General features: G+C 42.7%; 1 protein-coding gene and 1 non-coding gene across 4 annotated transcripts; one reads left to right on the top strand and one right to left on the bottom strand.

The window, feature by feature from the left end:
- The first annotated feature begins 10,029 nt into the window (after nucleotides 1-10,029).
- Nucleotides 10,030-115,354, top strand: MAPRE2 (microtubule associated protein RP/EB family member 2). Of its 3 annotated transcripts, XM_074146104.1 has the most exons (8): nucleotides 10,030-10,086; nucleotides 36,450-36,511; nucleotides 73,647-73,774; nucleotides 87,193-87,338; nucleotides 89,368-89,581; nucleotides 102,423-102,562; nucleotides 107,011-107,169; nucleotides 112,934-115,354. In XM_074146104.1, exons 3-8 carry the CDS (start codon nucleotides 73,654-73,656, stop codon nucleotides 113,003-113,005), a joined length of 852 nt encoding a protein of 283 aa, XP_074002205.1. In that variant the 5' UTR covers nucleotides 10,030-10,086; nucleotides 36,450-36,511; nucleotides 73,647-73,653; the 3' UTR covers nucleotides 113,006-115,354. The 3 variants fall into 3 exon arrangements, with proteins under 3 accessions (XP_074002205.1, XP_074002204.1, XP_074002206.1); XM_074146103.1 differs by lacking the exons at nucleotides 10,030-10,086; nucleotides 36,450-36,511 and adding an exon at nucleotides 52,886-53,064; XM_074146105.1 differs by lacking the exons at nucleotides 10,030-10,086; nucleotides 36,450-36,511; nucleotides 73,647-73,774 and adding an exon at nucleotides 52,977-53,064.
- TRNAN-GUU (transfer RNA asparagine (anticodon GUU)) lies at nucleotides 16,618-16,691 on the bottom strand. The gene has a single exon. It is a non-coding gene; the product is annotated as a tRNA-Asn (tRNA).
- Nucleotides 115,355-115,654: the final 300 nt, after the last annotated feature.

Here is a 115,654-nt window from a genome sequence, read left to right as displayed (position 1 = left end):
CACAGAGACAGGCATCCAGAATGCTGTAGGGCTGGCAAGTGACTGTCCTTGGGACATGGGGCCATCTGAGCTGCAGAGGGGAGGACGCCCTGAGCTGCAGAGAGGGACTCTTTATCAGATGTAGTGACAGGACAAGGGGTAATGGTTTTAAATTGGAAGAGGGGAGATTTAGATTAGATATTAGGAGGAAGGAAATTCTTTACTGTAAGGGTAGTGAAGCACTGGAACAGGTTGCCCAGGGAAGTTGTGGATGCCCCATCCCTGGAGGTGTTCAAGGCCAGGCTGGATGGGGATTTGAGCAATCTGCTCTAGTGGAGGTGTCCCTGCCCATGGCAGGGGGGTTGGGACTCGATGATCTTCAAGGTCCCTTCCAACTCTAACCATTCTATGATTCTATGATTCTATGGCCTCACCCCCCAGTGAAATGCCAGCCCACTTTTGCCTTCCGTGTCTTGCTGCTGTGTCAGCGACACCTCCTAATCACGAGGTGCATGGAGCAGCCTGACGATGACAGACATATACGTGACCTATACTTCTCTCTTGGGTTGTTGTCTGTTTGAAACACGTAGGGAGCTGGGGGGGCAAAGGGAGCATGATTGTGTGTGTGCAAAGGACAGATAGCCTACTCCGGCCCAAACACAGAGACTCCGGCCATGACAAATCTTATCTTCCTTACAATATTTAGTCTGAAACTCATGAAGCTGAAAGAAGCTTACTTTTGTGGACAGCTAATTTTTAAAACATGATAGTGTTAGATGGGAAGGAGTAGTTGAGAGGGGTTTATTTTGTTTTTTAGATATTTACTTCCCCCAAAGCACATGGAGCAATAAAAAGCAATAGCTATTGTTATTGTGTATCTTTCCGTGGAGCCTTGTTAGCATCAGGGCATCTGCAGTGCAAAGAATTATGAGTACTCTTTGTTTAACGAAACCATTACAACCAGCCACTTTCTGGACAATTTGTAACAAAAATATCTGTTTAGTTCTCTTCTTTCTCCCTCCTACCACTGCTACTCCTGGCTTTGCTCCCAGACAACTCTCCTCTTCAATGCAGAAAATGTCCTTTTATTACAAGTCAAAAGCAACACAACCCAATAATTAAAAAATGTTTGCTATGATAATTTTTTGTTTGTTTGTTCCTGCCTAGTTTGGAGTCTATGATGTATATTCTGTGTCTACGACAGCAATGCTCATTTTCAAACTTCCAGCCCAACAAGCAATACCATGAAAGAGTTATATTTCTCTGCCTGCAAATAAATAATTAAAACCAGAATGATGGTTCTAAGAGACGAGACTAATCTGACTTTCAGAAGTTGGAGGGTGTTTAAGAATACAGGCCAATATATTTTTGTGTGACAAATACTAACAAAATTCTGAAGTTATTTAGGTGTCCCCTTTTGATTTCAGGATGTCAGACAACTGATTATTTTTGAAGTAAGCTTAAGGAAGACTTTGGGAATTAAGTTCTTACTTCTGGGGACTTAGTTCTTGTTGAAACTCTGCAGGTGTGGGGCATAGTGATTCACCGCAGCTCATTTGAAAAGCTCTGCTCATGTTTTGCTGTCAACAGAAGTTGGGAACTCCTGCCCCAGTCAGTAAAAGATGTGTTGACATGAAGGTTTTAGTTCCCATCAGGAGTGTTTGTTTCCAGGGACTCACCTGGTTGTCCCTACTGGGCTTTGACTCACACCGCAGAGCAGGTGCAGAGGCCACAGAATGGATTCATTTTGGAAGAAACCAAACCAGACGACGCAATGCGTTTACAAATACAAATGCATTTAACGATGTGTCAGGTGCTAAAGCCCTTCTGTCCACAGGAGCAGCCCAGAGCTCATCCAGCGTAACCCCTCCCCGGCACACAGGTAATGTGGTCCTCAGCTTCACCAGCACTTCCTGCCACTGTACACCGAGCCAAACCCGTGCCAAGGAGAATGCCCTTTGCTAAACTGCTGCCAAAATATTCAGCTCATTGCAACATACAGCCCATGACAATTTAAGTATGTTGTTGCCAGAGCTACCGAAGTGCTATGCTACCCACAGCGCTTACTCAGGGTGAAGCGCACATCGTGTGCAGAAGAGAAAAGAGGCAATGGGGCAGGGCAAGGATACAGGACAGATTTTCTTATCATGACTGATAGGGGAAGCTGCTCCTTCAGCATCAGCAGGGCACTGCAAGGCCAGAATCGCTGGACTCTGCCCTTTGTCACTCTCCAGACTTATGCTTTTCTGCATTTGTGACCGCATTTCAAAAAAACTCCTTTACATCCCATATAAACTGAACTGCATTTACCATCTCATACTAATCCTGTCCAGATTCAGAGATCTCTACTACTTTAAATATGATCACTTAAATTTAAATCTGATCACTTCCCCACTGAAATCACTTTAGCTGCACTGGTATGTGTGTTGTCAGTACTTCTACACAAATTTTCATCCTATATAAACAGCATACCTGGGCTTTCAATCAAACTGCGAAGCTGTAACTCCGATCAGCGGTCATGATATAGGCCTCTATTTCACTACTTTCTTGTGCTATTAGGATAGTATGAATATTTATATTTTTTATGTAAGTGACAACCAGGGAGCTTTTTAAGTTTGACAACAACTGTATTTGCTCAGGAGTCTGGTATTTCTTCCTTATTTTCTTTTATGAGTGTTCCTCACATATCACATTTGACTTAAAAATTTACTGTCTTTGTGGGAGAGAAAGTGGCTGGTGGAGGTAGGCATTGCTTATGCAAATTGTTCAGCCCTCTGGGAAAAGGTTTAGTCACTTGTCATTAGTTTCCTTATTACCCACTGTAATGGATGAACAGCTACTGGTTTGAATATATATTTTCAAACGTAATATTTAATCAAAACTCACCTTTTATTCAGAAAAATCATTTGTGAACTACTCATAGAAAATCTACAGCCTGACAGGAAAATGTGTTCATTTTTGTTCTCTTACTGTTAGTCACTATAACGAGACAAAGCCAAATGCACATACATGGATAGTGCACAGAATTAATTTTATCGAGAACAAAGAAACACATGGTGGCAGGGTGAACAATGTTAGGGGTTTTCAATGCCCTGCTGACTGGGATATTCAGTTCCCTGGACTCTTTCACTATTGTTCCCTTTACTCCTATAGATTCAATAAGACCTGATCCAGCTCTGTACACACAGTTCATTTACTTCTTACACGGCTTGTTTCTATGGCAATACTAAAACAGGAGATTTCTAATTACTCATACTTCCTTATTTAGAAAACAACAATGTCAGATGCCATAAACTGAACCATTTTAACTCACAATACTAGGTAAATGCATTACTTTGCACCAGGGCATGGCAAAGCTTCTTGCTGCTACGTTTACCTGAAGTGACCTCAGCTTTACAGGAAGAAAAAATGGGTTTTTTTCAGATGAGATGGTTCCCCACTGTACCCCTCATTTCATTGCTTCCGCTCTTGACAGTCATGGGAAGAACAACACGGCTCTCTCCAGCATCTGTTACAGTGAGATGTACACAATGATTTCAAAGAAGAATTACCCTCCAAGTTGCAAAGGAAAACCACTGTAAAGGGAAAGTGTTCTCAACACAAGTTTCAGCTCAGCTTCCTAATTATTCCCTCAGGGAGCAGAATTTCTTCCAGTTGTAGTCAGGATAAGTCTGGCCCTTCAAAGCAGAAGATTTCCTGAATTTTAGATGATTTGGGGGCCACCTGTAGAGGGTGAGGAGACCTCATTCACTGGCACATTGCCATTAGCAGCGGTTTTGTCAGACCTTTGCTGCTTTCCCTGAGGCTATTCAGGAACGCCACAGGGGTACAGGGACAAGCTTCACACTTGGTTAGGTACTATCTGTCTCCTCTGCTAGGTGCCACAGACGGTGTCTGCTCAGCCATCTGCTTCTGTCCCACAGACATCACTACGATCCCACCTCTGCGTAGGTGAAGTTTTCAAGGAATGGAGATCTTCAGCCTCAACTGCTCCTCACTTTCTCAGTGTATTTCCCATGATCATCATCTGGCAGGTCCCAGCAACTCGGGACCGTCCCCATCTTCAGTGCGGCTACAGTCTCCTTTCACTCAAAACGGAGACCAACCTCCTATAACTACCTTCGAAACAACAGTCTGTTGCCAGCTCGTTTGGACTGCTAGCTAATATTACTCTGCTGTTGATGACAAAGATTAAATTAATCTTGAGGGGTTTGCTTCTTTTCCAGCTTGTCCAATCCAGAAATCCCCCTGGCATCGGGAAAGCAGCCACCAACCTTGCAAAGAGCTTTCACACTTCACAGGCCCTGAAAGATTTAACATCACAATTTCAGCAGAAAACCAACTGAATTAGTCAGGCTCTCACTGACGAAAGCTTCTTCCATCTAATGAAAGAGAGTATGTCCAAATCCTGAAATTTGAAGGTCAATGGTGAATCAGAAGAGATTGCCCAAGATGGACTTGGGAATCCCTTTGGAAATTAGGGATTTGGCCTATGTTCAAGAAAGCATCATAGTCAGGAAGGCATTTAGTTGTGCACCTGATACAAAGTGCATATTTTGTAGCTTTCCTGAAAAGGACCTTGGTTAACAGGTACCATTGCATAATCCCTGGTAAAGAAATCAGGTGTAACATCTATATTTTTCAAATGTTGACAATTTCCTTCAAATGAATACATTTCTCACCACTATATGACTATTTCAGAGTTAGAAATACTCCCCCCTGGAGAGAACCATTTTAAAAGCCGTACTTGGGTCTAATCTCATGAAGTACCCCTTAAATTAAATGCACTCTTAAAACTCATTCATTCATTCCAGTGATAGGGTGTATCAGGGCCACAGCGAGGTTAGATAAGAGGGATTGCTCTCCAGGGACGCTGGTAAAGTGGGCAAATATGTAAATACAGCTAAGAACCTAATTTTTAATGCTGGGACTGTGCTGAGGCAATTACTACTTAATGCTGCCCTTCCCTGAGGGAAGCAAGTTGGGTAAAATGAGCGAGGGGAAGACTGTGCCAAAAAGTCTTGCTTTGGTCCAACTAGAAATAATGTATTAGGACAGCAACATAAACAAATGGTCATACCTTGTATGAGCCAGGAATTTCTCTCTCCAAGCCTGCCTTTGAGCAGCAGAACATAGAAGGTGATACCCTTGAGTAAGACTTTTCAGATTTAGCCCCCTGACAATTTATATTCTTCATTACAAAATATTAGGAATGACAGCTCATATATTATAACACTTTTGTCCATACACAGCATGTAAAATAGGCTGCGTGTATCCAACTGAACAATTTAATAGCCCACTAATGAATTTGGGGTTTGTTTTCTCAAGGCTTCGGAGGGGAAAAGACTTTCTGTAAAAATGCCCTACAACATATCTATCAGATTACTGTGTCGACACAATGCAAAGTACAGCTTTCTCAAGCCTCCATCCATCCCCATGCTCTGCTCACCGCAGCTACTGTAAGAGAGAAGTAGCAGAGGCACTGTGCACAAAAAAGAGAGCCCGTGGTCTTCAACATACTGTGCCTTGTGGGACACAGCAGCGTGTAAGCCTGCACATTCATGGCAGGATGGTGGACTGTGTGTTAAGCTGGAGTTGATAATTTACCTTATTATTGGGTTCCAGAGTAACTTTTCTGGGTGCTGGACATACTCGCCTCCTGTTGACTGCGTGGTGCCTCCTGGGTGGGAAGGGCTGTGAGGCCAGAGCTCCAGGCACATTGCGGGTACTTGGGTTAAAAGGTAAAAATTAAATAAGCATAATGAGTAATAGTAAGAGATGATGGTTTTCTGAGGATATCCTCAGATGTTTCTGGATAGCAAATTGTAAGATTTGACCAAATGCAATATTTTGTGGGAAACTTGTGGTTTGGGAGGACAGTTGGTCAGGGAAGAAAGAAAAAAAAAAAAGAAACAATCCAACAATCCTGAAAAGCTTTATTTCAACTAAGATGGAAATTTTGCACAAGTCAAAAAAAACCCCTACGCTTTCTTCCAACAGGTTCTACAAAACAACAGTTTAACCTGTCTAATTGTGACATTTGGGGAGTGCTGTTATTTATCCTGAGACAAATTTGGGTTTTATAAGTTCTGTCAACAAAAGCTGCTGCTATATATTATAATGGGGTCTGTTAATTTGAACTCTTTCTATTTGTTTCAATGGGAAATACATTGCACATTTTTGGCTACTGTAAAAAGAAATCACTGGTCAGGAATCCCTTCCTGTAGGTAATGAAGTAGTAAATGAAAGAACAGAGAAGCACCTGCAAGCAGGAATGCTAAGTTTCATATTCAGATAGATGTATTGATGTGGATGCTGTAGTGCACATAGATGTATTGATGTGGATGCTGTAGTGCACATCTTTGCCAGAAGACTCTGCCACACACTTTGCTTTTACTGTGGGTTTGTGTAATGGGTAAGATCCTAATGCTGACAGAAGAGCACCTAAATCAGTTCTGCATTAGAGAGATCGATGTCCCTTTTGTTCCTCCTTTAACTGCACTCACTGATGAAGATGATGCAGATAATTAATTACAGCTATGAAGAATGAAAGTGAAACGGCTATATTCCCTCCTCAGCCATGACTCTGCACTGGATTAACATCAAGGAGGTTGCAGGGTCAAAGGAGTTCAGGAAAAAGCCTTTGGTAATAAATTATACTGAGATTATGTCCTGTAACCTAACTGCAACTCTTCCATCAGCAAGTAAAGATCAAGTGTAAAGAGCTCTCCAAAAACTAAAAGTCATCGTTTCTCCCTGCAAGGGAAGTGTGGCAGAAGATAGATGTGCTTCCCGAAGGCTCTTCAGGGCAGATTATTCAGTAGCCTCTTCCGAACCAGGGCAGCCCTGACCAGGTCACAGCTGTATCTTTAGATGCTTCTCTTAGTGTGTTTGAGGGAAAGCTAGGACCCAAGAGTGCTGCTTTGCCCTTTCCTTTGTCAACTTGGAGTCATCTTCTAGTTTTTCATTTGCTAAACAGGAATCCATATGCGAGCTGCAGAGTAAATTTTGTGAAGAAATAACCAGCAAGCCTCCAGTTTTAGAGACAAGAAAAATGTTCATTTTTAAAAAAGTTTTGGTAGGTAAAGCCAGTTTGCCAGTCCACCCCGCCGCCAGCTGCTACCCCCAGCACCATTGGTGGAACATAGCAAATGAGCTACACAAAACCGAACCGGCCACAAACATATTGTTAGCTGATCCAGGCACCTCGTGGCTCTAGGGAAGATGTGTGACCCCAACTCCTCTCTGCCGGGGGAAACAAAATCCACTGCAGAGGGACGATAGCAAAACATGGCTGTTTCTGCAGCAATGGTCCTTAAGCTGGTGCTGATATTGGCTGGAAACACCGGAAACATCTGAGGGAAGAAAACATGTCAGGATGTCTACAGAGAGGACAGCCTCCATGTTACTGTAGATGATTGATAAATCCCCAGCCCAGACCTTCCATGGACCTCAGCATGAGTCTCTCTAGTTTAAAATTCCTCGTGTCTGGGCATTCAGTATCCAAAGGCTCTGGGAGTTGATACCCACCACATTGGGCTGTTTTGGTTTAGGAAATCACAGGTGTGCAGGGCACAAGGTAAACCATGGTGGTAACCAGACGTGGAAGCACCTGGCCATAGCTGAGACCAAATACACCTCTCAACTATGATGTTGGGAGCCTCAAGCAGGAGAGAGGGACCAGCCAGCAGTGACCTGCAGCTACATCTCTAGACAACAGGTCTCCTGAGTCAGCAGGTCTCCTCGCGGGCATTAAAACTGGACATGCTCAAAGATGAGGGAATGTTTTTTAGCTTGACTGTCTCTCTGCTCTGCAGCCTCTGTTCTGCACAATGGAGATAACAATTCCTGCACTGCTCAGGCACACACTGATGACAAAATCATCCACCAGGACCTCAAACACTGCTGTGCGGAGTTCCAGAGAAGGCCATACAAAAATAGCATATCTTTTGATCTTCAGGCTCTGTTAAATGCAGCCTGCAGATGCAGTAAAATCCTTGAATTGTTCTGTGGGCACAAAAATAGGTTTCTTGTCACTACAACACAAAGCGACAGGAGTAGCAAGAAATCTGGCAGTTTTCAGACACTACCAAAAAAGCCAGGAAATTTGTTTGGCTTTGAGTGGCAGGTTTTTGAGGGGTTGGCCACTCTGCATTACCCGAAAATGCTCACATTTGGGACTTCTTCCTCTTCAAGAGGTATCTGTGGCCTGTGGAAAGCAGCAGGGCTCACGAGCATACTTACCTACAAGCCCAGTTTCACAGTTTCAGCACCATCTCGCTGACCATCTCACCATGGCACTGCCATCACTCTTCTACCATCAATCATCCAACTGCCATGAGCCCTACTCTGCACCCTTCCGAGCAGATGGCCCCAAACCACTTGCTGATGGTCATCCCCTCTGCACCTCAGCTTCAGCCCTAGCCCGCTCCCAAGACAAGGGGTGGTCTCTCTTCCTAGCCATGGGATGGGCTGGAGATTCCATGGGTTTCCCTCATCACCATTTCCAGGTCGCCCTTTCCATCAGTCAACTGGGACAGCAGAGCTCCTGTGCTGGGTCTATGTGGGGTCCATGCATCCCTAGGGACATGGGATTCCAGAATCTACGCAGCAGGAGAGGTCCCATAAACATTGGAGAAGAAGCTGCGTCTCAGCACTTGCTCCTTCACGCAGAGCTGCTCAGAAGGGAACAGCACTATTTCCTCTAACATGGATAAAGCTTTCCCATCTCTAAAATTGCAGGATTACAGCAAATTCAAGTTATTTATTTCATAGCTTTGGGGCTTTCCTACTTTTTTTTTTTTTTCCTATTTTTAATTTTGTCTTCATTTAAACATGCCCTAACATAATGCCCAGGGGGAAATATCAGGTTGCATTAAAAGGGAGAGAAGGCTCTGCACCATTTCTCTTTTTCTCCAAGCCACGGTTGATAGTTACAGTTACAAAAATAGGAAAAAACATCCTACGCAGAGATCACCTCCCCTTGTAGCATTTTTGGCTACATGACACAGAGATAAAAACATAAAACACTAGACTCCACGTGGGCAGGACTTGACTAACAGTCCATCTGCGGAGCACAGAACTAAAGATAGGTCTCTGACAGCTTCCTCGGCTGGCTGAGTTTTCGAGAGCAGGTGGAGTGATTTTGATGCCGGGGGCGATTTCTGAGAGCCCGTGGGAATCGGCATCTCCTTCCGCAGAGCGGGCTCTCGCGCTGTGCCCCTCAGGCGGGTCCAGGGAGGAAGCCGGGGATTCAGGGAGGAAGCCGGCCAAGAGACACGATGGTGGAGCCGTCGCCCAGCCCCAGCGTTGTGCATCCGTCCGTCCCGCCGACCGCGGGCACCCGGCGGCTCGGGGATAGCCGCGGGGGCTGCGCGACCGCCGGGGGCCTGGCCGCGACCGGGCCCGCCTGCGCTCCCTCAGAAGCCGCTGGGGCCCGGGGGTGGGCGAAGGCGGGCGCGGAGCTTGATGGTACGCCAAAGATGAAGGGAGAAAAGAAAAAAGAAAAAAAAAAGAAGAGGAAAGGGGGAAAGGAAAAGGAACAGGAAGACGGAGGAGAGGAGAAGAGAGGAGAGGAGAGGAGAGGAGAGGAGAGGAGAGGAGAGGAGAGGAGAGGAGAGGAGAGGAGAGGAGAGGAGAGGAGAGGAGAGGAGAGGAGAGGAGAGGAGAGGAGAGGAGAGGAAAAGAAAAGAAAAGAAAAGAAAAGAAAAGAAAAGAAAAGAAAAGAAAAGAAAAGAAAAGAAAAGAAAAGAAAAGAAAAGAAAAGAAAAGAAAAGAAAAGAAAAGAAAAGAAAAGAAAAGAAAAATTAATTTTAAAACAAGTATAATAATAATAATAATAATAATAATAATAATAATAACTATGCTGCAGCCAGGGTTGGTGCACTCGCTGCCCCGGGCGTGGAAAAGCCGCCGGGCGGGGTGCTCTTAGCGGGGCAGGGATGGGGGACCGTCTCGGGGCCCCAGTGCCGTGCCGTGCCGTGCCGTGCCCGGGGAGGTTCCACGTTGCGCCTCCCGCGTGGGGCGGAGCGGAGCGGGGCGGGCGGACAAAGCCGGGGCTGTCAGCGGGGCGGGCGGGAGAAAGGGAAAGCGGCGGCCGCGGAGCAGGTGAGGCGAGCAGCGGGGGGGCTGTGCCACGCTGGCACCGGGAGTGGCCGGGTGGCTTTGCCGTGCCACGCGTGGGTGGCCTTTGCGGGGCGTAGGCGGCTTTGTGCGCCGAGGACCGGCGGATCGCCCCGCGGGGGGACGATCCGTTCACCCGTAGGCGGCTCGGGGGGGGTTGCAGCCAGCCTGTCCGCTACCCTGTGGCAATTAAGCCGGAAAAACCTCGGGACCGTTACGACGAGTAGCATCACCAGAGAGTAATTAGCATTTAGGGGGCTTAAGGGGGCTGAGAAGCGTGTTTCCGTGTTTGTTGTGCGGACGCGAAGAGTTGAGAAGCAGAAGAGTTTTTGGCCGGCTCCGCAACGCCTTCTGTCAAAAGCAGGAAGGCGCTTGCTACCGCATGAATTTAAAACCCTTCGATACCTAACCAGCTTGCACGTTGCGAGCGTCCAAAACAGCTCTGCTGGTAAACAGAGGCTTGAGAGGAGCTTTCCTTTGGCGTGCTGCGTGGTTGGGAAGCTCCCATAATAAATAAATCCCATTCCAGAGAATGTACCTAAAAGCCTGATGATTCAGCATGCTGCATTCACCGACCGAGCGCGGCAGCTCCTGCGAGGAAGGATGCAGCGCTACAGGCAGATATTAAGGCTACCTGAAGCCTCAAGCTTCCGATGCGGTAGTGGCATGTGTGAGGTTGTGAAAAAAAAAATTGCTACCACCAGTTTTTAATTTTAAACAGCTGCTTCTGATAATTCAAACAAACAACCCTCTGTTGGTGGTATGCGAGTTGTAGTTCTTTTTGTGCTTTACTTGCTTCCCAATGGGATATTTGCTTATCTGTGGCTCCAAGCTGTGTAGCAAATGAATCAAGGCTAATAATATAAGCTTGTAACTTAACATAGCCAGAAATCTAAAGCAGTGAAGATGGTGAAAACTTTTTACAAGAAGTACTGTAGCAATTTTGCTGTGTTTTAAGAGAAGATAAACACTGAGACAGAGATGACATTTTAGAAGTGGAATAGCAGAACAGTAGTTCAAACAAAGCGTCGTACAGCTTAAAGGTTATTTTGTAAGATGCACTTGCTCTTTTAAAAGATACAGTCCTTTGAAGTCAAATGAACTGTGTAAAAACTTCTACAGGAACACCTTTGCAGGGTAAACCTTTTAGTCAGGGTTCTGATTGCTTCAATGAAGAGCTAAGTATTTAGAAGTACCATCTCAAGGGCACGTTGAGATATTTATTATTCAATGGCTGTATGAGCAACTGTACGCACTGTCACTTCAGGATGCCCAGGTCATGGGCCGAATGCTCTCCAAATCCTTGGTGTATGCACACTCTCTCCGTCTCTCTTCCCTTAGATACAGGGACTCCTGCTTTAGTCCTTGTTTATGTTTACTCACCCCACTGGGTGTGTGGGGTGGGCCTTCACCCAACGAGTGAGAAGATACAAAGAGCACAAAATGTCTTTGTCTCACACAAAGGTTATCCGCAACCACTTCTGAGATTCAATGGCTGCTTGTTTGTAAAGCCCGTGTGGTGAAAATCATCCCCAACGTGGAGGACAGGAGGGTTAACACCCCTCTATCCTGTGGGTGCAGCGTTTGAGTTACAGAAAGCTCTCTATCTTGCTAAAATGCTTAAGATTTTTCTTCCTAAACACTTAGGATTTATGGCACTGCCGCTGTACCAGTGAAATAGTGAAGTTTCATACTATGACTAGCAGAGAAAACTGAGGTGCTATATAATCTATTTAAATACAACCAAGGGTTTCAGAAATAACTAGCAGTTGATAAATTTGACTTTTCCTGAGGGCAAATGTGGTTTTCTTCAGTCTGACTCAAATTCGGCTTGCAGAATCTGTGAGCTACTTCAGCTTCACAAGGCAAAATGATCAGCTTAGTAAGAGGGAAGGAGTCAGGGACAGCAGCATGTGGGGCAGTTAACGTCTTGTGGGCTTGGTATATCTCTGAGATACCTACGCCTTCTGGAGATGTTTCAGAGGCAAGAAAACACAAATATTTTTCTATGACCTCACATTGTGGGATGTGTTATGGCACACTGGTATGACTTGCCCTATCAGACTGTGTCAGAATGCCTGGTGTTGAATATGGTTGAGTCATTTGGGGTATTTTCTGCTTATTAAACTTTTGGTGACTGGTCACTTACCAGGTACCTGTTCTTCAAGGTTAAGTCCACCTGTAGCATGCTCTTCCTCTGAGAAGCAGCAGGGACTCTCGTGCCATCACTTTTGCTCCTCAAGCAGGAGAAGCTGCACAGGGCAGCAGGGACAACGTACTCAGGAGGACACAGACTCTGTCTGTAGTGGTTTGGAAATAACCTAGGCATTGCCGATGCCGACTGGTAGTCTGGGGCTGGAGTAGTTATTTCAGCCCTATGATTTCATTTGTAATGGCCTGATTTAGTTCGAGTCTGATACTCAAAATCTAAGGCCCTTCTCTGACAGTAAAACTCCCAAATCAGGGTTTTTTTAGCTCTTACAAGTGTTCTCAACTATTTATCATTTTCTTTTTGGCCAATTAGCATTTTTCTGTGTTATTTTTTGACCATTCCTCCAAATGCCAGTGAAATATTTGGAGGAGTTAAAAAACAAATTATACCCCCTTTGCCCCCCCTCCCACATACAAACTCCCAAATGGATAATCACAAGAAATCATCCTCAGTTAACCATTGAAAAAAAATCTGGGGGCCTTCAAAATTACTAAAACTTTTGCTAAAACCTATCATTCAGATTTACCTTAAAATAGCTTTAATCCTGGCCCTTCTTCTCTTAAGCGTTGCAACACTGAACTCTTAATAGAGTCAAGTTTTTAAAAAATAGCTTGATTCCAGAAGAGGGAGAAACATTAGACTAACACAATTAGGTGAGCGGAATGCGTTTTTCCCTCCGGCACCTCTGGGGAGTGATACTATATCATGTTAAAAACTGTCAGCTGTTGTTTCAGGCAGAGCTGGGCCGGGCCGGGCCGGTGGTTGGGTGAGCCACGGAGGGCAACCTGCCGCTGGTGCAGAAAGCCTCGGTGGGGAGCATGCCGACGGCGCTGTTCTGAGTCACTGGTGGCCCAAAGACCAACCATTGCATGATGGCACATGTGGTGTTGTTGGGTGAGGTTCAAATGAGATCCTGAGCCTTTCAGCACCTTTGTCTATTTTATTTATTTATTTATTCATTTATTTATATGCATGTGTATGTATACGGAAGTCCGTTTTGGCTTGGCTTAGTTGATGGCTACAACTGCCAACGTGAAATCCTTGCAGCTTCAGCAGGGCTTGATCTCTCCCCGATGTGATTTGGGGAAATCCATATTTGGGGAAATCCATGTACAGCTTTTGTGTCCTTTTTATCACAGGGTGTCTGGGGATCCTCCCTGCTGGCAGTCTCTACGGGGGCTGTCTCTAGGAGCAGTGAACTTTAAGACTCAACTCAAACCGAGCAATGGGTGCTCTAAGGGCAGCAAGAGAAACTATGGGGTTTAGCCTGTCTGCAGGAAAGGTGGGTAGGGAAAAAGCCTCAAAGAAAGTGGTTTTTTTCAAGGATTTTTGAGAAATCATTTCATGGACTGTAACAAAGAAGTAGTGACTCATCTTCTGCATTTGGGAAAGTCAGGTGAGGGAAAAGGGGACTGGCAGCAGGGCTCAAGAGAGGGCAGAGAATGCAAAACCTGAACTGCAGGGAAAAGATTCTAAGAACAAGAATGCTCTAGGATCTCAGGACAGTTCACGTTGTGTTTGTCTCGCATGAGCTGAAGTGTAGTCCCAGCACACAGTCGCAGGACGGGCAGGGTTAAGGCACAGGCCTGTTCTGGGAGCACTGCCCAGCGTCAGCAGCAGGGCTGCCCTGCGCTATTTTTATTATGGCCGTGTCCAAAAAGTATTTTTAAAAGGCTGAAGGAAAGCGACCCTGCTGCCCAACAGAGTCCCTGTAGCAAGAGCAGGGCTTCAGGAGGGGCAAGTGTGCTCAAATCTGATCAGCGACTGCTGCCCTAAAAAGGAGCCAGTTCTTCACAGTGGTTTGGGTAAGATTTCTGATGGGGGTGAAGAGGAGGAGGGACGGTAGAGAAGATGAAAACATGACAAAGTTTGTGGGGACAGCCTTGATGATCCTGGTTGAACACCTCCTCAGTCCCAGAAACTCCTGCATCTTGTTCTGAAGAGTTTTGCATTCATCCAGCTTCATTCCACTGAACCTTGAATGACTCCAGATTTCCAATTTGTCCTATTTAAAGTTTAGGAACAGTTCTAATGCTTTACAGGAGCCTAATCTTTAACCTGGTCTCTTCCGAGAACGGCTCACGGCATTACTTTTCCACCTTCTAGGAAGAAGCCAGTAGTATTTCTTCACCAAGGCAATTTCAGATACTGAGTACAGTATTTACTCAGGTTTACTCCTTTTTCCTTAAGGGATAAAATTAGTAGGGTCCTAACACTGGATAATGTACCACACACATAAATGACAAGCTTTCAGGTTGATCTAATTACAGATGCCAAACCACATAAAAATAACAAGTTGCCAGAAAATACAAACCCTGAGTAGATTTGACAGGTGAGAAGAGAAGGATGTAACATGCAGGTCTATCAGCTATGAGTTTCAGATACCTAAATTGCTTTAATCTAGTAAATCTTAAATTGTTAAAGTCAGCAGGGGAAAATCTGCCTCTCATTTCACCGCATGGTTTGGTTGTGCAACTTCTAATGTGAAACGGCCAAATATCATCTCAGGCTACTCCTTCCAGAGGAATTTTATTAAAATAGGCTTTGATCTGGTAACCATTTTATGTTCCAATTAATACTGGCTTGAATATATAGTAGTAACAATCTCTTCAGACAGTTTGAATCACACTGCAAGCAAAGCACATCAAGTTTTATCAAAAGAAAACAATATGTTTTGTTTGGCTTTACAATACTCTGACTAAGTAGAAACGCTGGGAGTAAACTCATTCTTGAAGCTTCGTTGCAATATGGCACCTGAAACTAACCTTGGATCTCATGACTTGCTCATCTCTTGCTGGGATGATTTCTCATCTCTTGCTGGGAATGCAGCATCCCTTGACCAGCTTACGATTCTGAATCCAAGAATATTTGCAAGCCAGAGGCGAAGATCCAGAGTAAGAGGGAAAACTGAAGCAGTAGATGAATACCTCTCTTAATTTCCCACAGAGTCTTCAGTTCTTCATGTCAGAGATTAGTTCAGAAGATACTGTCTTGCAGGAGTACCTGCAAACACAAATATTGTTTGGCAATGTTTAGGTCTTGTGGCTTTAATGGCCAAATAAATACATTTCCAAACACCTGCCAATATTGTCTGCTTTGCTTTGTAAAATTGGAAATGGCTCATTAGCAGATGGCATGAGCACATTGTTAGTATTAATAGACCTATACACACAAAAGGAGAACAGGTGACTTCTGTTTGTAATTAAGCTAATCACAGAGGCAGCAGAGAGCTCCTATTTTATCAGGATTACTGCTTAAACTCCAACCACTAGACTGCACCAACAGAGCAAACACTTGCCTTGGCATTTGATGCTCATACAGCATCCTGTGCGTTGGGGTTTCCCTGGAGTGGTGAGTGGCCAGGGAAGGACATCCTGCTCATGCAGCTCTCTTCCACTTTAACAAGTTAGTCTGCAAGTCTGCTGGAAAGCTAAATAATTTAGTTATTAGCAAACAATTGGATATTTAAAAACCCTGAAATTATTAAATAAAGTCTGCAATGTGGACAGACTAAGCCTTAAAGCTGTTAATTTTTTTTTTTTCTGCTTTTACATCTTTTTCTTGCAGCTCAAGTTCACAACCATTATTAATTGCAGGAACTTTTTACAGTTAGTTCTATTCTACTTCTTTCAACTCCATTAACCATTTAACACCCTCATGAGCTTTGGTGTCAATCATAATAACGAGAAATATTTACCAAAAAAAAAAAGCAGGAAATTTAGAGATACAAGAGACGAGACATTAGCAATTGGCTGTGAACATCTTTACGTCTCGTTAGCAAGACACAGGAAATTTGCTAGGAATATATATTTGTGTAGGGGAAGGGAGGGCGGCGAGGTGTGGCTGAAAACATCCCGGGGAATGTCAGAGGAAAAGCGCATTTGCTGAAGTTGAGAAGAGCAGCTCCAGGTTGGCTGTCTCGTGGAAGACTTCTGAAGTGCAGATTAAATAATTCCACATGATGTCAAAAAACTCTGTAAAGAAAACAAAAGGCCGGGGCTTCCAGCCGCTTTGCGGCTGGTGTTTTTGTGCCTGGTGAAAATTCAGTGCTGCTGGTTCCATTGGAGGAATGCCCCTTGCTTATTTCATACAATCCAACCTCTTACAGGAAATGTATTATATGTATCGTGAGCTGCATCCTGACTTTACCACAAAAGCAGCCCCAGCTCTGCCACTTTGCTGCTTCTCAATTGCGTCTGCTATTTTCTACAGGACCACCGTTTTAGGTCAGAAAGGGGCTTAAACGTAACTTCCTTTCCACCACCCCCCCGCCAATGTGGGAGGTTGGTGAGGTAAAGCGGGACCGTCCCTGGGTGGGCTCGAACCACCAACCTTTCGGTTAACAGCCGAACGCGCTAACCGATTGCGCCACAGAGACTCCCCGTGTTTGCAGCTGGGCGCCTTGCTCAGCTGGGCTGATGCCTGCGAGCGGCCGCGATGGTTTCCCACCCGCTCTCCGAGCCCCTCTTGCGCCAGCGGACTCCCGGCTGCCCCTTGACGCCTGGCGCCTGGCTCCGGCCCGGCGGCGGGGGCAGCAGGAGGGGCAAGGCCCCGGGGAAGGGGGGGCAGCAGGGATTTTCAGGGGAGCCCCATCCCAGCCCCGCAGCGGAGCCAGGGAACGCCGTGCCCTACCAGCCGGAGGGAGAGGCAGTCTCTGCCTTCAGGGGCTGAAGACGCTGCTGTATCAAACCCAGAGCCTTCGGTGCCGGCGGCTGCGACGAGGGAGGGGCCTGAGGAACAAAACGGGACTAACACTAAGTCTAAGTTTTCCCCGGAACCTGAAGTGTCAGCAGGCAGAATAATTCTGGACTTTAAACATAGATCAGATATTAGGAAGAAATTCTTTCCTGTGAGGGTGGTGAGGCACTGGAACAGGTTGCCCAGAGAAGCTGTGGATGCCCCATCCCTGGAGGTGTTCAAGGCCAGGCTGGATGGGGCTTTGAGCAACCTGGTCTAGCGGAGGTGTCCCTGCCCATGGCAGGGGGGTTGGAACTCGATGATCTTTAAGGTCCCTTCCAACTCTAACCATTCTATGATTCTATGATTTACAGGAGCTCTTGCAGCCGGCATTGCTCAGGAAAGCGAATGTGTTCTTAAGGCTTGCCTTTGCATGGCAGCAGCCGGCAAAAGTGAGATGGCATCAAGAGGGATGGGTACGACTGAAGTGCCTCCTCAGTGCGGAGGCAGTAACCTACCAGCCCCTGGCTGGCAGCTGCATAATCACCTCTCCTGTACTCACCTCTCCATCTCTTGGCTGCTAAAATATGAGCTGGTCAACTAAGCTTTAGCAATTTCCTCTGGTTGTAACGGCAAGAAGTGTGATTGCTCTTGCAGCTGCGTAATGCTGTGTTTGCCACTAGGACAGTCGTAAGGTAGTTGTGGCAGGCAGTGCAGGTGTGCCCTCGTGCTTGTAAGAGGTGTTGGTGATATTCAGAAAATAAGACTTATTTATTTTTTCCTACGTGTGGGGTTTATCAGGAGCAAATCCCGGGCACTGAGCATTTTCTCTCTTGACTTTATTTGCTAGCTGCAGCAGATGAGACCATACTCAGTTTCACCATTTCGTGTTTTAGTACTGGGGTATAGTTACTACCAGCTAAACCAACAGATCCTTTAAAAGTTAAAGCATCACAGCTGGTATCTTCCGAGTCCTGTATTTCCAAACAGAGCATGGGTTCAAGCCCCAGCCTAGGAAGTGCATCAGTACAGATTTGGCTGCACTGAGCACATGCCAGTACTCGTATCCTGGGTTCTGGTCTCACGCATCTCCCATGATATTCCTCCTCCTTCCACCCACACCTGTGGATTCCCCCACTATGCCCAAAATAAGTGACAACTCAACCAAGGGCAACAGAGCTGACCTGTTTTGTCAGTTGTTGCTGAAGTGGATAGAGAGGAAGCCTGCTCGTGGTGTGCACCTCTGCTAGAGGACCTCACACTAGTAGGAAAGAAAAGTAGTTCGTCTCTATTTATCCCAGCTCTGCATTTAAAAAGAACTACTTTCTTTATTCCTGCATGCTGTGTTTAATTTGTGAAATCTGCCAAGATGTTATCTTTTTCCCAGAATCATCGGACTTCCTTTAAAGGGTGAAATGGTTTTATTACCCTTAGAGAATACTGCAGAATTTTTGCATTCAGGTATGGTAGAGCGTGTGATTACAGACTTTCAGCCACAGCAAGGGACACCGATATCTGTCCTTTAAATATGGCTTTTAAAGTAAAAGATGCTTTATCTCGCCTGCAGAGGTACAGAAGCAATGAAAAGTGAATGCTGTAGTTTATTAAGCAAAATTTCTTGTCACAGTGAAGGTGGCTATTTTCCTCCATCTGACACGCCAGGAGGTGGGGGAAGAGGAGCACAGGCAGTACTAAGCTTATATTCTAATTTTATGGTAGAAGTTCCATGGAGATATATATATTTTAAAGACCAGTTAGCATTTTCAGACAGAAATGGCCCAGTACTGTGCAAAGGAATGAATGTTCTTCTTGTAATACTTTTAAAGGTTAGGATTTGGCCCAAATCACTAATTCTCGATAAAATACCTCAACTCTTCATATCAAGATGGAACAATTACTTCAGCTTAAATACAGGAAATGTTGGGCATAATAGCCATTACTTGCACAGATCTTGTTAACAAGAGCATAATTTCCTAATCACTCCCTTGAAAGCAAACCCAGATGATAGAAGCATAGTTGAGCTCCTGCCAAACACCTCAAGAACTCTGATTTCACACCCAAGCTGCTGCAGGAGTGCCAGGATAACCTCAACTATTCAGTGAAAAAACCCCCTTGAGCACTATGCTTATAGTTCCTTATACTTGCATTCTTAAATACAAAAGCTATCAGTTGGGATAGTACAAAAACTTGAGTAAGAAACAAGAGTGCAGACACCTAGATGTGCTTGTATTACACACCAAGGCAACATATAACTCTGCAGGCAATATTGCCTTGGTGAGAGCATCCTATTCCATCTCCCCATCCTCTTCAATTAGGCCTCAGGAAAAAAAAAAATTGACTTTTTTTTTTGATAATCTTAGTTAACAGTAATAAGATGTAGAGTAGTTAGAGGACAAAAGAAAAGATTGTAGTTTTTATTGTTTTTTTATCGGCGTGTGTGTGATTTAACAAGGCATGCAAAGGGCTTTGATCTTGCATCATCTTCCTGATGTAAGTGATGAAAACAAGAGCCTTTAATGATGGTGGAGGCTCATCAAGAGGTGATGCAAGTGGCAACTGCTGCAAGTCCATAGATGTGTTGGTTTTCCATATAGTACATCGCTAATACAAATAAACACTGAAAGCTGATAGACTCTCCTCAGGTTGTTACAGGAGGGCTTTTAAAAACCAAACAACCAAGCAAGCTCACCCACTAGTTGTTTGTACACCATGTTGCAAGAACTGTAAATATTAGAGACAATTTTAATTTTATTTATCCACATTTTTCCCATTAGCTTGTGAAACTATCAACTAGTTATCTACTTTTTTTTTTAAACAGAGCACACAACAAGTAGACAAAATCATTATTTTGCTCCAGAGAAGTTTTTTATAGGCTCTCTGGGTTTCTAAGTGGGATGAAGGGTGGAGCCAGTAATTTAGCCACACCCATGGTGAGGCTTATAAAAGGAAGTTTTCTAGAGGAAGCTCTTTTCTACCAGTCTATGACAACTGGAAGTTTTAACAAGCTTTTAACTTTTTTTTTTTTTTTTTAAATATAAAAATTCTGCTATGTCAGGGCCTCGTAAAGGTTCCCATAGTGGGGATGCTTCTCAAAATGAATCTCTGAAACAGCAGGGTAAGGTAAGTCAAGGAGTCTGGTTTGCTATTTTAGCTTACTTTTACACCTAATATTTCTGTGGCAGAGAGCTGAGTATTACTGTAATTTCAAAGGCCTGTATTTTCTCTGACACCTATAATCGGAGTTTTGTTCTCTGTAGTTTTGTATTCCTGTAACAATAACTCAAATGGAGTAAAAACAACCTTAACAAAACATCCCCAAACTTATTAGAGTTTGGAGAGGTTGTTATTTGTCATGGGTTGGTCAGGCTTTCAAGACTGATGACTTTGAGGGCTAATTTGCACCACCTGTCCATAACACTAAGGTTAATGTGGTTGTTGTAATTGTGCTGCTGTTTGTAAGTCACACCAATATTAATTTCTCAAGCATACAAATAAAAGATATGGCATGCTTTATTGCACAATTGCTGTGACTTAGTCATGACTTTTTGATACACCCAGGATTCCTTCCATAATTTTTGGTTTATACTGTATCAGTTTCTTTATGTATGCATGCAAATAATTGCTTATGAGTTATTCTGTTCCATAGAGGTCTTGTGAGTAACTATGGATGTCCTTCAATGAGATCAGGTGCTGTAAAGGTTTGTTTGATATTGAACACAGGTGTTTTGTTGGTACAACAATTCTGTAGACAAGTGTCTGTCAGCTTACAAGATGACAGGGTGGAGTCTTTCATAATCAACTACTGAAGTCAAATGTGTTGTATCAAAAAGTAATCACTACGATGTAGGGTGTGTAGCATGGATGTGTCAAAAATGCTGGTCAGTATAAAAAAATGCCTATATTATTACACTGGTTACCTAGCTCTGGGCTCGTTGCTGGTGTGATGATTAAAGAAGAATTGTAAGGAATTGGGAAGATGGGAATGAACCTTGCCAATACTTTTTAGGAGTTCCTTTCAGGTCTCTGGGAAAATGGGAGAAAGTTCAGATATCTTTGAAAACTTAATAAGCAACTAGAGACAAGTGTCTTACAAGTTAACTTTTTCCTCCAATTACTTTATCTGTACATAACTAGATTGGAGAAGGATAATAAGTTTTCTGTTGTGAGCCTTCAACTTAGAACAAGTAGAAGTCACTAATATTTTTGTTGTTCATTGCGCACAAAATATGGGAAGTATTTGAGGATGACTAGTCTACTAGTTGTTCTCCAGAGTATGCTAGTATAACTGCCATGTGCTGCAAAAATAACCAAAGTAATGGTTTCCACAAAACTGGTGGTGTTGATGGGTTCTTTTTTTCAAGCTGTAAGCAAAACTGTGAATTAATAAAGCTGGCAAAGAGCTGAGTGATGGCCTCTTGGGCAAAATGGTATGATGTAAGTTGGAGAGGCTGTCAGAGCATTTTAACTTTGTGTGATTAGTAGACATGAGAAAATAAATGCATCTTGCATTTGAATAGACACATTTGCCACCTTGATAATGCTGTGGTTTTTCTTTGGAGCTTTTGCTGCCAACATTAAACTTGTAGGATGCTTAACTTGAGCAGTGTGGTCATTTCTGCTTTTTACCATGTGTTTTTACTGATATGTAAAAAAAACCCAAATTGTGGCTGCGCTGGACTGTGGCCAGAGGAGTCATTTGGCAGCACAGCTATCTGCTGCAAGGGAGTCCCTTTGGCTTTATCCCCTGCCATTCTTCCGGGAGGTTGATGTGCTGCAGTTAGATTGTTCATAAGTATTTTTAAGTGCATTGCATTTATTTTAAGTGTTTGGTGTAGACCAAAGTGTTAAAAAATATTTGCTGTGGTCTTGTGTTGTATTAGTACAATAAATGGGACAGACGAAGGAAGAGGAAAATACTGTCAATACTGGCAGAGAATCTTAGATGTCTCTGCTCTTTGGATACTTTTGGATGGGTTTTCTGAATTGGAGAGAAAGTTTGAGCTCTTTCAGTTGGGTTGAGTTATTCTTTTACATCTCTGCATAGCTTAACAAGTGTTTGTAAATTTGGTCACCCCTCTAAGCAAGGATTAAAGTCACTTCTGTCATTTTGTGACTTGAAAAGCATAATTTATGGAATAAAATACTTATCGAGGGTGATTCTTACACTAACCTGCTATTCAACACAAATGAGTCAAGGGACACCAACTGTTCTGTGGCCGATTACTTATTATATTTGATAAACTTAAATCTTCAAAAGGCTACTTTTGGGTAGCCAAACTAAGCCAAAGTACAAGTCTTAAGGTGCCATCTTCCTCTTCTGATTTGATTTTTGGAGCATGTATGTACTAAATGCAGAAAGTCCACAAAGATTCCTTCTTGGTGGCGAGCTGAGTAATTAAGAGGCAGATGGCTAATGACAATCTCATAGTAACTTATTTCTTTGAGGTGGTGTATACAGACTGACACTGACAGCTGGATTACTCTGATGTGGTATTCTGTTAGTACCTTCACGTTTCAATACTTTTGTTACCAGAAGATTCAAGCACAAATCATCAGCATATTTGGGTGGAGGGAAGCTCCCAGGAGGATGGGGATGCCAAAAAGGAAAGAAGCCCCGTCACAATGGCAGCTTCTGAGTTTTGGCCCAGCCTTGGCCAAACCTTGCTTGCCCTGCATAATCTTCAGCATCTCCCCCTGTTTCCCATCATCCCTCCCACTGTTACCAAGAAAGTGAGATCTCTGACTCCCAGATGAGGACAGAAATATATTTTTCCTCTACATTCCTGGGTCAGCCAAAGTCGGTTTTACCTGTACTGCTGAGAAGACCCAAGTTGACCCTGCTTAGCTGGGTGCCTTATGGTTTTATGAATCATCATAACACAATGGATTCTCCTGTTCAGCTGTCATTTATTTAGGTTGTAGAATCCTGAAATCAGAAGGGGTTTACAGATCCTAAAATCACTGCAGTTTCTTTAACGTGACTGGATTTCCTTAAATAATATATTTTTTTTCTCAGGGCAGTGCTGTCAGAGGAAAGACTCAGATGGCTTTTGCTGCCCTAGTTCAGTTCAAGCCAAACCAAGTTGCTGAGTTCAAACAATAAGTCCTGTAGACTTGAGTTTTTCAGCTTTTTTCCACCTGACAATGATGCATATGGGCAACAATTTCCATGAGAAGGAAGAAGCCTGAAGTTCAGCTCCTTTGTGCAAGCTGGAAGGAGAGTTGCAAAGGATGCAGTATACAACGAAAACTCTCCTTAGGTAACTGAGATCTAAATAACAAACCAAGAAAGAAATGTAACTTCTGGTCAGATGTCATTTGGCCTAAGACAATGGTTTTGAGGTATGTTTTTAAGATGCTTGAAGGTAAACGATGTGATTAGCATCCTGTGTATGACTTTAGGATGATGTATCATCTCTGCTGCAGCAATGATCCTTCATTGGGATGCGGGGGGTACAGGCAACATGCGTTCATGTTGGATAACCAGATAGAGAAATCCTACGATGGGCTTGTCGAGTGACAGGGAACTTATTATGTAGCTGTGGAGAGGGCCAACAAGAACCGTTTGTCTGATCGATGGCAGTGATATCTCGTCTTCCTTTGAAAGGAACGCGTAGCTACTGGTACAGTTCTGTCCATTAAAACAATGTGGCACAGAGGAGTTGATGCTGCTTTGTTACAGCATCCACTGGGCACCACTGCAAGAAATTCAAAGTGCTGCCTTCCTCTCTTTGACCATGAAGACCTCTCTTATTACGTTTTACTGAATTCAGTGATACACAATAAAACATGAATAAAATGTGCATGTTATGCAGTAGCCTAAATGCATCCATTTAAATCCACTAAGATTGGTGGTTCAGGGTCATTTCCTGTATGTCCTGCTGTGCAGCCTGGTGTTTATCTATGTATTTTTTCATGTTCCCCTGATAACTCACTTCTAAGACTTGAAATTGCAGGAAAAGCTTTGCTCAGAGCAACATCTGAGCTAAAGCTCAATGGTATTTCTGCCTTTCTCAGAGCCCTAAGGGTACAGGCTGGTCCTGGAAGGTGCTGGTGAGCCCCCTCAGAAGTAATCGATGGGAGCTGGGTATCAGCCTGTGTTCCTGCAGAGTGCTGCTGTGGGGCCTGGAGCTGGCCTGAGCTTTATGGGGGAACCACCCCCTTTTTTCTATTACATGAGCATAAGTGAGGTGTTAGACGCTTCCAGCCCACAAAGCTGATTTTATTAGAACATAAAAATACATGTTAGAAAAAAAAGTGGTTACCAACAGGAGAGAGATCTGGTAGGTGAGATTTAATAATATATATTTATTATATATATAATAATAATAGTTTATTAAAGTAAATATAATAATAATATATACCTTCCAGGCCCAGTGTATCCTGTGCAGTAGGGTCCTTCCCTCCTATCTTTTCTAGTGCTCTAATTTTTTGGCTTCTGAAGCTGAAGAAATACTGCACTGTTGCCAGGAGAGTTTATTTTCACTTTTTGCTGGTCTTGCCTTTTGGTTTTGGTCTTGCCCAGCATGAGCCCAGTACTTTGACCAGGTGTCTCCTGTTGTCCACTTGTGTGTCACATTGACCACAGAGGAGTTTCACTCCCAACTCACCCCATGACGTGCACCCACAGCTAAGCCCCACAACAGTCAAATAAATAGCTCTCTGTGTATGTACAAATATAAAAACTCTCTTTGAGTTGGATTCTCTTACTGTGCTAGCAGATGCCTTTCCATTGGTATCAAGCAGAGACAGGCCTACCTCTTCTGGGACGTGGACTGCCAAAACATGCGGCTTTATTCCAAATTAACAAATCGACTGTAAAAGAAGCAGCAACTTGCATTCCTGAATATGAGTTCTTAGTGTCAGAAAACTGCTACACTGGCTTGGCACATCCTGTTTTCCTGTGTGGAATAGTAGGGGGAAAGAACACAGCACTTCAACCAAGAAATGGTTGTATCTCTACTGAGATGCTGGGATTTCTGGGATTAAAAATAGTGTATTTTCCAGTGTAACATTGTGTCACTTGGTTAAAGTTGAGACAGCTTTAGTTATATTATTCTTTATGCATCTTGTATGTCAAAATATATTATCTCCATTTTCATACTCTGGAAATTAAACTTCAACTTCAATTTGTCATCTAAAAGGAGTAGGAAAGCTGAACCCTGACAGTCTTCTCTGGGATACAGCAGTTTCTCAAAACTGACACATTGCACTGAGGGACAACAGAATAACGCTGAAGTAAAACGATGTGCTCGCGCTCTTGACAGGCAAAAGGCATTTAGTCTGATATCATGCCAAACAGTGTCATTTGAGAGCGTTGCAAAGACTTCCAGCTGTCTTGCGTATGCTAATGAAATATCTGGGTCAATTAGAATTTGTCCCTGTGAATATTTTACCAGAAGTGACCTTTCCTGATCTGGTTAATTCATGCTCATGTGCAGCTTGTTGCAATCTCCTGATATTGCCATCCAGACCAGGGCTGCATTTCTCTGAGCATCCTACCCGATGCTGAAGGGGAAGACTGCATTTGCAGAAGCTTAGCAGGGCTCTCAGCTGCCTCCCAGCTTGCTGCGGGAGATGCTGCCCAGCTCTGTTGACTCATGTGGAAGGTGTGGCGTGTTTTGACCAGGAATGGAAAGGCGTAAGAGAGTGGCAGCAGAGTGCAGCACAGCCTGAGACAGGCCCTGCAGGGAAATCAATCTTATGGGAAAGCGTAGGTTGAATCTTGCATTTTTGCTACGTGAGTTAACAAGCCAGCTGACTACCAAAAAGGGAGAAAAATTGGACTTATACCATAGGCATACATAAATTGCTCACTGGATTGTGAGAAAGAGACCTGCTTTCAGCTGATGTTAGATGCTTCAGCTGCGGACGCTCTCCGGCTGCTCATTTGTTCCACAGGTTACCACCTTGATTCACCTTGGGTATGTTCAGTTCAGCAATATCTTGTTTACGGGGACTTCCAATAGCTGACTAATCTTGCCAAAAAGAGAAGGGCTTTGTTAAATGGTTCTATGATGATTCTATGAAAAGGTGCATATGCATTTTGGGGCTCTAAATAAAACTTCTGCAAATGAAATCCTTATCCCCCAAGCATGTATTGCACAGGCATTTTATGTCTAGCACCCTTTATTGAAGCAGTTGTGCATGAAAATATCTGATAGTTGCTGTCTCAGGGGCCCTGTATGCAAAGAGAGTGAGTGAGTTTGCTCAAGACAGGAGGTGTGCCCAGCACACTGTTGGGCTCAGCTGAAGGACACACTGTTGGGCTCAGCTGAAGGACACACTGTTGGGCTCAGCTGAAGGACACACTGGTCACTCCAAAGCAAAACAGCTACTAGGAGTCTGGCACTACAGAAAGTGCCACAGTTTGAAGAAAGCTTATCTAGCAACATTAACAGGGGCTCGGTTGTCTAGAGCAGACTGCACATGCCTGAGAACAAAAAAGCAAGACACTTCTGTGCTGGATTGCTCTGCTGGCAGGTTTATGAAAGAGGGAAACAAAACCACAACAAAGAAAAAAAACCCATCACCAAAGCTGCTAGAGTTTTGCTTCTTAATCTAAGCTAACAGGCTTTGTCTTCTAGATGTGAAAAATTGGCCAGTATAGAAGTTTAGTCAACTGTAAGGGATGTAGTGTGCATGTAAATGGCAAATCAATCCAAAGTATCCATTTCTCCAGTTAAGTGGTGACTTTTCTTGCTTAGTTTGGACAACAAACAAAAGACGTAAGTGTCTGGAAAAGGCAGTGAGAGAAGTATCTACACTTAAATTGTGTATACTACTGAAATTAGTTTAGTGCTCCTCCAAATCAGTACTTGCAGGCAGTGTGCTGAAGGAAAAACTTTCCAGAGCAGAATGTTGTGGAAGTTTAAATTCAATCTGATACTGTAGAATAACTTGGAAACTTCCCAATTAGCTTTTTTTTTTAATGAGCAGAAGTGATGCATGTGCTTTCAAGTTAGTGGACTTTTCCACTGTTTTCTGTGGCTCTTGTCTGCAGAACTATGTAAAGAAAAAATAATTCCTGTGAGCTTTGTACTGCAGCCTCTTGGAAGAAATACTGCAGATGTAAAATGCAACCCAGAAACCTTTGATTTGGTAGACTTCAAATACAAACTATCCTTTCAAAACAAAGTAACTTTAACTTGAGGGGTTGAAGTTTGACAGCCAACCTTTTGAACCCCCTCCCATATGACTTGCTTTAATTGTGTAGTACCACGGAGTATCTAAATGAGATAACAAGCTGTCACTCTTATCTCACAGACTGGAATGTTTTCCTTCAACTTGAAGTTCACAAGCTGTGATCAGGTGGCAATGATATTGTAACTGAAGGAGTAAAAAGTATTTATGCAGCTTTCAAATACAGTCCTGCTCTGAAGAATCCCTCAATGACACTCTTTGTTTCCCTTAATATAAAGTAGAGACCCATTTCTAGTTTCCAGCTCTATAAACACTCAAGATCCAAAAATCTCAGTTGGCTCTGTGCTCCCTTTGTGTCAAACACACAGATTTTGCAATTTTAGCTCTATTAATCACTTGTATGGAGTCATTACCTCAATGCAAGTGACCTCAAGCTTCAGTGCATTTTAGCTTTCCCATTTTGCAGGCAGGATGCAAGATTGCCACCAGTTTCTGATAGACCTTTTGCATGTACAGGCTTCTGATCCTTACTGAGAATATAGGTAGCTATTATATTTGTCAGTCTTGGTGATCAGAGCTACTGCCACCTGGGTAGGGTAAGAAAATCACTGTTTTGAAACATGAATAAATACCAAATAGCATTTCTCTGCCTATCAACATACCCAGATCCCATTACCTGTGCCAAACACAGCAACTGCTGGCTGCTTTCAGTCAAAATACACGCAGAAGCGTGTGAAGTGATGGTGTGGCATTCCTCCACCTTGTAGATGAAGATGGTTGAAGGACTGACTCAACACATGAGAAACTAAAGGAGATCTGACCCTCAGTAGCTTGGAGAAGGGTTAAAACATGCTCCTCAGAGTTTCATGATCACCTGGCTGTGATAATGTTATTGGGACCACCTGACCACTTTTCTTCACTGGTTAGGTAATGTAAAAGATTAGCATAGTCCTTTCAGCAGAGATTGGCACCCAAGGTTGATTGATGCACTGTGGATGTATGGAAAAGTGACTCTTACATACCACCTGGGAAAACTGGATGGTTGGGATTGATTAGGTGAAAATGGGAGAGGAAAACACTCAAACTTTTTTGGCTTTTGGTTTATGACTTGGAGCACATGGCGTGATCTGTGGACTACAAATGATGTGATGCTACACGCTTCAATGTATCTCCAGTTGTCATGTGAGCACCTTATCTAGAGGTTCACAGGACATTTCCACAAACTGTAGCCTTCCAGCCTTCATAGATTTGTACATCTGTAATTGACTGCAAGTGATCCATTCTACTCACACAAGAGACGAGTCCAAGAGCTACTTCACCAGTGCTGTAAAGAGCAAAACTTTTTTAGATTTATATGTTGGATGTTATGTATTATAGATTTAGATTCTTAAGGACTGAAATAAAAATCAAGATACAAGACTTTAGCTAGTTTTTACCATTGCCACAGACACTGGGATCTATCTTTACATCCTTGAGTGAATCCCATTTTCCTGTTTAGGAACTTGGGGCAGGGAAAGACATGCCAGAACTGTTAAAAGGGCTGAGGTGGCAGTCCAATACAATAACTAGGGCTCTCTTTCCTGGGTAAGGCAAACAGGCAATGAGCAGCCTGCAGTTATGATACTTTTACACAGAATCATTGGAAGATACAGACTGAAAGAGATCTTGTCTGACTACTGTTCATTGCCATCCCAAACAGCTCAGGTTGCTCAGGAGCTTGTTGATCTCTGAATGTCTCAGACTTCCCAGCCTCACTGGACCCAATGTTCAACCACCCTCAAGATGAAAACATTTTTCCAAGTGTAATCAGGATTTGCTCTGTTGAAACTTGCCTGTTACGTCTTGAAACATCACTGTGTGCCTTTGTGAAGATCCTGGCTCCATCTTCTCTACACCCTCCCCTTAGGTAGCTCTGGGCTGCAGTGGTACATCTCCCCACGCCCTAAGCCTTCTCTACTTCAGGCTGGACAAACCCAACTCAGCCTCTCCTGTACCGTGTGCTCCAGCTCCTTAATCATCTTGGTATAGTAGACTGGGGTCCAGAATGTCTGCCACTGGTTTGTGGCTCCCTAGTACACAGGGACTTCACTTTTGCAAGCCCTGGATACAGGGGAATAATTACTGCTTTGGATCTGCAAACCCAGCCCAGTGTAGGGCTGTCCTTCTCTACTGCAAGAGGATACTGCTGAGTCTTTTCCAACTTGTTGTCCACTAACACCCCCAGATCTTTTTTTTTTCTCCCTGAAGTTGGCCTTCAGCTAGTTGGCACCAAGCAAGGTCATTCCCTCCCAGGGGCAAGAATTTGCACAGTTGTTTTCCAGGCCTGTCCTTGCCTCTTTCCTGGCCTGAAATAGGCACAGGTAGTGAATGTTGCACTGCTTTAGAGATTATTTTTACTTTTTAAAGAAAGCTACTGAATTCTGTAACTGAGTAAAGATAACCGATCAATAAGCTAGACAACTTGCAGGCATGGCTGTGTGCTCATAGCAGAGCAGTGTGTTAGAACACAGGGTTGGTAGGAGCATTTATCCCCCTCTGTGGGCACCTAACTGATTTTTTTGCTGCGTATTCTCTGAAATGCTTAATTTTATTCACTCACTGTAAAGAGATCTGAAAAACTAATCCTACAAAATAGAGGGACATTCAGCCCATCTAATCTCAGGCACCCTAACTGAGCTACCTGCATTTTTCTCAGGCATATCTAGAAGTGTAAGGGTCACAGTGAAAGTTGCCACTTAAATTTAGGTTACATCTTGAATTGAAACATCTGTCTCTTAAAGCTCTTAAACCAACTTGTTCTTAATATTTTGCTGGTCCCAAAGCTGGTATGTTTTAGATCCCTGAAGCAGTTCTGAGAGTCCCTCAGTTTGCTGCAGCTGCCTATATAACACTTCCATGGAAGTTACCTTTGGGCTCTTCCTACCATGCTTGTTCAGCAGGCTTGTTTTCAAAGAATGTCAGCCTGGGTAATTCAACATATGATTATGCCATCAGGACTCATGTTAATCTTCAGGTTTTATTGTCTCAAAAGAACTTCAGAAAATGTCTCAGGTCAAAACACAGACACAGTTTTTTGGATTTTAACATCCAATTGTATACCTCAATGCTTTTTCCTTGAATGGTCTTTGTAATTAGAAGTTGCTGATTAGCTTCTAAAAATTCAGCCACAAAATGAAGCCTAAAGCTGGGCACAGGAAATAAATGTGATGGAAACTTGTGATGGGTTAACCTGGACTGAAGTAATTGCTGCTGGCTGGTCTTCATGTGTCTTACTCCTTTCATATTGAAGAGGGAAAAGCTGATGTTCTCCCATAGCTCTGGGTACCTACCAGTCTCCAGGCCATACTTGAAGAGGAGCTCATGTCTGCTTTTAAAGCTTTATGTTCCAGCCCACTCAGTAGAGTTGTTCCCTGTACCTGTTTCTGGTCAGCAGCACCAGTCAGTGAGTTCCTGCCCTCCCAGTTGTGCCAACCCAGCTGTTGACAGAGCCATGCTGTGTACTGAAACAGGGAACCGCCCCAGATTTGTTTTTTTAAATCTGCAATAAAAGGCAAGGTTGAAATTAGATCCATTTTTGCATCTGCTTCAGAGTGGATTGGATTCAGAGTCGTTCCAGAAAAACTGAGGGGCAGCCCAGAGATATAAATAAGAAGCGAGCAGTTAAGACTGGAATGCCTTAAGGCAATATTATTGCCAAATCCTTCATAATATGAAACCTTAGTCAGTGCTGGCTTTTCCTGCTTCACTATAAAACACATGCATCACTGCAGCATAACTTTTATGTTTATAGAGGAAAGTATTAAAAAGAAATGCGTTAAGTGATTCTAGTGAATGAAACAAAGCAGACACTTGATCAACTCTAGTTATTCTTAAACCAAGTGCATTCTGTAAGATGGTATAATGCCCACCAGAAAAACAGGTCAAAATGCATAATACGTACAGAAGTGCACCACTAGTAAACTGCAGTCAAATGTGCAAACCACAGAGAGATGCCAAAAAAAAAAATTGGTGATTGTGTTGGATGCAAAAGCCAACATCTGAAGGCACAGTAGCACAGGTTTTGAGTTAGTGTCACAGAAATTGAAATGTGGACATCAATGACTCTGAACTAAAATTTAAACAAAAGGATGCCTCAAATAATTGAAGGAAGATTGTTTTCTCAAAAAGAAGCAAAGAGATAAACTTTTTTGTTGTTGTTGTTGAAATGGAGCTAAGTACAATGTGGCAGCCTGCTGCGAAATACAAAGAATGACAAATACACATTCTCATCTGTTTGTCCTATTAGGTCTGCCACCTACTGCTTGATATACTGGTTTGGCATTGCTTGTCATGCCAAAAAAAAGTAAAAAGTGTGCCAAATCTGTCACACTAACTAAAATCACAGGAACTGAGCTCTGTTACACCCTTTTTAAGTTGGAAGATAATTACTGCATCTCAAAGTTACTGGGCAGGAAGGCAGGGAAGGTACTTGTTAACAGGAGAAAGGCAGGTAGGCTGCTGCACAAAGGCAGGTGTGACACCGCAGCCGGCTGGAGCTTTGAACCTGGCATTGTCTCCCAAGGCACTTGCACCTTAGAAACTCCAGTTTACAAAAAGTTGAGGTGGGATGGGAGAGGGCAACAGAAATGACAGAAGCTGTTTTACTGCTCTACGGGGAGAAAAAACCCAGTGGTTTCCCAAGCAGGGTTAGAAGAATCCTTCCTCAGAAAGGATGCATGTTCTTTCCTACTAAGTTGTTAAGTAGGACATGCTTGGATTTACTTTATATGTAAATGACCAAAAAAAGATTGGTTGCTTTGTAAAAGAGAGGGAGGGAACAGTGTTTTATAAGAAGTCTCTAGGACCTTTTTCATGCCAATAGATGACTTGAAATCAGAGCACTGGCAGAGAAGCAGAAGCACGGGGACAAAGCAGTGTTTGAAATGGCAAGAGGAAAAGAGGTGGGAAGCTCTGTTGTGCGCTCGGTAGCAGCATCTCGCATCTTCACTGCCTTCCTTGTGAAGCACTCCAGGTCAAACTGGGGCATTTCTCACAGGTTTGGAGTTGGAGATAGTACTAAACTCAGCTCTATTACTTGATTTCTTTGCTTTGAGTCTGTGTCTTTGTGCTTTCCATATACTGCTGCAGAGCCTGGCCCTGAGTAGGTGCAGAGGACCTACCTGGGAACAGTGAGACAGCATAGGGCTGGGCTGGTAGTTAACAGTAAATTGAGAAATCTGCCCAGCTGTGAAGTGTATGGGGGTTTTAGTTTTGGTTTTTGTGATTCATGCACAGCTCATAAAAACAGCAATTCTTTCCTTTGACATTGAAAGCCTTCATCTTTCAGTTCATCTTCTTAACAGGAAAATTTGAAAGTAAATAGCGATATACACTGTTTTCTGATTTACACTCCAAGTTTGTCCATTTCTGTAATTTGTCAAGCTATTCTCCACTCAGTAAATGCCTGGATAGCAGCCACAAGGGGTTTGCTTGAATTCTTTCGGTTGCTAAAAATAAGTTGGCTTTGAAGTTGTTTTCTATGACGGCTGAGGATATTTGAAGCAATAATAGGTGACTGTCAGCCTATATTACAAATTGTTTTCATGCAACATCACATTCCCAGCCCTTGATGCGGGGGGAGGGAGAGGGATGAAAAGAGATCTGTGCGGTATGGTAGAAAGCATCCAGTCCACTGAGACACAGTAGCAGAAGACAGGGCTCTGCACCCACACGGGGCATACAGCTCCCTGCGATGAAGTTTTGAAAATATGTTGTCAAATGTACTAGAAGGCATTTGATTTAAATCACCTTAATAACATTTGGTCCTAACTTTTCCGCCTTGGTCCTTCAAACTAACAGCTGTGGGTACTACTTTTCATAGTATGACTTTATGATGTGCTTCTAGAAGCTGTTGTATCTTGTTTTCTGCAGATTGTCTTTGCTTTACTGTCTTTTTTTTTTTTTTTCATGTAGTTGCTTGGCTTTCTGCTTGCTTTTTTATATCTTTCTTGCCCAATCCTTGTTTGGTTGGTTTGGGTTTTTCTCTTTTTTTCAGTCAGTATTCATTCAGAATTAAATCAATGTTTTTCAGCATTTCAAGGGCTATTGTCATAGAAGCTCCTGTGTCAGTTTGTGTGAATGGGTTCAACAGGTAACTAAGTTTGTGGATGTAGCAATAGCTACCAGAAAAGAATGTCACAGGGAGGATAAGTATGCACTGAGAGGGAGCAGGTGAAAGCCTCGCAGGAGCAGAGAAACCCTGAAGAGTGGTGATCCACTGAACATCCCAAGATCCCATAAATTTGAGACAGCAAGAGTCTGCCAAACCCATCCAAGGCCACCACCAGCATACACTGGGATCAGCAGCAGGTTGGATAACTCAACTTCCTCCGAGAAAGTGACAAGTGTAGGCTACAGAGCTGCAGCCTGGCAAAGCAAGGAACCCCCTGAGGGACTTTTTGAACACCTAACTGGAAACCAGTGGCCCACCACTCTGACCCCCCACGGCTGGGCTTGGCCTCCTGACTGTTGCTACAGCAGGGTGACACTAGTTGTTGCGGGAGTGGTTTGTAGGAGCGGGATAACTGAATGCACTGTGCGAGTAGTCACTGGTTATTAGCAAAATCTGCCCAATTCTGTTAATAACATTTTCTAATAACTCCTGGGCCCGTTTCCCTCGGCACAGCCCTCATCAGGGGAACAAAGAGCATAATACAGTGAATTTGCAGTTTGTGTAACTTTCAAACATTGAAAAAATCATAATTTCCTGTCTTGAAAAATGCATAATCCTTTTTTCTTACCTGTTTCACTATGTGGGATTCTCTGAGGTTCCTCTTTAAGTTGTTGTTAAAGAAATATTCATCCTCCCGCCCTGTTTTAAGGTCTTTGCCATTTTCCAGATCCTCTAGATCTTTATCCTCTTGCTTTTTACCCCTTGACCTTTTTCCGATGTTTACCAGTGTGGAAGGGGTAAGTTCTTTAGATGTCTTTGTAGGTTACTCTTTAGGACATGGGAATGTAATTTAAAATCAGTGTGGCACCTTTTGGGGAGTTCTGAGAAACTGAATTGTGCTTGCTGGCTTATGTAGAGTGGTGATACGGTGTGCAAGGCCTGGCATGTAGTGGGAGGAAACATGGCATCCTTTCCTCACCCTTGTTCTCATTGCACGCTTTTATCCCTCCACCCTCCCAAAGAAGACTCCAGCTCCCCATCGTTACCTTCCTCACACCCACTAACTAGGACCTCTACTGCATTCCTTTGTCCACCTAAATTAAATTCCACCTTAATGATCCGGTGTTTCCTACCACTCCCTTGCCTGGGTGCTGCTCCGGCATCTGAAGCCAGAAGTACAGGTTGAGGGGTTGGCATGGCTTACGGAGCAGGTGGAGACCTGGCAGCGCTACTGCACACAGCAGCAAGTGCTAATTATCTCCTCTGGCCGAGACCATCACACTGCTCCCTGTACCTCAGGTAAGTACCTGTATGCTGGCAAGAAGTCAGGAGCTGCTGCGGAGATATATGTATAGACCAAACCAAAGAGGTCCATCATCATCAGTTCTCAAGTTTTAGGAACCTCTGCTATGAGGACTTCTGCTTTTTCTTTTTTAAGACTATATGAATGAAATTCAGTGTGGTGGTGGTAATCGAATCACTCTCAAACCTAGGTCTGCTTACTGAAGACAAAGAAATAGTTACCTCTACCTTCAATATGCCATAAATATCACTCTCTTCAGAAAGTGTAGTGTAGAAAATGTTCCGTGAGCAAATTAAGTCTCACATTTCTAAGGGAAATAGCTGTGTCTCTCCACTGCTGATGCTTGTTAGAAGTCCTGGTCAATACCTTCTGATGCAAGAGTACTATTTCTACCCATCATCTTAAGAGTGTCCCATCCTTACAAGTGATTGTAGTAGCGCTGTTAGAGCATAGCTTAAGTTCGGGGGGGAGTCTACTTGAGCAAAAGCCAGCATACCATGATGGATTTGCTGTTCCAGTGCCAATAGGATGCCTGAGGTTTGTCAGCTGTGCTGGAATCACTTTCCACATTAAACAAATGGAGGGGGGAAAAAAGAGTACATTGAAAAGCAAAGCTTAAGAGGCTTGGAGAGATTCAAAGAAATGAAACAATAACATGTTTAATAGTGAATTCCCATTCTGGTTTGGCTTTAAGGTAGCTTCAGCCTTCCAGTCTGCTCGCAGCCTTCCTAAGTTCTCTGCCAGGATGAGTCACAGCTCCTGGAGCTGGGATCCAGTCTTCTAGACAAGCCATCTTTAAGCATCTGTTTACCTTTCCCAGATGATAATGGTTTGGAATGAGAATTGGTTTATGTTTTCCCCCCTCTTAAAATGGGGTTTATGATGAATATAAATTCACCTGTGAGAGCTTCATGCATCCCTCAGTCCCGATTCAATCCAAGCCCCACTTTGGTGTAGTTTCATGCTGTTATGCAGAGATAGGTGCCTTTGGAATACTCCTCCCTGCTGGGCTGTCTAAACTAGTTGACTAGGAATGCAAAACAAGCAATAACGAGAGCCCTGGTCTGACTGTAAACCATTATTTACCTGCTAGGAATGATATTTCCTGCTGACTGAGGTGAATTAAGAAATTTAGCCACGTAACCCCAGTATGTAATTCGTGGTACAAATTGAAACCCATATATGGCCACTCCTGCTTACATTTCTGGAGCCCGTGATGCAGCACTTGAGAGAATGGATGTGAGGATAAATCTGGCAATTGTAGGCAATGATATCTAGGAACACAGAAAGGAATGGGCCTTAATGTGGCTGCTACAAGTGGGCAGCATCGTGACTTCATTGCTAAGTGAGAAACTTCAGAGAGTTGCCAGCGTTTTTGTGCTGTATTGGCAAAGGCATAGGCTTTCCTGGGTACTAGTTCATGTGTTTCTCAATGGTAGATTATTTTTTTTCCTCTGCAAAGCTGTTTGGGGAAGTGCAGCAAGGCCCCAGTTGCATGACACAACAGTCATAACTGATTGCCTGTGCTCCGAAGAAGCCTGGTCAGATGAAGAAACAGCAATGTGCCTGGCAATTATGAATAAACTCTGAATGTAGCACTGCATAAGGGACCTCATAGATTTGCTACTATATCAGGGGGACATCTGATTGTTGTGCAGATGTTAGATACTGAACCATTGTGAATGCAGCTGAATTGGAGTATTGTAATGAAGGACTTTTCCTCTTGTTTCATTTTTAGCATACAGCTATTGCATCACTGCCCAACCAATACAGACAAAGACTATTCAGTGAGTCGCTTATTTATTTATTTTTTTTTCCCCTGTTTGCTTGTTGAACTAAAGGTTTTCCTGTTTTCTTTCCAGTACCAAATTGCTGCAAGGAATAGTTCAAGCCGGCAACCAGGGAAAGTGTTTGGATGCTCAAAGTAAGTATGTTTGTGTGTTTGTATGTGTTTGCTACAGTGCTAGAGACTGAGAAAGTACCCAAGAACTTGTTTGATGTCTGTAAGGCAGTAGCAAGATAAGTTTGGTATCAATAAGAGATATTCCTTTGCAACATCTTTGATTGTGTAATTAATAGATTCAAGTCATCAGGAATTATTCATTTGTGAAACTGAACTGATGAAAGCTAAACTAGATGCCACAGACTTTTTGGAAATAATTTGGGGTTTTGACTGGAGTAAGAAGGACAAGTTGGCAGAAAGGAATGGGGCGGGGGAGGGAAAACCAAAGGTGTAAAATGAATTTAACTTCTTTCTCTCCTGTTTGAGAGCTTTGAGAAATTGTATTCTTGCTTTTGTTTTGTTAAATGTTAGCTCTTCTGCACATCATTAATTAGTGCTGCTTTCATAACGCTAAGTGGGAAAAGAGCAAACTACACGAAGCACCACTGTACAGGGTTAGTAATTAATTTCAGATAGAATTTGTAAGGTGCTGTCCCTTTTTTAATCCCTGACTACGGGCGTTTAAATTGCGTCCCACCCGAGTTGGATGTTAATTTAAATTGTCCGCCCCCCAGCGTGGCATCTGTGAAATTCGCGCAGGGAGTCACCTGCGGCGAGTGGATAGATGAATGGTGGGAGGAGACAGGAGGCCCACAAGGTGGCAATGTTTAGAAAGCCTTCGGAAAGGATGTGCCTGGAACAGATCTGGGCTTCCTGCGGTTCCTATCGCTTGCTCCCCTCGCATCGTTGCTGCTGCATCTCTGCTATTAAACAAGAAATCTTCACTGTTGCCAAAACGGAGCATGGGATACCCAGTAATAAACCTCCTATTTGAACAGATTCACGACTGACGGTGCTCACCGTACTGTGCTGGATACAGTACATGCCTTTTCCCTTGGCAAGGAATAGGCTGCAGCATTAGTGGTTTGCGATACAGTGTGGGGCTTCTTTATTCATAGCTAGTGCTGAAAATATGCGTCCCACTGAAATGATGCTAGGACTGTTTAATGAAGAACTTTCGTTTTAAAACATACTATTGTATTTCTGCTAATGCTTGAAAAGCTGCTGCAGTGTATAAAGGCTAACTTTGGATGTAAGAGTTACTGCAGTTTGCATTGATACTTGGTGCTTTGTGGTTAAAAGTAAAAATGTCTGAGCTATTTTAAAGACGTGTGAAACTAGGGATTTGCTCCAAGTTATTTAATGGCCTAAAAAAAAAAAAAAAAACCTTAAATATGTTTGCAGAAAGATTTCTCTGGATACATGGTAGACATGAGAAATTATTCAGCATAAGTTCTGTGGGAAATATAAGAATTGCCTGTGTTCACTGGCACAGAGGCAGGTAAAGAGAAGAGACTGACACTGGGAGAGAGTTAAAAGACGAGCCACAGAGTTCAGGTTCATCGGGCTGTGAAAGAAGAGTTACTTTCACAGCAAACAGAAGATACGCCAGGCTCAAGTGCACCTGGAGATTTTCAGGAGAAGAACAGAAATCTATAATTTAGGGCTGGAAGAGGCTTGTATGCCTCAAGGATGAAGCAATAGCTCTAGAGTATAAGAGGCATCTTGAAAGCAAGAATGAGGAAAATGTAAAACGTCCTCCCCCTGTGGACACACTCCTTCCTGTGAAGGTGTTGCAGACGGAAGTGCTGCGGGGCAATGTCCTGTGCTGAGCCACAGTGGGTCTCATCGATCGCTTTCTACTCTTGCACAGAGTAGTGCTGTGGCTTAAATTCACTTAAAGTCACTGTGGTTATACTGGTGTTGTCACAAGTACTTTGAAACAACAGGAAATCTAAAGAAAACTGTGAGCATTGAGATAGTGCACAGCCACAAAATGGACATTTATAAAAGCAGGCTGCATCCTACCTGTCTAATAGAAACTTATCTGACATGTGCAGATTTCCTGCAATGAGTAACCCTCTCTGTGAAGCAACAGACAGCTTTCCAGCATATTCCCCATGGATTGCTGCTTACTGTGTAGCCTTTCCTCTCCAAATCCCTTAGTCCTTATGGCCTATTATATGTAAAAATAAAGATCTAGCTATGAGCCTTCTAATACCAGAGATTCATTATATTGCTAGAGAATTAGTTGAGCTATTACAATTGCAAGAGCCAAATCCATGTAACAGGCTATTATGTACTAGTCTCCACTCAGGAAATCTTCCGGTCTGGTTTCAGTGCCTTGGAGCCTGACAAATGGCCATACTTTTTCATGGCATTAAGTTATGTGGACAATAACATGAGGAATGGATGTTGGAACATCCAAGGACTTTCACACCTTTTACACTGGGCTTTTGGTGGTTACAATTCCTTGCTTGATGTATTATCACTAAAACATTTATGATATACACTGATGTTAGAAAGCCACTATATTGTTATATTTCAATAATTTTGAGATAGAAGAGAAAACAAATATGTATAAAAAAAATGTATATAGAAGGTATGTTTGTATGAGGAACTGCTAATTCATGAGGTGTTCAGGGGAGACCTGAACAAAAGGACCCATACGAGCTATTCTTTTCCTTGCACAGAAACAAATGTTCTCTGGTCATTCATGCAGAAGCTGCACATAATTACTTAAAGCAGGCAGACTAAAGAAGCATTTCATCTCACTTCTTTGTCCCTACCTCCCAGCATCAGCACTGGTGCAGAATGAAATGCTACTTTTAGCTAAGAACACTCTGTTTCCAACTCAGTTCCTCACTACTCCTTTCCCCAAACTGGTCCTCTTAATGTCCACCAAAGAAGACATGACTTTTCTCAAGGGCTGCTTGTACCTTCAGACCTTTTTAAGACTTATGAAATAGGTGAACTTCTGGGCTGAGCACACTGCTTTGAAAACATTTTGTTTCTGTGGAAACACTGGAAGGACCCCCAAAACATAGTGGAGGACATCTGTTTAGGAGTCAGCCCTGCATAGGACACAGCTGCTTTATAGCTGGTTTTGATCCAACATGAGAAAATCGGAGACCTAAATCCTGAACCTAAGAGAGCAAAGTTAAGTGAAGTGGAATGTTTGTTTATGGCTGCGCACTCACCAGCCCCTTTCCCTTTTTAACTTAGGAATTGGTTAGCTTTGATAGCCTTTTATGGTGCTGTCTGAAAATATTCTGAACTTTGGGGTGATATTTATTTTTTCAGTGCCCAATACTAAAAATTATCCCACAGGAGCTCAGCAAAGCGGCTGACTCATCAGGAACGTAACTTTGCTTTTCAAAAAGATAACGTGTGGTTTTGTTCAGAGTTAATAATGAGATCCTTTCCAATGCAGAAGCTGTCAACAGCGCTGACACACATTCACAGTTACAAAAACACATAGCCTTGTGGTTGGGGTTTTTATTAAATAGAAACCTCATTTTCTACCATAATGAGGAAAAGACACTGTTTTCATGCCACTAGTACCTTTTGTGCTCAGAATGTTACAGAAACCTTTTTTCATTTTATACTCAATACGACTGTTCAGAGGCTACAAAATGTTGCTACTTGTGCCATGAGTGTTGAAGCTGTGACAATATACAATAATATAAAAAAGAATGATAGCCTTATTTCCAGTTGTCTTTTGTTGCCTTCTGCATTTTGCCTGTCAATGGTGCTTCATTTAAGTTAGAGAATGTTTATTAAAGGATGATTCAAGTAATGACTTGAGTTTTGCTTCAGCAGCAAAAAAGTCCTTTTATTTTTTTTTAAGGACCTTAAAAGATATTAATCCTTGTCAGATATGTCAAGTATTAGTAGTGCATCAAGATGTTGTAAAAATAACTGTAATTTTTCAAAGCAGTTTCTAGATTTTCTTTTCAAAACAGTTTCTAGATTTTCCTAAATGTGCCCATTTAGGAAATGGGCACAAACTTGAACATAAGAAGTACTATCTAAACACGAGGAGGAACTTCTTTACTTTGAGGGTGGAAGAGCCCTGGAACAGGCTGCCCAGAGAGGTGGTGGAGTCTCCATCTCTGGAGACATTCAAAACCCGCCTGGACACGTTCCTGTGCAACCTGCTGTGGGTGGACGTGCTTTGGCCCAGGGGCCCAATGATCTCCAGAGGTCCCTTCCAACCCCATATTCTGTGATTCTGTGTTTTTATAAATATAATCTTGCAAATGTGAGCGGGACCTACCCTGATTCTATGCAGTGATCCCAAGCCTGCTGTCAGGCTGGATCTGTTAGGGAAATAGAGGATCTTTTTCTAGGAGCCTGTATCTCGCTAGTCTGTTTACAATACTGACTGCGACTGTGATCGCTTGCTGATCACTTCAATGTCCAGAGGGTGCTAGCAGCAAAGGAAGTAAGTAGCTCTGTAGCTCTAGATTTCATCCAGGGAAGGAAAAGCGAAGGCAGGAGGGATGGAGAAAGGAAGGGAGATGGAGGAGCGTAAAAGAAGGATGGGAAGAGAATGCTAAGCTGGCGCAAGTGGTGACTGCACACAGTGGTGACTCCCGAGCACCACTGAGGAATGCGACAAAGAACTGAGCTGGAATCAAAATGCTGTTGCAGATGGGGTGGGAGGCATGTGGAGCTCAGAGCACCATGGCTGTGTTCCCACCTATACCTTCTTTCCTATAAACTACATGTGTCCCTGTCCTGTGGTGTGGTCGATGCCGCGTAGCTTACCTGGCCTCTCCTCCAATGCTGCTGCTAAAGCAGGTATCTGCACATCAGGCATTGGGATGTTGGGCTGTGATGCTCAGGGCCTCCAGCAGCAGAGTGAAGTCCAGGGGGTGGACAGGCTCCCTGAAACCCACCCTGACTGCCAGGAGCCCAAGAGTAAAGAAAGTCTTGAAAGAGCTAATTCAAATAGTGCACTTCATTTTAAGGATGGGTTTGGGGGGGCAAGGTGTGATTGTTGCTGGCTTTTCTGGTTTTGTTTCTTGGGTTTGTTGTGGGGTGGTGTTTGGTTTTTTTTCTTAATCCAAGTTTTAGCATTTTTCAACATCTCTGTGCAATCACTGGGGCTGGAAACTTTGGTTTTCGTTAGCTGACTGCTGGGATTCTTGTATAATTAAGTTGCTCCGTGATCTGCATCTTCCAGAAAATCACCCTGTACACTGAGTCACGGTGAAGCGCGAGTGGCTGGCAGCGCGCAGCACGCTGCTGAGGTCAGGTGGAAGCAACACGTGTTTAATTTTTTAAATTGTCCTTACAGAAACAATGTTGCTTAGAATAATGGCCTCTTCAGCCTTCCTAGAGACTTGTTTAGCCTCAGGTAGAGTGTGGGAAGGACACTGTTGTGTGCTCCGCTGCTGTGTTACAATACAAAGTGGCAAAATTAGAGGTTTTCAGTGTCTTGAGACCTAGTAATTTGTTGTCCTTGATACATTTCCTCTGTTGTTAACTCAGGGCTTGCACTCGAGCCCAAGTGTTGTAATCATCTGTATGGTCTTGCAGGTTTGTTCCTACCTGAGCCTGGAGTAGGAACCGAAACAGGCATGTCGTGGGAGGCACTTACACATGGGCCAAGTGGATGGCAGCTGGCCCAAGCCTTAAGGGCCTCAGCTGGACATCTGCCACCAAAGCTTGCACAGCCACCAGCCCCCTTAAAAATCCTCTCTGAGTGACCAGATAGCCCAGGTAGATGTCCTGGTTACCATTCAGTGTGGGGAACGCCAGTTTTTCTTCTCTATGAATACCCGTTCCTCGTAGAAGGAAGCTGGCAGTGACCCCACATTAAGGTTTATGCAGTGGCTTCCATTAGAGCTTCATCCTCTTATACGAGGCCTGGATTTGGCTCACCGCTAATGACCTGAGCATGGGATAAACACCTTCTGAATGGCACTATAGGAAACACCCTTGCATTTTATTACACATTTTAAAAAGAATAACTGGTTCTCGCCTTGTGTCTGTATATTAAAGAACAACATTGACTGCACTCAAGTTTTTTTCAGGCTTGGTGTGATTTCCTAGCTAGGGTCTTTTTTGTCTAATATAAGAGGCTTCATGTAATCACTCTTTTAAATCTACAGCTTATGTTTGACAAGTGGGTCATTGGTTAATGGAAGCAAGTAAATCCAGCTGTTTATCTTTCCAGTAAGACCACGCACTTTCTGTATGCTCTTGTCTGCTCAGAATGGAGGTGTGTACATTTTTAACGGCCCTCCCTCTATTTTAGAGTAGGAGTGTGAGCTTTACATTACGTTCCATTTGTTCCCTACATTTAAAGAAAATAGAAGTCACAGTAGTACTTCAGCTGGTATCACATTTGATCCATGAATTTATGGCAGCAGTTGTGGTACTGTTAATTTAATTACTAGCTGTGATTTTAAGAAGTTGTTAATTTTACTTCATGGGGAAAATTTTGCATTGTACATTTCTTGCAAGCTTTCTTGCTTCCTCATTTCTCCTCCTCAAGCCCCAGTATTTGAGTGTGTTGCTGTTAGCAGACGCACCTTCCATTAAAGCAGGCCAGCAGTAGCTTTCTCCCAACTAGCTTTGCCTCTTAACAACCAGGCAAGGGCATTCTTTGGCTAATTTGAAATTTCAGAAAGTGCTTGGTAAGCTTTCTGTAGGGCGCTAGTATCTAAATAAAGCGGTTGCAGCGCTAGGTTAATAAAGGTCTCAAAGTGTTCATGGGAACTTGGTCTAATGTGTCAGGTTCCAGAAGACCAGTTAGGGAATGCCTGTCAGTGAGAGAAGCTTCCCGACACAGTTTGCAAATCTTCTTTTTTTTTTTTTTTTTTTTCCTTTTTTAATTCACAGTGCTAACATAAGTGGAATCTGGTTTAAGCTATCTGTGAAAATTATTTTTCCTCTTCATTTGAAAGCTATTTTATGAATAGACTTTGGATAAACACTAAGATGATAATGCACATTGACTGTTGCTATTGGAAAAAGTCTGTTTTCCATTAATAAATGAGGAAACTAAAACTTCATGATTAGTAATGCTATTGTGTAAAGTAGCAATGAGGTTGTATTTAGAAGAATGGTTTCTTGCTCCCAAATGCTCTACCATTTGCAAATAGTAACTATTACTTACAAGTGTGTTAAAGATCTAAATACTTAACAGCAACTTAAAAAGCATGTGTGTAAGAAATTATCAGAAAGTAAAGAGCGGAGTTCCTCAGATGCTTGCATTTGGCCCATAAGGAGCCTGAAATAACTGAAAGCAAGTCTATTCAAATGGTAAGACAAACTTTTGTTAAATTCTGTGTGTGTGTGTAATACATGGATTTCTTCTAGTGCAAAGAGGAACACTCCTTGATTTCTCTGTGAGCTGGTGACCACAAGCAAATCCTTGCAACCTAGTTTTTCAGAGGTGCCCCAGGGGTTTCAGCTCTTCAGTGCGTTAATGGTGGCAATGTGTCACACGAGGTGTGCGAATCCCGGGTGTTATGCAGCCCTTAAATACAGGTGTCACTTCTTGGGATGGCTGCGTGTGAATGTGCATGCAGTTTAGCAGGCAAGTACTGTAGCACATTCCTCTCAGCCTGGACAAAATGAGGCATGATTAGCTAATGACAGTATGTTTGCTGGACAATAGGTATGCAGCGGACTTTGTCCGAGGGAAGGAAACCAATTTGATCCAGGTTCTCTGCAGGTGGCTGATGAAGGAAAATGGAAATAGCCCAAGTGGTACAAAGGATTATGCCTGACAAAGGAAGGGTGGAAAAGAATGGGAGAAAGAACAATGGGGAAACCTCAGGTGTGGAAGATATCCCACCATAAAAGGGAGGAGCTCATCTAGTTGTAGCAATGGAGAAAAGGGATAGGATTTGTGTAGCTGCAGGGCTGGAAGCACCGCATGGATCAGGCAACAAAGCATGGAGGAAAGAATGGGGACCCACCATAGTGGGGCTTGAGGGTGAGGCAGGGGAAGCTTGCACAGACTTGTGAGAGTGAGTGTGTTGGGGAAGCCGGTCATAACAGCAGGGTCTTCTTCTGTACTGGTAAAATACGGAAAGCTGACAGAAATTAGTTGGGGTTTTTTTGTACAATGCTGCAAATGTCCCAGATAAAAACTAGTTACCAAGGGAAAGGACAGGCAGCATACAAACAACAAAGCACACCACTTTCTGTGTAATTTCTTGGCGTTTGCTAATTTGATGGGCACATGAGACACATTTGCTTTGTAAGAGGATGACTTGTAGTACACTGCAAGGACATGAGGAAACTATTTGTAGAGTATTTTTCTGCAAGGCACTGGATTCTTGGGCCAGGGTTTGCAATCACAGAAACTCACATGCCACTGAATGACTTGGCAGTGGGATTTTGATCCCGGTCAGGCATGAATACGCTCTGTATTTCTTTCACATTAGCTAGAATATGTAATAATGTTTATGTTGGCTTTTTGCTGGCTGTGGGAGGACAGACATTTAATTAACAGTTTCCTGGGACAAAGTAACCCCTTCAAATCTTGGTTTGTAATGATCCAGCCCTTTCTATCAGCTTATTGAAACATTTTTCAGTAATATGTACCCAAAAAACTCAATTGACCAGCTTCTGGAACCATAACTGTCTTGTGCCAGCCTTCTCCCTTCCTCTTTAGCAGCGGTGAATGTCTTGGACAGTTCGGTAAATGTTGACAACTGTAATGTCCCTTGTGATGGGTCATAAATGCTGCGCCAGCTTCACATGTTCAGTATCTACAATGGTGATATTGGACAAGGTGCAACGCTGAATGCTGAACAGATCTTAGCCAATAATCATTCCAAAGCATCTAAACTTTTCCTTACGTTATGCGCAGATATTGGATAGTCAAGCGGGGCATTAAATTATTTGGATAACGTGCAAATCAAATGACTATCAGCTTCACAGCTCTTGTCGTACAATACTAACAGTGAATCATTGATCCCAAGAGCTGTTTTTAACTATTCTTGAATTCTTAGGCTGCAGTATCAATGCCAAGTCAAGTTTTCAGCAGAGTAGTCAAGCAAGTAATGTTGAAAGTTATCATTGACCAATGAGGTATCACTTTAGTGTGGGATACAACCATGTCAGATTTTTACTTTAGAAACCTTGTCAAATGGTGTTGCAAAACCTCTCATTTGTTCTCTCCCATGCCCCAATGTTGCTTACATGAAATATGTAATTAGAGTGTAGTGCCTTCAAAGTATATTGCTGATATTTTCAGTGTAGAATGTAAAAAGGAATATTAGAGAGGTAGATTTACTTGTTTGCATTTTTCCAGACACCTCTCTCTAGCCCCAAGAAAAGCCAAAGATTCCTCAACAGCTGAAAATATATAAAGAAATGATAGATTTATTTTTTTTCTTCTACTCTCTCGCATTTCCAAGCCTTTCCAGGTGCTTACCATTTATAACTTGTTTCATTGGTCTTGTTTAGGAAATGGGTGTCTGAAGCTCTGACTGTTTCCAGTGGTAACAGTCAGAAGCTGTACTGTGTGGGGACTTGAAAATCCCAAATCCTTCTCTTCCAAAACACGAATCTCACTTTCATTTAGTTAAGGTCATTCTCTGAAAAAGTCTAGGAATCCAGACTACCTGGCCTTTTTTTATGTTTTTGGATTGGCCCTTCATAGTCTTTACATCTGAACTCTGACAAAACAAGCCTAGAAAAGTTAATACCTCGCTATAGATGGACATGGTGCTGGTAAATCTAGAACCGCTCCAGCCAGGTAATTCCATGTAAATGCATGTGAATGAGCCACGAGCCAGCCTCTTGCCTCAGTTCCTGTCAATCGGTATTAAAGGCAGAGTGAGAGACAGGAGCTGTTACTTCAAGCATTTATTAATCACAGGCTCTGTTTACAGATTTTCAGATGAAAGCAGCTCCCCAATGTGGGCCTGAACCTCTGTGATACCCCAGTGGATATCACAGAACACAAATGTAAAAGACAGTAAAGAATTCAAAATTTGGCTTTGGTCTGGAGTTAATGGAAGTAAAAAATTTCTTCTCTTTGGGACCATCCTTCACTGAGTGTTTCCTGCTCTCACTGGAGCTTTTTGTGATGTAGGACATGTTGAATATTCGGTGTGAACTTCTTACGTTTTACGTAAGGAATCCTTTGATGTATACTTGAAAGTGCTTCTTTCTAAATATGTTTTTTTTTTTTTCTTTAAAACAGCTTGATTTAGCAAAACCCTGAAAGGGTTGGATTTAATAAATGTCTGCTAAACCTGTTTATTAATTTTAGTCTAGCCATTAACATTAAAAGTATAAAATTAGTCTTAAAATATCTCTTCTATTCAAGGGTTTCTGAAATCCTGTTTCTGTGAACAAAAAAAGACCTGGTTTTGTAGACAACGTTTGAATCTTGAAATAATCCTCTGATTTCTGTTTGATTTATACAGTAACTATAAAAGGTAGCTGCTGCCTTTTTAAAGAAAAATACCCACAGGCTGTGGCTCTTCAAGACTCCTCTCTTTAGTGAGGAATTCATACGCTAATGGTCAGATTGGATTTGTAGCTTATTAGGCTACATTTTCAAGAATGCGTAGCTGACGAAGACACCAAGTTTTATTTTATGCTTCCTCGCAGGCATAGAACACTTCTTGAAATATGAAATGTGACCTCTGAAATATAAATATGTCCGTGTATTTAAAAATAGACTTGAATTACCTCATAGGGATGTGGTCCATGCACATTGTGTAACTGGGACAGCCCTCTCTTTCTCTTTATCTGTCTCTCTCCAGGGAAGGCAAATAATCAAGACTTTGCTTAAAGTGGCAACACTATAATCCCCAAGGGCGGGAAGCTCATTCTTTATCTACAGGATGTCTGGAGTGATAAGTAGCTGTTTTATTAAAACTCATGCAGTGTTTCTTTGTCCTGACAAAATTATCATTTGCTGTTTGGTATGGTGAGTTTAAATGCAACGTGCCCTGAAATTTAAGGCATAGAATGAAATAACGGGATGGAGGTGGGAGGATTTGTTCAGTGCTGTGTAAACAAAGAAAGTCTATAAAGTTATAGTTTTGAATTCTCACTTGAAGTGATTTTATGCCACAGTGGGAGCTTTCCTTTGGGTTGCTCAGTGTGGTTGACAGCATGAGTGGAACGGGAAATGTGAGCTCTTCTGCATAACCCAGGTTAGCTTGAAACTTATCATACACCACATCATATCTGATATACATTCACTGTGTTAGTAACACTGCTGTTGCTGATTCCTTTATGGACGTTTCTGTGCAATACGTTATCATTACAGGTTAGAAGCATGCACTAATTTAGGCTGGCACAAGCCAATGCTCTCTAATAGACCTGCAGTTATCTCATTTGTACTTCCCGTAGATAATATGCAAATCTGGATCTCCTAAATCTTCTGTTCTTAATTTACTAAAAGAAACTTTTATTCATGACGTATGCTATCAGAAATTAGTCTGATGCAGCCTAATTAAGTATGCTGTGTGGTTATATCCATGCTACTGAATCCCCTCATGCTGGGAATGAAGTATGTCTGTGTACCTTCATGAACTGGGGCTTCCTTGAACAAGCAAGATGTGACCAAGACTTAACAGAGTAACTTTTTTTTAGCTCTTCCCAAACTTTCTTCCTGGTTTGCTTTATTCACTTATTTTCAAATCTGAACAGTATTGGCCAACTCCTTCAGAGAGAGGCTGTTTCTGCACAGGTTTCTGATAAACATGTACTGTTGAGTGCTAGAAATAACTTTGATTTTGTTCTACAGTGTGTAAATCTGTTACTTTGCAGAATTCTCTTAGTCTTCAACCCGATAAAGGAGGACTATGAGAATAGTTAAATTAGAAAAGCAAACTACGTTGATCAAGACTGCTGCTTTGCAAAATCTGTTACTACCTTCAAACTGTTTGTTTGCCTGAATTCTGGTTTTCTCATTCTCTTTCCCAGTGGAAAAACTGCACTCTGACAGGATCGTTCATGAAACTCCTCTGAACAGTGAAGTATGTGGCCCAATATAATTATACTTGCATGGTGTTTGCTACAGTTTGAAGTTGTAGCTGAGGTGTATTCTGAGAGCAGTGCCAGGAATATCACACTGATTCTGTTATGAACTTGAACAGAGATGCCAGATAAGGGATGCTCACCGGCCACTCCAGGGTTAAATTCATTTTTCTTGATCTCATCTCCTATTCCTCCTGCCCCCAAAGTTATCCAAGCAATGGGGAATTTCTGCAGTTGTTAATTGTATTTATACTTTGGATATGTCACACACAAAGCTCCTTAAAACTGTTTGGTTTTTTTAAATCTTCTGACAAATATATCAGGCAGAAGTCTCTGCTGTGGTCATCACCTCTGTTTTCAGAGGCTGCACATTGGTCACTTCTTATCAGCATTGAAATACTCATAATTCATTTCCACATTAGCTGCCTAGTATAATATTCTGGCTTGAGCATGCCTGAGGTCTTTCTAACACTTGATTTTGGGCTTTTAGGGGATTTCACTCTTGGGTATTATAAATTACACTGCATGGTCTTTTTCTGCAGTAAGTGAGGCCTAGGGCAAGTAAGGAGAGAGGAACTGAAAATGAAAGCTCCGAGGAGGGAGGAACCAGATTTTGGAGAACGGTGTTTAGGCCTGCTGCAGTGCTTGCCGGTGCTTGCTCTGCCCAGTTCACCACGGCAGAAATCAAATTACTGGGATGTGTGTGCTGGGGTGGGGTGGTGCCATTTTCATCCTCCTCACACCTTGGGATTTGCTGTATTCTCCAGGGGAAGTGTGGGATCACCTTGTAGCCAAAGTCGGGTGGGAAGTGGGGAGCAGCAGACTAACGTGGCTTGAGAGTGGGTTGCCCTGAGAGTATGCAATATCTCTGTCCTTGGCGATTTTCAAGGCTATGGCTATGATCATGTCACCAAACATGACCTCATCTTGTGTTGGTGGTGATCATGCTCCGAGTGGGAGATTGGATTGGGCGACCTCCATAGGTCCCTTCCAGCCATTGCTTCTGTGGTTCTCAATGCTTGAAGATCTGTTACACCAGGTTTTGTAATTCTACCCTTCGGCATTAATTGCTTTCCTGGCTCTTTGTTTTGCTTAGTCTGCACATCATTTGTGGGGGTTTTTTATCAACACTATGATGACCTTTTATTCTTCAAGCTGCTTTTCTATCTGTATGCCTACTGCATGTAAAACCTATAAAGGCAGCATAGGTGCCCAGGCACCTAATAACGGCAACAGGTTCCTCTTTCTTGATCCGTGTCACTGGATCCGCATCTGAGACCTCTTTGCTCATGATGAAAGTGGGAAGAAGAGGCTGGTGGCTTCCTGTGTGTAGAGAGTCGTATTTGTGGGCCACGCAGTGCACAGAAACAGAGATGCAAGTGGAGGGAATGCCACGCATATGGAATCCATGCTGCTCCCTGTGCCCCCAAGGCTGTGCTAGATCAACCGAAGCAGCATGTGCTTTCTGAAAACTAGTTCCAAGCTTCTATTGCTGAGGCCTGGCTCAGCTTCTACAAAGGTATGGTACTGTGTTGAGGCAGCATGTGTTTTCTGACCTTGAATCCTAATACAGAGGCAAGAAGGGGTCTGGAGCGAGGCTGCCGTGCTGTCCTCACCTGCACTTCTCTCCTGTAGCTTTGCCAGCACGTGTTTTAAACAGCTTTGGAGATTTCAATAAAGAAGCTTCTGTTCCTTGCCACTGGTTGAAGAAATAAAAATATTTTTACAAGTTAGGGTAGCAGAGTGTTTTACTGCTCGCTGCCTAGCAGAGCAGGTAGGGTTATGTCTAGCCCCTGAAGACCTGCTATAGATTATTTTTATATTCTGTCACCATGTAGCATTTCTGGCTTCTCCATGCTCTTCCGTGTTACTAAGACACTTACTGGCCCTTTTAGTAGAATGTATTTTGTTGCTTGTTTTGAAAAAGACTCAAAGGCAACTTTCTCCAGGGGTTTTAATGTTGCCAGATGAATTGAACATTTTTCAATAAAGTATGTCAACTGCAAATGTCCATAGGTTGGTTACTGAAGTGAAATTTGAGTATATTTGAAAACCTAGCAGAAAGAATAAATAAAACCTCCTGTCCTGGTGTTCAGAGGACCATGGCAAATCAGCGGACTAATTTGAGTTTTGTTAGATTACTCTGTGTGTGCGTTAATGTATACATCTGATTTAAATCCAAGTAGTTTCTCAGGAGTCCAAGTGCTGTGCAATTGGTGTTTAGTTATTGATTGTATTCACCTTACAAGCTCTCTGTGAATCCAGAGCCTGTATCATGAGCATAATCATGTAAACCAAGCTTTCAGTGAACTGTTATTTCAGTCTGAAAGGTTAGATAAAGATTAGTTAAAATTTTGTTAAATCACTCTTTGTACAGAAAAATATCTGAGATATGTGATCAAATTCATGCTTCAGAACTTTTGAGTTTTATTAAAATATCAGCATGTGCCTCTGAGAAAATATTAAAAATACTCATATTGTTTCTATTTGACCTGCCACCTTAAAACTCGTTTTAAAAGAGAGTTGGATTTGGGGGTGTGGATTTTTGTTTTTTTTTTTTTTTTTAAGATGTTGGTAGATCTGCAGAAATCTTTTTTTTTTTTTTTTTTTTTTTTTTTTTTTCTTTCTCTCTTTTGCATCTAACAGCCTTGAGGTCAGAGCTGTTTAGAGACTGTGCCCATGGTCACTCTTGCTGGTTTCTGTTTAGAGAAAACAATTTGTAAACAGTTGGATGGTTTGTTTTTCTAATGCGGTCAATGTGTGAGATTTGATCCACTGTTGGGACATGAGGGTAGGTTTTACCCTGGTGAAGTTCAGATCTGCTTCCAAGGATGACCAGCATTGCTCTGTGGTTAATGTCAAACTTTGAAGGATGCTATTTAGGCCAGGGGAGATATGCGGAAATCAGAGATATGCAGAGGGAAACAGACTTCGGGGGGGTGGCGGGAAGGGATAAAAAAAAAACCCTTTGACATTAAGAGGAGGAAGAGATGAGGGTTTGTGTGAATGGTGGTGCTAGCAGTGCCAGCAGTTCAGTCCTACTGCCTTGGCAGTTTTTTCCTTTCTTGTTTCTGACCCAAGGAAGATTGTAAAGGATGGTGCTGTCAAATGGTTTCTCTGTGTAAGCCTGAGAGTAGGAGAAAGCTGGAAATGAGCAATGCGGCTTGACAGGTGTTTTGCTGCGCTCCCCAGCGAAGCTGTAAGCAGGGATACAGAGCTTGGTAACTTGGACATCCTGGTACTTGGGGGTTAGAGGGGGAGGGTGGATGGAAATCCAGCTGGAGTAGCAGACACAGGAATGGGGAAAAATATAGCATTAATGAACTTAGACCTTATGTGTTTTTGTATGGTTAGGAGTCCATGATTTTTGACATAATGTATCCTTGTACCATTTAATATTTATGCACATTTTTGCTACTAGAGTGTCTACTGTATTAAACACAAGACCTGTTCTTGTGGACCTGGCAGACCAGGGCAAGCTTTGTGTGGTGGAGATGGCTGTAGTTACCCTGGGCACACCAAAACGGAGGGAAGATGTTCAGGTGAGCTGGGTGGTGTTTCCTTGTTTGTTTTTTACTGCTGCCATCTGGGCAGAGTGGTGTGATGTGGGGGCTTTTTTTTTTTTTTTTTTGTGCTAATTGCCATACCTGGACCTGAAATAGCTCTGTGGTGTCAGGAAAAGGAGGGAGGTATTGGGGGCAAGCAAGGGGGATGCCGAGGTAGCAGGGCAAGGAGGGGGATGCAAGGGTGGTGTGGTGAGGCACTGGAACAGGTTGCCCAGAGAAGCTGTGGATGCCCCATTCCTGGAAGTGTTCAAGGCCAGGCTGGATGGGGCTTTGAGCAACCTGCTCTAGTGGAGGTGTCCCTGCCCATGGCAGGGGGGTTGGAATTCGATGATCTTTAAGGTCCCTTCCAACCCAAACCATTCTGTGATGCTGAGGTGTTGGAACCAGGGGGGGATGCTGAGGCACCGGGAGCAAGGAGGGGGGATGCTGAGGGACCGGGCGTTGAGGTCTCGGTTGTTCTCGTAAAACCAGGGCGACATCGTGGCTGCCGTTGTCATAGGGAGAGGCGGGCAGAGGAACGGCGTGGTTCCCCTCCCCGTTCCTGGAGGAAGGGGGTGGGAGAAGGACGCCTACGGACACGCGCGGAGCGGCGGGATAATGATATAGGGAGGGGGGCGCGGGGCTGCCCCCGGCGCTTTGTCTGCCCGCACCGCCGAACACCGTCCCCGCGGGTGTCCCCCCGCCCCGCACACGCGTGGCGAGCGGCTCTTTGTGCGGGGGCGCGGGGCGGAGCGGGTCCGTCCCCGTCCCCTCCGTCCCTCCCTCCCTCCGTCCGTCCGTCGTCGTCCCCCCCCCCCAAGCCCCGCCGGGCGCAGCGGGGCGGCCGCGGCGCGGAGGGAGGCGAAGGGCGCGGAGTCGGCCGGTTGCCATGGCGAGGGGCGGTCACGTGGGGCGGTGGCGGCGGGGCTGACGTGCGCGGCGGGGCGGGGCGGGGGAGAGTCGGGAGCCGCCGCCGCCGCCGCCACCTTCCGCACAGCAGCAGCAGCCGCAGCAGCAGCAGCAGCGCGGGGGCTCCGCGGAGCGGCGGGGAGCGCCAATGCCCGGACCGACCCAAGCCCTGTCCCCAAATGGCGAGAACAACAACGACATCATCCAGGATAACGGGACCATCATCCCCTTCAGGAAGCACACGGTGCGGGGGGAGCGCTCCTACAGGTACGGCGGCGGCTAGCGGGGCGGCGGCGAGTCGCGGGGAGTATGGGGGGGCGGGAGGGGTGCTGCAGCGCGGGGGGCGGTTGCATAAGGCGGCTGGGCTGCAGCCCCCCCTCCCCCCGGTCCCGCTGCAGCCCCCTCCCCCGGTCCCGCTGCAGCCCCCTCCCATCCTCCCGGTTCCGCCGGAGGGACGGGGGCTGCGGAGGTGCTCGCATTGTCCGGCTGGAAAAGCGTTTGGTTGAATAGGCGGGATGTCTGCCGGGGGATCTCGCCGCTCCCGGGCGGAAGAAGGGCGGTTAAAGAGAATAAAATTTAAAAAAAAAAAAAAAAAAAAAAAAAGGAAAAAAAATGAGGGGGGGAAAAAAAAAAAAAAGAAAAAAGGCAGGAAGGGGAGAAGCCCGCGCAGGCAGCAGCCAGCTCCCCCTGGAAGGAGCCGCAGCACCTCGCTGCGGATCTCGGAGGCGGCGCCGTGCGGGAGGCGGCGGCCGGGGATGGCGGGGCGCGGGCAGCCCCTGCCCGACTGGCAGCCCGCACCGGGGTGGGGGGGGGAAATGGGGGACGGGCGCCCCCACCCCTGGCACACCGGTCCGGGGGTGACAGGGACCCCCGGCTCATCGGGGCGGGGGTGACATTCCCCCCCCCCCGGTGCTTTGGCGAGTGGGGGTGGGGGGGCGGCTCCATCCGCCACCCCCGCCCGCCGCGGCGGTCGGAGCCTGCCCCACCTTGTATTTATTTACCGTTTTTTCATTTCGGGGGGTTGGGGGGGGGGCGGGGGGCACGTCCTTTGTCGCAGTTGTAGGCATTTTTGATGAATCGCTTGGCATGCGCTGCTGGCAGCTCCTCTGCATTAACATCTCTGACAATATGTTCCGGCAGATAAGCTCATTAAAATTGTTTGCATTGTTTGATAAGGGTCGCGGCGCAGCCCGGAACGCAACTGGTTTTATGTGCTCCTTGCTGCCGACTCGAAGGGCCATAACACGGCCAGTAGCTCCCCTTATGTTAATACACAGTTATTTTAAATACTGCCTGGATGACAGCAAGCAATGCCTCTGCAGAGAACACGCCCCTTAAAGCTGATTTTTCAAACCGCAGGAAATGATGCTGCTTTCAAATATCTGACTAAAGTGGCGAGTTGTACGCTCCATTAGATGAAAACAAATGTGGATGACTTGGCTTGTTTGTCTGAAGAAAATCGCAGTGTTTTTTTTTCCTTCTGCTGAGGAATAACAGAGCTGCTACCGGCGTAGCTGACCAGTAATAACCTGATCAGTGATTCTCATTGTTGATCGCACACCGATGGGTGATCCTGAAATGCCTCAGAGATCCAAGTGTGTGCTTTGTTTGAATACCACAAAATTAACTCTGTCCCTTTCTCTGAATCTATTGATACTTTGGGTTATGAAGGCTGGATGTGCAAGTTTAGCACAAAGTAGCAACATAGCTTTTTGTAAAGACCTATTTCTGTGTGCAGAAAGATTGGAGCTCTCACTTTCTATAGCTGAATTTCAGCTGAGCAGCACAAGATTGTTTTAGAGGAAAGCTGTATTTCCATCATGCACCTAAGCAGAAATATGGAATAGATTTGAAATGAATTATCATGCATCTATCTTTAGTCATTCTGACGTGTCATAGGTGCTACTGATTGTGATCTCACTGGCGTCCTTCAGAAGTTTTCTTGGAAAACCTCTGATGTGTTTAGTGATGTCGGGTTTTTTTGTTTTTGTCAGTTAGGTTGATGGTTGGACTAGATGGTCTTAAAGGTCCCTTCCAACCTAGACAATTCTATGATTCTATGAATGGGGTTCCTCATTATCCTTTTGCAACGTTTGTATGCAATTTTCTGCAGCTGTCAACAAGTCAGTTTCCTTGTTCTTCTGCCTGTCATATCATACATTGAACTACCTCTAGAAAAGACACTTTGTGAGGCTGCTGTGTAAAGCCCATGATGACAGAAATCATTATATCACTTGCCCAATTTTCCAGAAAGTGTGAAGTTACTCTGCATCTGAATAGCCTTTCATCCGGAGGAGTATTCTTGAGTCTTGTAGAGCTCTGCATCAATTTGTATTGGTATCTAGAGCAATATAAAGGAATTCAGAACTGCTAATGTTGCATGTCATTTTGGGGCAGTAAATAAATAATCCAATCAAAATTTTTTTTCAGAAATAAACCTTTAATGCACAAATAAAATCTGTGCTGGAGAATCCTATTTAGGTTGTCTTGTCCTTGTGGAAACCTACCCTGATCTACAGAGTCATGGCATTCAAATCTGTTGATTCTCCAGCTGTGAGAATGATTTGTTTTAATCTGTAGCTCTAAGTACTTTGTGACATAAATGTCGACCACAAAAGAATAAAACCTTAAAGGAAATGTGAAAACTGGTGAAACTTCTCTTTGATACTGGAATATAATGTGCTTTTAACTTTCATAAAAATATTTAATAGCTTGGCTAGTTTTGTCTTTGCTAGGTTTGAGTTGAAGCAGGAGATCATTAAAGAAAACTTAATCTGGCTTAATCTGCCCTCAGTATTGTGCCTACTGCCACGCTGGACTGTTGGTGCCATGCTGATTTTGGAGCAGGCTGATGGAGCAGCCTGTATAACTTCCATATGACACATCAAGTTGCTATGCCTCTGATTGTCGGGCTGGTTTGTTCCATCTGCATCTGGAAATATGGAATAAATATGATGTCATTAAACAGTGCCCGAAGCATGACAACAGATCAGCAGTTGTACAGATCTAGAAGTAGGTACTTTGCTCACAATACGCTTCTGCGTAGTGCAGCTCGGCTCTTAAATTAAACTGCGCCTACCAGGTGTATAGAGGGTTCAGTATTTGCCTTTCAGTTTTCTCTCTTGTAATACCAGAAATGTTTCCACATTTTTACTTTTAATGTACTGTGTTTCATAAAAAAAAAAAAAAAAACGTGTTTGATCAGAAACAAAATTGTTTACCAGTTGAGATGTTCTTGTTTAGGTGTTCCTAGACCTTAAAAAAAAAAAAAAAAAAAAAAAAAAAAAAAAAAGCTTTACTGTCTCAAATATTAGCTCCTACCAAAGATTTGATATCCAGCTCCACAAGCAGATTTAGAAAGAGGTGAAGTTTATACCATTTTGCAGACTACGAAGCTGGCATGAAAGGAGTTGCCCTGAGTTATCCACTGACTTGAGGTCACAGCAGGGAATTGAACCTGTACCACATGAGTCCCAGCCATGTGCTCTGTATGCAAAGCCACAAATAGTTTTCTCCAAGTCTTCCAAAGGACATATTATAGTTTGCAGACTGGGATGGACAGGCTTGAGGTGTTAAGTTTCTCATCCAGCCTCATTTAGCTGGTAAATGGAAACCAGGCACTTTGGCATAAAACTTAGTCACAGGGAGATGTTACCTTTCAGAGTAAATAATCAGTCTGTATTTCTCTAGTGAAATGCTGTTTCAGGTGCTCTGGATCAGGAGACTGACTTTAAAATTTGGTTGGAACTGATGGTGTCATTTTGTTGGCCCAAAATAGATTTGGGCTCATTTCTGAGAATGTCATTACATTCAATTATAGTTTTACTTGTATGTTCAAAGAAGACTGAAAAAATACAATGAGAAACCAAATCAACAGCTGTGTGCAGGGCATGTCTGCAATGATTTTTTGCCAGACTTCAGGCATCTTGTGTGGTTGATTGGCTCATCGTGTTTTTTTAAAGCTAGCTGTACGATGAGTTTGAATATTTCCAGGTTTGACAGGCATACCCAGCCTCAAAGGCATACCCAGTCCTCAAAGGACTCCAGTCTCAAAGGGACAAACTCTTGTTCCCTCCTTTGCAGGACACTGCACCTAACTTTTGGTTTATCTATGTGCTGCTAGAAAAATGGTTTTCTGGTCCTCTGTACACTGACTATACTTAGTTTTATACCAGAATTTTTCACAAAGGGTGGGGGAAGGGGGCTAATTTCCTGATTATTTTTCTTCAAATCACTAAGCTAAAAGAAATTAAACAAAAAAGTACCTACCTATCTGTAAGTATGTACCTTTCTAATGGTATCTGTTTAAAATATTTAGCAAGGCTCAGTGTCGCCTTGCTTTTAGAAATCACTAAGCTGCCGATGTGCTACGGTGCAGTGCATAATAATGAAAGCTGGACGGAAGCGGTGATTTCCTCACCCGCCGCTGAGATACACTCTGTAACACCCCACAGTATCTGGCCGCTGTAGTTTACTGCAGTGGGAGCTGGTAACTTCCACCCTGAAAGTCGAGCTTTACGTTATAGCGTAAATATCTGTTTTGGTCTTTGTCTTCCCAACTCCCGATGAATTGCCGGACGCAGGCTGGCCCCGGGTGGCAGGGAGCATCCTTCCCTCGGCAGGACGTGTCGCTGCCACTGTCTCTAGTGACTTGGTGACTTCCACACGTGTGCAGTCTTACTCAGGGTACAAAGGGAGACTTACTGCTTCGCCTTACTCTGGGCAGAGGTGTTTCTTGCTCTAAAATTAGGTTCCATTGAAAATGGTAAGCAGATAATTCTACTGAAGTAAGAAAGATCATTTGTGTTGTTAAAATTAATAGATTGAGGCCCAAACTTTTCTGGCTGGGAACTGGGAAGAAGATGGAGAGGAAAAGCAGTGAATTGTCTTTTCACTGCCTAGTGTAGCTGGGCATGACAGTCTTCATTCTCTGAAACTGTAAATGCTAGTCCAAGCAAATGCTACTAATTATATTAGTAGCTGAAACATTATTTCCAGAGGCGTTTGCTCTCAGCCTAACTGCTCCTGTTGCATATTATGAGAATTTTGTCCTAGACTTCACTGGAAGCAGGAGAAAGGCAATAATAAATGTGGGTCTTTTTGGTTTTTTGTGGTTGGTTTGTTTGTTTGTTTTTTAAAAAGTATAGATCACACCCTATAAACTTGGCTTCAGCTCTCGTAAAAGTGGACCCCCTTGTCTGTCAAGCCTGTTGACAGCAGCAAGATAGTTATTAGCTATCTAAGTGAAGACCATCCTGATGATTTACAGCCAGCAGCTACTAGCCAGCATAAGAGGTACCGTGCAGAAATCTTTCCTTGGTTCTTGTGGGCTTAGGTACCCTCTATTTATCTTCTTTCACTTTCATAAAGCTGGCTTCCTGCCACTGCTGCTCTTCTTTAATCCTGTTTTCTGATTAGGGAGTATTCTGCCTAGGGAGAACTGTTTTGGTGGGTGTCTTCTGCTGGGTGGGTCCAGCTCTCGGAAAGTACAGGGTGAAACTGTTTGAAGTTTACCGGGAATCACATGTGAGTGCATGTAAATGTCTCGGAGGGTTATGAGGATGACTCTGCTTGATACTGCATCAGTAATCTGAAGCCTAGATAGTCCATCCCTGCACTATTGGGCTACCTCTCTTGACCTGGATTTAGATCTTCCTTGAAGGAAATGCCATCACAGTGTTTTGGAAGTTGAGAATATTTCATAAAACCAGGGGCTAAGAGAGAGGTAGCTTTATGGAGGAGGAAAAGAAGGAAACAACACTCCACAGACAACGAGGTTTGTGTAAGGAAATGAAAGTAACTTTCAGACGGCACCATCTTTTCAGCTTCTAACCAAGTGCTCTCACCAAAAAGGTCTGAGTGCACCTCATTTGCACCCAGCCTCTGTGGGTTTCGGAAACATCCTGTAGGTGGGAGGCTGCATTCTGGTTTTTGTTGCATGGTGTGGTGGGTTTTTTTTAAACTACCTTGTTGAGCTGCATAGCAACAGCCCTGTGTTTCCGGCACACTAAGGAAAAAAGGAGTGAGTTGAGGATAAGTGAGAACTGAACCTGATGCTGTCACTTTTAGAAATAGACATTTTGGCTTCTGCCTAGTGTTTTTAATCTAGCCTCCCTGGAAAACAGGCACTGAAAAATATGCTGCATTGTGAAAGAAAGGTGATCTGGAGGTGGGGCTGTACACCAGGAGAGCCTGATTAAAGCTATTTCTTTGAGGTTTTTTTTCCTTTGCTGCACGAATGGCTAGTTCGAGGGAGATGCAGCTACCTCATGAGAGGTAGGCTGGATGACAGAAATGTTCTCCCAGGTGACATACCTCGTCTAACCTTTTGAGATGCAAAACTTGTTTTGGGAGGCAGTAAGAAAAAATAAGTGTAGTAGGTCTGCATTTCAAGCCTTGGCATTTGAACGAGTGGCTTTTTAAAAATATCTTTGAGGCTTTGGCTTTGGGGCTTGCGGGGGGGAGGCTAGCTTAATTTGACAGTCTTCTCTCCTTCCTCATGCCCAAAGCTAATTACAGCAAAGGCTTGGTAAGGACGAAGATAAATCGTGTGCCAGCCTTTTCATTTCAGAGATGCAACTTTCAGCCTTTGTTTGATAATTGAAAACGAGCATGTCTTGCCACATCTGTTCTCAATCACGCAAACCACTGCGCGGGATGGCACAAAGGCCATGGCATGTGGCGGTGGCAGTGGTGAGACTCAGGCTGCACCGGGGCAGGGTTTGGATACCTCCTCATTTGCTGAATCCTGACTTCCAGCCAGAGGCACTGATTGCTCGCTTCTAGTATCAGTGCTAGGGAATGTAAATGGAAAACATCCATGTGTCTTCTGTGGATGGTGTTAGCTGAGCACAGCATAGCTGTTTGGGTCTTGCTCAGATCTCTGCTGCCTGACTCACCAATAAAGCATCTTCTTCATATTGTTTCATTATAATCAGGTGGGAGGGGAAGGGGAGTATCAGCTATAAAAGTTTACTGAACGTGCATTTAACTGTTGGGTTTTTAGAAGTAGTGGCTCTTTTATTTTTAATGCGATTCTGTTGTCTTCGTGCTATTGCATGTTTAATTCAAAATGAAAATCTTGCCTGTAATATTTTGACAGAAGTTTGTCTACTTTTCTGGTGGTATACCAAATTATTAAATATTTGATAGAGAAGGTTGTATATACTGAAAGCACACCCATTAAATGGCTCAGCTTAGCCACTTTGAAATTATTTCTTGTTTCCCATAGAGTCCCATGCTCAGTGGAGGGTACGTTTAGAGCTGATTTAGAGCTGATTCTTTTGCTATGCTATCCAAACAGGAAATGTAAACATTCATCAGTGAGTACAGACTTAAGGATGTAGCTTCCGTAGGAAATCCTACAACTCTGCCAGATCATTGTGCCTGGAGGGGAATATGCCATGCAGGTTGTGGTCTTTATCTTCTGGCCTTGCATATGGCCTCTTTGCATCACTTACACGTATTGACCGGGAGAGGGAAGGGGTTCGAAATGTGGGTGAGATGGTGGAAGACAGAGCCTGTGAATCTGGATCCTGCACACGTGGAGGGGCAAGGACAGAAACATTGGTGTGTTCTCATGTGAATTTAAGCAGAAACTTGGAGTGGTCTGGAAATATATTTAAACAAGCTATGTAAACTGAAAAATTTTCAGTTTGGAGTTTGTTCGGGATTTCTTCTGTGTAAAAACTGGGCTCTTCTCCAGTGTGGAGAACTCCAGTTGACAGAGTAAAGGAATAGCTTATTTTTCTCTAATGGTGTAGTGTAAAGCAATGCTGTATGTTCCTGTTTTTCCATATGGTTGTATGTATTGTTTCAGGACCTTCATTTTCAGTATTATGTTTCTTGGCTATTTGGAACCCCAAGAGCTAGTTAAAGAGATCCGTGGACTTCAGTCATATCTTTTAGGAGTAACTCCAGTGAATATCACCCCTAGAGCAGGGTTCCTTGGTTCCTTAGTACCATACAGTTTTCCTACCCAAGCAGCTGTAATTATTCAGAGATGCACATGAATGCAAATTCTTGCCTGTCAGTCTGGAATGCAGTGTTGATACTCAGAAGGGCTTGCTGGCTATATGTATTAAACAATTTAGGGGGGATGAAAATTCATTTTAGGCAAATTTTACATGGTTGTTATGCTTCGCTTCTTAAGGTTAATCTCTGTGGAGCTAGTCCAGTAATATCATGAATAGGAAGCACTGAAATATTTGAAGTAGAATACGTATTTGCTTTACTTATGGATTCAGTGTTATACAAATCATAGCTTATTAAAATAACTATACAGTCTGTGAGTAATTGCTTGGTATGTAAGTGGAGTACATAAGCCAGTGATATGAAAGTCCCACAGGAGCTCTCATAGACAGAAGGGCTATGGTATGTAGGAGTGCTAGGAGCATGGAGACAGTGAAATGATAATTGGTTGAGTAGAAGGGATACATTTTCCCAAAAGGCCAGCATTCATGTGTAAATAGCTGTTCTGTTGAAAACCTTGTTATGCAGAATGGCATTAATTATATTTTACTGAATTATTGTTTGGGGTCCATATCACTCCTTGCTCATGGTAATGTTTCAAAGTTATGCAAGATGTAGATTCTGAACCAGGATCTGAAAACACTGTTTTCAGTCAACACATTCATGTTGTGCCAGTTGTCAGAATCGAGGAAGCATAAGGAATATTTTCTTTTTATTTTTTCCCTTTAATATTTAATATTCCTTCCTGCAGAAGTCTGGCTCTCCAATGGACATTTTTAATCTGTGGTCCCCAAGTGTGAAACGAGTTTCACAGCAACGGGGATGCTGTAGAACCACTTTGTCTCTTAAGCAGCTCTATTTTTAATATGATGAGGGGGTTCTTTCCACTACTACCTTAAGCACTCTCTCTCTAATTGTTCCTGAAGTGCTTTGCAATATGGACCTGGTGGAGTTGGTGAACAAGATGAACGTGAGTCAGCAGTGTGCTCTTGCAGGGAAGAAGGCCAACCCCATGCTGGGCTGCATTAGCAGGCATGTAGCCAGCAGCTCCGGGGAAGTGATTATTCCCCTCTGGTGCTTCTGAGATCGCAACTCACATACTGTGTCTGAATTTGGCCCCTCTAATTTGAGAAAGACTGTGACGTACTGAAGTGAGTGGGACGGAGGGACACCAGGATGGTCAGGGGGCTGGAGCACGTGAGCTGGATTCGGTCAGCCTGGAGAAAAGAGAGCTCAGGAGAGGGGAAGATCTCATTACAGTCTTTAGCTGTCTGGTGGCAGGGGGTGTAGGGAAGATGGAGCCAGGCTCTTCTCTGAGTTGCACAAGGAGAAGATGAGAGGCAATGGCAGTAGCAGCTGCAACACTAGAAATGGCTTTAGATACTGGGACAAAAGTTTTCACAGAGCGGACAGCCAAACACTGGAAGAGGTTACCTGAGAGGCTGTGGAATATCTGTCCATGGAGAGACTCAAAACTCAGCTAGATGGGACCATCGGCAGCCTTCTCTTGCCGGCTCTGCTGTGAAGGGGAGATTGGAGCAGGTATCTCTGGAGTTCCCCGCCTACCCAAGTCACTTCATGGTCCTATACTGTAACTTTAATAGGCATAAACAGCTCCAGAGTTCAAAACAGTACACAAAACAGTTGTGGAATCAGGCACTTTAAAAGTGAAAGGAATATCATATGGTAACAAACTTAGTACTGCCACCAAGGTGAAATCATCCTATGACCAAAGGTTTCCAAGGGAAAAGAAAAATGTGCGTTTGCCGTCCCAGTTCTACTGCATCAATTTCAACTGTTTTCTAGCTTGGATCTTGCAAAAACTGTGTTTCTGCTGCTACTGTAGTGTATTAATTACTTCATATTGCAATCCCTGCAATTTAGTACTCAGGGATGACCAAAAGTTCATAGACACACAGTAGAGCAAAGGGATAGGTTTTACTATGTCACAAAATTAATTATATACATTACAATTAAAGATTATGTCTTGAAGCTAAAAGCTGATAAATTACTCCCTCTGCTTTTAATGGATTGTGTATTTTTTAATGCAGAAAATATTAACGTTATTGATAAGATTAATCTGCAGAAAATGCTTAGCTGTAAGCACAGCTCTTAAATTGTCAGGTGTGTGCTTGGTTTGATGGGCTTTTACAGGGAGTGGTGCAGAACTGTCTTGTCGCATGACTTACAGCAATACCAAGAGGGTTGAAGAAACTAAATATTCACATTGCAGCACAGGTTATTACCTTCTTAACTGCACTTATATGTAGTCAAAGGTAATTCAAGCAATAAACTTTTTTTTTTTTTTTTACTTGTTTACTGTGGGAGTTGAACTTGGTAATGTCACCATTTGCCAGCTGGAAGCAATACACTTTAGGAATTGACCTCAAGATATTCCACGAAAGGAGGTCAAATTCTATTAAACAGGACATCTATGCTTCCCTTAGCTTAAGGTACAAGGCTTTACTGGGGCTCGTAGATAAAGACTGTTGTAACTGCCAGTAGTTCTGTTCTTACAACCACAGTTACATCAAAGGAGTAAGCACCATCTAAAGAACGTTATTTAGGAAAACAAAGCTTCAGGGATTACCCCCTTTAGATAGGCAGGAGATTTTAAAAGCTCAAATCCAAAAGAAGACTCTGACTTCACAGACCTTCAAAGGTCTGGTTGAATGAAAAAAAAAATCAATTTGGGGGAAGCTTTACTTCGTACTGGTAGTCTCAGCAATTGCGTTGGTAGTGCAACAATGGTAAAGTAAGTTTGTGGTTACTGGCACACAGTGAGAATACTACATTACATAAATCACAGATGGTTGAGCTAGCATGTTCATAAAGGGTAATTTACTCCATGAAGGATTAGTGAATTCTAGTTTCAGTTGCGCCAAAATTAATTTAGCCGTTAAGCAATCACACTTAAAAGTTCATCCCTCTTCTAGATAGTCTCTGGTAGGATTAATTCTTAAGTGCAACTCATTTACTGGTAATATCTTGAGCACCAGTATAATTTCAGAGTCTCTCTTTGTCTGTTATAGCATTAACTCATGAGAATGAGGGAAGAGGTCAAGTTATTTTGGTATCCAAACCCAAAATTGAGTGTCGTGGCTGGTAGTGTTAACATTTGAAATTTTGTATAAGCCAAAGACAAGCCAAAGGGTATTTACTTGGAGCTATTTCAACAACATTGGAGATGTCAAAACTCTGAGATTTTTTTTTATTATTATTTTTAGTCTAGCTTTCACCAGTGGTGGAGGGAGAAGTGGGAGAGAGGTTGGATGCAGAGCCTAGTAAAAAGCTATGTAGTATGTTGGCCCTGTGGTCTGCAGAGGCAGTGGTGGCAGGGGATTTACAGGGTTCAGGTAGCAGATGTCTGCTGGAGCTTGGTCCTAGAAACCTGCCTGTTGAGTGCCCTGCAGAAAGTTTGAACCCCAAATGGCAGCAGAGCTGTGGTAGCACCAGGAACCCTGGGCATCCATACTAGAGTTTAATATTTCACACTACAAAAATACAGAGCTGTGTTTTAGAGAGTGATGCACCACTGAAGGCAGCTAGCATGGTTGCCTGTCGCTTCATCTCTTGTCACATGCTTGTTTACAACCGTGGGGTAAAGGTGGCTTAAAATAAACGTTGTCTTATACCCCTGCTCAGTATCGTCACCTTCCTGCCAGGATGACTTGCTCAGGGATGGAGCGAGGCTGGCTGCCTGCCTGGCAGCTCGGTGGCCCTGCCCTGCAGGCTGTGCTCCAGCATGTCTGCCCACAGGTCCTGAGATGGTTACACAGGCAGTGGCTGTGCTGTTTCTTGTCCTTTCCCAGGTGTGACACCACACACCTTCAAAATGCCTACTTAGAAGGCCACTTTCAAAGGGCCTTACCCTCTGCAGGAGCAGGGAGTTGGACTCGGTGGCCCTCCTGGGCCCCTTCCAACTCAGGATATTCTGTGATTCTAACACGTGCATATATTAAGGTTAGATTAAACGTTGCAATGCATAAATCAGTGTGTGTTTACATTTGTTTTTGATGTAAAAGAGAGAAAAGTTGATGCATGACAAAGTCCTTGTTCTCTGTAGCACGTTACATCATTTGTGAGTAGAAAAGGTGTATTGAAGTCCCTCCTTAATGAGCGCGAGACCTTTCCCATGAGAGTGCTCTGTGGGTTAACTTTGTATGCCTCAGACAGCCAGGCTTTATTAAGTGTATACTGCAGCCTCCTGTTAGGATACGGCAGCTACGTGTTAGGAGAAATTTCCCCTTGTTTAATCCTGCCGTTTTCCCTTCTTCCCAGATCTGTCCTCTGAAACCCAGGGATGCTGAGCGCCTGTCTCCTGCTGAGTCACCGCCTGGCTCTGGGTTTGGAGGCTGCTCAGGCCCCCCGTCAGGAGGGACTGTATAGTATTACAAAATTGCATTTGCCATTACGTTATTCTTGGAGTAAATCAGCGTGTGACTTTAGCCTTTCACTTCTGAATGTATACATGTCAGAGGGGAGGGGGCGGCAAAATCCGGATAGGTCAAAACTAAATTCATTCGGTGACTTCATCTGACTCCAGCTAGTTGGATCTCGTCCCTGCTGAAACTCCCAAGCCTGCCCACAGAGTTTTCTGGACTTAAAAGGCGGAAATGGCAGGAGTCCGGAGCAGCGGGCTGCCTGCCCTGCCAGAGCTGCTGCTGGGCTGCAGCGTGGCTGCTGCGCCCGGCGGGTTATGCCTCTGACATAGTGCCTCGGGTGCCTGGTAGCATTGGTTTTTCTTAATCAGTGTTTCTGATTATTTTTGTCCCTTTTGTCCCTGCCTCGTTGGAGGCAGGTGTTTCCCTGATGTAGATGCTCAGGTGCGTGGGTGTATCCACATCGTTTTGCCTGGGAGTTCACTTGCTGCACTTGGGTGGGCAGTGACTTTGGCGACAAGCTCTTTTCAGCTGCTGTCTTCATTGTCCAGTAAATCTGCATTTGCTAAAGGATTTCGGAATCCACTGCCTGGAAATACGACTACTCATCCATCGTCTAGCGGGAGCAAAAAGATAGGAGGTTCCCCTGGTTCTTGTAGAACCCAGGCCAGGAACCAAGGCTTGTTAAAAAAATGCCTCTCAAGTCATCCTTTCCCCACCATGATTTGTGTACTCAGCACCGCTGTTACCTTGCTTTACAGCATGTTTTTAATCTCTTAGAAATACTTTAGCGATGAAATGCATGTATGCTTAGTAATCTCTTATTTTCCATCAGAGGAAAAAATTAATAAAAGATGAATTAAAGCTCCTGTGTTTTGGTGAATTGAGACTGTTTCACAGAAGATTAGATATCGGCTTGTTCATCAGCTTTTTCAAGGCTTTCTAGTTGCAGAATGGTCACAGATCCTCTTCTGTTTTCTAAGCTGTAGGTGTTTCTAATTGCTTGGGGTTTACTATATAACATAAGTCTGAGAATTATTTTTCTCTGAATCAATCTTTTTTCTTTTTTTTTTTTTTTATTTTAACAGTCCCCTTGTCTGTTGTGAAAGGTAGACTAGTTGCCAGTATCTGTTGTGAAAACTTTACAGGTTTAATGTCTTCCTTCAGGGCATCAGAGCAGCAATTTAAGCTTAAGATCTTGGAGTTGAAAGCCTGGGGTGGGAGGAGGGTAATAACTGTTAAGTAGAAGTAGTTTATTTTTTTTAACATTGCAGTCTTGCCACACTTATGTTCCTCTCATTCAGCCCACTTCAAAGGTTTTTTGTGGTTCTCCATTAGGAAAACACCTTCTTAATTTGTAGCAACATTCATTTTATACTGAAATTTGTGCATCCTTGTCCCCATGTTAACGAGAGCCTGTTCAGCACCGAGCACTGCTATTGCTCTGCTGGACTGAGGTGCAGTTTGGGGGTGCCATGCGTTGCTGTGATTCACTCCTCACCAGGCAGAGTGAGTATACCCTTGTGGAAATGATGGCAGCCAAAGAGTCTGAATTGCTTCCATTTTGTGTAAGCTGTCAATGTTTGCCTTTCTTGAATCCCTATAGTGTGTCAAGAATGTATTTTTTTAGTCGACATTTGTTTACTCATAGAAACTGATAAGGATATGCAAATACTTTCAGCAGCCGTTACCGTTAAGATATTATGTAGCTAAGTGTTAATATTGCATTGTACTTTTGGACTCAAAGGTGAACCCTGAAGAAAAAAAAAAGTGTTAGTATTGCTGTGGAGACATGACGTTGTGTATTACATTGCCATACCACTTCAGTGGCAGCAGGAAGAATGAAGGAATGAGAAGGTAGTTGAAATAAAAAATCAAATTCAAGCAAGTCAGTGGATGTGGCTTGTCCTTCTCAGGTGCCCTAAAATATTTTAAGCACTATATGATTTTCTTGGAATTTCTAACTGTTCTTTTGATTTCAATGACCTACCCTAATTTCATAACTGCTTAGTGAATAAACTTAATTATTTTGTAAAATGTATGCAGTAGACAGTATAATGCATTGCTAGTTATTGAGCCATCTCAGAGGGTTTGGCTCAAACTGTGTATATTGTTTGAATATTTCTGATTGTGTTTTTCAGATTTGGGGGAACTGAATGTCTGGAAACAACCAGTATTTTTTTGCCTCGCAGATAATGTTTCATGGGGGGGGTGTTAATTTTTCTAAAGCTGTATGTATCACAAAACAAAATTACCACCAGTCTTTTAACTTACTCAGATCTGGGTCTAAACCAGTCCTTGAGACCCATCATAAACATTTATGCAGGTCAGAACATCCTAGTGTTGGCAGGCAGCCTCTAATTTAAAAGAACAAAACATAAAACAGGCCTTAAATCCAATCAAAGTAAATCTCCAGTACTCTGAACTCACTTGCATTTAAATAGGGGACTGTAATGAGAGCAATAGAAAATATGCTGTTTGGTGTGTTAAATGGTGATCCTGCAACATCCAAGCAATCAAACTGTACATGAATTGCCTCAGTCTTGTCTAGACGCTGGAGCATGCTTCTCACGTCATTTTAGGTCTTTCAAGTCAGATACATGTTGTGAAGCTAAAATAGCATTCAGAAGTGAATGAAATACATAGATAATAAAAGATTTTTAACAATTCAGGCCCATTTAGTAGTATGAGAAGAGTCCATTAGAGATTTAACACTCTGCATTTTAAAAGATGTGAATTTCTCTTAATATTATAACCAGAGGATCCTTTTCTTTCCTCCCCCCCCCCATGGCAATACCTCATTGTGATTAATCTTGAGCTGTTTGAGATTCTGACTAGATAGAGCCTTTATATTGCTTGCTGCAAATACTGTTTCAGTCGCAGTGCTCTGAGGTGGGGGCTCTGGCCGTGGCCATTGAATTCGCTGTGGGAGTGCAGCATAAGCCAAAAGGGAGGGTAAGAGCAGTGGTGGCAGAGCTGTGCTGGGGTTTTTTCTGTTATTTTTCTGTCCTCGGGACTCCTTTTGGTAAAGACAGCTTCGAGCATAACTGGCCTCTAATGGCTATGGCTAAGGCTGTGTGCGGTGAATGCTAAAGCAGCGGGCAAGGTCCAGCTGCAAATCACCTGCCATTTCAGCATGACAGGAATCTTCCTTCTACAGGGATGCAGCCACTGGGCCTGGCAGGGCTCTTCCTTCAGGGCTTTTTGTTTTGTAGTAGCTTTCACCTAGAAAGCCTTTCTAGCAGGAGCTGCAGCTGTCTTTCTCAGCTACCTCCTAGCCTTTCTGCTGTATCTTCCACTTTAGTAAATTTTTTGTGTGGTATCTGTTGTTTTACTGGCAGTATCTATCCTGATGCTATCTGGTGCCAGCTTCCAGAAGGCTCCTCTTTCGTATTGTCACACAGGTTTTCTGCTGCGTTTAAAAACTTAACATCGTACCCTGCCTAATGGTACAAAATGTGAAGGCCTTGCAGGTTCAGAGGTGGTGGCATGTGTGATGAGTTTTTACACTGCAGACGGATTTATTGCTGTAATCCCTCCAGCTTCGCCGTTATTGCTGGTTTGGCGTAATACAGCTTCTGCTGTCAACAACTGTTAGCATCTCCCCGGAAAAATAAATATGCCTCTTGCAAAACTGTCCTTAAACACAGCTGGATAACACCTTGTAACAGCTGCAGTTATCCGTAGCAAGAGCAGTGGAAAATACCTAATAGCTGAACGCTCAGTGCTGCATGGAATGCCTTAAAAAATTAATACTCCTTTGGGTGTAACGTTTACCACTGGACATGCTGAGCCAATGTATTTCTGATTGGGGAAGCTGCTTAAGCATATATATATGATTTTCAGCTCCTAAGGAATCCTGTGAACTCAGGTCTGTGGTGTTCAGCCGTGCCGTTTCTGAAACGGCCTGGACTAATATGTGAAGACTCTCCCATGGCTTGTTTGTATTTATTGGGGATTTGAAATTCACTTTCTTATAAGTAAAACAAAGCAGAGGCCTTTGTGGTTAGGCAGTACTGTAACAGCCAGTTAATCTCCACTGGCGTGTTCTGAAGTGGGGGGTGTGATGCGCTCTCTTCAATCTGGTTGTAGTTGCTGTAGAATTGCCAGGCATCTCTATGAAAGGTGGAAGCTTAAAGATCTCGGTGAGGTAGATGCTGATTTTCAGGCTTGTATAAGCCTCATCACAGCCTTATGCTTGAGAGCCTTCAGCCTAAACAAGGGAAAGCCTAACAAGCTGAAAATGTAAATAATGTTATTGGGAAGAAGTAGCATATTAGGACATACAAATAAGTTGTTAGCTACTTGGCTCTTCACAGAGTACAGCCTGTGAGTCTCCACCTGTCCAGATGTTCTCTTGTGTTGCCTTACAGATGTTTATTAATATGTGTTTGGAATCTGGATCACATTTTTCAAAGCATTTCAGCACATGGGGAACTGGGTCCTGGAGAAAACTCATGCCCAGCTGTGGATGTCAAGTGCCCGGGTTCCTGTCTGTCACTGAACATGGCAGCTCCCCTGTCTATGCCCTGCTGTTCTTTTTTTCTTCTCTTTGTTGTTATGGTTTTTTTGTTTGTTTGTTTTTGTTTTTTTTTTTTTTCAAAGTTTGCCTGTGTGGCAAACAGGATATGTGTGTATCTGAGTACCAAATTGGAACGTGCTTACTGTAAAGGAAACCTTTCCCAGCTGAGTTTATTTAAAACATAACCATTAGGAGGGTGGGGGGCAGAAGAAGCAAAAACATGATGAACTGTTTCAAGAGAGGGACAGCCATGGTGAACTCTTCCAAGGGAAGAGGTCATGGAAGGTTCAGATGTATGTTAACAAGTCACTGAGAATAAATGGTAAAGGCCATTTGGTGGTTGAATTTTTTTTTCTTAAAAAACAGAAATTCTGATTCATTCTGCATGCATTTGTTTAAAATTGTGTTGATACACCATCATGCTTATCTCTGTGTGTGAATGTGAAGCTATTGTCTCTAACAAATAGCCTGAACTTTCGTTTGACCCATAGATCATAATTCATGTGCAGATACAACATAAGTTATATCACAGATATCTGTCGGGGTATCATGGTAAAACTCAAGGTTATTCATTTACTCACTGTTTCCTGAAGTAGAGTTCTCCATCCCATGCACTGCAGCAAAGGAGGTTGGTTGCTCTCCTGTCGCTTGCAGAAGGATCAGTATTTGTCTTTGCAATTGCTTTTGGAAGAAGACGATGAGGGAATTTCTGCTTCCTTCCTGCATGTGGATTTTCTTGATCTTTTTAACAGAGTAGAATTGCTGCTTTCACTACTGGTAGCTGATGGTTGTTCTGAGTTCTACCTGGCCTCAAGAGGACAATTAAAAATTAAATGAAGTAGAGGCAATTGCAGATCAGAGTAGGTTTATTTCAAATGTTAGCATCTAAATAGCTTCAGTTTCTTTAGAAGTGAGTGGACTGTTCCATATTGGTCTCTTGGTTTAATATTAAACTCACTATTCTGAATCTGAAGGGAATATTAAAGACACTATTAAGCTGTTATTTTAGCTGATCTTACAAACAGTACTGAACACGTTAGTTCAATAGGGACAGTGGTGGTATCTTTCTGTTAGTTTCTTGTCTATATAAAAAGGTTAGGAATAATAAAATAAAAACCATGCTAACAGTGGCAGTTTAAACTTCAGATGCCATTAATAACAAAGGTGCTGTTTGCCTTTGTGCGGTGCTTAGTCCCTTCCATCCTGATGTTGAAGATAAGCTTTCCCGGTTAGCCGTTATGGTGTGGTTTCAAGAGTAAAAGGACACTCCCTGTTTCTAAAACTTTGTTCTTAGCGCTCGGTTCAATCCAAGCACTAAACGTGTGCCAAGAAAACGACCTTTGCTAACTGTTACAGTGAATACAGTGCTGTGTTCACACAATTAGCTGTGCTGTCTGGGAGCCTGCAGGAAGAACTGAACAGATTGAAGACAGGCTGATTTCTTCCGTAATGTGGAGATGCCCGTACAGAAGTGGGTAGAGGGGCAGCCTGGTTCAGAATGAATTTGCTGGCAGTAGTAGCCTGATTACTGGAGCATGAATTTTTTTAAGCCTGCTTTCCCTTATTGGTCTGTCATTGTTGTCTTTTTTATATATAATTTTTTTTTCTTTCTCATCAGGCAAGCTTGGAAATTTTATGTTTTGGATCTTAACGTCAGTAGATAGGGACAATTTGAACAATTGTCTGTGTGAAATTTGTTTTGTAGAAGGTGACCTATATTATGAACTTTGTCATCTTGTATTCTAAATATATTCCCTGCTGTACATACTTACTTATGTTACTGTGTCAAGTTTCATGCTGGTGGGTTTTTGTTTTTTTCTTTTACAGTTTTTACCTGGGTTGCTCCAGCACACCTGAAAAATTGATGGAGCTAACCTCAGAGAACCTGCAGTGGTCTCTGCAGAATTGTTTATCAAGCTTCAGACAGTCAACATCTTTGCAGATTGTCAATGGAAATAGCCCATGCAGATCCCACAGAGGAGATCCTGCTCTATTTCACTGCGGGAGAAGGTTGAGGTCCAAGGCTGAGGTGTCAGGACTGGCACCAAAGCTAGCCAGTTAAGTCTTAGCTACAAGGTGTCACTAGAGACAAAAGGTGTGCAGTCCCCACCAAACCCTTTCTTTCCAAGAATAATAGCGCAACTTTGACTATTTGATCATTTCTGAGACACCTCATACTCAGTCTTGGGAACATTATTATTCTTTTCATGAATGAACTTGGCTCTGCTCTTTGAAACTATTGGTGAGATAAATTTTAATGTGCTGATATTTTCTCTTGGCAACATCTTGCAATAGAAAGATGTGACTAATGTAGAATAATGGAATAAGATTGAGTGGTACGCGTTTCCAGACTATGCACTTGGGGACTGCTGATAAAAGCTACTATGAATTAGACCTACTTGCAGGAAAGGACCTTGGCTAACTAGAGGGACCTATTTAAGATGATGTGGCTATGAAAATTTTCAGCGCAAAGTGCCATTTTCCAAGGTCTTGATGAAATGTTACTAGAACACCATCTGAAACTGTTTGGCTGTGTTCAAGGAGGACTGCTGGCGTGACCAGTAAGTGAAGATCTGACTTTATAAGAGACTCAGAGGATCGATTTCTTCTTCTTCTCTGGGGAAGTGCTGCTTCTCTGGAGAAGAGGAGGCTGAGGGGAGACCTTATCAATGCTTATAAGTACCTAAAGGGTGGGTTGAAGGAGGAGGGAGCCAGACTCTTTTCAGTGGTTGCCAGTGACAGGACGAGGGGCAACAGGCACAAGCTGGAACATAGGAGGTCCCACTCAAATATGAGAAAAAACTTCTTTACGGTGAGGGTGACAGAGCCCTGGAACAGGCTGCCCAGGGAGGTTGTGGAGTCCCCTTCTTTGGAGATTTTCAAGACCCGCCTGGATGCAGTCCTGAGTAACATGCTCTAGCCAATCCTGCTTTGACAGGGGAGTTGGACTAGATGATCTCTATGGTCCCGTCCAACTCTAAAAAAAAATTCAGTGAAATTCAGTGATTTGTTTAATCTAACCTATCTGGGCACTGGGACAGACTCCTGAGTGCTGTCCCTAATGCATTATGAAATCAGCTCTGGGGAAGAAAAAGCCATTAGAACTGGAGGATGATGTTGGCAGAAGAACAAATGGGTTTAAGCTGAGAGGAAGTGTTCCTAATGATTTAGAGAAATCAGGCTCCACAACAGCTTTCCAACCAGACAGCTGGAAGTGCAAGTCTCAGTTATTTTCAGGATAGAGGTTGGTAATTTGATAATATAGGTTGTCTGGTATTTACTCTGTGACTGTTTTAATAATCTGAATTAATAATCCAAAAGGTCTCTGTCCCAGTAAGAAATCAGTATTTGTGTAAGTAGAACAGCTACGTCTCCTAGATGTTATCTGAAAATTAAATGCTGGTTTAGGCGGTCTGATCATCCTGCAGTGGCAAAAAACTGATGGATAGATGTCAGATCACTCTATTATTGCAGCAGTATGCGACAAAATGCCAGGTCTGCCCAAAGAGGTTGTGGAGTCTCCTTCTCTGAGATACTCAAAACATGCATTCCTGTCCAACCTGCTCTAGGTGAACCTGCTCTGGCGGGGGGGTTGGACTAGATGATCTCCAAAGGTCCCTTCCAACCCCTACCATGCTGTGATTCTGTGTCTTTCTGATCCTGTGTATCTTTAGGCTATATATGACTCTTCTTTCCCTACCTTGTTAGCATTAAGCAGAATGCTGTAGGTTTGTATGTTCAAGTTCACAATGACAGCCAGAGAAATATGTTCATATATTCCAAGCAGACATTGAGGAGGTCGTGTATCATCAAAGCATAAAAATTAAGCCTCCTTTCTAAATAAATAAGAGAAGGTTGTGCAGTGATGCAACTTTTCCTTTTTTTTTTTTTTGAACAAGAAGTGTAAATTCATTGTATACAGAAAACAATCACCAAGATGTCAAAAATATTTTTTTGTCCTCTTTTTTTCCTAGTTGGGGAATGGCGGTCAACGTGTACTCTACCTCTATAACCCAAGAGACTATGAGCAGACATGACATCATCGCATGGGTTAATGATATATTAGCTTTAAACTACACAAAAGTTGAACAACTCTGTTCAGGTAAGAAAGCGCGGCATGGTCTGCAAATGTTTATTTTAAAACCACTTTAAAAGTCTGATTTGTTGAAAATAGATAACTTTTAACTTTGACATAAAACAGTTACTCTGAGAAAAGAGACTAATATATGTGCAAAGGAAGCATTTTTGCATTCATGTTAATCATGGAAAGATAAGGTGCCTTGAGAAAACCTAACAAATGCAGAGGTGAATGGGACGAATGTAGCAGAAGATACACAGAAGTAATAAAAAGGTTGACTAAGCAAGAAAATAATACAGTGATAAGGTTTTTTGTTTTAAAGCTACCCCCGTGTGGTATCTTTTCAAATGGAGACTGGACATAGTGGAAAGAGAGACAAATAGGGAACCTGCATTCTGGGTGAACAAAATTCTTCAGCACCTTTTCCTTCCTGGTAAGGGTCCTCAAATCCCTGCTGGTGTTTGCAGGAAAAGAACACAAGTGCAGCTGTGAAGAAAAAATACAGATTTGAGGAAGTGCTGTGAGGGGTTTAGACGTCTGTCAAGAAAATCTGCCCATTTATCTTTAAATGTAACTGAACTCTCATTGTAAGTAAATTTGGTAATGAGCCCTGGAAAAAAGGGTAATGGCTTGAATACTTTGGACATTTTGGTTAATCAGAGTGGCAACTTCAAGATACGTGTTAAACAACAGGGTCTGTAACTAGATGATGACTAGAAATGACACAAAGGCTGATGTTTCACTGAGAATACACGTGCCCCTGGGGAGTGATTCTTTCTGATTTCCTACTGTGATTTTTAAATTTGGAGATGTTTGTGTTGGAGGAGATCTAACTTAGATTGCTACTTCCAGACAACTGACATGCTGGGAATATCTTACTTATGAAGACAATGCTCTAAGTACATAGAACTTGAAACCACATTACCACATTTCAGCTATTTACTGGTCCAGCTGAAATGCATAAATGGGGCCTTATATTCATATATTTGAATTTACCTACCATTCTGGGTGAATTTTCTGTCTCAGATGTTCCCTGAAAGATATAGAAAATCCTTTCAGGATGATAACCTCATAGCCTACTCTTCAAAATTTAAAACACAAATCTCAGCTGCAGAAGCAGTCTTGCATGCTTTCAGGCTTGCACAATGGCTATAAAATTGAGTTTGAAAAAGTACAGGTTAAAGTGCATGTAAGTAACTAATGTAAACTAAACAATTAAAGACATAGAACATGGGAAATAACGTTTCGAACAGTTATTAAATTTGAAATTGAAATGTTATATTTAGCTGCTGTTATATTTAGATGTTCAGAAGATAGCTGAAGTATTTTATTTTGGTGAATTATACATCAAGAACATATTCATGTGAGGATGTGTGTGCACATGTGTGTAAATATGGGTGTAGCTATATATAGGTATACACACGCACGCACACTTATAAGGAGATAGAAAGATAGGAGAAAATGGACATTTTCATCCCAAAATACCCAATGTTGGCCATTGTTTGAAACAGGAAGCATACTAGACAAGTTATTGACTTGTTCCTGCATAGCTATTTATATGCTCATAAGTAGTTGAAAGGAAGCTTTTGAAGTGAATGCTCCATCAAGTTAAATGTGTGTGGGCTTACAAAATAGACAAAGACCAAAAAAAAAAACCCATCCCCAAACTCTTTCCCAAAATAGGGAATAGGTGATCTAAGAAAACTTTGTTTATGCAGAATACATTGATTTAAAGATACTTAAGATCAGACTGAGAGACTTCAGTGGGTGGGGCAGGCAGGAGGAAAGCCTGGAAATTGTCACAAACCCACTGTCCCATTTCATCACACAGCTTCTTATACAACTTTTTCTGTGACCTCCAGTGAGGATTTTGGGACACACCACAAGGGAAAAACTGAAAAAGGGTCATCTCATTAGAGCTCTTACTCCATCCCATATAAAATTAAATCTTTTCTTCCTTTAGAACTTCCTGGATTGTATTGGTTGTTATTGTTACCTGATGCTTTTTCATTCGTACCTTAACAGGTCAAAGGTGTAAACTTGAATATCCCCATTTGGTTTGACAGTCGAGCTTGATACTTACAGTCTTATTTTTTGCATTAATGTTCATTACAATCCCAGAAGGAGCTTTAATAGTTCCTTATCTGAAGAAGCATTCCTAGCGCAGCCCTTCCTGTGGTCCAGAGGAACTGATGAATCTAAATTCTGCGAGATTATTGCATACACTAGAGCACAGTGGTCTTATGGGGTAGGTCCTTTCCATTTGAGACTGGATAGTCCATTTCTCACGTGCAAGACACGTACATGTAGGGATTGAAGACAGATGGACAAAAAGCTTTGGGAATCTTTCTGTATTTACTTTCTGTGTTATTTTCTGGAGTTTACCCTGTAAACTCCAATTAATTTATTTAATGTACATATAGTTTATTTAGTGTAGTTTACAAGATTGAAACTAGGGGAACAGTAGCAGAAACGACCAGCCAGCTAACAGGCAGAGCACTAACAAGTGTGGTAGTAGTTTGAGAACAGCCGATCTAACTCATTCATTCTCGCGTTCCTTTGGCTGGTGTTCCTTGAAGCGTTGGCAGCTTTCATGCAGCTTAATATTAGTTTCCAAAAATATAAGCATTTCTCCAGGACTTCAAAGAGAAGGAATATGTGGGGAAACTCTTTACAACTATTAAGCATTTTGCAGCATTAACAGGGAGCTGCAGAGCCACAGTAACTGAATTTTTATAACCTACTTTAAAATTGTATGGACACTCTTTCTTTTTTTTTTTTTTTTTTTTTTTTTTTAAAAGGCATTAAGATTTGTCATGCTGTTATGTGACTATTCAGTGCTTGTTCATTTTTGCTAATAAGGAGCAATTAAAAGGCCAGGAAAAGCAGGGGAAGATGCTAAGTCTGAATGAAAAGCTTGAAGGCGTTGCTTTTGGGAGGCATGAGCTATGTAGATGTGGCATTCCCTCGTGTTCAGCACCTGGCTGTGAGACCTCACGGGTGCCTGTGTTTTGCAGCCAACCTAGCAATAGTTTTCATAGAATGGTTAGAATTGGACATAGTTTTGGACATTCTGAGCTTCAGCAAGAAGGAATAATGTGACATTCTGCCTTTACTAAAGGCTTTATTCAGAGCATACCTCAAGCTTAATGTGACGGTTCGTAATAAAGACAGAAAAAGCAATCAGACCTTCTTCTTCTCACTGCTGTGGAGCTGTAGCTTTGATAATACACATGCTGTAGCAATACCCGCCTAGTCCCCTGTTGCCAGTTACAGGAACAGAGCTGCTGGGATGAGGAGCGGCAAAGGAAGAGGCTGGCTTAGTCATGAAGTGTTTGGATTCTTTGGGAGTCTTAGATGTGTTTTTGTCTCTGCTAAGTAGGCCGAGCAAAGCGCAGTGTCCCCCTGAGCTTTCTGAATGCCTGCTGTAGTTGTGATGTGCCAAAAAGGCCAGGTTATGGATGGATGCAGCCCTGGAGAGTCTAAATTTAGTCTGCAGCTCCTCTGGTAATTTAGTTTTGACAACTCGAGAAAGAAAATTTCCGCAAACATACAATTCTCTTTGCTTTAGGTGTGTGTCATTTTTATCAGTTTTTGGTTTCCAGGTTTGACTTCCTGTGTGGTTGTTAACCTGAATATGCAATTTATAATCCATGGTTTTAATTGAAGGCATAGTGCATTACCTTTAGATGGACATTAGACTTGAGAGCATTTAATTTGATACATGCATGAGAAATAATAGAGAACAACTGAGTGGATTTTATGTAGTAGGATCCCACGTGGAACACCCATAGGCTTGGGAAACAGGAGTTTTAAATGAATCACGACACTGGTCGTTTCTTAGGAGTCATGCTATTTTTGTAACGAATACATAGTGGTTTCTTAAAAAGAATTCTGACTAAACAGCTTATAACTGAATACCAAGTTATTTTCTTTACTAAGGCTGTTTTTCATCTATAGGGAATACCAAGTGAACATGTTACAGGGCTTTTCATGAGTGTTTGGCTGCTACATGAGAGCATATTCAAAATAAGAGTCAGGCAGGAGACTATAGAGGGCTTGCATATGAATTAAAAAGAAACAATACAAAGTGTACAAGCTATATAAATTAAGAGCAAGGAAGATAGAAATGGTAAATGTATATAGAAAGGAAAATGCATCCTGAAGTGAGATATAATTTCTGGCTAAGCTTATACTTGTCTGATCCTTTGAGTTAAGGAGATACAAAATCTTCCCCCCACCACCTCTTGCATTTGAAAATTCTCAGTAGAATTATAAATTTGCAAGTGTCTGGCCTCCAGTGCATGCAGACCTTTTGTCTTTCAGGATTTGTATGCAAGGATCAAGGATTAAGTGTGGGATGTTTTGTTTTGTTTTGTTTTTCCTTGCTTTTAATAAATGCACGTATTATAAAGAGAGCACATAGTTTGGCATTTTCAAACTTCAGGCTGTGATGCTGTCTCTGCAGATGCCCTGGGTGTTGCTACAGGGAGTTTTTCATGTGGTGACTGCTGTAGCTAGTGCTGTATCTAACCTGGCGTCCCTCCTGTGAAAACGTGTAGCCCCTTTTTACGCACATTTTGTTTGGTACTCCACTGCCGTGATCTCGGAGGAAGGCAGGCAGTGTGACGATGGGGCAGATGTCGTTCTTTGTTTGACTTTGCATTGTCTCTCCGGTTCAGGATTTAGGGGAGAGCCCCTGTGGGCAGTTATCCCTTGCAACCGGTGCTGTGTGGGGAGGAGGGTCATTCCCAGCTTGTGGAGGGTGTCTGAGGTGTTCTGCTTCCAGGGACAGTACAGTGGGGCTCTGCACCATGGGGATGGCCACCAGTTCTGTTTGCAAGGTGGCCATTGTGCCCCCGGCACCACCCAGCCACAGACTTCTCTATGGCAGGAGGGAGAGGATGCCGGGCACTCAGAGAGAACCTCCTGCACACTGCAAAGATCTCTCTGAGCAGGGCTGAGGTGCCTGAAGAAGGTGGTACGGGCCAGACGATAGATGTTGAGAAGGGCTTTTCTTCTGCATTTCATTTGTGTATGTATATATAATATATATACACATTCAAACGGGGTGTAGTCTGTAGTTAGCTGCATAGGATTTGTTTTTTTCATGTCTCAGAAAGTGTATTTTGCTCAGTGTCTATATTAATCCATAACGTGTATTGCTAAAATCCGCCTTCCAGTACCTAAAGGGTGCCTACAGGAAGATGGGGAGGGACTCTTTATCAGGGAGTGTAGGCAATAGGACGAGGGGTAATGGTTTTAAATTGGAAGAGGGGAGATTTAGGATTAGATACCAGAAAGAAATTCTTTACTGTGAGGGTGGTGAGGCACTGGAACAGGTTGCCCAGAGAAGCTGTGGATGCCCCATCCCTGGAGGTGTTCAAGGCCGGGCTGGATGGGGCTTTGAGCAACCTGCTCTCGTGGGAGGTGTCCCTGCCCATGGCAGGGGGGTTGGAACTCAGTGATCTTTAAGGTCCCTTCCAACCTAAACCGTTCTATGGCCCTGCTGGAGCAGAATCATAGAACCATAGCATTTGGTACCAGCATGATTTCTGTACAACACCGTGTGCCTAGTGCCTGCAAAGCTGAAGCATGTTTCAGCATCGGTGGTTTGGGGTTTTTTTCCAGTTTGCAGCCTTGCAAAGGCTGAGTCTCTAGAGCAACTTGGAAACATGATCAAATGGGATCAAGCCATGTTTTATACTCTGTAACCAAGCCATGTTTCAAGGAACTGGCATGTTGTCATGAGGTCATGCAACGCAGAATGCTTAGTGTCAATGACTGTCTAATGTCTTCCATATGATGTTTAGGATTACAGCGTTAAAATGGATGTTAATGATTGGATTTAAGATCATTTCCAAAACTTTCTGAGGAAGCTTGCAAAGCAGTATCACAAGATTTTCAGGCAATAATGTGATTTATTTTTTTTTTTCAAATGTCATTCATTAAGAATTCAGGAGGAATAGAACTTAAGCAAGGTTTTTACTTTTTAAAATTATTATTTAATTACTCACAGCACGCAGTCAGTTACTTGATCCCCCTCCTTTAGAAAGAGCTTGTTAGATTTTACGTGCTATGGTTTTTTTTAGGCATGATGAGTTATGCAGCTATTTTAAGTTAAGTGGGAACTGTGTTTTCTGAAATTGTTCTGATCTTCACATTTAAAAATTAATGAATTCCAAAATAAATTATTGCTAAAAATTAAGTATTAAAAACTCTGCTGTGTATAATTTATGAGCAGCTTAACGATTTACATATTTAAGAAAAAGAGAATACAAGTTAATACAGGGGAAACCTCCCTCCCACATGCATTATTTGAAACGATCAGTGGATATTCTTGATTATGTCATACAAATGCCTCACCTGTGTGGAATAGGACTTTCTGAAGTAGGTGTCATCAGACGCATGTAGCTCAGTGAGCATCAGTAAGGTTGGTCGGAGGTACGTAGTTCTGCAGGCTGGTTCCTGTGGTGGCAGTGCTGCTTTCAGAATCTCCCATCTGTATGCAGGCCCTCACTCTGCCCTCGTTGAGGCAGCTGTGCTCATGCAACTGTGTGCAGGAGTGCAGGGCTACACTCTAATCTGCATCAATTTTAATTTTAAGTGCCCTCCCAAGGCTGTTGCTGGGAAGGGTGAAGCTCAGGACAGAGCTTCATTGATGCACAGCCTCATGAACACTTGCCTGTCTATGACTAGGCAGGCAGTAAATTGATGTGGGCTTGAACATTCAGCAGGAAATGGGCTGAAACCTCTTAAATTGAGTTGTCTTGGTTTTTTCAATTGGAGAAATAAAATTGTGTTAACCTATATCCTAGGTCATATAGACATGCTGCTGGAAATGCAAATAGGAATTTGAAGTCTCTGTTCTCCGATGTCGTGCTTGACATGAATTGTGCTATTTCTTAAACATGTGCCTATACGTAACACAACTTTATGCTCACAGACATGCCCAGTTTAAAATAAAACTTTCAGTCGCATAACAGAACATCCATATTTGAAATCTAAATTAAAAAATCTATACTATGATATCTAAGTCAAAAACATATCTTAACGTCACTCCCACGGAAGCAATTCAAGGAAGCCTGAGGAAAAAGGCAAGCCCCAAGTGCTGCTGTTCTGTAAACAATTATTGCTAGCCTTTGAGGTTTTTTTTTTTTACCCCTTTCTTATCAAAACTATTAGGTCACGCATGCTCCTTGCAAGTTACTGCTTTTTTTTTCTCCCAGTTGTTGTTGTCCGGGCAACAGAAATACCGGGTGTGTGCCATTTCCCATCAGCATTAGCAACCATCGCTCTGGTGAACTGAAGTGCTGATGACTAATACACACACAAATCATCCTGTGTTTTCCAAATGCATGATCAGGTTGTTGCAGCTTTGGAGGGAATGAATAATTTGAAGGAAATTGTATCTAACGTAACTGGATATTTGTTTTTAGAATATCTGAAAAATATTTCCTTAAAGCAACCAAACAAACAAAAAAATTCTAATTGCAGAGATACAGCCAGCCTTTTTCCAAAATGTTTTTTTTTAAAAATGAGTATGTGAAAATGAAACTGAGGCCTGGTTAAAAGGTTTCAACTTGAATTGCATGCTGTTTTAGAATAAAATTCTTACTAAGCATTTATAGCAAATTTCTAGTGTTGCACTTATGTCCAAACCACAGCAAAAGGAGCTCAGCATTAAAATAAAACAGCCCCACACACGGACAGGCCCTGCCTTTTCATGGGCTCTTTGTGTTCCCATGTTGGCTAGTGTGGTTTTATGTGACTTTCTGGAATGTTGCTCCCAAATACTGTAGGGATGAACAGGGAGGGACAGCATCTTCTGACACTTGATGTGAAGGGTTGACCTGACTCCTCCTATAGGGGACAAATATTAACTGTACCTGAGCTTATATTACAGTATTTCTACCAAATACTTTATTAGTATACTAAGTATTAAATACAGTATATTTAAAGAAGTTAGTTTGCAAATAGTATTTTCATTTTCCTTTATAAATATATAAACACAAATGCCAAAAATACTAAGGATCCAATCTTGCTCTCCAGCTGAAATCCAGGAGGTTGACCAAGCAGTAAAAACTTGCAGGAAAATGGGATTCCCTCATTTTCATTGCTACCTCCTTTAATTTCCTTGTGCTTTGAGTAGTCAGAAGCAGGAGTACCTTTGATTATCAAGAAAATGCTTGTTTGCTTTTTTGGATTCATCAACCTACAGATGGAAGAGGAGAAAGGAGGAAAACTGAAAATCTGTAATGATGCAGAGTAGGTGCTTCAGAGCAAACTGTAAGTCAGTATGGGCAGCCTGGGAAGGAAATGTAGAAGCAGGGAAAGAAAAGTATCTGGCAAAAGCTAGAACTACTTCAATGTTGTTTATGGCAAGGGGGACTAGTGAAAAATTATCTACAATTCTGAAAAATTGCTGTAAGAATGTTGTGATCTTATAGATTGGGTAGAAATTTCTAGCTTTACCACTGCATGTGGCAAAACTCTTTGATTATAATAGCTTTAAACAACCACCTTTTCAATTCTTGGTTTGTTCTTGTGTGTCTTAGTTCTGCTCCAGCATCCTTTCCCCTCCTGGCAGCTGCCTGCCTGCCCAGCCCCATGGGTGCAAGTCCCCTCGCTGGCATCTGCCACCCGCTCTGCCCTGAGCCTGCCGTGGGAAAACCCAGCAAACACCTGCAAACTCTGTGATGCTGCTGGGCTCTTTCCACTCAGTAATCAGGCCAAAAGCAGGGGCTGCTGGGGGTGTAATCCAGCACACCCCTGTTTGCGGGCTGGTTGTGGAGCCTGGCCTGTGAATATCTTCTGTAACTAACGGCTGCATCAATATTCTAGATCAAAACTCGAATGGGATTTTAGCCAGTGATTCTAAAATGCTTGTTAGCTACTACAGGATAAGAGGTTTTTAACATTGATCCCTCTTCTGCAGTGCTACCAGCTGTAGTTTTCATCTCTCATTTGAGCAGATTTCAAATTATTTCTGTTTGTGTGTGTGTATGAGCATGTTTATGCATATACAAGTTTTTTCATAGAGACAGATTTATTGTGAGAGCCATTCTGGACAGGTAGCATATGTGCAACTCCTGTATACATTTGTAAGTTTTGGGGGCTTTTTGGTTTTTGGGTTTTTTTTTTTGTATTCAGGGTATTTTTGCAGAAAATGTAGGGAAGTTTTTAAATCATGAATAAAATACAGTGGCATAAAAATCCTCTTTTTCATGTAAACTAGCAAGAGGTATGTCAAAAGCAGGGATGTTGTTATCTCTATTGCCACTTTCTCTATGCTGTGTTAAAAATACCTTTCCCGTGCACCCACATTGAAGTGTCAGTTGTACAGTAAATCGAATAGGCCTGAACTGCTGTCCAGTGTGCAGAGGACCACGTGTCTATCTGCTGTGGCTGTGAGGTAAAGGCATCACAATCTTGCGTGACTTACGTCGGGCTGCTCTTTCTGCAGGAAACCTCAGCGATGGGCAGCGTAGAAAGTAGCATCCCCATTCTGCTGCACTGATGTTTAGCATTCAAATGCAACGGGAGAGCTACGAGCTTTAGGGGGTAAAATAAATACCTATGTAATATTAAATATGTACATAAGCTCAATGTTCGAAATCAGGTAGGCCCAGTTGAATGTAATGATATTTTTCACTTTCTCCTGTTGCTGTTGTAGGCAGGTGTCTGCCTTTGGGGAGTTGAGAAGAGTTTTCTCTCTTTGTAGTTTACAATGTTTAAGTTCAGTCCACGTTTGCATGTTGCCTCTGTACTTCAGGAAGCAGCATTTTAATGGATTGTGTTTGCCGAGGTAATAAAATCCTCCTGTTGGGGAAACAGCCTGGCAGCCGGCTTCGGCGGTGTATCAGGGACCAGGTTCCTACTGTCATGTGGATGCAGGCCAGTGTTTTCTGCCCTCGGGTGTCGTGCAGACCCAGGACCACCTCCTGGCTGGCAAAAGCAGAGAAACAACTGCCAGCACGATGGGAAGGAAACACAAGGAAATACCGTAACTAGAGTCTTAAACCTTGCAAGACTATCTAAAGGCACGCAGAAGGAATTTGCATTACCAGCAGAAGGAGGGAAATCTCATGTGAACACTTTGGGTTTCTAGTTTTCTAAAAGGATCTAGATGAAAGGTTGCGCAGTGCATTTTCAAGGCCTCTAGGCAATTACTTAGATATCAGAGTAAAGCTTATAATTGGAGGGGGGAAGGATGAAAGGACAGAGTTAGGAACAAATTCAATTTATAACATGAAGTGATTGCATAATAATCCTTTTTACATTAAATTTAATAGTAATAAATGTATTTGAGCCATGAATTATCTGTATATCCATGCTTTTAATTGTAATGTCATTTTTCTGTTGCCAGATATTTACCAGTTCTCTTGCTAAGGATGAGTTTTGAATAACTAATTGTGTTTATATAGCTTTCTATAAGAAGATGCAAATTTGTCATCTGATGTTTGTAACTTGCCAGAAGGCTCCTTTTCCTTTAGGGAATATTTTACTTTGATTCCTAATCATATCAAACCCATTGCAAACAGCTAAGCACAAGGTGTCCTTGGAAAATCAGATTTTTTTTCTAACAGTTTTCCCTCACAAAGGCAATGTGAAGAGAATTTTTTCTAAAATGGCAGCGGTTTTCAGCACTAAAGCTTGATCTTGCTAAGTCCCTTAGCAAAACTCATATCACTATTTTGGGAAACTTTTTTGGACTCTGCTCTTAAACTCTGCTGCTCTTCTTGGGATGTTATGAGCTCTGTAACCCTTCATATGATAGTTGAGTGGATACAGAGAATGAGAACTATCTTGTGCATAAAGCGGGTCCTGTCAAAACACACGCATACCCGTGGAGAAAATGTCTTAAGGTTTTTGTTGCCCCTCCTGTAAAACTGGGCAATCCAGGTGTCTGCTTTGTTAATTTGGTTTCTGTATGAGCCCTCAGCAGAATTATTTTTTGGTAAAAGTCATTGTCATTGAACTGTTCAGTGTGATCTGGACACTTGTTTGTCAAAACTGATCTGCACTAAATGCACAAAAGTCCTTTTTGTGGAACTTTTTGTGGAAGTGAAATTGAACTTTGTCAGGAGTAATTGGGCAATCACTTCCCTGCCCTGTCTGCTCAAGCTCAGGGGGTGCAGGCTCTACAGCCCTCTGCTCCAGAAATGGACTTCATTGAATCTTTGCTGAGTGTAGAGCATTTTGTAGAAAAATCTCTTCTGAAGAAGAACTGAAATTGTTTTTCCTCTGATTTCCTCAAACATTTTCAGCCTTAATTTCCAAACATTTGAGTGTGTCAACAATAAAGACTTATTTTGCAAATGACATGATGATGTTGTAGGAAGAAGCTCCCTGCATACAGGAAAAGCAACCTATCAGTGTACTCAGTACACTTAAATTTTTTTTTTCCATATATTTGCAGCTCTTTGTTGGATTAGTTATACACACAACCCCCTAATTACTAATATGTAAGTTCAGGTTGCCCTCCAAGTTGAGCTTAGAAACCTTGTTGTTTTGAGTGAGAACTAAAGCTGGCAGCCCGGCTTCTGAAACCTATGGGTGGACTACGCTAAAGTCTGCTTATTTAAATGCTTTTCTCAGGAGATGAAAATCAGTAAAGATATTTGGTTTAGAGGGGTGGGAACTGGCTAGTAGTAGTGGGAACTGTATGTCATCTCCAAACACATTGAAGATAAGAAGTTATTGGAAGTGGTCAACACAGATTTACCAAGGGTAAATCATGCTTGACCAATCTGATAGCCTTCTATGACGTTGTAACTGGATGGCTGGATGACGGGAGAGCAGCAGATGTCATCTACCTTGACTTCAGCAAGGCTTTTGACACTGTCTCCCATAACATCCTCATTAGAAAATTAAGGAAGTGTGGGCTAGATGAGGGGGCAGTGAGGTGGATTGAGAGCTGGCTGTGTGACAACTCGGAGGGTTGTAATTAATGGAGCAGGGTCAAGTCGGAGGCCTGTAGCCAGCGATGTCCCCCAGGGGTCAATACTTGCCCCAGTCCTATTCAACATATTCATCAATGACCTGGGCAAGGGGACAGAGTGTATCCTCAGCAAGTCCGCTGGTGATACCAAACTGGGAGATCTGGCCGACACTCCAGAGGGCTGTGCCGCCATCCAGCGTGACCTAGACAAGCTGGAGAGCTGGGCAGAGAAAAACCTAATGAAGTTCAACAAGGGCAAGTGTAGGGTCCTGCACATGGGGAGGAAGAACCCCAGGCACCGATATAGGTTAGGGATGGATCTTCTGGAAAGCACTACTGAGGAGAAAGATCTGGGGGTCCTGGTGGATAGCAAACTTTCCGTGAGCCAGCAATGTGCCCTTGTTGCCAAGAGGGCCGATGGAATCCTGGGCTGCATAGGGACGAGTGTGGCCAGTAGGTCGAGGGAGGTCATTCTCCCCCTCTGCTCTGCACTGGTGAGGCCACAACTGGAATACTGCGTCCAGTTCTGGGCTCCCTAGTTCAAGAGAGACAGGGAACTACTGGAGAGAGTCCAACGTAGGGCAACTAAGATGATTAAGGGATTAGAGCACCTCCCTTACGAGGAAAGGCTCAAAGAGCTGGGGCTCTTTAGCCTGGATAAGAGAAGGCTGAGGGGAGACCTTATCTATGTTTACAAGTACCTAAAGGGTGGGTTGAAGGATGATGGACCCGGACTCTTTTCAGTGGTTTCCAGTGATAGGACGAGGGGCAACAGGCACAGGCTGGAACACAGGAAGTTCTATTCAAATATGAGGAAGAACTTCTTTACAGTGAGGGTGACAGAGCACTGGAACAGGCTGCCCAGGGAGGTCATGGAGTCCCCTTCTCTGGAGATTTTCAAGACCCGCCTTGATGCAGTCCTGAGTAATGTGCTCTAGGCAATCCTGCTTTAGCAGGGCAGTTGGAGTAGATGATCTCTAGAGGTCCCTTCCGACTCTGACGATTCTGTGATTCCATGATAATCTTAAATGATTGTCTTAGACTAGATTGGCATTTGGCTACAACTGCCAGAAGAAAGAAGATCTTGGCTTGGTTGAATTCAGGGGGCTGTGAGGATTGAGGGAGCTTTTCAAGAGATTTCCATTTTGACTGTGATCTTCTCACTGTATGGACAGTCCTACTGTGTACAGGGACTCCCGAGAACATCCGTTTTAAATAGAAGAAAGATTTACTTTGCATTAGTTATGGTGGTTCTTCAGATGCTATACAACAGTGCTTCATGCATCCAGACTGAATGGAAAAAGCCCACATTAATATGTCACACTGGTCAATGTACATTAGACAAGTAGATCTTGGGTGCATAGCATTAGGTTGAATCACAGCTGGGACTTATTCAGCACGGTGGCTTTCTGCTCATGCTTTCTGCTAATGACATTAAACGACATTTGGTCTTAGCTGGGTGCATCTGGATTAACGTCAATGCATTCTCTTGTTATAGGAGCAGCTTACTGCCAGTTCATGGACATGTTGTTCCCAGGGTGCATTAGCTTGAAGAAAGTAAAGTTTCAAGCAAAGCTGGAGCATGAATACATTCACAACTTCAAACTTCTGCAAGCATCATTTAAAAGAATGAATGTGGATAAGGTAGGCATTCTGTATTTGTATTTCAATCAGTGCAAGTTTCAAAAGTTTTGTAAATTGGATGAGGTCAATAAACAGGGGAAATAAACTTCAAAATACTTAAAGTCCACTTTTTCGAATTTTGGACTGAGAACAGGAGTACAAGCTGTACGTGAAGACGTTCTTCTTGACCTTTCATTATCTGAAAAGGGTATTTAGGGATGAAGGAAGAAATTTGGCATGCTCTGTTTAGGTACAAAGTGAAAATAGAGTCCATGTGTCTGCTGAGGAATTGTGCAGCCTAACTCATTATATCTTAATATCAGAAACCCTTTTGATAAAATACCATGTGTTGGAAATTCCTTACTGTCAGTGAACCTTAATTTTAGATACAGTAAAATTACTGGTGACCTGAATTTCCAACCAAGTAACTTGGAAATATACTGGTTTTATAAGTATTCCATGTTCCTTGTCCAAAATGGGGTTTAAGGAATTTAAAAAGTCTTCAAGAGCTGGAATAATTTATCCAATTATTTGATGAGTTGGCCAGCACCATGTGATCTTGTAAAGTTAAGAATGGAGGGCTCTTAGGAAATGGCTTGTTCATTCATAAAGTACTGGTATGTGCTTGAATGTGTGAGTTTGATGGGCTCACCCGTATAAATTACTGTGTTGATAAAAATGAATAATGGAAGTTGTGTTGTCATACTTCTTGTTTTACACAGATATATTACCTGTATATCCTTTTAAAGTTCTGCTATGGCTTTTAGTGTTGCTGCCTTCTGAAATTTAAACAGTCTTAGTAGAGAGTCCTGTAAGACTTTAAAGCAGTGGAAAACCCTCATTATTTCCTGAAATGTTACAAATGCTTTGATGTGCAGCATAACTCATTAGTGAAACATTGGAAAGCCTAATAAAGCTAACATTGTCGATTTTTCTGTAAGGAGAAAAGTTGCTATACTTTCTCAATGCAGAATTAAGATACAAAAGGAACAACCTGACAGGACATGCAAAAGGCTGCGTTAATCCTTGTAGGAGTATTATAGACTTAGAAAGTGCTGCACAGTTGTCTTAATCTTGAAGAAGAAATGAAAATTGCAATGGTTTTAGATACCCTTTTTCCAGCTCAAAAATGAATGCGTTCAGAGAGGCATTAAGATCCATTTAACTCAGCTCTTTAATCAGCTGTATGAATTAACAAGGCAGGGACCCCTCCTGCAGCCTTACCTTCGTAGTCCCTGTCTGCCCACAGCGTCTGGGAAGCTTAAGCCTCCTGCAGAGCAATGCTGAACCACCTCCTCTCACTGTCACATTGGCCCAAGGCACCTTTTGGAGGCTTCGTTCCTGTGAAAAATTTTGCAGGATAGGGATATGGAGACATCCATATGGAGACATCGCCTTTCTTCTGTTTTGCTAAAACTTTATAGGCATTTTAGCCAACTTCTGCATGTCCCCAAACTGTTCTATGTATAGCAATCTATGGAATGGAAAAAAATTACAAGGTTAAAACCTCAGGGTTAGTTCATATGATTGAACATGTACTACCAAAATGTAGGTTGGTTTGAACTTAAGCATGTCTTGGAAAAGCTGCTGGGTTGGTTTGGTTTTTTTTAGTTCAAACAGTAGGACAGAGAGCAAGAAACTCCCGTCTGGACCTTTTGAAGAATTGTTCATTTTTAGTACGTCCATTAAAAACAGAAATCCCTAGTTAGTTGAATGTAGTGAGTTACTCCTAGAGCAGTTTCATTCATCATGGCTGTCACTGCAATAAGAAAGGAGTAAGTCTGTGGAAGAGCAGTTAAAAAGGCTTACGAGTACCCACGGTATAGCCACTTCAAAGGCTGGGTCTTTGTTTTATTTGGGTTTTATTTCTTATTAAGAGCACTTCCAAATCTACCATAACTTCCTTTCTTTAAGGAAGAAAACAATGGCAGAGGAATATATGCTGATATAATCAGTAGATTTTTTTTTTTTTCAAATAAGTGTGTATATGTAATTTTTATATTTAAAAATAGCAATGGTGTATTATTGGAACCTTTATTCTACCTTTCAGGTAATTCCCGTGGAAAAACTGGTCAAAGGGCGCTTCCAAGACAACTTAGATTTCATTCAATGGTTTAAGAAGTTCTTTGATGCTAACTATGATGGGAAGGAGTATGATCCTGTGGAAGCTCGACAAGGCCAAGACGCTCTTCCCCCACCAGATCCTGGTGAACAAATCTTCAACCTGCCCAAAAAGTCTCACCACGCAAACTCTCCGACTGCAGGTATTTTGAGTCTTCAAGAATTCCATTTCTGTCTCTGAAGAAAATTATAAACTGTGAGCCAGTTTGCATAAATACTAATTAAAAATTGTTTCCTCGTGTGGGTGGGCCATTCTTTTTGCCTTGTCATAGGCTTAGCATCTGAGACAGCAGAAGTTAGTTTCTTGTGATGCACACTAGTTTGGCCCAGCCCTATCAGGCATGGGGTCTCCCCCACTGAACTCTTGATGTAAGTGATGTGGATTCTAGTGATGCCAGATGGTGGAGACAAAGACATTTCACCTCTTTGTTGATGAAAGTGCTGTGTGTAAGCGTATTCAAGAGCGTTAAATGAAGCGTGTTTCTCTCACACACCTCCAGTCTTATAGGAAATTGCTAGCACAGGCTGATTTCTTTTTTATTAATTTTTACGGTGAGTGAAATGTTTCCAAATCTGAAGAGTTGACCAGAAGGAAAAAATGAATTGATTTGTGGTTTTAGGTGTGCTTACTGTTCGGGTATGCTAGTCCTCTTCAGTGAGCATCACGTAACTACTGCTCTTTCTCAAAGATAACCTTGTTTCCTCTTTATTTTGCATTTATACTGGGTTTTGCTAGGACAGAGTTAATTTTCTTCATAGGAGATTGTATAGTGCTATGTTTTGGATTTGTGATGAAAACAGTGTTGATGACACACGGATGTTATAGTGATTGCTGAACGGTCCCTGCACAGCATCAAGGCCTTTCGTGTTTCTCAGGCTGCCTTGCTAGTGAGTAGGCTGAGGGTGCATAAGAAGTTGGGCGGGAACACAGCCGGGACAGCTGACCCCAACTGACCAAAGGGATATTCCATGCAATAAAACTAGGGTGACGAAGAAGAAAGTGGGGGAGGTTCAGAGTTACAGCATTTGTTTTCCCAAGTAACTTATGTGTGGTGGAGCCCTGCTTTCCTGGGAATGGCTGAACGCCTGCCTGCTGATGGGAAGTGGTGAATGAATTCCTTGTCTTGCTTCACTTCTGTCTGTGGCTTTTTCTTTACCTATTAAACTGTCTTTATCTCAACCCATGGTTTTTTTCACTTTTGCCTTTCTGATTCTCTCTCCCAAAGGACTAAACCTGATCTTTGGTGTTTACGTAGTATGGGCATGACTGGTCACTAAGCAGAAGACGTGCCTTGGTAACTGAGAGTTAAGTGAACAGCAGAGCAGCTAACTTTTTTTTTTTTTAAATAATGACTAAACAAGTGCTACTGGGATTGGTTGCCTGTATGTGTATAGGATTATGCATACAGAAACACACATGCACACACAATTCCTTTATCATTCTCTCCAGGGCTTACTTTATGCATCCTAACCTAGTCCTCAAATGATGATTAATTTTCACTTGGCGTAATTCTGTGACCTGTCTTCTCATGGGCTCAGATATGGACCAGAGCTGGCAAAAGGAAGGGGCAGGTACGAGGCACCCTCTGTTCTAGGCTGGCATATGCTCTGGAATCATACCCAGATTTCAGTGTTCTGCTCTGATCGCTTCTGACGTCAAAGTGGGGCATACTTGGCCAGCTGCCTTCAGCTCATTAGTGCTTCCAGGAAATTGAGCACCTAATAGCAGGCCAATGCTGTTCTGGACTTTTAAAGCTTGTTTACATCTTTGTTTTGCACCATCTTGTGTCTAAACTTTTGAATTTCAGGGCCTGGTATGCTCTAATTTCCCATGTGATGTCTTACACTCCCTTTGAAAACAAAAAAAAACCCCAAGTGCTAATATCATGGTGTTATCCAATTGAGAAATTGGAAAAGACGCTTTTATTAAATGCAGTCTTTACCATGCTTGTCAGTTCTTCTTGCAGATGGTCTGTTTGTACCAAAGTCACAAACGTGTCATCCAAATTAAAGTTGTGGAGGTGACAGTCCCAGGGAATAGAATAGCTACTGGAGTGGAACCAGCCAGCTGATATGGAGGATGATGCAGTGATCTCGTGTCGTGTTGTTGGTTGTATGAAGCACATGTCCTGAGCCTCCTCAGCACTTGTATGGAATAGGACAACTGAGGTATAATGTAATGATCTTTGGTAAGATTCTGTGGCTGTGAAAGTTCACTTTTTTTCATGGAAAGCTTCCTTCATTATTAACTTAAATTCAGAAGTATGACAGGCAGGACACTAGTTTAATTTTTGTTGAGCTGGAGGGGTGTGGGGGGGGGTGTAGCCATTCCGTGATGCTAGGTGAATAGGAGTTGTAGCTTGTATTGCTGCCTGCGTTTTAGAAATAGCACTATTTCATTTAGCTGTCAGTCATTCTTAGGTCTGTTCAATTTCTGGGTGAACACGTTTTCATTTCAGCAGTGTGCTGTGCCTCTGTACCTCACCATGCCGTGTAGCCTGATTGCTTGAAAGGATGGGAGCCCTCTCTGGGTGCCTGTTGATAGAGGGCGCACTGGGAGGAGCACCATATGCATCTGCAAGCTGGTGTGTGCCTCATCTCCTGCTGTTTGGGAGTAAATTGGGATGATGTGGAAGCAAGTCCTGGGTAGTTGGGAAATTACCTGAAGGATGTGCTTCTGTACGGCTGTCGTGTGTGTGTCTGTGCATGCTCACGCACACTTAACTGGAAATGAAGGAGTGTTATTCATTACAGTTGTTACAGGAATCGTGATGTGCCCATGTGAGTACACTGAGCTTAGCCATTTAGACTAAAAAGGCAAGAGAGATAAGGTCCAGTGGCGGGTTAAGAATTCCCCACCCCATCTGGAGTTTTGTCTTTCTTGATGGTACAGGCACAAAGAAGGGAATATGTGCCCATAAGTAAGTGCAACATCAGGTGGCATAGTTTAGGCTGCTGTCTATAATTTTTATGTTGACTATTTTGTTATTCTGCATTGTTGGGTCTTCAGTGAAATGGCTGAGGTTTTGGGTAGGGCTTTACTTCTACTGACTTTGTTGTGGGAGCAGTAAACATTGTGGGCTGCTTGATGCAATAACCTCTTACACCAATGCAGCAGGCATTTGCCAGCATCTGTAGCAGTTTGCCACAGTAGCTTGCCTCTTTTTTTGTACGTTTTCTTGTTTTTAATGTCACTTTCAATTTGTGTGATTTGCTCTACGTTAACACTGAAGCTTTGAAATTTTAGTACTGTCTTGTTTCAGTTCATTCATGAAACAAAAAGAAACAATAGTGAGAGAAAGTAAAGGACCCAGAAGATCTTTCAGCGTAATCCAAAAGTTCTTGAACTGTGCAGTGAACATACATAAATGTATGCACTTACTGTTTAGTGACAGGAACAAGTAGACGTGTGGGTACTCATTCACAGTATATTTTTTGTTTTGAGAGACCTTTAAATACGCCTATTTTAAATTGATCGAATACATACATTTCTAAATAAATAATTTGTTTAGCTATTAGTAATTTCATACGTGTTTCAGATGATTCCTGTTGTTCCATGGAATAACTCTTCCAGTGCCCTCTGCCAGAGTTCTGTTTTTGAGTGATTTAGGAGGTGCTGATCTCTTTAATTTTCGTAACGACTTTATAACACTCTAACTCTGTATTTTTAGAGGTAGACTGAGATATGTCTTTCAATTACCAGGAAAGGGGTCAAATCCCTAAAGCCTTCTCTGAAAGCTTACCCGAAAAGGTAGCTGCCATGAGTTAGAATTATTTTTGGTATTTTAATCTGGCACTAAAGCTTGACAAGACCCGTAGTATCAGGGCACTGCTTTCCATAACATACATGGGTTACCTATATTGAGTGTGGTCTTTATTTTGTATTTTTTTTAAACGCTTTTAAAACAACCCAAAACTTGAGAAATCTGAAAATGCACCATGTTTTGTGCTAACCAGGGAGCAGTCCAACAGCCATGGCCCTACCCCTCCCAAAGGCGATCCCACTGAGGAGTCAGCGCAGGTCAGGGATAATGCAGCTCGGAATGGAAGCATAACTAGGTCCCTACAACTAATCTGCTGTGCCACCCTCGCATCGCCTCGTCCCTTCCTGAAGAGACAGAGCCGATTTGTTGCCAAGCTGGTGGCCGCACTGAGGGCGGATGGCTTCCTTAAGGCATGTAAAAGGCTCCTTCTAGACATAGTAGGAGCAGCGAGGATTTGCCAGGTAAACGCAGCTCCCTGCTGGGGGAACGAGTATGTTTTCATCCTTCGAGGAGTGGAGCCAGCAGCACAGACCACCACTGCAGGCTCCCCGCCAGCAGCACCACAGCTGCTTTTAGATAGAACGCCATCTGCCAGCCCTGAGCCGCCTTTCGATCTCCTTCAGCCCCCCCTCTTCTCTAATGCAGTGGTAAACAGCCTACAGATGTAGAGTCAAAATTACGGTAAGGGATTAAGATATTAGGGCACTGCTGTTCGTGCCAGTTCTAATGCTCCCTGTGGAAAATCGCAGAAAAAAGCTTCATCTGATCAAATTGAAAGTGGTGATCAGGTTGTCGGGGTTTTAGCTTAGTGTCTTATATAAGTATTCCTGTGTGTCAGAGCAAATCTGCGCGGAGCACTGCTTTGTGTATGGGTGCGAGGTGTCAAAAATACATGGTAAAAGAAAGCTTAATAAAATTAATTATTTACATGTAAGCTAAAAATGCGAGAGGTTCTTAAATCTGAAGGCTGTTAGACATTTCAGTTTGAAATATTCAGTGAGAGCAGGATGACTAAAGCAGAGCTGGAAAATACTGGAGGATCACATGAGGGCTAAAAATACTCACGCTATGACAGGGAAAATAACCAGGGCAGAATGAACTGTTTGTGCATGAGTGCTTTATATATAATGTGCATGCCATCAAAGAGCCAATTATGCAAGAAAAATACCGATTTTTCTTTAGGGAAATGGTATATCCTACTGTGGCAGATGTCCTGTAAATTAATTTTGAGGGATAAAAATATTCAACAAAACCAGTCTTTATTTTAGCAGCTACTGATACAATTAAGACTCCTGAGGGACTGGAGAATTCCTTCCAACCCTTTTTTTTTTTTTTTTTTTTTTTTTTTTCCCCTCTTTGCTTTTCACCAAAACGTGCCACCTTTTTCCCCAGGTGGCAGCCAGTTGGTATTGGCCATGGCAACCTCTGCTCTCAGTGGTGCGGTGCTCGGGGACAACGTGGCAGAACGGGAGGCAGGAAGGGCCGTGGGGCAACAAACTTGAAAATGCTTTTGTGCCTAGTTCATACAAGGCCAAGGAATTGTACTTGCCGAGGGGAACAGCATGTGCAGTGACAGCGCTGGCCTGGGAGGTAGAGAGGAAAGTGGCTCAGCCTTAACACAGACACACCCCCTCTGCCAACAGGAGAGGAGTTTAATTTTTAAACCCACTGAGCCTGAGAATTTAGACCACAAAGTAATGCAGGAGACAGGGCCTTTTTTTCTAGAAAGAAGTCGGGTTTTGAAAAAACAGTGGTGAAAATTGCTGTCTTAATTTTTGGTGTGTTTTGGGTGTGGTTTGAATGCCTGTCTTGCTTAAATTTTGCATGTTCTTTTCTATTTCAATATGCTTTTCTTCACATATTTTCTTTCACATTTAACTTTTGGGACTGTGTTTTCTGTATAGCTTAACAGATAGTTGAATTTTATAAAATGCAGGTTTTTTAAGAGCATTTTAGATTTTATTCTTCTGCTAAGCCTATGGGGAGTGGTTTCATCCATTGAAAATGCATGCTTGAAGACGTTTCTAGAGAAAATAGGGCTTTCAGCTGAGAAAAATTAATGGTTGCCATTAAAATGTTGATTATTTTAAATCTAAAGAAAAGTCTTCATTTATGATGGGGGGAAAAGCTGGGGTTAGTTCCCATCTATTAAAGATGAACTGAGGGAGTAGTGCCACCAAGAAAACTTTTTCATCTGACAAGTACCCTCCATTGTATGTTCTTGCTTGCATTGCTCTGTTGAAATTTGTAAAAGATGCTTCAGTTTCAAGTATTTGTACACACTTCTCTTTGCCCGCTCTCTGGCAGTGATGATAAACATAAAGCTCAGCAGCCTGCATTGTAGCCAGCAGCAGTGGAGGGATGGAGAGCTGGGGACAGAGGGGTCCTGCCAGCCCAGGGAAGTTAGTACCACAAAATAATTAGGTGGCTGCACCGCAGCATGGTGGGATACTGAAAGTCAAGTCAGATTTTGTCTGAGATTATTAAACATCATTTGTCATCACTTGTGCCATGAAGCAACCCTAAACTGATCAGTTTCTAACATCCCAATGTAGCTGCAACAATAAGCATAGAATCATAGAATCGTCCAGGTTGGAAGAGACCCTTGGGATCATCGAGTCATGTGTGAATATTAATTCATTTACTGTTCTCACTCATTTGTTTTAATTGGGTGGAGAGTTTTTCTTCAGCTCCTGAAGAAATTGCTAGCTCTGTGGCCTCTTGGTGGGTTTCTTTTTTCTTCTGTGGCATGACTCAGGAGTATTCACTTTATGAAGTCCTTTAATTTGACTGAAGATGTACTGTGAGTGATTCCCAAATTCCACTGAAGCAGTGGTGGGTGAGGACTCAGCCAAGTCTGGTGCTTGCTCAGGGCTTCCATTGCTCTCCATGCTGTCCTCACGCACGTCCGCATTGTATTCATGCACGTGTTTCCTTGGAATTTTACATAAATATTTAATAGCATACTAATTACTCATACAGCTTCCAGGAAGATTTCTCTCTAAACATTAAATAGGTCTCCTGTCTGCAAGACTGTGCTTGTAATATGAGAGGACCTGGAATTCACAGCCTGGCTTTGTTGCACCCAAACCCCACAACAGTGCCAACATCCACTGTTTTAAATTTCAGAAACGTACATATGTTTGTAAAACATATGTCCTTAGCAAAAAGAATAGTAAAGCTGAAACTGGGGGGAGGAATGTATTTAATTATAAAGGACTGGCTGGCAGTTGTTTCTGGAGCAGCACAGACAGAAAACTCTAATGCATTTCAAAGCTGGTTCATTTAACTTATTTCAGTACAAGAACAAAACAATTTTTCTTTCAACTGTGAACTTACTCTTCCTGTCTCTGCTAGTGTGATATAGGCAGGTACAAAAAAATTATCCAGGTGCTAATTGAAGCAGCTGTGATACTGTTTTAAAAAAAATTCCAACTGGACCCTGCATTGACCTTTAATGAGAGTGTGCTGTAATAGATTTTTCCACAGAACAGCGGAGGTGGGAAGGAGCCTCTGAGATCATCCAGTCGCAGCCCTTCTGCTCCAAGCAGGATCACCTAGAGCTGGTTGCCCAGGAACATGTCCAGTTGGGTTTTGAGTATCTCCAAGGGTGGATATGCTGCAGCCTCTGAGCAACTTGTTCCAGTATTTGATCACCCTCACAGTGAAGAACTTTTTTCTTATGTTTAAATGGAAGTTCTTGTATTTCAATTTGTGCCCATTGCCTCTTGTCCTTTTACTGGGTACCACTGAAAAGAGCCTGGCTCAGTCGTCTTTGCACCCTCCCTTTGGGTATGGATAAGATCCCCCTGAAGCTTCTCTTCTCCAGGATGAACAGTTCTAGCTCTCTCAGCCTTTCCTCATATGTAAGGTGCTCCAGTCCCTGAGTCATCTTTGTGGCCCTTTGGACTCTTTCCAACATGCCCATGTCTCTCTTGTACTGGGGAGCCCTGAACAGGGCCCAGCATTCCATATGTGCCTCACCAGTGCTGAGTAGAGGAGGAGGATCACCTCCATTGACCTCTTGGCAATGCTCTTCCCAATGCATCCCAGGAGGCTGTTGGCCTTCCTCACTTGCAAGGGTGCATTGCTGGCTCATGCGCAGCTTGATGTCCACCAGGACCCCCAAGTTGTTTTCTACCACCCTGCTTTCCAGATCATTGGCTGCTTGCATGTACCGGGTCATGGGGTTCCTCTCCAGGTGCAGGGCTCTGCACTTCTTTATGGACACTGACAGTAAGCTTGAAAAGGAGTTGGTAATGGGTAACATTTATGGCACTGATTACAATGCAATTATCTTGGTGGTCAGTGAAAAGAGCTGGTTATCAGATATTTTGTATGTAAAATATGTGTATAATTTTTTCATGCTTTCTCAGAGTATGTAAATGGATTATATATAAATATTTCCATAGAAGATATGATGTTGGACAGAATTTAAACTGCTTGGATGATATAGTCCCTCTGAGCAATGCATTAGGAGTTATTCCATACTTGCACTAATTGACTGCAAAGCGATTGTGGTGCTCGATAGCAAAGTTTCTGGAGCAGGTCCAGAGAAGGGCAACGAAGCTGGTGAGGGGTCTGGAGAATAAGTCTTACGAGGAGAGGCTGAGGGAGCTGGGGTTGTTCAGTCTGGGGAAGAGGAGACTGAGGGGAGACCTTATCGCTCTCTACAAGTACCTGAAAGGAGGCTGTAGAGAGGCGGAGGTCGGTCTCTTCTCCCAAGTTACAGATGATAGGACAAGGGGCAATGGCTTCAAGTTACGCCAGGGGAGGTTCAGGTTAGATATTAGGAAATATTTCTTTACTGAAAGGGTTGTCAGACATTGGAATGGGCTGCCCAGGAAAGTGGTTGAGGCACCATCCCTGGAGGTATTCAAGAGAGGAGTTGACATGGTGCTCAGGGATATGGATTAGTGTTGGGTGGTGTTTTGTGTGTGGTTTTTTGTTTGGTTTTTTTGTTGGGTTTGGTGGTTGGTGGTTTTTTTGGGGTTTTTTTTTTTTTGTTTGTTTTTTGGTTTTTGGTTTTTTTTGTTTGTTTAATCGGTTGGACTAGATGATCTTAAAAGGTCCCTTCCAACCTAGGTGATTCTGTGATTCTGTCATTAAGTCTACCAAGATCTTTCACCTCCATTTAGATATCTGGCCATCTCAAGTACTTTGGACTACTCCACCAACCAACATCCTTTAATTCTGTTATGAAATGAGAGGCTTACCTCTGAGCTGATCCTAAAACTGATGTTTCAGAATAAATGTGCAGTAAAGCTTTTTTTTTTTTCCTCCAGGAAATTTTAAATTAGAGATCCCTAGGCTTTCTCTGTGGCAATTAAGTTCTATCCTGCTGTCACTGATACCATCCAAATCGCTCAGGTTATTTAGCTGGTTTTTATCTGTGTTACTGAAATTGGGATATCGTGTTCATTTAAGAGCTGATCCTGAGCAGTGGAGCAAAAGTCGATTTCTTTTGATTTGTCTGGATTTAGTAACACTTTGCTGTGGAAATTCAAAAGGCTTTGTTGGTTTCAAAGGAGGGCAGAATATAATGCAGTGTATTGGTGTTATCTGGCCCTCTCTGTCTGCAGACATGGGTGATGTGGCTTGTTCAGCATGCTCTGGGAGGGCCCCTCAGCTGCAAATTAGAAAGAATACCTGGAGATTAAATGTTTGTGCCTGCTCTGCCCTTAACTCTCTCTGCGGGTTAAAAAAGAGGTGTGTACTTAACGATTTAGCTTTCTGTGATCAGTAACCAAATCTACAAAGAACTAGCTCACTTTGTGGGGCTGTTGAGCGTGAAAGGGAGCAATACGACACAGCTGCACAACACAACATGCCTTGCTTAGGTCTTGCACTGTGAACCCCTCAGGAGAAATGATGAAGAGATGATAGGCCAAGGGATGCTGCCCTAGAAAAGCTGAGCAGCTTCTCCTGTGCTTGTGTGCAGATGTCTGCTGCCTAGACAAAGTCCAAGTAGAACTTCAGGTAGAAGAAGGGTAGTTGGTAGAGGGGGGAAGCTTCATCGACCAGCCAAGGTTTCACATCTGAAGGTCCATAGCTTGTTTTATAGCATTTAATTTTCAGTTGACATACTGAATTGCATCTTGCAGATGTGCAATACAGTAAGAAATAAAGATTGATACCTTGGTTCAGTGTACATCTCTATTATTTTAAATTTTGTGGGGGTAACTTTTGCAGTTGCATGTGATACAAGTATCCATTAAACAACTTCAGGCCTAACTAGAAAGCTATAGGCAAAGAGGTTTTCATGTGTGTTTATCTTGCATATTTTGACACCAGTTTTCTTCTATTTATCTGCTAATGCAAATGAAAATTACTTTCCTGGCTTTGAGAGCTCCTTAACAATTATTCTCTGAAGCAGCTGATTTTTAGTTAGTTCAAACATGGGCTGAGCCTGGAAAATGTGTAATGAAGGCAGCGTGTTAGTTTATGAAAACCTGTAGTGAAGGCAGGGTGGTGAAGTTTATGAAATTGCTTCAAGAAAGAAATAGCAGCAAAAGATCTTGGCATTTTTAATGTTTTCCCACAAATTCCCTGCTGATCTAGAGATGATATGAAAAGAATCACGGATCACGGAAAATTTCATTTCAGGCATGTACACAACATTGAATTTTCTTAACTTTAGCAAGTCTGTGTACTGTATCTGAAATCTGCTAGAAGTGAGTTTGTGTATGTAATTATAAGGATTTAGACATGGACATTATTGGACCAATTCCCTGCCCCCCACCCCCCTACCCCCACCACCCCCCCCCCCCAAAAAAAAAAAAAATTGGTTTTTTTACCTGTCTCATTTTAAGGATCATAGAAAAGGAGAGCAGGCATCTTGCACAAAATGGTTACACAAGTCAACTGAATTATCAAGTTGTTTGTTTATGTTCTGTTGGCATTAGGTGACCCAGTTAACACAGAGTTATCCTTAGAGGCGGGAGGAGATGGTTGTTACAGAGGGAGGCCTGTGACTGAGTCAGAAAATAACCCATTGCTCGATTAAATAACCCTCTGCTGCTCTCCTTTCCCATCGCTTTTCAGCTCCTCCAAGGGACCACTATACCCAGTTCTAGGTCAGTGAGACCGTGTGAGCTCCACGGCTTGGTCATATGGGCAGCCTCACAAGTCGCCTTTCTCCCCCTCCTGCTTTTCTTGCCTCTTTGTCATTTCTTCCTAGTAATGCCTTTGTAAAACATTGCTTTTACAATTAGTTGCTTTATTAAAGTGTTGTCTGACACTGGGGATACATCGTGGAAATGACAACTTAGAACAATGACAACTTAGTCCTCTTCAACATATTCATCAATGACCTGGATGAAGGGACGGAATGTACCCTCAGCAAGTTTGCCGACGATACAAAACTGGGAGGGGTGGCTGACGCACCGGAAGGCTGTGCCACCATACAGCGAGACCTGGACAGGCTGGAGAGTTGGGCAGAGAGGAACTTGATGTACTTCAATAAAGACAAGTGTAGGGTGCTGCACCTGAGGAGGAATAACCCCATGCACCAGTACAAGTTGGGGGCTGACTTGCTGGAGAGCAGCTCTGAGGAAAAAGACCTAGGAGTCCTGGTGGACAATAGGATGACCATGAGCCGACAATGTGCCCTTGTGGCCAAGAAGGCCAATGGCATCCTGGGGCGCATCAGGAAGAGTGTGACCAGCAGGTCGAGAGAGATTATCCTCCCCCTCTGCTCTGCCCTGGTGAGGCCCCATCGGGAGTACTGTGTCCAGTTCTGGGCTCCCCAGTTCAAGAAGGACAGGGAACTGCTAGAGAGGGTACAGCAGAGGGCTACAAAGATGATTAGGGGCCTAAAACATCTCTTTTATGAGGAAAGGCTGAGGGACTTGGGTCTTTTTAGTCTGGAGGAGAGAAGACTGAGGGGGGACCTGATCAATGCTTATAAATACTTAAAGGGTGGGTGTCAAGAGGATGGGGCCAGTCTTTTTTCAGTGGTGCCCAGAGATAGGACAAGAGGAAATGGGAGCAAACTTGAACATAAGAAGTTCCACCTAAACATGAGGAGGAACTTCTTTACTTAGAGGGTGGCAGAGCACTGGAATAGGCTGCCCAGGGAGGTGGTGGAGTCTCCTTCTCTGGAGAGAAGTGGAGAGTGCAACCTGCTCTAGGTGGACCTGCTTTGGCAGGGGGGATGGACTACATGGTCTCCAGAGGTCCTTTCCAACCCCATGTGATTCTGTGAATAATTTGTAGTGTGTCATAAATCAAATAATCTTATGGGAGGAGCAGCTGGGGAGGTGTGGGAGGGAAGGTGACTGATGGGAAAGCTGGGGCAAATCCCTGTGGAATTGGTCAACTGCTAGCCCAGAGCTAAGGAGAAGGCTGTGAGTCAGAGTCCAGCACTGGTGGGACCCGAGGCAAGGTGGACTGCCCTGAGCTGGGCACCCATGAACTGGGGCTGCGCAACTAAATCAAACGGCCGGCGACAAGAAGAGGAAAGATGAGGAGGCAGAGCAAGGTGTGAGGAGCTGGCTGTGAGGTTTGCGTGAAGGCACTGTAGAACCTTTCACACGAACCTTCCTCTGCTTGGGCATTTGCATGCCACAGGCGTTGTGGAAGAAGTACCTGTGCACGCTTGTGAGTTGCCTTTTTTGCTGGTGAAGATGTTGCTCCATATTCTGGCAGATTTGCAGTGCAAGTAATTAAAACAAATAGCAAAACTGAAGCAGATAAAAACTCATCTCTTGGTCACTATGGCAACTGTGAGTTCACTGATGGATTTAATTCTGCATGCACTGTCTGAATTTCAATGCCCTTGTCTCGGGGATGGCTTACACTTGAAAATGAGGAAAGCACAGTTTAGCTGAGGTTTTCACATCTGTCTTTCTCCAGGGGAATTGAAGATAGATCTGCGTGTTAAATACTGGGCTGGAGGAATGGTCTGTTAACGGCATATTTTTTAAAGCTGAAAGCTGCTGACAGCTAAGGGAACTTTATAGTCTTAGTCTGATGTTTATTTACTTTAGTTTCAGTGTTGCTTCACTCTCAGTAGCAAACGCAAAGTGAAACTGCTAGGAAATGTGTTTTTTCTTTTCTCAAGGTATAGCAACACGGGAACGTCTCCTACTGTCGCTTTGAAGTACCAGAGAGAATGGCTGTCTGTAAAATGAATACTTTTGTTTCAATACTAGGTTAATAGGAATGCATTTATCATGGGGATAAATCTTTATTATTTTGTATTTCTTGTACTTTTCAGGTGCTGCTAAATCCAGTCCAGCTTCTAAACCAGGATCAACACCTTCTCGCCCATCTTCAGCAAAAAAAGCTGCACCAAGCAGCTCGGCATCCAAATCAGATAAAGATTTGGAAACCCAAGTCATACAGCTCAGCGAACAGGTAAATATGCTTTAGGCATAAATTAGAGGCATTCATTGTCACAGGCAGTCATGAAATCTGATATTGCCCTCTGTTGAATGATGCTCTCCAGAATTATGAAGGGACAAAAGATTGAAGTAGCTCAGCTGGGAAGAAAAAAGTGATTTATTGTTAAAAATAACATCTGACAGATGACTGGTATTCGCCAGTATTTTTAAAAGGTGATCTTAGGAATGACAGGTAAGTCTTGCTGAAGTATGATAATTTTGTTAGATTTTGATATATATCTTTTATTTCACTTGGGTAGAAAAAAATCCCAATTGTGTCTTTGTTCTTGTGTATTACAAATTTGAAATAAATCATTTTAATGTGTCGCTGTGAGGAAAAGTAGCCTGTTTGTAATACCAAGGTGTTAGGGATTTGGAGCTGAATTGAGACTAGCTCATTGCACTCTGCTTCCTGGAAGGAAGGCACTAAGAAGGTAATATACCTTTTTGGTTTAAAAATGTGATCTACCTTTGTGAGAATACATAGTTATATTGCAGAACATTGTTTATATTATAACTAATAAAGCTTCATAATTTCTTTAATGTTATGAATGTAAGGGCTTAATTTTCATTGATGCTATGGAGCTTTACATCACACTGTCATTCCTGGACATGCAAGCAATGTCTGTGGTGGACATGAATAAATATCTGCATCTGGGTCAAGAGCTTACTGTCAGAATGGTGTAAAAGCTAATATCAATGAGGCCTGATCCCTGTATTTGTCCCGGACAAGGGAAAATGGAAAGAAAAAACCTCATATTTTACAGTCTGAGCTGCCTGGCAGCTGCATTCAGGAAGAAGTTGTTATTCTGGATCAAATATATTTTTCCACAATTAAGGGCAGTTCATTTTCAGACTTTCATTGACCTGAACAACAAAGATTTCCTTTTGCTGAGGCACTGTTTGCAAATTCTTGGTTACTGTTATGCACTTAAAGGTGATGGATGGATAGCCACATTCCAAACATGGCATACTGCAGTTTCAGGGTATAATTTTGAGCAGTAGAGAGCACAACAGGGTCCCCAGACTTCCAAATGGGCTTTTGATTGTTGCTGTAACAGAAAAGTTTTTATATGTTGCACAATGAATGCATGTATATATTTTTCATGGATTTTTTTTTTTTTTACTCAATGTAAGAGTGGAGTTCAAACACCAGCTTAATGCAACTTAAACCATGACATTTGTATTCAGAAGTTGTAATGTGTTTGCTTCAGCAGGGAGAGTTGGTTGGGATCTGAGCAACATAAAAATATTTGATCTTTACTAAAATAGGCAGTCACTATCACATCCACTGCTAATGTATTCCTAGCACATTCCACATGTGAAAACCTTAAGCTTTACGTACAAATAACCCTGAGGGAAAACTGATGATTTTCCCCCATGACCAAAGAGGAGAAGAAATTTTGAGGATTTGGAAAGTTGGTGTTTTATTAGTTAGTTTTTAAGAGACCTCTTCTTGCTAGAATGGTCTGCAAGGTTTTATTTTTTAATGCTGGCAGCGTTTGGTATTTCATTTCCCACTAATGGTTACTTGTGCACACTGGGCATATAACACAAGCCAAAAAAGCTACGCTGCAAGCAGCTCTGAGCCAGGTTTTTCTGATCCCCAGTCTGAACATGCTGGAAGAGCCAAGTTGCCCATTTTTTACTACTCTCCAGCAACCTGGGAGATGAGGGCAGCAGCCACTTTTACCCCTTTGCTCTCTTGATTATGAGTAAGAAAAGGTGAATGGTGTCTGTGGATATCAAATTCCTGTGTGGCTGTAACGGATTTTTTTCAGCCCTTTCATGGATGGCAGCTAAGGGAGACTGAAACATCTGAACTTCCATGCAATGTATAGTGGAAAAATTTAAGTAGCGGGACCATCCATACACTGTATTTTACCATGGTGTTGCTTAATGAGCTATTTGTAATAATCACAAGCCATCTATAACATTTGCTATTTTAATGGCTCCCAGCAATCTTAAAGTTTCTCTTAAAAAGGCCTTAGCTATTGACTTGGTCTGTACTAGTAAATTGAACGCTTCCAAGGAATGTCACTGTGCACTGGAACTTGATTGCCCATAGCGTTATAATGGTCCCTGCTGTGGTTTTGGTCTGTGCCAGCTAACGCTCCCTGAAAGAGTCTGAGTGCAGTTCAGGAGACAACACAGACCAGGGACCATTAGATACGGAGAACGGTCACAGGAACTGTGAACTGCATGCTAGTATACACATAGTTTCTGAAAACAGCACCGTCTTGGCTGCTTATCTACAGTATATGCTTAATCTTCAGCCTGGTTCTGCAGTCCTGTGAGTTCTCATACTACCAGTAAGTGCCATCAGAGAAAAGACCAGTTGGTAAGAACTGTTGCCTTTGCATCCATTACCTGTATTGCAGAGGGATACCTCTGGTCCAGAAACAGAGCATGGGAGTTAATGTGCACTGTTACTATAACAGGATTAGCCTTTGGGCATGTTTATAGTGGGGGAAAAAAGTGGTAATTACCTGAAGAGAAACAAATTAATGTGTCACGGACGAGTAGCTGATATGTAACTGAAGAAAGGCATATCTGGTTTGGTTATAACAGTGTTTACCATATACTGTAGTTAATTAACTATGTGCATATATGAAAATGTTAATGATTCTGTTTCTTAAAAAGGAGTGAATGTATAGAATGATAGCAGGAGAAAATGCCTTCATAGTAAATAGGTCAGAACGCACAGAGACAGTCTGAGCTGTTAGCTGCCAATGTTTCGGCTGAAGTTTGTTGTTTTCCCAAGCTCTAGCAAGCACAGAGCAAGAGATCTGGAAGCAGTTGCATTCTCCATCTGTCTGGATGCAGGTATTCCTCCCAAGGAATATGCTGCTGCAGATCAGAAGACATGTCTTAAATGTAAGGTCTTCATCTTTAGACCAAAATATTGTAAGCTCCTGTTCTATTTTGCTATTCCTACTTTCATGAACAAATAGCTAACTTTAAGGTGACTGGGTCATTGTATCCATCATAGTTTCAAACTGTCCAGGGAAGACTCGGGTGTTAAACTTGGACTGCTGGTCAGAAACTGGGTAGTATATGAATGAGATGCTCTGAGATCCGGCTCTGGTAACAGGTCAGTTCTGCTGTCTGACACCTCTGAGAGTGCAATCAAAGGTCAGAAAAGGGCTTCGCTAGCTCAGCAGTTATGGAAAAATGAACTGATGGGATTTAGTAGGCTGTCAAAGCATTGTTTGAACTCTGCTGGTATTTTTACTAGTGGAAAGAATAAATTAGCTTGCAATAGAACTGGCAACACAGAACTTCATTAAATTGTATCAGTTCACTGAAATGTAGTCTGCGATTTAATTTATTTGGCATATTTTATTTAGAAAATAATTTGTATAATTGCAGGCCTTAAAATGTGGATGCTAATTTGACTGTAATTTGGATGTGATTGGGGTCAGTGTGTTTACTGTAAGCAGCTTCATCCATGATTATTTCTGTTGGTTATTACACTGCCGTCTTCCAAATTTGAGAGCCACTTACATGTTATCCTGATTGTGCACACCCCATTGGACAGTAGTTTGTGCTCCCAAAAAATTGTTCTTTTTAAATAAGTATGTGTGTATGAATATATATGTATGTATAAAAATACATTGCACCATCTGTCGTGATTTATATGAAGCCTAATCATTAACAGCTCTGTTGCCCAAAATGATTTGCAGCAGTCCCGGTGGTGACATTGAGACTGACAGTAAAGCTTGAAGACTCTTGTGAACAAGGCTGCAAAAAGAAAGATAGTTGGCATCTGAGAGAATTTGCTGATAGAAACAGCACAGAGAGTCCGTGGTGCAGCCCCTCGCAGCATCAAGGTGCCAAAAGGCAGGTCTCCAACAGTATGGCAAGCGGGGAGGCAGAAAAGAGAAGAGGTGGAAAAAGCAACACAGCAGGACTCGCATTTGCAACTATAGGACCTTTTAATTTCTTAACTAATTTCCCTTTATGAGCTTTTCTGCTAGATCTATGTATTTTTAGGCAAGGAGGTACTGTAGGTTTCCCAACAACTGCACATTAAGCCAGGCAAAAAAAACGCAAGTACTGAGCTGAGAATTTTATTAATTACCATTACTTGACATTTCTGGCAGCTTTGTTAAAGCCAAGTCTTAATTACCCCTGATTCCTGAACTGCTTCTTTGGGTCTTGATATAAAAGAGCACTGAAAAATTTGACCTCTAAGAATCAAGGTTAAGATGTATCCAAGAGGTGTAATGGGGGAGCCCGATTTAATGCTGTCTATTGTGTAAGGTTCAATCTAGCATTTTAAAAGAAAAAGGGAACTTCATTTTAAGCTATAAAATTGAATATATATTTAAGGTCATTTCACATGCTGTATCTTAGACTGAGTTGTTTTCTTTGTAGCGCACCCCACAACTGATGCATCACATCTTGGTTTATATGCAGGTACATTCATTAAAACTTGCACTTGAAGGCGTGGAGAAGGAAAGGGATTTCTACTTTGGCAAATTAAGGGAGATTGAACTTCTCTGCCAGGAACACGGGGGAGAGAATAATGACCTTGTCAATCGGCTAATGGAAGTCCTTTATGCTTCAGATGAACACGTAAGTTGAACCTTAACGTCTTTTATTTAAACAAAACAGCTTAACTTTGTAAAAAAATTATTGGCACCACATTGGGTCATTTCCTATATTTAGGTGAGCAGAACTTGTAGCAGCTAGGGTTTCCATGCCTCCTCCCCCAAAAGAGAGTTTGCATTTGCGAACAACAGACTTTTCAGCTTGGGGAAGGGATTCAGGAGGCCAATTGCTTTTTGCTGCTTCAGTGTAGTTTTTGTGCTCTACATGTGCTGAAGTTGATCTAAAAGGGGAGAATGTGTGTCACAATTTAAAATTGATTTCATATGGTTCTGAGCCTTAATTTTGTTTTTTCCTCTTCCTCTTTTCTGTATAATCTTTTACTCATATTCTTTAACATGTTGAAAATCACAGAAATTCTGACAGAGGTGCTGTTCAGTGTCTACAGCTGTGAGCATTCTCTAGCCCGTGTGGCAGTGTTGTAATATGTACAGTGCAGGTTGCCAAATACATAATTATATCTGCAGAGATAATGCTCTAACATTTTTTTTTAAATGCTTTTGCTTTAGGCAAAACTGTTCCTTGTGCAAACCCAGTAATCCTCTATTACCAAAATTTCAGAAATGTATTGTCTGCAAGATTAAGCAAGAATCTCATTGCATCTTAGACTTCGCGCTGTAGACACTTAGCAAAGCAAGAAGCTGCAAAGGGTGCTGGTTAAATTCCTCAGATACATTCAGGGATAATGATTCAGTGGAGATTTAGCTGAACTACTCCCATTCATGTTAACTAAATCCCGGTATGCACTGTACTGACGATTGACCCTTCAGTCTCCAGCGGATGATGGCTTCGGCTCCAGAGTGTATAAGCCTCAACTTAATCTCTCGGCGGTGCCGTGGTACCATAGGCTGTCTCGTACCTATTCCCAGAAAGCTGTCGCAGCGGTAGCCAGCTGACTTAAAACTTTATATCAAAAGTGTTGCCGAAGCAACTAACTCGTGTGCTTTTCTAAAAAAGACTGGTAGAGCATAAATGAAAGTTAGGTACAAGAGGGACACGAGCTTGCCCCTGACAGAGACCACTGCCCAGATGAGAAGTGACAGGAGAGAGAGGATTTGTTCAACAGTGCAGGGCGAGTGCTAGAGAGGAAAAGGACAAGGAAAATCATTATTTTCACGGGAATAAACAATAAGACAAATTTGCCAGGCACATGATAACAGGCTAAAAGAATTACATGCATATACTGGTCAGAGAAAATGTCTTACAGATTCAAGAACAGTGATTTATTTATAAAGCAAAGCCAGAAAAATCCTTCTTCTTCCCATACCCCTACCACATCTGTCTTGTCTGTTGGCTTAAATAGCAAGTGATTCCCCGCCAAGCAATGCATTTGTTGCTTTTCTCCCTGCAGTTTTCCTAACTGGCAGAACACATTATAAAATGTTCTACTTCAGTCCACATCCCAGTGTTTTATCTGCTTCCTCCCTCCAAGCCTTTCTCTGTTGAAAGCATCATCCCTGGCTGCGTGTGAGCTACGTACGATGGCGGAGCTGTTATCTGAAATGTGTTTGCAGTTGGAGGCCGGGTATGTCACCTCAGCAGGAGAGTGCTGCTCCCACAGAGAAGAATACAGAGGCCATTCCCACACAATTTTTTTTGTACTTTTTGGTGGGAGACTCGATCTCCTCATCTTCTGAGGTGCATTTCTGCTCAGCTTAGCAGCTGGACTGTAATTTGGTGAGGAAAGACCCCAGTGCATTAGCACTAAACCAAAGGCTCTGGTTCCTTTGGTGATGCAGATCCTTCCTGCATTTTGTTTTCAGACTTTGCTGTCTCATTGGCCCGCTTTGCCCTTCAGTTCTGTTTTTTTTCTCTCTCTGTGATGAATTTGTCCCAAGTTAAATTCTGTATCTTGCAACATTTTTCAGGTTAACGATAACCTGATAACAGTAGTTTGGCTTCCCCAATTCCCAGGTGGGAAATAGCCCAAATTCCCAGGCCACAGGCAACTCCAGCTTTCCTAGTTTCTTGCTAATGAGTTCATCGTAAATCCAGCTTAGAGATTTATTTTTTTTTTTAAATCTCTGTTTCAGAGTGTCTCAAGTATACAGAGGCAAAGTGGAAAAAAAAAAAGGATTACATTAATTTTCAGGATTTTTGACATTTATAAAGGATACTGTGGCCGTGAGGCTTCTCTTCAGGAAGGGAATGTGCAGTGATGCAGCTCGCACGTACTGCACAAATGAGCCCTTACCAAAGCCTTGTGCTTGAATATCCTGACTCACTTAAATTTGTTTTCAATTCATACTTCCAATAGCTGCTTGATAGCAATCTTGAACTCTTCCTACCTAGCTGTAATTTGACAGGCTTCTACTATATTTGACATGGCATAGAGATCACATCCTATTTTTCCTACCAACTTCTTAGTTAGAAGGGATGAGTCTCCCTTTATACTTAATTTTCTGTTATACCTGGTTTAGTCCTTTCAAAAGAAAAAATAATAAATAGTCTAGACAGCACTTTAAGTGGTCGCGTCTCCCAGTAGCTCATAGGTGCCCCGTGAGCATTGTAGACTGTCAGGTGAATTCTGTGTAGAATGATTCAGGATGCAATAGAGTTCAAATGCTATAGAGTCTAGTCCCTATAAAAAGCATTCTCTGTAGGCTTAATTATTGTAGTATTGCACAGAAGAGATTTTTGTCAGTATCACATCATGGGAGATGGATGTTTGGATGTTAATTATTTTTTCAGGATTCCAAGCCATAGTGTAATTTCAACCATATCTGCATAGACTTCCATTTCATTTATTCACTAAAGGCTAAATTTTTAAGACTGACTTTTTGTTTTTTATTATGGTCTTGATTTTGGTGAGTTTTTGAGTCTTACAGCACAAATGTCAATCCATTTGGGTTCCTTGTTTTTAGAGGCTCCCTTTTCTCTTCCATGTTATGGTTTCTGTTTTAAACCTCATCATTATGTCTTTGCTTATGCAAGAGGATTGTTGTATCTGCTAGTGTCGTTTAACATTCAGCTGGTCAGTCTGTAATCCTTTGTAATTTTTAATTACAAATTCCTCATTTGTAATCCTACTTCTTCATCAAAAACATCAAAGTTGACAGAGAACGGTGTTAAAGATAAATTTGGGTGGTGGGCAGGAGTGGCCCCTAGCACTCGTGCTATGACAGCTATAGACAGCATGGAGACCTCGAGTAGTATGAGCCAGAAGAGGCTATGAGTCCAGTTAGGAAACCTGGAGCCGTGTAGGTCTTGGCATAAAGCAAAAATGTAGGAAAGCTTTTGCACTCCTACATAGGCTGCTTCTGGTTCAGTTCATGCAGAAGTTGGGTGGATTGCTGTTGTTTCGTCTATCAGTTGCTCGGCTCAAGCTTCCAAAGCAATTGCTCAAATGCAGTTGGTTTTGTATCTTTCTGCTCTAGCAGCTACTACATCTGCTGCTGCTGCTTTTGGAAAAAGGCACCCACCCCCTCCCAGCAGCCGGTTTTCATAAAGCCTAGCTTTTCAGTCTATAGGCACACCTGAAGAGTTGAGGCAGATGGATTGAAGGGTGAAAAGAGAGCACCTCTTGTTGTGGGAGACACAGATGACCACAGTCCTGTGATCCAAGCCAGAAATAAATGTTCTAAATAGATATTCCCTTACTTCCTTTATTAGGGGATGCTATTCAAGGAGATTCCACAGTCCCAAGGTAATTGGGCATAGATACTCTCATCTTTCCCATTTCATGTATATATACAAGCTTACATACTGAGAAGCACGTGTCCAAGTCTCAGAACAACTTCTGAGGTAGCCACATAAGATTTACCCTTTCTGTCAAAGGTAAGCCTGGCAAGAGAGGAGCCACCACTCTTCTTCAGAGTAGGTTCCCAGGCCACTCCCTGTGGTTAGAGGCTTTTCCTATTATATGCTTGAAAGGATAGCATGTATGTGACCTGTAAAATCTGCATGAGCGGGCTTTCTAATAGGTGTCTGTCATAAACTCTGCATACATAGAGCCTATGGAACAGGTGCATTCCAGAGCAGGTCACCTCAACACGTAAGGAGGGTTAGGATAGATGGGGTTAAGGGAATGTGACTCTCAGCCGCTAAACAAGCTTCGGTTTTCTCACCCCGTAAGGCAGGGTCACGTTCTCACAGCTGTCAGCTTCTATCTGTGAAAATCCTGTTCTCTGCAAGTCTTGCACCCTTGCAGCCCATCACAGAAGCTGTGATTTTTAGGTACTAAGCAAAAAGCTGTTTTGATGTGATGTACCTACTGTATGTAATAAGAGCATCGTTGGCCCCAAGGGAAGGTGTTAAACTGCAGTTGTCCTGGCTGAACATGTGTGGCTTCTACCTGAAAATAGCACCGGAGTGATAGAAAGCTTGCTTTCAATTGGAATTTGGCTGTTTCTGTATGTGGTAGAGCTGGATACTTCCATTTTATCAGCAAGTGTTAGGAACCTTATTCTCCTGGTTTTGCCCTTTAGAAATATGAATCTCTTATTGCCAGAAGGGAATTTTCTTATGGCATAAGCCACTCTGAACTATTCTAGGAAAACTCAAATAACGGCCTCCCTTTTCTATTAATTTTTGCCTCAAATTTGATAAGTTAGCAGTATCAATTGGCCAAAGTTTGTTGTTGAAGCCACTTGCTTCCAACACAAATTGCTGGGAGCCAGGTGAGTGCTGCAGAGGTCCCGCAGCAGCGAGGCTGACTTTTAAATGGCAGCTCAGTGTCTTGGAAAAGTGTTTTCCTTCGGAGCTGCCTCCAGCTGAGCTCTGCTAATGCAGAGAGTAGATGTGGGGGATCTTTCCAGTGAACCGTGCTCCGGAATGATGGAAGCCACTTGAGAGAAAAGCTGTAAGTGCAGCTGCGCTTAATGGGAATGCAGAAGTAGTGCCCTAAGAGTCAGCCAGCCCTTTTGAGCTCTGATACATCCAGGCCACCTGAAGATAAGCAGGTCTGTTGTCTCTAAACTGGAAAATGTTTAAATCTGGTATCGCCTGCAGTGAGGATCCAGCCTTCCTTTCAGTCATAGATTCTTCTCGCAAGGGCAATGTATATTCAGAGAGACAAATCTGGAAAATGCTATGCATAATAACTGTTTGCAGAAGTGAAGTGTTTATTAGTGATTAGTGCTTTTAACAGTAGCTCTATAAATCAGTGAATATTGGACTCAATTTATTTTTTTTTTCCCAAAGAAAATGTGTTTGCAAGTCTTCAGTTATATTTTGTGGATGCTGCTAAAAATCATCTTTGAACTGTGTTCTAGCATGGGTATATTATTTTGGGCGATTAGTGTGTCTGACCTCAAAAAGGAGGCTGAGTTTAATTTTTAAAGCAGGTGATAGGAAAAGTGTCATGTCCATTTAGTGATATAAAGCTAGAGTGAAGATTGTGTGAAAGCTATAGCAGGCAGGTTCAGAAATCCTTGGACAAACTGAAAACGGGAGGACATTAGGATGCTGTGATACAGCGTCTAACTGTTGAGCATCTCGCTGTCTAGCTAATCAAAATGTTCATTTACTGGAACAGTTAACACTCAGTGATGTTAAAACCTGACACTTTTTCTGGGGAAGTATCAGTACTGCATATGCTTTGATTAAAAGCAAAGTAAATACATTTTATTGTAATATCACAAGATGCTGCTTTTCTCAAGTAACGGTACAAAATGACTCGCATGAAAATTAGAGGTTAAACTGTAGGCTGTGGTGAGCCCTGTGGGGTGGCAAGGTTACGTGAGGAATGATTTCTGCTGAAGAATGTTTTGGCGTCTCTTTCTCCCTGCAGGAGAGCCACACAGAAGAGCATGAAGGTGAAGAGCAGGTCCACGAACAGCCCCAGCAGCAGGAGGAGTACTGACTCACCCAGCGTCTCTGACAATTTTCATTTTGTGTGAGAACTTTCTTCTGGAGAATGGAACATGTGTGGCCTCAAACTTGAAATCAGTTCACTCCCAGTCTGCCATTAACATTTATGTACCATAGTGAGTGCCAGCCAACCACCGCATTCTGTACCCATACTTTGCCAAGATGCGTTTGCAGACGTCTTCTTTCAGTGTATCTTCCCAAGAGGTGGTAGGGCTACGTCACCTACTGTACATCACTGCAACTTCACCACTTGGCTGCTTGAGATTTGTTCTGCTCTTTAAAAAAAATATATATATTTATTTTTTTTTCCTTTTAGTCTTAAGTATGATACACTTGTAACTTGTTCTAACATATTTATATTGGCATTTTGTGTGGCAAGAAGTACCGTACCACTAGCTGTGTCTCTCACTTTGTGATGCTTTCGCGTTTTCTAGTACATCTGCATTGGGGCATAAATTCGGACAAACAATTGGAATAAAGGGATATAGTGGAAGTCATACTCAAGCCATAACGATGAGGTGTGTTGTGGAGGAAAATGCTCGTGTTGCTCATGTTTATTCCTTTCCTGCCTTCACAAAATGGAAGGCAGAGCATCTGTTTCACTAAGAGATTTAATCCCCTGTGTTAGAAAGCTTGTTAGAAAGCTGCATGATATGTTTTTTGGCTTATTTTGGGAGGAACAGACATCCACTTAAGTTTTTTTTGAAAACCCTCCCAGTTTTCTGACTAGTCAATAGACATTTCCCAGCTTTTCTTCCTTCCTGAGGAATCCGGTCCCAGCCTCCAGCTGTAGCTCTGCCTCCGCAGACCTCAGTGCTGATGGAGGAGAGAAATCTCTGTGACACCAGTGTAGCTGCAGGACATGATCTCTGCTGTCATACTTGGCTTCTCACCCCTCAGAAGAGGACAAAGTAGGCCAGCCATTTCTTTTGCTATCCTTCCCCCCTCTGCTGCCCTAGCCATATAGGTATGGAAGACAGAAAATTTCCTCACTAGCGTAAGGCATGGAGAAAAAACAGCAACAGCAGTAGCCCCGAACCCCCCCGAGCTCCCTTTAAGTGGGTAGTGGACACCTCATGGGTGATGAGGCTGCTTCTGAATCGTGGAGAGGTAATGAGGAGTCCTTCTGGAGGCGGAGCACACCTCAGAGGGGGACCAGGTGACCGAGGGGCACAGAGCCAGTTCTGCCCTTGGCTGACCTTCATCTGGCGAGGCCGGCACAGTGCAGAACCGTGTCTGCCCTGGAGATGTCTGCGGTGAGAGTGTTCCCTTCCAGTGTGGTCCCATCGCCCTGTTCTAAGTGATGGTATTTTATAAACAGAGGTATCTTGAAGTGGATAAAGCATTCCTTGTTTTTCTCATAAAACTGCGCATGGTAGTTTCTCTGAATATTTAATGCTTGGTATTCCTGATCTCTCTCTTGATTTTCTTAATTCTGGATTGTTATGCTGATTTAGCAGGTACCTGGAAGTCCATCCCAGTCAGCAGTCACTGAAAAACTCCAAAGCCTATTGAACAACTAAATCATCATAGACCTTCATGTGCTCCTAAAGCATAAGTTCCCAGCTTGCGCGCACACACACAGGCGGGCGCAGTTTTCTGTCCCTAATCAATCTTTTGCAGCTAAGTGGCTCTTAGTTAAACGTGAGATCCCTGCTATCATGTTGCACCACAGACAATACATAAAAATACTCTTAAGCACTAGAACAGGTATTTCCAGTTCCTTGATCGCTCCCCCTGCTCAGCAGAAGAGTTTCTGGACCCTGTGGGCTGAAGGTTTCCCAGCCCCGACTCCAGCATTGACCTCACGTCCTACCTGGTGATGAAGTGAAAGCACTGCAACCTGCGGGCCAGCGCTTTCCTTTCCCCTTTCGATTGGTTACGAATGAGGTCTGGTTTATAAAAATGTGTATATTCCAAAATGAGTATTTCCAAGAATCACCACAAATGGAGGAATTGTCATTTTCGTTGTATTTGTGTTTATTAGAACATATGTACTTATTACAATTGTCATTGTAATAAACGGTAGTTCTTCATAATACTGTTGAACCGAGGAGCAGTTACTAATTTTTTCCAGTCTCCAGAATGTCCTTTGACCCGTATGGGATTTCTGATGGGGCAAGGAGTTATGGGATCCAGGCTATAAACTTAACTTCATCAGCATCAGTCTCTGCTTACTGCGGTTCGTCTTTCTGCTAATACTCGAGCGGATGCATGGAGAGCACTTCAGGAGCAAATGTTTTTCCAAAGGTGTGCAAATTGGTTGGGCTGTGGAGTTCCCCAGAGGGTTCCCAGCCAGGCTGTTGTGCCTCTCTCCTTTTCTCTCTTTGAAGCACATTTGAAAAAAAAAAAAAAAAAAAAAAAAAAAAAAAAAAAGAAAAAAGGAAAAAAAAAAAAAAAAAACCTGAACTTCATTTCCTGAAAATTCCTTCTATCCTATTTCTGGTCTGAGGACCACAGCCCTCTTGCTGCTTGTGTCAAGGGGGAAGTGAGGGACATAGGGAGCCGGGGCAGTAAAGTACCTCTTGGGCAGTAGAAATGTGGCTGTGCTGAAGGGAGAGCCGTGCTCTGAAAGGGGAAAGAGTTGTCCTTCTCCCCCCCGCCCCCTGTGAGTAACCCATTCTTCCGTTATGGTTTTAAT

The sequence above is a fragment of the Numenius arquata genome, chromosome 4 (genome assembly GCF_964106895.1).
Source record: "Numenius arquata chromosome 4, bNumArq3.hap1.1, whole genome shotgun sequence".
NCBI lineage: Eukaryota > Metazoa > Chordata > Aves > Charadriiformes > Scolopacidae > Numenius > Numenius arquata.
The sequence above is the reverse complement of the archived record's forward strand: the minus strand, read 5'-3'. Positions and strand labels throughout refer to the sequence as shown.

Excerpts from the sequence above, each read along its gene's own strand:
- MAPRE2 (XM_074146103.1), top strand. The coding sequence starts at position 52,946 with ATGCCCGGACCGACCCAAGCCCTGTCCCCAAATGGCGAGAACAACAAC. Across the intron at positions 73,775-87,192 it reads AGTTGAACAACTCTGTTCAG|GAGCAGCTTACTGCCAGTTC; the intron begins GTAAGAAAGCGC and ends CTCTTGTTATAG. Across the intron at positions 102,563-107,010 it reads TCATACAGCTCAGCGAACAG|GTACATTCATTAAAACTTGC; the intron begins GTAAATATGCTT and ends GTTTATATGCAG.